This window comes from Martes martes, assembly GCF_963455335.1.
Source record: "Martes martes genome assembly, chromosome: X".
In the NCBI taxonomy this organism is placed as follows: domain Eukaryota; kingdom Metazoa; phylum Chordata; class Mammalia; order Carnivora; family Mustelidae; genus Martes; species Martes martes.
Window position 1 is genome coordinate 1,947,949 of NC_137897.1, and position 144,179 is coordinate 2,092,127.

General features: G+C 46.8%; 1 protein-coding gene across 1 annotated transcript; it reads right to left on the reverse strand.

The window, feature by feature from the left end:
- Nucleotides 1–12,869: 12,869 nt before the first annotated feature.
- Nucleotides 12,870–88,066, reverse strand: PRKX (protein kinase cAMP-dependent X-linked catalytic subunit; the record flags this gene model as incomplete). The annotated part of the gene is made up of 9 exons (XM_080794985.1): nt 12,870–17,459; nt 20,079–20,227; nt 22,037–22,114; nt 24,361–24,418; nt 27,814–27,909; nt 34,765–34,884; nt 47,390–47,653; nt 61,179–61,347; nt 87,892–88,066. 8 exons carry the CDS (start codon nt 88,064–88,066, stop codon nt 20,102–20,104), a joined length of 1,086 nt encoding a protein of 361 aa, XP_080651111.1. The 3' UTR covers nt 12,870–17,459; nt 20,079–20,101.
- Between the last annotated feature and the right edge of the window lie 56,113 nt (nt 88,067–144,179).

The window sequence follows — 144,179 nt, forward strand, 5'->3', positions numbered from 1 at the left end:
GGGATCCCTGTGGCCAGCATGCTATGCTTGTTGAGACACAAAAGACACAAAAGTCCGATGAATTTCTTCTCTCTCCCATGTTAAGACCTCTGCCAAATCTGGGATAAAAGCCAACCTAAAAAATTTTTGCACTGTTAGCAAAAGGATGATTAGGACATCCCGGGTGGATTAACTTACAGTGTCATGCTTCGGGGTGTTTTATAGGATTTGTTAAGATTTGTTTTCTTTAAGTCGATCTTATTTAGACGTTTTTTCTGAGTAAAAGCATATGGAGATCACAGGGCGATTGCCCATTTGTCCCAGATAATTTGCAGCAATACCCTTTGTGGAGGGCTGCTGCCGGTTTGGCTCCCAAGAATACGGGATGCCCGTGAGTACCAGTATATCCCAAACATTACATGGGACATACTTATCCTTTCCATGAATATACTAACCAGTCAAATCAGAATTTGGTGAGAATAATAAATGATTTCTAAGTATAAGTAAAAGTTTGGGGAACATGAGTTATTTTTACAGTATAACTGTGTTCCATGTAAATTTGGGATATACTTAAAAATTATTTATTATTTTCAAGTAAAAGTAAATACATTTTTTAAATGAGTAACTTTTTAAAAATTATTATTTATTATGTTATGTTAGTCACCATTAAAATACTTCATTAGTTTTTGACATAGCATTCCAAAATTCATTGTTTATGTATAACACCCAGTAGTCCATGCGATATGTGCCCTCCTTAATACCCACCACCGGGCTCACCCAGCCTCCCACCCTCTACTCCAAAACCCTCAGTTTGTTTCTCAGAGTCCACAGTCTCTCACGGTTCATCTCCCCCTCCGATTTCCCCCAATTCACTTTCCCTTCCTTCTCCTAATATCCTTTGAAAGTAGAAGTATGTCCCATGCAAATGTGGGGCAGACTTCTACTTTAAAATTATTCATGATTTACCCAAAATCCAACTTTAAGTTGGGACATACTTCTACTTAAAAAATCATTTATGATTTATCCAAAATTCAAATGTAACTGAGCCTCCTATATTTTATCTTGCAAACCTATCTTTATGAGTAGAAACTACAGCTTTTCTTTTTTTTGTTAAGTAGCAGATGATACTGTACTAACAACACGTTGGTGTTGGGAGAAACATTTAAATATTGTCCTTCTGATGCTCCTTGTGGAGGTCAGACATTATGTTGTCTTAACTGTATGCCACTGCCCATCAGGCGCAATTTGGTCCAGAGGTATCTGCATTGGATGCCCATGCCCGTCGCCAAATGTGTGACCATCTCATTGTGCACTAAGACGGTCAACCATCTCCAGGATAAAGCTGATAAAGAGAAAAGGAACAACAAAAAACTCTTTAAGGCAGCAAATGGCTGTCCCATGTATTTGTACTTAGGTCAAGCCCTACACTCCTGATAACCTCGTTTCCTAAGATCTCCCTGCCTTGTAGTTCTCTGGCAACTTTTGCCCAAGCTTGTCTGAGCTGGTCCCAGACAAGAGAAGGCTCAGAACACCATTGTGTTCCATCACCAGAAGATACCCTCATGGAACTCACAGAGCGGAGCTTAACAACGAACATGGTCCCATCGCCACCAATTCAAATTGGGAAACTGGCCTTTGATTCTTTGCGACGAGACAGAGAGGGGTTCGCCTGGTTCCCAGCACCATCACGGAGGCATTTATGGAGGAGTGATTCTGTAAGAGTCGCATACAGACATTGTTATGAAAAAATTTAATCAGGGAACCGAACTGTTGTGTCTCCTCTATTATTCAGGAATCTGCTGTTTCTCAAAAAGTTCTGGAAAGTTTGGGCTCTTCATGAGCGTCGAAAGCTCATGGGTTTTGCAGAGCAGAGGCCACTTACTAGGGAGGGTGTAAACAGGCAAGGAGGTCTGTTGGACTCTGGACATTGTGGGGGCTCTGGATGCTGGGAGAAATTCTGGATTCTAGCTAGTTTGGTAGACCCGAGCTCGAGAGGAACACAATCTGGAAAACATGCCCAACAATGCCCCTGAGTGGTTCCTGCAGAAGACGGGAGAGAGAGGGATTTGGAGACCACCTTGTCCCCATAACCCCGGTCAGCACTGCTGCCCATTCACAGAGGAGACACATAGAAGGAACAAAAGTGGCCAGAGGTCAGCTTGACACCAGCCAGGAGAAAATAAAACATCTATCCGTTGGTTCCCAATGTCCTTTTTGGATCCAAACAGAAATTGAATTACTTCCCATGTATTTCTGTGGTGGGTCAAGGAAATGTAATAAGATACTTCTAATAGGCTCTCAACAGAAATGGTGAAAATTGCTTTTGGCGTGAGAAGGGTCTGTTTCTGGAACCATAACCGATGAGAAATCACAGATCCTTGAATAATGTAGGAGACACAAGGCTTATGTGTCTTTCTAGTCTTCACGTAACTGCGTGTGTCTGTGTGTGTGTGTGTGACTTGCTAAGCATATCATCATTAATGGAAGACATATGGACCTCAAAAGCATTGGAAAGCCACCTTTAAGCTTAAGACATTACACATAATTATAGGATATACCATCGATGTTGAAATTATTTATTTCCATCATGCTGTCCTAGTAGCTGGGGCGGGGGAACTCCTTCCTCCCACTGTTCCCTTGGCGACAGCTAACACTTCCACAATCAACCACTGGGACCACTTCCGAGTGGTTCCCTGTGTGGACGACACACACACAGGGTGTGCTACCTACACTCCCGGCTCTGGTCTCTGCGCTTGATCTTTGATCTGTCCTGTTTCCCACCCATCTGTGATCACTGCATGCAGCTCAGCATTATTCATCCAAAGTTGTGCGACTGGTTTCCTTGCTGGGAAGCGGTTCAATGGGACTTGACTCACAAGTAAAATGAAAAACGTGGACCCACTTCCCTAAGGCTAGATGCACTGGCCCCGTGGGACACGGATATCCATTTGTGCATGTCGGGAAATATTGACTCCAAGTCGAATATGTTTTTTTTTTTTTACACTTGATCATGGCTGCTGCCCTTTGTTGGAAGACGTATAGAACAGAATGCTCTAAATCTCGAACGCGTGTCGAGTTTTCCCTCTAGGCTCTGTGGCATGGCCCCGATACTACAAAAGTAAGAACACATCTTTTAAGCACATGTGTGGAGCCTTGCCGTGGAACTAAAATAAAATCTATTTTAATTTTAAAAGGCTCCACGTCCGACATAGGGCTTGAACTCACTACCCTGAGATCAAGAGTCCCGTGTTCTACCGAATGAGCCAGCCAGGATGCCCAGACGTGAAATATATTTTACAAATAAAAGGTGCCTTCTACTCTTGGCACCTTTCTGGAGTAAGTTAACACATGAGTCTGTGAGATGGCACAGACACCACCCTGTGGCCCCAAAATAGACTCTGAAATGATGTGGCTTGAGGCGTTTATGAAATAATGAGCAGACTTCAGATGGGATAAGCCCTATTAGAAACAGAAACCACGAAAACATAAACAAACAATGGTAACTATTCTCCGTTTAATGAGCCAAAATGGAAAAGTGCAGGTCTCCCCAAAACCGGTCATTACCTGGTTGGTAGAAAAATAATGTTGCATAACGCCCACGTGGAATACAGAATTTTGTGGACAGAATGTTTGTGTACCTGTAATTTTCCAATTATTCTGACATAAGGGGACTCCTGTACCTGTTTCTAAGATGTGGAATTTGTCGTTCCCCGACGGTCTCCTTTCGCGTGTGTGATTCTAATGCCTCCCACATGCCTGCACCACCTTGTGGGGAGGCCACCATGGCTGGCAGGAGTGGGGAATTCAATGTAAGTCTTCAGTTGTGGAAGGTGTGACCTGCACACGTGAACGGTTATGACGTTTATAGACATTTATAGACGGAGCTGACATGATGATGGCAATCGATATACAGGGCGTGAGAGGCCGTTCCAGAAAAGCCCCAGACACAGGGGTCTGCCCAGGTGGCCGTGCACACCAGCGGATGGTAGGAATATTGAACTTCAAAGCCCAAACAACGGAGCAGTAACTGAGAATCCGTTAAAAGGTTTCCTTGACGACCGGCCTCAATTTCCCTCCATGGCCACCTGGTTCGTGTGTTCCAGACCCTTCTTATGGGTGCTGGTTCGCACAGATGGACACATAGCTCCTACACAGGCACCCTCTTTGCCCCCAAAGCAGGCACGCTGTACCTGGAATTTGGGGAGTCACTTTTTTTTACAAAATTTTTTTAAAAAAATTAAAATGCAACATTCTAAAAAACCCAAAATTTACTAATTTTATTACAAAAATAAAAAAAAGGGAGGGGGAGTCACTTTTTTACATGTCGATATGTTGTAGACATCGTCCCCTGACCCCAAATGAGGTCTTTAGTTTCTTTTTCTTTTTTTTCTTTTCTTTTCTTCTTCTTTCTTTCTTTCTTTCTTTTTCTTTCTCTCTCTCTCTCTCTCTCTTTTTTTAATTATGATTATCGGTTCCTCTGTCTGTTGGACGCACTGTGGCTCATTTTCAAATACTGCCCTAATTCGATGGTTATTTCGACGCCGCTGTATTCTTGTCTCGGTGACTTTCTTAGTATGTTTCATAGAGAAGAGTAAACGAAACCAAAGGTCTGAGAATCCCATCACAGAGAAACTTCTGCTGTCCTCTCGTTTTGTTTCAGTGAGGGATGGATGCCCACGGTAAGAAAACTCAGGCGTGTGGACATGATCTCTATCGAGCTTGCCTTGCAAATACAAATCAGGAAGAAGAAATAACCCATAGGAGGGGCAGATACCATAAATGAACATTTCACTCGCTTGAAAGCAATATGCAACAAACCTGAGGGCTGCTGGAGGGGAGGTGGGTGAGGGGATGCGGTCACTGGGGGATGGACGTGAAGGAAGGCATGTGATGTAATGGGCACTGGGTGTCCTATAAGACTGATGAATCCCAGACCTGTACTTCTGAAAGCAATACTTTATGTGTTAAGTAACTGAACTAAAATTTAAGAAATTAATTTAAAAACATGCAGAAAGTAACATATAAGTGACGGTGAAGTTGGGTCAATTAAAAAGGCCACAGTTTTTTATAAAAAGCCACAAATTAAGCTGAGATAGATTTTGCCTACAAAATTGGCCAAAAAAAAAAAAAATTTCTTTTTATGGTGTACTATGCTATCAACACTCTGGGGAAAACTTTAAGAAGAAAGTCCATTAAGGGGATCAAAAGGAATATTTTCTGGAGGTTCATCAGCCCGTTTTGGCTAGAATTGGATGGGTATCTATAAGAGGGCGTTTGGAGGAGGAGGGGTTGGCATTTCTCTCTTTTGCATTCGTGTGTGAAGGTTTAAAGTTGAAATCCTGGAGGCAGGGGGACGGAGGAAGGGTGGGGAAGCCCCGTGGGGGTGCTCCAGAGGTAGGGGAGACAGGGTGCATGTTGGCCCCACATTCCTCCATCTTCCTCTTGCAGGAGGGACTGTCTATGCCATGGGGAAAGCACACAGTCCCTAAATGAAGCCCTGTGAGCTACCAGATGCACTAGGACCAAGTGAGGAAGAGCAGAGCCCTTGTCCATACTTCCACGTCCCTCCAACGGGACACTAATCCCATGCAGGACCCGTGCTCCTTCCTCTACGTTTACTTCCAATGCTGACATGTGGAAGTGCTCCAAAATGGGGCCGTGCCAATTTGCACGATCGTGTGAGCCCAAACGGTTGGTACCCTGCAATCCGTCATGGCGGGACTCAGTCTTTACACCATGGAAATGGGCGAAAGCTGCACATCTGGGCATTATTTTCCCAGGAGAGGAACTAGCTGACCAGCACACCACTGCGGGAGACCTAAACCCATCTGCAACCGAGTTTCAAGGAAGGCACACGGCTCTATGGTGTCTGCAAGCCACAAACTGGGTTTCTCGGTGTGAACGGGATATGCTGATGCTGGTGATGGGCGTGACAGGCGCGAAGAAGAATGTGCAGCGGAAATCTGGAATGCCTCTAGGAAAAATTCCGAGCTACCAAGACGTCCTGAAAGTAAGCTAGTAGACCCGTAGCGTAAACATAAATTGAGGAGACACATGCCTTCTGCTGCCAGCTTCTACTTAGACACAAAGCAGACGGGTAAACCTGAAAAGGGGAACATTTGCAATGCAGAAATTCAGCCCACTGCAACCTCCCTGTTCTTTACAACAACTGCCAAGAAGGACAATAATGTTTTTCAAAAGATCTGCTCATTTACTTTCTTTCTTTTTTTTTTTTTTAAGATTTTATTTATTTATTTCAGAAAGAGCAAGAGATCACACAGGGAAAGGGACAAGCAGGCTCCTCGCTGATCAGGGAGCCCAATGCAGGACTCGATCCCAGGACCTGGGGATCAAGACCTGAGCCCAAATCAGAGGCTTCACTGACTACGCCACCCAGGCTCCCCTCTGCTAATTTACTTTCAAGTCCTACAGAAATACGCTGGGTCCACACTGGCGAAGGAACGCCTCATTGCTACACACAGACTGTACTCCAACATAAAGTGGCCGGCAATAAAAAATGAAATTAATAAAAGTTTTATTTGGCATTCATAACCTAAAATAACAAGCAAGACCCTCGCGAGGGGATCCGTGGCCAAGTTCAGAAGTGGAAGGAATGGTGAAGAGTGATTTATAATGATTTCTTTATAACGCTGGCTCCACCATGGGACTCCACTTGGGAGTACATATTTCAAGAAAAGAGAAGCTAACCATCGGCTGGCAGACAGACTCACAGAAGCAAACACGGACTCAGACTCTGGAACAGGGGGACGCTGGAATGGGCAAAACATGGAGTCTTCTACCAAAACAGGGAAAAGATGCACTGAGGAAAAAGAAGGGAAAAAGACAAAGAAGAGGCAGAGCAAAGGTCCTGTGGCAGAAGTTGCCGTGGGATGTTCTAAATGAGCAGAGGCCAGGGCATCTGCAACTGCAGTGACCAGAGGGGGTCTCATATGCTGGAGGCCAGACTAAGGACAGCTTTCAACGTGTGACGATTCCGGCTCCCACTCTGGCGCCAAGATCAACCTTGTTGTCCACGTTGAAACAAAGCTTGTTTCTCGCTTCGCTTGGCTTTGTGAGCAACCCTCAAATGCTCCCCAACATCAAAATATTCTTTCAGGCCATGGTTTTCCAAGAAACGCAGTCAAGAAATGGGCATAAGACCTGAAGAGATATTTCTCCAAAGAAGATAAGCAAATGGCTCACATGGGAATCTCTACAGGGTTAAGTAGGTCTTGTTTCGGTGCTATGTTTAAGACGCAGGTGCACCGTTAAAATTATCCTCTTACTCCATAATAGTATACTATGTTAATTAATTATAAATTAATTAATACTAATTAAATATGATGCTATCTACATATTATAATACTTAAAACAGTTTTTCAATCATTAACTTTATTCAATATTACCAGTTTGAGGAGTGAATCACGTGCCGATGGAAACAAAGAAAGAGAGAAAGAAAGGAAGGAAGGAAGGAAAGAAGAAAGAAAAAGAAAGAAGAAAGATTGATTTTTAAAAATGGGTTATCCACGTGTTTCTTGCCTCGCTGGAAACTAAATCTACTACTGTACTGGAACCCTACCATGAGGTTTACTGATCATTATTACTTAATTTTTTTTTATTTTTTTGAAGATTTATTTATTAGTTACTTTTATTTTATTTATTATTATTATTATTATTTATTTTAGAGAAAGGGGAGAGGCAGAGGGAGACGGAGCATCCCAGGCAGACTCCCCGCTGAGCACAGTGCCCAACGCAGGGCCCCATCTCACGATGCTGAGATCATGACCCGAGCTGAAATCAGGAGTTGGATGCCCAACCGACGGAGCCACCCAGACGTCCCTCAAAGAATGATTTCTCAAGGGCAGAAGCCGACTTTCAGTGAAGACCAACGCACAGAAATCAGGAATGGCCAAAGGAGATCAGAGAAGGTAAAAGCACGTATGGGGTTCAGAAACAAGGAGGTGGATCGTACTTCGGGGTCGTCCATCCTGACAAGGACAGGCTAGATTCTTTGGCTGCAGAACCCAAACCTCTGCTTTGAAATAGTAAAGACAAACACAGAGAAACCTGCCAGCACCCCTTTCTCCTTGGGAAAGAGAACACACCAGTGTCTCGGTAAGTCCAGTGCCTATGGGGTCCTCAAGGAGGATCAGGGAAGGTCAGTACCGAGGGGCTGGCGGCCCCATCACCAGCTGCCAAGAGCTGACAAAGATATTCCACCACCGTTAGGAAGGGAAATCCATCCAACTGGATTCCCAAAGCAGACTGTAAAATGCAATGCAATATCCGATGAGCACGGCAATTTTGTCCCAAAATTGTTAAAAAAAAAAAAAAAGTACAAATTTACAGAGATTGGAATAAGAGCTACAGAAAAGAAAGTATGACATAGTGACGGCCCATTAATACTGCCCTGTAAAATGCTCGTGTACTGCACAGAGGGCTGGTGTGTGCCATGTGGGAAAATGGGAATGAATTAAAAAAAAAAGGATTCTAGTTTTTAATTCACAGATGTCATGGGAAAGATGGCAACAGGTTTCTTTTCAACCCCAGCTGACTTTCAATCCTTCCTTAAATCAGCAATACTAGGGGCGCCTGGGTGGCTCAGTGGGTTAAGCCTCTGCCTTCGGCCCAGGTCATGATCTCAGGGTCCCGGGATCGAGTCCTGCATCGAGCTCTCTGCTCAGTGGGGAACCTGCTTCCCCCCCCCCCCGCCTGCCTCTCTGTCTACTTGTGATCTCTCTCTGTCAAATAAATAAATGAAAAATTTAAAAAAATCAGCAATACTGAGCTCCAATTTAACACAGAAAAGTAACAAGATTCGGGGCAGGCAACGAGGGTTTGCACAGAAAACTGCTTTTCTCACACTAAGCAAGATGCAAGAGAGCCATACATTCAATCTGATCAGTCCCCACTAGTACTAAAAATAACTTGAAATGAAATGCTGCTGCATTTAGACATGAATAAAGCCATATTTGAGAACACTGTTTGTACGTTATTCCTATCCTAAGTCAGAACCGTCTTCTCACCTTTTGTCCAGGTGGGTCTGTGGGGAAGGGGTTCTGGATAGTTCTGCCCAACATGTCACAGGGAGGGTTTGGAAATCACGGCTTACAGGATCTGGTGTTAATTCCCAATGATGTTTAAGATTATATTCTGTGGCTAATTTTTTTTTTTTTAAAGCAATAGCAAGGGTTGGCAAGGATGTGGAGGAAAAGGAACCCCCATGCACTGTTGGTGGGAATGCAGACTGGGGTAGCCTTTCCAGAATGAAGGTTCCTCAACAAGTTAAAAATAAAGTTACCATATAATCCGGTAATCCCACTACTGGAGATTCACCCAAAGAAAAGCAAAGCACTCATTCAAGAAGATCCGTGCATGCCTATGTTTACAGCACCATTATTTACAACAGCCAAGAAGCAAACCAAGTGTCCACTCATAGATGAACGGATGAAGAAAATGTGATGTCTAAATACAGAAGAATATTACTCAACCCTAAAAAGGGATGAGACGTTGCCCTTTCAGAGAACATGAATGGACCTAGAAATCTATTTCGCTTATGTTAACCAAAATAACTCAGAGAAGGACAAATACCATTTCACCCATTATGTGGAATCTTAAACAAGTGAACAGAGACAGAAACAAAAAGCAGAAAGAGACCCACAAGTGCCGATTACACCGTGGTGGTTACCAAAGAGAAAGGCAGGGAAGTGGATAAAATGGGAGAAGGGTATGGGAGACACAGGCGCCCAGTTATGGAGTGAGTCACGGGCATGAAAGGCAAAGCATAGGGAATTCAGTCAAAGGTATTGTAACAGCGTTGTATGGGGAAAGATGGCGGATACTCTGTGGTGAGGACAGCATTAACGTATAGAATCACTATAGGGTGCACTTGAATGTAGTGTAACACTCTGTCATCAACTAGACTCAATTTTTTACATTTTTTTTGAAGATTTCCATTTATTTATTGGAGAAAGTGAATCACCGAGAGAGATCACCGAGACAGAGGGAAAAGCAGAGACCCCACTGATCAGAGAACCCGATGCAGGGCTCCATCCCAGGACCCTGGGATTATGACCTGACCTGAAGGCAGACACTTAACCAACTGAGCCAACCTGGCGTCCATCAAATAAACGTAAAAAAAAAATTATATCCTGAAAGAGGCACAGATTTTCCAAATTTGACCCTCAGGGCCTGCTCCCCATAAGACAACGGATGGTGCAGAGTTGGGTTAAGAGAGACAAAGGAACCAGAGAAAGAAAACACATCTAACCATCTGTTGACAGTGAAATGGGTACCTCGGGGCACTCTAATGCATTTGTCATCATGCCAAATTCCCCCATCCTGGCCTTTCAGACATTTGGGTCATTATTCATCCTCAAAAATCAGCATGGTGCAGAATGACCAAACAACTCACATCTCTGCCGGGCAGGTGACCTTTGTGCATTTTCCACTTACTGGACTGACCTCACTTTTTCATCTTTCCCTTTTGTGGGGCTCCCCTGCCCTTTTTCCAAGGCACTGGTTTTAAGCAGCCTGCACACAAACTCTGATTCATTATGAAGATTTGTTTTTTGGCCAGTGGCTTTCCGAGACATTGCTCCCAAGGGCACTGTAAGAGCTGGTTTTGCACCGGGCTTGAAGCCAGATGCTTGTAACGAGACACTGAAGCCTGAGTCTTTTCTCCATGATGTCCTTGAGAACTAAGATTTGTTTCGGGTGGAAGTTAAGACCCAGGCGGGCAGCTCCCCGCTTTGGCCAACTGTTGGCTGGAGGAGAGACAGAGAAATGGGTTGCTGTTGTTCAACGAGCACGGCGTCTGGGTTCTGCAAGGTGACTGTGTTTCAGAGATGTGTCATCCCCCACCTTGCCTACAGTTAGCTACACCGTAGAGTGCACTGAACATTTTGCTGAACGTAGATTTCCTATTTCGTGTTCTTTACCACCACAACAAAAAAAGTTTATCTCCGCTTGTAACTTCACAGCTCATAAGACGGTTTCTTGCATGAAGTTTTGGAAGGCAACTTGCCTGTTAAAATAGACCTCAGATCGCCTGACTAAGCGGAGTTTAAGTAGATCATAGTTTTCTGCCCAAAGCAAACCATCAAATCCCAAATTCTCCCATGAATACAGTCACCGTAGGTCTTCAGCGTTTTGACTTTCATCTGGTGTCCGATGTTCTCATCAGAAGAACACAGAGAATCTGGTTCTTGGTTTAATGAGCATCTTGTTAGTTTTAGTGTGAAACGTCACATGTGATGGATGAACTGTGAGATCTCAAAATTTCTGGGGCTCCGTTCCGCTACCTTTAGGGTAGACAGACACCCTACGCGTGGCAGTATTTTTAAATATTACATGATAGTGAAATTGCTGGATCCCATGAAACCTCCATCTTTAGTACCTCGAGGAACGGCCACACCGTGTTTCGCAGTGGCTGCACCAGCATGCATGGCCACCAACAGCGCACGAGGGATCCAGTCTCTCGGACATCTTCGCCAATGCTTATATCTCATTTTCAATGACAGCCAGTCTAACGAGGGGAACGTGACATCTCACCGTGGTTTCAATTTGTCTTTCAAAGAGATCCCCACACTCCCATGTTCACGGCAGCACTATTCCCAACAGCTATGATATGGAAACAATGAAGGAGCGGTTAAAAAAAAAAAAAATGTTACATCCATGCAAATCTTTTCCTTAATGTTTTGGGGACAAGGTTATCCGATCCTTTTAACAAAAATGCAAAATGACCATGGCTTCCAGGGAAGTGAGACCTGCATGAAAATAATGTGTGGTTTAGAAAAGAAAAAAATAAATAAATAAGGAAAAAGAAAAAATCCTATGAGGGTATCCAAAAACGTCAAGAATATGTTCCCTGGATAATCTCTATCCATCCTTCAAGAACCTTCTGGCTTTCCTCCAAAATGTATACGCACGTGCACACGCACAGACACATCACTCCCTCTCCCAAACCAGAATGTCACCACGTAAGCACCTACTCTACGGGAATTCTGGAACAGTCCCTGCCCAGAAGGTTTGGAACCAGATCCTAAGTTGCCCTGCTTGTCCCCGGAAGATTCCTTCTTGCAAGGGATTTCCAGGAGGAGAAGCGGACAAGCTTGGTCGCCAAGTAAACAGGCTCCTGTGAGACCCTCAGTCTGCTGGGACATTCTGCTACCCAGCTCTAGCAGGTGCTGTCAGTGTTACCGATGATGTGGGTTGACCTAAGTGATAAAGGCAGCATGTTTTTAGCAAGCAGAAGATGACTTGGAAAGCTGGGGGTCGAGCTATGTGAGTAAAGAGAATGTGCAATCAAATAATTTATTGATTTATAACGATGAAAATGGGACATTTTTAACAAGCTGCAAAGGTGATGTACAAAGTCACCCTCAGGCACTGGATTAGAACCTGTTAAAGTGTGGCCTGGGCAACAAATCCGGCCCCTGAACTGTGCTTTTGTTTTAATAAAACTTTATTGGGACACAGTCCATTTGTTTACATACTGTCTGGGGAAGCTTTTGTGCTCCTGATAGACACAGTGTATCCTGCAATGTTGAAATATTTCCCATCTGGCCCTTTGCAGAAAGATACAATAATACTGTATCATATACTTGAAACTTGCTTAGAAGAAAGAATTTAAAAGTTATTTTCACAAGAAAAATAAGTTCACAACCATGTGTGGTGATGGATATTAACTACACTGGTGGTAGTAACCATTCTGCAATCTATAGAGAAAAAATCATTATGTTGTTCACCGGAAACTCATACCATATGTCAATTATACCTCAATAAAAAAATTAAAAATAAAATTAAGAGACAATGCTGACTCCTTGAACTCATTGAACGCAGACGAGCTTGTCCCATAACCAAAGAAGCAGACCACAACCAGGCATCTTAAAAGATACAAAGTTTTATTAAACAAACCTGGAATGAATAGTATTATTACATAAATTAGGCAGCAGTAAAATTTTCCTAGGGTATATATACAAATCACAGTGATTTTCATTGTGCAAGAATTGAAAGAATTAGCAACAGACTTTTTTTTTTTTTTCCATATGAGAAGCTGGGACGACCCCACAGGGATCCCAGTGCTGGCTCGCCGGGGCTCACCGCACCTGCAAAGGCACTCCATCTCGTGTCTGCGGCATCCCACGGCCAACCCGGGGCCCCCCGGCCAGGCTGCCCATAGCACGGCGCAAGGAAGAAGGAAGCTATGACCGTTCTGCAGAGCTGAAGACCCATCTCAGAGTACAAGATGCCCTGAGTGTCAAAAGGCTTGAAATCCTATCTGCTAACAAACACATAATGACGTTTAAATTAAGACAGGTGTCCACCAGGGAAAAGCCAAGGAAAGCACAACAGAATGCGTTACAACACAATAATTTATAGGAAAGCATGACAGAGCGTTTCCCTGTTACTAGGAAGGACCGTTAAGCCCACGGGGTCTGCAAAGCCAACTTGACAGGGAAACGTGATGCTTGGAGAAAACACGTCTCCCACATCCATCGCCACCAAGACATACACACACGCACACGCACACACCCCGACTACCCAAATACATGATTAACACAACAGTTCATGTGCTTATCTTCTTGTTTTTGGTAAGTGGACATCGTCCACCGAAGGTGAAGTGAAGAGAAGGCCTTCTCACCTCCATAAGACACAGGGACACACAGTACAGGTACACAGGACTTGCCCAGCGCAGATAAAACCCATAGTCTCGGTGGACGGGCCTCCAGAAAAAGAGCAACTGAGGCATCATCTTCTCAGTTTCCACCGTGGGAGCCCTCAGGGGCTTCTGTGAATGTATTCATTTTGGGATATAAAATCTATTGGTTAGGGGGAAAAATCCAACCAAGTATTTTTTCCTGCACTACAATAACCAAGTGGCTAGAATGAGAATTTTGACGCGGTCATGGGATTTGATGCGGCCTGCAGCCCTCCCCGGGGGTGGGCAGCTCTCGGTGCCTCGAGAGTGGGGGGCACTGGGGTCTTTTTAGTTGATGGCACAGAGCCATATTTTCACAGTTGAAGTGGTCCAAGATCTAGAGGCAGCTGAAGTCATACAAAGAAATGGCAAATGCATTGCACGTCACAGGACTGTCTCGTGGTACTAGTGTTTCTGTCGTTGGTACCAAGGGAGTTCTTAGGTAGAGAGCACAGAATGAAACAGTGCCCTGTACCAGACGGACAGGTGGGTACGCAGAGATGGGAAGAGGAGTGTGAAGCCATCACAAGGATGTGAGCTGGGCACCCGGATCTTCTTGCCGGGCTTTCTTTTGACCTATCGTCATGTCAACAGCAGAAATCACAAAGTGCCCATCGCCACAGCAGATATGTTTACGCCATGCAGGGTTCTCACATGTGTTCTGCAAGAACTGGAGGTTGGCCAACCCCAATGTAGGACATGCTGTATGGCCAGCGGTGACTCAATTTCCTTCTGAGCTTTACAGTTGTATGTTCAAGCAGGCTGGTGACAATCCCCTTAGAAAAAGAGCAACCACCCCGACACATTTCTTTGCAAAACACGCGCTTCCTGAGGAATTTTTTTTAATGGTATCTGTATTTAAGAAAATATTGCCAACTCATAAAATTGCATAGAACGAAAGGAGTCTGTCTTTTTTTTTTTTTTCTGATGCGAATTTTGCGAGTATTTCCATGACATTTCTTCTTGTGACTTCTGTACACAGATATCCAATCAGATACCTGAAACTTTCAGAGTGCCCCCGCCGAGTAGACTACTTTTCAATGATATATCATGAGTGTCCCATGTGTTTGGGACTCATTTTGATTAAATCAGTCTTTGCATTACGTCACCCTGCTTAATTTAACAGTCCAGCCACGGGCCGTTAACACATGGCGTGTGCCACCTTGAATATTGAAATGGCAAGACTGAGTTTAACACCATCTGGTATTCTTGGAATTCCTTTTAGTTTTTAATTTGTTTTGCATGGCTCACGGCCGATGACAATGTTTTTAAAGAACCATGTGATCCGTGCATTCCAACGTTGGCGTGTGTGCATGTGTGTGTGTGTGTGCATATCTGTCCAATATTAAGGCATCTCATTTCATGCTTTCTTGAGGCTATTTTCATATCCTATATTAAATCTGGGACAGTGAGAACTAAACCCGAAAATATGCATATGGGTCAATGTGTCTAACACAATGCTTTATCATGTTCAAGAAAGGTGTTTCATTTATTTTTATTTTTTTAAGCACAGGGCTCCAAAATAATAATAATTTATTTTTATAAGTCAGAGGACGTGAGATCTTTGCTTTCCCCTCGTGGGTTTATATCTCAGCGCACCATCCCTTTGCCGATTTAGGCTTGTAACAGTCAATGATGAGGCAGTTAATTGTTAATGTCAGACTTGAAACAGTCCGTGATGAGACACTTCATGCTGAAAGTGATGCCCATTCTGGCCCCCTACTTAATGCAAACAGCACGGGGATTGTTCAGTCCAGACTGAAAACACTGTTCTGTTGGAACATCCATACAGCTCGCCCTTTAAAAATAATTTTCCTTTGAGTTACTCGTTACAAACAGTTTATTTTACTAAACCTTGGATTCATCCTGACCTTACTCATTGGATTTATATTTGTAGAGCAGGTGATGCATGAGAAAGGGGGAAACATGGCATGGCTTTGATTTCAGGGTCTTTTAAAACTTGGGTGGGTGCACGTGTTCTCCATTCCACCTTCCAGCACACAGAGCCCCAGCCTTCTGACTTGTGAGTGGGATCTGGCCAAATCTTGTAGGCGACTAGGTGGCCTTTGACATTTTGCTGCTCAAAGAAATGTATGATTTTCCCACACGGCGGCTCTCCACGTCCACATACGTGGTCGCAGAGGAGAGGTACAAAGGGTTACATGGACAGAAAAGGTCTTTCCAGGCACAGCACTGGAGAATAATAATGTCTACGACAGCCAAGAATCCACAAGGTGACTCGAGAACACATGAGCTGGAGAAGCCTTGAGAGGGTGCCCAGGTTTGCCTCTTCCCCGCACCCATTTCAGCAACACATCTCCCTGGGCAGGTGCTGCTCCCACATCCAGTGCTAGAGGAGCTGGACTTTTCTGGGCCAACCATGGGAAGAAAGAAAGGGTAGAGACAGGGTCTTGGAGGTCTATGTGGGTGTCCCTCTGTGGTCACCAAAGGCTCTGGCACCTACTAGTGAAGTGCACAGACATCCCTGCAGAAGGTCATGGTTGAGCCCTATGACCAGACACAACACAGATGTGAGCAAGTCTGTTTGTTCAGCTGAGTCACGGCCAGCAGAGACACAAGGCAATGCATCACGGACAGCACAGACTCCCAGGACCTCTTTGCATGCCTCATTTTCTGGGAAGACCCACATCTAGCCACACGCCCACTGGAGCCCACTCTGCACCCACCCTGCATTAAGTCAATCTCAAAGGGAAAGCATGGGCAGGGTGCTCTCTTCATGGTATCTTCACAATCAGGTCCAGAGAGGAAAAGATAAAATCTCACCCACTGATAAGTCTGCATAAGCCCGCCCTGCCTACGAGACAAAAGCATGCTGGACGTACCCAAACAGGACATTTACGAGGACAGAAACAAGAGGGGTTCATTTCTACAACACCGAACACTGACACCCTATAGCTCATCTGCATCTCACTCCTCCCACAGTGGAAGTTAAAATAAAAACATGCTTGCATGAAGGTCACCTGTGCAACTGAGCCATCATGAAAAGTCACTTGTTAGCTCTGCATTTTACTGCAGATAGAGCTCAAATGGTATATTATTAGGTAGACACCTGCCATGCCCCCATCACCACCACAATGGACTACGGAATTTCTGGATGTGATGCAGGAAATTTCTGGACAGCATCCCATTCCTTGAACAACGTAATGGCCACTGGTATTCTCAGACTCAAACTCGAACGGACGCATCCTTGTCTTCCCTTCTGGTTTCAAGACCTAAAGTCACCAGACATGAAGCACGGAAGATACGGGACGTGGACCACCACAACAGGTTTCCTCACAAGCTACAAAATCGCAGGCTCTGCCAAGTATAAAGATTAACATCACAGTGCAATTCCTGTGCACCAGTCCCACGGTCTTTTTACACACACACACACACACACACACACACACACACGCAGCACACACTCACGCGCGCACAGCAACTGTGGTTATGACCAAACACGTTCAGTTCAAACTCATAAAGTTAAGTCTACGAGGAAAACCAAGACATCACAGTATGTTCATCACACGAAGAGATAAGATAAAAATCTACAACCAAACAATTTTCCGAAAGGTCCTACTGTGCAGTAGATTTCCAGTTGCTTAATGATGCTTAATTTCCAGTTGCTTAAATAATGCCAGGTCCATGACTTTGTACGGATATGCAGTCTCTTTATGTACATCCAGACTTCTAGAATACGGAAATGTCCTCATCCCGTGGACGTGACCCTTCTTCACAGCGACGTGCAGCTCTTTGTTCCCAGCAGGTTCAAATCATCCTAGTTGAGACACGAATTAAAAAAGAGGATTTTGTTAGTTTTCAGAAGAACCGGGTAAGTTTTATAATAATCGTACTAACAATTCAAAAATAACTCTATAATACATAAGAACAAACTTTCTTTTGTAATTCTTCTTGCAAAGACCCACAAGCATGAATTCTATGAATGCTTATTAATAAAATCAGTAAGCCGTGGGATGCCCCGGTGGCTCAGTCAGTTAAGCATGCAACTCTTGGTTTCAGCTCAGGTCCTGCTCTCAGGATCATGAGATTGAGCCCCGTGTTGGGATCTGCTCAGCGTAGAGGCTGCTTAAGATTCTCCTCCCTCTGCCCCTCCTGCTCATGCTCTCTATCTCTAAGTATATAAGTCTTTAAAAAAAAAAGTTAAGCAGTATTTTAACGGTGAGTCTCAACTAGGATATGATGACATCACACATAGAATTATCCCATATTCATCTATGCAAAGAGAGGAGAGTGATTCCACAAGCAAAACCAGGTCCTGTCTCAATGTGTTCACCGCAGAACTTTCCAGCTAGAGAGAAAACATCTCAAGTCAAATGCTGAAGTCAAATAAAAACCAAAATGGGAGGACTCTCCCTGCCAGGCGTCCTAACAGTCTCCTCCATGGGCTAAAGAGGTGGGAGACTTCACTTTCCAAAGGTGAGTGGGTTAGTCATACAGCTGTTAATAGGCTCTGGAGAGCTGGCATTAAGCTGCACTTGAGTGTCATCAGTGGGAGACCATTTTGCTTCACAAAGAAATAACCTTCCCTCACAGATGGTCACGCCTGTTTACTCGGCACTGAAAACGCCAGATCTCTGTCCCATCCTTTGTGCAAAATCGGGGAAACAGAGTCAAATGTTATGATGTCTAGATTGTGGAATTCTAGACTGTGGACTGTAGACAATTCTAGATTGTGGATTCAAGATTGTGGAATAAACACAAAGCCATGTGAACATGACATGATTTCTTGATTTCCCAAGGTTCATCGAGGTCATCAAACAGCGTCTCCGCCACTGGCCGAAGTCCATCAAGGATGACTCCGGGCACACAAAATAATACCATTTACATGCATATTCCCAAGGATATGCACCGCCTTGAGAAACTTATTCTTGTCTGCAGAATCTGCTAAAAACCTATCTGGGGCTGCTGGGGGTACAATTCCCAACCGTGAATAGAAAACTATCCCCCGAGTACACAACAGGCCCCATCAGACAGCAGATTTGTGTCTCCTTAAGTAAATTTAACAGTATCCCTGTTACAAAAAGGCTCCAGTCCTCTGGCTTATCAACTAAGTGTCATGCAATAGAAAACATACCACGTCTTCCATCAAGATGGAAGATGGATCCCACCTTCCATTTAAAGATGACTGGATGAAAACCATTCACAAAATACTATAGGCAAATCATTCAAAATTGAAGCAAGGGAACAGAAGAGAAAGTAAAGCCCAAATTTAGAAACACCTCCTACTTTGAAAACTCATTAACTGGCCTTCACGAGCTTTGCAGAAGCTGGAGAAGCTAAAGAGTCTTTCTTAAGAGACCCTCAGGAGAACGGTCATTACAGGTTGAAAAGATTAAACCCGTCAAGCAGACACATTCCCTTCTCATCCCCAGGGCCACCTGTCTTCTGTCTTACTGAATTTTTGTTTCCACGGTGTAACTTTTAGGCAGGTTTCCTCTCGGGATCTGCACGGCAAGACCAGCAGGGAGTAGAGGTCTCTGGTACACAACACATCCCTCCCTGCGAGGGTTCTAGAACGGTGTCAACTTGAACGTTGTATCGTTGTATTGACCAGTTATTTCTCCCATTCTGCATGAGTACGGTTGGGGGGATAAACAGAGCCCAAAAAAAGAACCAAGGAAGAGAAGCAAGATACAACCAATGAGAAGTCTCATTGCGGTCTCATTGGTTGTATCTTGCTTCTCTTCCTTCCTGCCATTTTCCTTGCCTGCATGTCATGAGAAGGAAAACCCAAGTGGTAGACATCACCAAGCTCCTCATAGAACTGGGAGTAACTGAAATATCTTCACTACCCATATTTAAAAATCCTTCAAAGTCATCGATTCCACAGACACAGAGTCACAGACCTGAAAGGGTCAAAGAAATGACTCAAAACTCCATTCTTTTAAAGGTCAAATGGAGCTTAGCCAATTCTATGGGAGGCATCCACTGCTGTCATCAGTTTTTAGTGAAAAGGGGTCTAAAAAAAACCCTTCCGAAAATATTTGGTTGCTATCTGGGAGGACGCTGGTCTGGAACTCAGGATTTCCAGAACACAAGGACTCAGGGATTTTTTTTTACCAAAGGGGCTGTGCCCGGAAATGTGCAGGTGCACACGGCTCTCACAGGGGTCTTAGCTGGACGTGGATTCTGCCCCAACAGATGTGTCTGGGGAGTGGGACATTGGAGGCAAAGCTGTCTCCGGGCCACACCGCATTTATTGAGTAACACACCGGGGGCGTTGACTAAGCTGATGCTAGAAGGACTCCATCTAGCTCTGCCCCACTGCTCGAGTCCCCGGGGACAAGGGAAGCCCCGCTCCGCCAATGCCAACATCCCCTTGATGGGGGGACGCGTCAACTTCACTGATGCACAATTACTATATCTAAAGATACACCTTCCAGATGAGGATTCCCGTCCTCAGAAATTCTTGAAGACTTCCAAATCTTTCGGCGACACTGGAGGGGCTGTGTTCCAGTCATTCTCGGGGTACGCTTCGAAGTTCGAGGTATCGCCTTCCCCGCACAGTTTCGGCACGATGGGGGGCTACATGGCCGGGGGGGAAACACAGAGGCACAGTCAGGAGGAAACAGTGCGCACCTGGATGGGACATGCATCCCTTTATGTCTACGACTTTACATAACAACGGAGATGAGTTGGGGAAACACAAAAAAACCAAAGTTGTCCTTGCTTTGTTTATGAACATGGAAAGCTTTGAAACAGAAATACTGTGAGTAAGGTGTCCACCAATGGTGCATTATGAGGAATGAAGGGAGAAAAGATGGTAGCCAGCCCTTGCTTCTTAAATTCTAGACTGGAGAACCACCCAGAATCCTTGCTCACACAGATCCCCAGGCCTGCCCCGGTCTGAGTGATACTGGAGTAGCTGGTCCATTGGCCAGAGTTTGGAAAATCCCAGAAAGATGTCAACAACAGCAGGCTCCACTGACAGTATCACCAATGCCAAGCCTCAATCCAGCATCAATAAAATGAGGTCACTAGCACTGAAAAGGAGGTCAGCCAAAGGTTCCTGTAGAGGGCCAGTCAGTAAAGATCTTTGGTTTCACACACAGAGGAATTTCTGTGCTGAATGCTCAGCTCTGCCCCGGTGGAGGGAGAGCAGCCACAGACAACATGTACATGAATGCAGGTGGCCCTGTGCTAATAAAACTTTATTTTTAAAAATAAGGGGCTTTGGGAGGAAATAGAGCAAGAGAGTAAAACTCAGCAATGCACACCTTCTAATATCGATTTGGTTTTTGAACGATGAAAATATGTTGTTTATTTAATTTTAACAAATTAGTCACTGAATACATAAAACACTTAAAAGCAGCTCATGGAGACACTGGTGGTCTGGGATGAACCCTACGTTCTGGGTTGGGGGCCAGGAATGAGCATTTTTAACGTCTTTCCATTGACTCTACAAGTCCAAGGTTGAGAATGTCATTATTGAAGACTCCTGTCAAAAATACATTTTAGGGGTGCCTGGGTGGCTCAGTCATTAAGCAACTGCCTTCGGATCCCGGGGTCCTGGGATCGAGCCCCGCATCGGGCTCCCTGCTCAGCAGGGAGCCTGCTTCTCCCTCTCCCACTCCCCCTGCTTGTAGTCCCTCTCTCACTGTGTCTCTGTCAATAGATAAATGAAATCCTTAAAACCTTTTTTAAAATTAAAAAAATAATAATAAAAATTAAAAAAATACATTGCAATTCTGGGTTGCCCAGCTGCTGGGTCAAGTGTCCAGCTGTTGGTTTTGGCTCAGGACACGATCTCAAGGCCATGAGATCAAGTCCCCCAGCAGCTCTACAAGTCAGGCTAAGATTTTTCCTCCCCCTCTGTCCCCCCTCACATGTGTATGCTCTCTTTCTTTCTCTAAAATAAATAAATCTTTAAAAAAAATGTGTGTGTGTGTGTGTGTGTGTGCTGTGTGTGTATGCATGTGTATATATTCAGTTCAAAGAAAGGTGATCTAGAAAATACTACTACCATCACTGTACAATATCCATAAATGTTGGACAAACGTGTGATCTATGTTACAACTTTTACCATTTCCAATTAGAAACTGGTGGGATGAGACCCATTCTAGTCATAGTTCAAGTGAGGGACAGAGCCAGGTCTCAAAAAACCCAACTGTAAAATGTGGGGTCTTAACCCGTTACGTCTAGGTGTCTCTGTAGCACTAAGATTTCCACTGAAAAGGGATCTTGGCTTATTAATGATTTGAGATGATCAGCTGTATTATACAAATTAATTATGTATCAGCAGCTATAAGTAAACAAGTCAGAATCAGACTCCGCCCCTTGCTGAAGACAGGCAACGATGCCGAGCCAACAGTCACCCTCGTACGTATGTTGTACCTTCAGTTTCCTTTGTGGGACCGCCTCCCAATCCACAGTTCGAAACCACCGGTGTCGCTTCACGTCATCCGCTCCGTTCTTCAAAAGAAACGGGCACCGTCAGTAGACAGAATTTTGACAGGACAGGGAAGAACACATTCCAGAGAATCTCTACTTAGTAGAGAATTAAAAGCAAAATTAAATTTAAAAAGTGTGCTATGTTTTGAGTCATCGTCCCTGGACCGTGACCTAGGAGGGAAAACATATATATAAAGGTGTTGTGTTCTGTTCACTTTCATTCAGAGTAGAAACAAATACTGTCATAACCAGTCTGGATCACACACAGAAGTAGGACTATGGCTCACGCTCCTGAGAGAAAACAAAACAGACACAAGGACATTTCTGAGTCTGCTGCCTGTTTTTATCCTGATGGTTTTCTTCAGGATAAATTTAGCATCTTCATCATACAGACCTAGAAACCATGGTTCACTAAATGGTGTAATTGGCTCAGTTTTGCGATGCTAGTAAGTCACATGACTAGGACTCAAACCCGTCATGTCCACTTCAGAGATCTTAACAGCTACCCACTAGGACTTTCCAATTACACTCACCATGTTTGTGTAATAGTAATGGCTTCTTATGGTCTGTCTGCTTCATTCTCAAGGCTAACACCAATGGCCAACATGCAGATGTCAATGGCATCATGGTCTTTGAAAATCCTAACCCTAACTCTAACCCTAACCCCAACCTCATCCCCTACCCTATCCCTAACCCTAATCCCTCCCAGGTGTTCAGCCTTCAACCTTACCCACCTTATCCCTTTTTATGGTCCTTGGAGCAACTTTTTTAATCTATTAAATGTTGGGAATTGTTAAGACAGAAACACATGAATTCTGTGACATAGGAAGAAGCCAGTGGATGTGAACATAACATAAAGTTTGTGAAATGTCACTTGGTACCTGTGCAGAATAACTTATTTGGAAATAGGGTCTTGGCAGATATGACTAAGTGAAGGATCTGAGAAGAGCTCATTCTGAATCAGGGTGGCCCTAAATCCAATGGCAGGTGTCCTTGTAAGAGACAGAAGAGGAGAGACACAGAGACAGAGGAGAAGCCACATGAAGACAAAGACAGAGATGGGAGGGACGTGGCCACAAGCCCAGGGACACCTGGAGCCCCAGAAGTGGGAAGAGGAGGAAGGACCCTCTCCTGGAGCTTTGGGACAGAGCATCACCCTGCCCCACCTGGATCTCAGTGTCCCTGCCCCATCTGGACCTCAGATTCTGTTCCGTTGTTACAGCAGCCACTGGACACAAATGCACCCACATCAACAGACGGTCTTGAGAGCTTGGTGGGAATCAAGCCTCATGCCTAGGTCTACTGTGTCTCCCAAGACTACAGCAAACAAGACCAAGGCATGGGCCCATGATTAAGTTCCTCCATGGATATCCAGAACCCGAAATAGCTAAGATGTTCCCAGATTCTCTTAGATTCAGTGGTGCCACAACAGAACCAAAACGTGCATATAAGATCCTACCATTTACACAATAATCTCTTAAATATATACCCCTCCACATGAAAAGTTTGTGAAAATCACACAGGATGTACACTTTCTCAAATGATTAATTCCCACACAGATGCACACCCCCACGGTTATGGCACTATTCACAATAGCCAAAAGGCGGAAAACAACCCAAATGTCCATCAGTGGAGGGATGAGTACACAGTGGGGTCCATCCATGAATGGAGTGTGACTTGTCCTTAGAAAGGAACAAAGCACTGACACCTGCCAGCATCCAGACAGACCCTGAACACATGGGAGGATCCAGACACAGAACATCCCTTATGCTGTGATTCATTTACAGGAAAGCCCAGAACAGGGAAATCTACGGAGACAGAAAGGGCAGGAGGGATGAAAGGGTTGGATAACAACAGCATAGGGTATGGGGTTTCTTTCTGAGATGGAGGAAACGTTCTTTGACATTGACTGTGGGGATGGTTCCCCAACTCTGCAAACACAGTAAAAGCTGCTGGACTGTACGATCTGAATGGGGAGGCATGTACGGTATGTGAGTTATAGGTCCATCACGTTATTTGAAAAGTCGAAATAACTAAGCAAAATACCGACATCTTGGAGATGATGGGTGAGTCATTTACTCATCTGGAGAGAAGAAGGGATGCGGTATAGACCCAGGTGGATTTCGCACGCCCAGACACCCAGATCTGAACTTTGGCCAACAATTAAACACAATCACTGTGCCTTTGTCTCTATAAATAGAAATGTATGCATGGTGCCAAGTGATGCGAGTGTCTCGTGCGTAAGACGTATGAAAACAAACACTGACCTTCATGTTTCCAAGGCGTCGGGTTCTGTCAACGACCAGCAATTTCCTAATGAGGTCTCTGCATGTGGGAAGGAGAAAAGAAGAAGATGCATCCTGATACGGACCCAAGCAAATACGGCGTGTCAACGGCAATAAAATCTGCCCACCACATTATGCAACGGAGGGAGGATCCATTTTCATTTTGCCTCCACATTTTCCCACAACTGTTTCTTCACCGATAGGGGTTTCTAAGTAATTTATGCAAAGCGGGGCTGGCTACACAGAGGGACACAGCAAAGGGGAAAAGATCCATTACATCATTGTGCAGAAAACGAGCCTTCCGATAGAAGATGCGAGAAAATTATGTGTCTGCCCCAAGTATAGTGACATTTCACTTAAAATGTACCCGTGAGTCTGTCCTTGCCCAAGAGAAGACATCTGCCGTTACAAAAATGAATGGCCACGCTTTGCCCTAAGGAGCTACTTATTTATGGGATTCTGGTTGTACGCTGCTTGCTCTCCCATAACATACAAACTTCTGTGAGTCCCTTAAACTCTGCTTCTCCACCCACTTCTTCCTCCCAAACAGAAGGCTGTGTCCGAATACAGGGCCATTATGATCCGATAGTTAACATCAAGACATTCAGAAGACAGCCTAGTTCTGGAAATGAAAGGTAAGGAAATAAAATTTGTGCTTATGTGTGTCTCTGCACATAACACACAGAATACATTCTGGACAGTATATCAAGAGACTTCAAATATAAATGGAAATCCCCGAGACAAATCAAAAGACCTATGGTCCAGCTTCAAAAAACCCATGACGCAACTTTACAAAACTAAAAGGAACCTTATGCCCTGGGGTGAGGAGCACACCCCCAGACTCACACCATGGGCTCTGGAATCCCAAGGCCCGTGGCAATATATGGGAAGGTCCAGGGTCCCAAGATCCCCGAATGCCTTATGTCTAGACTGTGAATCACCAAACACCACACTCTCAAACAATCCCAACTAATGTGTTTTTTCCCCTTCTCTTTCTCTACCATTTACTGTTAGTGCATCTACTTAGAGCGGTCTACACTGGGGTTCTAAATAAATGAAGTTTTATTTAAAATATAAAATTGCACCCTTACAGAACAGCACAGTCCCGAAAGCAAAGGGTAAGGATGTAAAGGGGCTGTTCAATATGGCAAAGCCGTGTAGGAACTCTGGAGGTGTCTGCAATCCTGGGACAGGCTCTGCGGCCACTGGCAATCCCTTGATTCTATCCCGCCTGGCTTCTCTTCGACCACTCTGAGACAGGAAGAAACACTGGGAAGGTGCCTGGTCTACCACGCTGGCAACATGCCCAAAAGCTCTAATGTCCTTTCAGCTGTCTAAGATCCTACAAGGAATCTCAGTGCCAATCCAAAGACACGGGTGCCCAGGCAGGAAGGTGACACGGTCAAATGCCGAGGTTGTGTGAACCAACAACAACAGAAGACCTTGAGAACTTGAGAGTCAAAATCCGACTGTCATGGCACCCAACGGCAGTGGTTTGGATACGCAAGGCTCATCAGGGTCCTGCTTCTCAGCCAACTTGGGAAGATCTAGGCAATAATGGGAAGAAGTGAAGTTCTTCTCAACCACCATCCGCAATCAGCAACTGCCCCTAAGGATCCTAGGTTCCTGCTCTGGCTGAGTCCCCATGCTGGGGACACGGGGGTCCCTGGCAAGAGAGAAGAGCCTGCTCAACGAGGAGCATCCTAGACCAAAGGACAGCAGGGCAGACCCTGATGGGTCTCTCTCAGAATAGACTACAAGGAAAAGAGGCATAGGGAGCAAGACACCAAACGTAGATTAAACTTAATGTTTGTCATAGTCCCTTCTTTTCCATGGAACAGTGTAAACGTAGTATGTTCATGACCGACCTGAGCCCTTCCTACCAATAATGAAGAAATGACTTACGATTTTATGCATCGTCCCTTCTCTGGGGAAACCAAGAACCAACCAACTCTTGGAAGAGTTTAGGTCATTCCTTCCAAGAGGAAGTGAATACATTCCCTAAGGTTCTGCCCAGCCAAAGACCATCAGGGGGTCTCCAAAAGGGGCTGACTTGGAGAATGCAAGAAATAGTCCACGCTCTTTTGACGGGGAGTAGGTGCACCAAGAGCAACAGCTAAGCCACAGCTGTATACCTTAGGCTGGATTCTGCCAGTGTGCATCCACACAAGACAACAGATGCCCATACCCCCTAGATTTACCCTGAATGTCAATGGTCTAAGGTCACCACCAACTGACCGATCTGCCACTGGGCATGAGTAGATTTCAATCAAAGCAAACCACTGGGAAATGTTGGCATATCCACGTGACACAATGTCACTCAAGTCTAATGGGATTTGGACCCTGGGGGAGAAGCTCTATGTAGTATTTTCCATTTCTTTCTAGAGAAAAGAAAGTTCTGACTGCTCAATCTCCCTTCACGCCTCACTGTCTTACCATTCACAGGACAGAGTGCCCGCCTTCTGGATGACTATTTTTAACGGAACCTAGTTTTCTTGCTTGTCTTCTAAAACTTGCTTGGTGTGTCAAACAAAAACCCCACCTCTGGCTCAACCAGCCCAGGGAAACACTGTCTTCTACTTGGAAGGAGAGCGTCTGTGGGGGAGTGAGATGACCTTCACCAGTGAGAAAAACACGTGGCAGCTGTCCCAGTGTCATGAAATCAGTTTTCTCTGTACTCCCTGCCCATGGGCTACTTTAAAAAAAAAATAGCAAAAAGACAGAAAAGTTAAGTTCTTGACTAAACGTAGTTAACCACCTTGTGATCAGCTGGGCTTGGCTCATCTGGGAAATGCAGGGAAAGAACTAGAAATCACGATACAAAAATGTCTACTAGGTGACCAGATGGACGAAGGTAACTGGAATGCCAAAAGTGTTCTGAGAGTTTTAAAAACTTCCATTTTCTCCCCTCCGTCACCACGAATTTAATGACCCGCACACCCAAAGTCACTAACACTGAAGCTGTAGAGAAGTCCTCATCGCAGATGTTCATCAGCCTTAATATCAGCATGAAAAAGGAATTTAAGAATGAAACTCATTCAAGCAGGAGGAAAAAGAGACAGCCTGCTAAAGCCATCAACAGTCCCGACAACCGCAAAACCAGCTAGAGGAGGTGTAGGGTTGGGAGGAACCCTTTTCGTCCAATACCCCAACGGTTCTGTTACTCGGTGTGATTCACAAATGCCTTTATTGGCTAACTGTAAATGTCATTTCTCTCAAGGCGCATAAAATCTGGCCAAGAGTCATGAAAAGGTTAAGTATCATTACGGTAGAATGACGACCACCTTTTCCCGTCTGGTGGAAAAGCTGACTGACCGTCCAGAAGACACTAGTATGTTGTCCTGCTCGGCGGAGGCCTGCTCTGTGATTTCTTGTCTGTGATTTTAAAAATAAACACCCCCCCCACCCCGACGAGGAGGGAAACGGTTTACTTACTTGACACTGAAATCCAAATGTCTGGGGAAATCTATTTTGCCTGCAAGGATTTTCTGATAAATGCCAAATGGGTTGTCATCGAAAAACGGAGGGAACCTGTAAGAAAAATAAACAGCTATTTTTAGTGGACAGCAAGCACAGAAAAATATCCCGGCTTCGTAGCGAGTAGTGTTTCTAGAAGCTCGACGCAAGCAAGACATGCTCAAGGTCATCCCCCCATCAGACCAGGAATGAAGTTCCTTGCACTCTTCAAACATAGGGTACTATGTGGCACACAGGAGGTGCTCAATAAATGTGAGCAGGGCAAATGGAGGAGGATGTGTAACACTGTGTCTTATTTTTCTTTCTGGTCCAGGTAGACCATACGTCTGTAAGCAGCCAGTATCTGAACCTCCATACTAGATGAGTTCACGTAGGTCAGACGGAGGGAGCTGGGCGAGAGCAGGGCTGGCTCCTAACTTGCACTTTGGCCCACAAAGATCTAGCGCATCACAGCCTGCAGCCTGTTTTTATAAATAAAGTTTTATTGGCAACGGGGGCCTGCTCACGCATTTAAGTATTACCGTCTATGGCATAGTTATCAGAAGGAAAGACTCTCGTCTTAGCACAGAAACCAACAGACATGTCTCCTCTAATACCTTGAAAGAGGGGGGAAAAAAATCTGAAATAAGTTACACAAGAACATACTGAAAAGTGCAAAGAGCTAGAAAAATCAAAGAAAATACAGAAGTTAATAAACATGGGCCAGATACCCACCCACATGCCCAAGGCACAAGCTGTACTTCTGGTATCTGCTCAGAATGCTGAAGGAAAGACCCAGAACTCAGAAGGACACTGCTAATCGGATCCTTTAGAAGGAGAACTTCAAATTCCCTGAAATAACCACTGGCCATAGCTTATAAAATGGCGTTTTCATGGGGTGGCTCAGTCAGTTATGTGTCTGACTCTTGATTTCAGCTCAGGTCATGATCTCGTGAGATTCGCTCTCTGCCTCTCTCTCTGCCTCCCCCCCACTCCGCTCGTGGTCATTCTCCAAATAAATAAATAAAATCTTAAAAAAAAAAAAATAAGAGGGAGTTTTCCAATGATATCCTGATGGACGAGGTCAACTTCCAATAGGAAAAAGAAAAAAAATTTCCTGTTGATTTCAAATCAATTTCTGACATTTTTAAGAAAGTAAATAAACAAACAAACAAAACCAACCCAGAATATAGTGAGTGCAATGGTGGTCCCCAAAAAGTACATCCATGTTCTTACCCTGACCATCTGAGAGCGTGACCTTATTTGGAGAAAGACACTTTGCGAATGTGATTGAGTGACATATACTGAGATGAGCTCATTCTGGATCAGGGTGGCCCTAAATGCAATGACAGGTGTCCCCGGAAGAGACAGAAGAGGAAAGACAAACATAGGAGAAGCGACATGAGGACGGAGGCAGACAAGGGAGGAACACGGGCACAAGTTCAGGGACGCCTAGAGCCCCAGAAGCTGGAAGAGGAGGAAGGACCCTCCCCTGGAACCTCAGGAGGGAGCACAGCCCTGCCCCGCCTGGATCTCAGAGTTCTGGTCCCAGAGCTGGAGGAGGATGGATTCCTGTGGTTTTAAGACACCTCGTCTCTGGTCATTTGTTACAGCTGCCCCAGGACACTCCTACGGATACTTCCTGGATCTCTTGGCTTCTGAGTTTTTTGCAACACTCATATCTTTGTTCTCTTTACGCAGGCATCACTCCTGGATGAAAAAAGACTAGGTGCCTGTTTGGAAATGGGATTCTGAGAGCCATTTTGGTTTACAGTGGACCCTAAATCCAATGACACGGTCTTTATAAGCAACAGAAGAAGAGATTCAGAGAGGAGAAGCCACATGAGGACAGAGGCAGAGACAAGGAGGGACGTGGCCACCAGCCCAGGGATGCCTGGAGCCCCAGGAGCTAGAAGAGGCAGGAAGCACCCTCCTTGCAGCCTGGGGAGGGAGCATGCCTCTGCCCCGCCTGGATCTCAGCGGCCCTGCCCCGCCTGGATCTCAGACTTCTGGTCTCCAGAGGTGGGAGAGGCGGGATTTCCAGCGTAAGCCACCACGTTTTTAGCCATTCGTCCTACCCGATATATAGAAGAGACAGATTAACTCTGCATTTACGTTACAGAGAAGTGAAAAACTAGAAAACTGTAGACTATAAAGTACCAAGAAAAGGACATTAAGGGGAAAACTGAGGGAGGAGAGGGAGGTGGATAAGGACAATGGAAGACACTCGGTCAACGTGAACGTGTAGCCGTGGGTAATAAAGGCGTGAAACAGCTTTTTTTCTTTGTGACATTTTAGCGACTCATCAGGACATTCTGGAGTGAGCAGAGGCCCCGTGCTGGGAAGACCAGAGCAGAATCTCTGAGCCGCTGGTTATTTGGGTTTCGTTACTACGACGACTCTGGCCACTGTCGGCTTCTAGCGTTACAAGCTTCCCCGTCCGGAGACGCTGCCCGGGCCAGCCTCGGAGGAAAGGTCTATACGCACCCGCCGACGCCGCCTTCCGGTGCATCGCTCCCGAGTCGGCCGTTTCTGGTCGGCCAGATGCTCTGTCTGTCAACGGCTAGGGGGGTCGGACTGCTTTCTTGGGTGGCAGCCCCGTCTCCGGATTTCATCAGGGGGCAGGCGCACGCTGAGAAAAGGCCCGTTAAACACCAGGAGAAAACGTGTCCTACATACCTAACAGCCTTTATTGGACGATCCTTAAACAAAGTGTTCTCAGGAAGCAGGCATTACGGGGCTGAATCATGGGGAAGGTATGTTAGCAGTGGTTTAACGAGCGGGAAAAAATGGTAATAAATGAGCAGTAGCAGATCTTGCCCGAAGAAAGAAGCAGAGAGAACAGGGATCTGAGAACGAGCCATGCCCCAGGCATGTGGAAAGAGCCCTAAGAAATCTTCAAATCTGTCTTTTATCCAACAGAATCCTTCCAGTTCTCCAACAAGCACCGAGTGCTCGTTATGTAAGTGAGCTAAAGAGATCGACGGAGCCAGGGGCGTGCGTAAGGATGATCTGCTCGTGGGCACGAAGGAAGGTCGAGAGTTTCCTCTCCCAGCGTCACGCCAACTTGGTGGTTGTTTCCATCCTCACTCCATGACGACTTGGACATATCCGCTCTACCCACCCACACCTTCCAGGAGAATGGATTGTCCAGAAAGAGGCGCCCTAACAGTGGTCAAGGCGGGCAATTTGGACACAGACTCAAGAGAAAAGAAGGAAGAGTTTCTGGACAGAACACAGGATGGGGACGTGCCACTGGTTCACCATTTTTGACATCTCCTCGAAGACCCCCTGCCGTAGTACATGCGCAGAAAATGTAAAGCCTTTGTCCTTCACTGAAAGGGACAGGGACAAAGAGCCGGGCGGTGCAAGGATGGATGGTGGAATGTAGAGTAGGAAAGAGTCCCAGGGACACCTTGTCTCAAGTATGGCGGCCATGACTCTCAATGTGGGGTCCCACGGAACGTGTGGGGGGTCCCATGGAACCCTGGGGTTCCACAAGTCTCGTTCATGAGCTTCGGGAGGGCTTTCCCCTCCCCTCAAAATGCAGCTCTGAACGTGCATGCATTTTCTTCATATGCCTCCAGCAACCATGGCCTTGCTGGGGGGTGTGTGTGTGTGTGTGTGTGTGTGTGTACGGGATACCTCCACCTGGAGAGGAAGCGGCTGGAGGGGACAGTGAGGAGAATTTAGAAGTGGTCCAGGGGAAGACTGAGTCTGACGGAACTGCAGAGGAAACCACGGAATGCCCAGGAAGGACCGGCGAAGCCTGTGGTGTGTGCACGGACTTGCGTCCCTCAAGAAATCCCTCCGGAAAGCCTTGACCCTTTCCAGAGAGGAATGGGTAAATGGAAATACATTCAGCGTTTTGGCTGGGACGGGGTTTTAACGATTTATCATCAATTATTCTAGTCAGAGCCTCATAATGTATTAGATCTTACTTCACTACTTTCTGTTCTACTCCTAATATTATAGCGTATTATATTACAAATACACTATGAGACTATTAGGAACATTCTACTTTCTAATATCCTAATACAGCATGTTCTAATATTTGAATGAACTATATCATAATATTCTAATCGCTCTAATAAGTATTTTTACATAATAATCCTAATATATTCACTCTAATGCATCCCAATACTATATTCTAATTTTATTCGATTTTAATTCTATTTTAATTCCAATACTTTCCTTACAAGCCATCAATATTGTTTCCCAAGCTTGTGTTTACTGATAATAGCTCACAGTAGTATATTCTACATGTAGAAGATATCGTACTCCAATGTACAGTAGGAATATGGGGAAATTAGAGCTCGTGAATTTCATCTATTCAGCCCCGGCCGCCTGGGGTTCATTTATCGTTAAACAATGCTGACCTCTAGTGGTCAGTAATATGAAGTAAGGGAAATGGGTTGCAGGGCGTCTGAGGGGAATCTGACCGAAGACCGGCACATCCACATTCCCAACTCGTTATCATCTGGATGGATGGGCCCCGTGTGTGATTCACGTTAACCTTCTGCTCAGCTTGGGACTTCACAGGCTGGGGTGTCTGTCAAGAAATTCGGTTCTGTGTGATTTGTTGGACACACCTGGGTGAAGAGTAACACACGATGGATGGATGGGTGCGTGGGTGGGTGGATGGACAGACAGGTAAAGAGGATAGATAGATGGACGATAGATGGATGGGTGGGTGGGTGGATGGCTAGACAGATGGATGGAGAGATGGGGAGACAGATATGGGGATGGATGGATGGACAGATACATATGGATGGATGGATGGATAGACGGATGATACGAAGGATAGATAAACAAATGACAGACAGACAGACACACAGACAGATATGATGGATGGACAGATGGATGAATGGATAGATAGGGAGGATGGGTGGATGAATGGATGGATGGACAGGGAGGTTGGGTGGATGGATGGATAGACGGGCAGAGATGATGGATGGATCGGTGGATCGATGTCGACAGGGAGGATGGATGGATGGATAGATAGAGATGATGGATGGATGGATGGATGGATAGACAGGCAGAGATGATGGATAGATGGATGGATCGATGGATAGGCGGGAAGGATGGATGGATGGATGGACGGACGGACAGGCAGAGATGATGGATGGAAGGATGGATGGATGGATCGATGGATAGACAGGGAGGACGGATGGGTCGATGGATCGATGGACAGACAGGGAGGATGGATGGATAGACAGACAGAGATGATGGATGGATGAATGGATGGATGGATGAATGGATGGATGGATGGATGGATGGATAGACAGACAGAGATGATGGTTAGATGGATGGATTGATGGATAGACAGGAAGGATGGATGGATGGATGGATGGACAGACAGGCAGAGATGATGGATGGATGGTTGGATGGATGGATGGACAGACAGGGAGGATGGATGGATGAATGGATGGATAGATGGACTGAATGGATGGACAGATGGATAGACAGGGAGGATGGATGGATGGATAGACAGAGATGATAGATGGATGGATGACAGCCGATGGGCAGATAGATGGATGATGGCTAGCCAGGCAGAAAGAATATACAGGTGATGGATGGATAGACAGATTGGTAGATGGACAAACGGATAGACGGATGGATGATAGATATGATACGGACAGGTGACAAGAGATGACAGACACATAGATAATAACTGATGATAGATATATGAGTAGATAGTTGATAAATAGGTAATAGAGAAATACAGGTTTTCACAAGACTCCACTCTGGCCACACCCTCTGTGCAGAAATACACCTCCTTTCATCATTCTTTCCAAGTGAAAGGGAAGGTTTCTAGGCAAAAAGCTCTCGTCTTGCCCTGCAGGGAATCAGACGTGGAAGTCAGTCGGGCTTTGGATTCAACTGGGAGTAAACTCCGAGCACCTGCCAAGCACCCCAGCAGGAAACTGGCTTGAAGAAGGAGGACAAAGGACAGGGCAGGGAGGGCGGAAGGCGGCAGAGGGGCCACACGTCCGAGGGCTCCTGACCACTGTCTTGGCACCTTGCAGACCACCTGGCTATGAGCTGCATCATCAGAGAAGAGCCCTTCCTCTGTGGGACCAGGAGGAATCCCCACATCTAGGATCTCTAAGGGGGGGGATGTTTGCTTTACGTTTCTGGGAGAGGAATATCACATGTTCTCATGCCTCAGCCAGGCTGGACTCCTTAGTCATGGTGATACGGTGATACCCGTTCAACACCTCTGCTGTCTGGATGCGGGAAAAGCAGAACCTTGCTAGCCTCAAGCCAAGAAAGTACGGGCGCACGCTCTCCTTCCTGGCACGTGACTCATTCATAAAGTCCTAAACCATACGCGATTTATGTATCTTTATCCAATACGTACGGTCATTACCTGAGCTCTACGCCTTGCTCCAAAAGAACCCATGCAGAAGACCTAATATTATGGTCCTGGGAGGCAGGGGCATTTAGACAGGAGGAAGGTCCCAAATGGGGACTTTCCATGTGAGATGGGATTTGTCTGTCTACCCATCCGTCTATCCATCCATCACCTGTCTATTCTGTCTGCCCGTCTAGCCATCCATACATCTATCTGTCCATCCGCTACCCGTCATCCATCCATCCATCATCTCTATCCATCCATCCATCCATCCATCCTCCCGGTCTATCCATCCATGTATCCATCCATCCATCCATCATCTCTATCTATCCATCCATCCATCCATCCTCCCTGTCTATCCATCCATGTATCCATCCATCCATCCATCATCTCTATGAGCTGGGGCTCCCCATGTGCTTTTGCTCTTGTGAAAGCACGCGTAACCGTGTGTCCCCACTGCTGTGCTGGTACAGGGAAGCCAGCACGGGAGGACACCATACCACCAATAGCACTAGACATCCAGCAGCAGGAGAGGGAAGCACTGGAGAGGACGCACCGACCCTCCTACTCACCCCGAGTGCATCTCAAAGATCAGGATGCCGAGCGCCCACCAGTCCACGGCTCTCCCGTGGCCTTTGCTCTGGATGACTTCGGGGGCCAAATACTCGGGTGTTCCGCAAAGGGTCCACGTCCTGGGAACAGAGAAGGGCATAATGGAGAGTTAGGAGTGCTGGGGGAATGCACGTATCTCGGAAGGACTGAATGTGACAATGACATCGGTGATTACCATGATGCCCTATGCCCACCCCGTGGACACACCGTGCTGGACAGAAACACCGCTGTTGTCTTAGAGGACTTGTTCCCTTACAAACACTCATTAACCCAAACAGAACCGAAGGAACGTCCTTGGTATCCCTGCTTCATGCTGTGGCTGTCACTTACCATGGTTACTCAAACACAAAAATGCCACAGTACCTGCTTTCCCATGAAATGATATGGGAAAAAACTCAAGAATTCACTAAGTAAGCCGTCATGAACCTACATGTCTGCTCCATCAACGAGTTAGTACTAGCCTCCAGAGGAAAGGCAAACCCACCACTAACGGCCCTTTGACCTTCTCCCAAAAACCTATGATGTATTTTCAATGTTTCTGTGGGTTCAAGGTCATTTTCACCTCACCAGTGGCTTCTAGAAATCCTAAGGTTAAGGGACACTGGGATATTTAAGGTTTAAACAGGGTAGGGGGCTTTTTGAAAGGACGGTCTCTGCAGAAGGGCGGATACTTGCCAAAAATTTAGCTTCTAGCCTCACTTCGGGGACAGTGGGCTAGAAAAAAAGGGATGCTGACCCCTCCCGCCCCCACCAAAACTGGACCCAGCCCAGACAGTGGAGCTTCTCATGATCAGGTGTGTTGGGTTTTACTCTGGTCACCCCTCCCCTGTGCTGTCTCAGATCTCTCTTTTTCCCAAAAGGTAAAAATGGAGTTCCTTTCCTCTTGTCCTTATAAGACAATTCTCCTCACACTTAAAAAGAGGCACTATGTTTCATTAAAACATAGATGTGTCACAGGGGTGTCACCTTTCCGCTGAGATCTCTAAATTTTACACTCTATGGAAAACGCAAGACCGACTGTCTTCATTTTCTCCCAGTTCACAAACCTCAGCCTGAAGGTGAACCAGAACTCACCAGTAAAAAGATTTTTTTTTAAAAAAGGTAAAACTGCCAGTTTTACCAAGAAGACAGAACTTATGTGTGTTCCCACCACCGCAAAAAAGTGGTAACCAGGTGAGATGATCGGATGTCATCACAAACTTGAGTGTGGTAATCCCTTTACAATCTGTATTAAATCACACTATGCACCTTTTAAAAAACCATATGGTACAATGTCACTATGTACAATTTGTCGATCGTACCTCGTTAAAGACGGAGGGGGAAGAAAAGAAACAAGGGCCAGGACACACACAGAGGGAAGACCACTGGGGACACAGGGATGGCACCTACACTCTAGGAACCACATGAGGCGACTTGAAGCCTGGACAGAGGCTCAGAACAGACCCCTTTCTTGGGAGCCACTGTGGGACCACGGCTCTGCGGACACCTTCATTCCAGAACTCCCAAGTTCAAGAACCGCGGGAGAGGACCGTTGTCCGAAGCCCGTCAGTCGGGGAGCTGGAGCCGCAGCCCCGGGGAAGGAACGCGCTCCCCGCCACGCTGTCCACGCGCACTTCACCTTCCTCCCACGGCACCTGCCGGCTCGTCCCCGCACGCTCTGTCTGGCACACTGTGTTGTCTGATGGAACGCAAGGTGATGGCGGGGAAAGGCACACATCTAAAAATACAACTTCGGAGCTCAAGAGGGCCGTACTGATTTCCACGTCTGTTCCTAAACAGCCGACCAGCCCTCGCCCACTAAGACTCTGACGGATGAGAGCCCGTCTCTAAGGCGGGCAGTGGCGGCTCGGGAAGAGGAAGGTGTGGGGCGTCCACGTGTGTGGAGTTCAGGTCCTCCTTGTGCCTTTGCTCCTTGGTCAGCAGGAAGGAAAGAGTCCAAAATGGAGACCACGTCACGCCCATCGGGATGTGACCCAGAAGGGCCGGCAAGGATGTTGAGGACAGGGATCCCTTGCGCGCGGCTGGTGGGGATGCAAGCCGGGGCAGCCACGGTGCAGAACAGTACGGCGGTATGATCGTATGATCGTGAGATCCTTGACGCCTTCCAGTATACACCCGAAGGCAACAAAGGCAAGAGCATTGAAGACATACTTGCACACCCGTGTTAAGACCAGCGTGACTCATCCCGGTGGCCAAAAGGCAGGTGCCAACTCAAGCGCCCATCAGTGGATGAATGGATCAAGACAATGGGGTCCATTCACACCATGGAATGTGATTCAGCCCGAAAAAGGCACGACACTGACCCCTGCTAACAACGTGGATGAACCTGGAGGACATGCTGCTGAGTGACCTCAGCCAGACTCAGAAAAACAAATATTGTACGATGTCACGTGGACAGGGTCCCCAGAGCAGGGAAACGCAGACAGACAGAAAGGAGATGGCGGTGCCAGGGGCTGGGGGAGGGGGTGGGGATCAAGTATTTCACGGGGACAGAGCTTCACCGGGGGAGGGTGCACAATTGTGCAGAGGGATGGCGGGGATGTTCCAGGACACTGCAAATGCATCTGATTGCACTGAACTGTGTCCTTCAAAATGGGGATGACGGTCAATTTTATCCTAAGTATACTTTGTAATGAGCTTTATTAAAAAGTGCAGAGGCAGAAGAGGCCTGGCAGAGCAGGGTGTCCTCCAAGGAGGGAAGATGCAAAGACAAGTGTCTGATGAACCAAGTCAAGGGAAGGGAAGCGGGACCTTGGCAGAGGCTGGACAAAGGCTGGGTTTGGAGAGGGCTTGGGAATCTGTCATCCTAGAGAGACGGCTGTGTTCAGTAGGCACTCTCCTGCCCCGGAGAATGTTGCGTGGGGTTCTTCACTTAGTGACTGAGACCTTCAGCTTGAGGCAGACCTGTGCCCTTTTTGCCAACGTATGGGGCAGGTCCTTCATGCTGGATCCCCAGGCTGGTGGCACGCCCAAGGCTGCCTGAAGCTAGCTGGAAATCGAGCTCTGAGCTCATGTTAAGAGCAGGTGAGGTGGCCGCAGGTCATTATATATGCATCAGGTACAGCGTCTCCCCTTGCATCTGGAAAGGTGCGTTTCTTTCTGGCTCCGTCCTAAGAGGCACAGGGGGGAGGCTGTGGAACCTTCCAGTTTCTGAGCTTCCCTACATAGCCCAAGACTTGTTTGGAGGAAGGCCCTCCTGCAAATGGCCCTGGTGCATCGTGGATGTACACAGAGGCATACACATCTAGAGAGCTTCGGACGGCGGTCAACATGGAAAGATGAGACAAACAGCCCCGGATGTTATTCAGAGGTCATGGGTCCAGGCTGTGAATTATCCATGTCCCCAGTTGTCTCTCCTTCTGCTCACACAGCTCTAGAGAGCAGGCAAGGTTACACCTGATGTTCTCAGTGCCCAGTGTTATCAGTTCCACGGTGGCAGGGGTGGGAGACTGAGTTAACGAAACAAAGACCGGATTCTCTGCAAGGTATGTGTGTCGTGTGTTCTTAACCTTCTATCGCCTGCCAGGGCATCCATACAGGGGCAAACCCTGTTCCCCCAAAAGTCCTAAACCCCAGAGCCTGTGAATGTGATCTTATTTGGAAATAGGGTCTTGCAGATGTAATCAAGTTAAGACGACATCATATTGGACCACGATGAACTAACTCAGTAACTGGTGTGCTTGTGAGAAGAGGGAGAGACAGAGAGATCTCTCTCTGAGATTCCTACCCCACAGTGAGCAGGCAGCCATCTAAAAACCAGCAAGAGTCCTCACCAGCAACCAAGCTGCCCAGCACCCTGAGCTTGGACTGCCAACCTCTAGAACTGACAAATTAATTTCCTATAAGGTAGTCAATCCTTACAGATTAGGACCCCACTCTCTTGACCTCATTTAACCTTAATTACCTCCTAAAAGCCCTATCTCCAAATACAGTGGCCTTGGGAGGGTTAAAGCTTTAATACATGAATTCTGGAGGGACATAATTCAGTCCATAGCAATGGTGGTGATAGTGATGGTGGTGATGATGGTGTATGTAGGTGGTGATGGGGATGAAGGTGATGGTGATGATGGTGATCGTGGTGATGGCTGATGGTCATGATAATGATGGTGAAGGAGGTGGTGATTTTAATGGCGGTGATGATAGTGATGATGATGTTGGTGGTGGTGATAACAATGGTGTAGGTGGTGACAATGGTGGTGATGGGGATGAAGGTGATGGTGATGATGGTGATGGTGGTGATGACTGATGGCCATGATAATGATGGTGAATGAGGTGGTGATTTTAATGGTGGAGATGATAGTGATGATGGTGGTGGTGGTGATGGTGATGGTGTAGGTGGTGATGGCAGTGGTGATGGAGATGATGGTGGTGGTGAAGGTGATACTAATCATGGGGATGATATAGTCAGAAGCACCTTATGTCTACTCAATGCTTAGTATGTGCCAGGAGCTGCCCTAAGGATTTCTTTCCAATTAGCAGATCTACCCATTCTTAGCAACAATCCTACAAAGTGAGAAAAATTCTCACTTCCCAGATGAGCAAAGCAAGGAAGGCATACAGAGGCGCGAGACGCCTGGGTGGCTCAGTGGTTAAGCAGCTGCTTTCGGCTCCAGTCATGATCCCTGCATCAGGCTCCGTCTGCTTCTCTCTCTGCCTGCCTCTCCCCCCACCTGTAGTCTCTCCATGTCGCTCTCTCTGACAAACAAATAATATTAAAAAAAAAAAAAAAAAGACATACAGAGGCAGTTACACGCCTGACCTGAGCAGTACAGTGATCCAACCGCAGCAAGTATCCCCACAGCTCCCCTCTTCATTCCTCATCCCTGCTCTGATGTGATGCTCCCACTAACAGAGGCCGATGGTAACAGAAAATCAGACCTGGAAGTCACAAGGTACCATCACTGGGCAGTTGCGGGAATGTGGGCAAGTCAACTTCCCCTCAGGGCTTCTGATTTCTCATCCGTACAATGAAGACGGGGAGTGGATAAACTAAAATATCGTATGTGTGTAAGTGTATGCACGCTCGTGTGAGAGAAACAGAGTCGGACCGATTCCAGGATCCTGAGCATTTCCCACCCCTGGTGTATCTACATAGCATCTGGGAGTAAACTGGTGGTTTCTGATGCACCAGTGCGAGGGGAGGCAGGAACACCATGAGGCAGCACGAGCAGACAGGCAGGGCTCAGACAGTATGGGGACATGGCCCTGGATCCATCTATCCTGCCTTCGGGCTCTACGCTTTGACAACACAAGGTAGCTCATATATGTGAACTCACACACTACATGGCCTTTTGCATCCAGCTTCTTTCACTTGCGGTAACTGCTTTCCGGGTTCACGGATGTTGTGGCTTTGTTACTTTTCATGCCTGAATAACCATCCGTGGGATGAATATACCTTCTGGTTGGTTTTAACCAGCTCACACGACAGACGGTCTAGTTTGGGGATGCAGTCCAAACTGTGTCTGGAAATGGCCAGATGCTGAATATATTGAACAGATGATATATTTTTACTGCACAGAGACTAAATCGATATTAAGAGGTATGCACTGGGACACCTGGGTGGCTCAGTAGGTTGGGCGTCTGCCTTTGGCTCAGGTCATGATCCCAGGGTCCTAAGATTGAGTCCCGCATTGGGCTCCCTGCTCAGCCGGGAGTGAGCTTCTCCCTCTCCCTCTGCTGCTCCCCCTGCTTGTGTGCTCTTTCTCTCTCTCCCTCTAACATATAAATAAATAAAATCTTTAATAAATAAATAAATATAAAAGGCATACACTGCCGTCCACAGCAGCCAAACTATGTCAAGAGCCCAGATGTCCATCAACAGATGAATAAAGATGTGGGGTGTGTGTGCATATACACACACCCCACATCTTCTTTATATATATATATATATATTTATATTTATATTTATATTTATATATATACACACACATACACACCTATACACAATGGAATATTACTCAGCCATCAGAAAGAATGAAATATCACCATTTGCAACAACATGGATGGAACTAGAGGGTATTATGCTGAGTGAAATAAGTCATTCAGAAAAAGACAATTATCATATGGTTTCACTCATAGGTGGAATTTAAGAAACAAAACAGATGAACACAGAGGAAGGAACAAAACATAAAATAAGGCGAAATCAGAGAGGAAGACAAACCATGAAGAGATTCTTAACTCTAGGGCACAAACTGAGAGGGTTGCTGGAGGGAAGGGGGTGGGGGGGATGGGCATGAAGGAGGGCATGTGATGTGATGAGCACTGGGTGTTAGATGTGACTGATGAATCGCTACACTCTACCTCTGAAACTAATAATACACTCTATGCTAACTAAATTAAATTTAAATAATTTTTTAAAATGGCATGCTCTGCCAAGTGACACTGTCTTGTTCTATTTACTCCCAAGCCCCTCATTTACAAATAAAGTGTTATTGGCACACAGCCACATTCATCTGTTTACATATTTTCTCTGGCCATCTGGTCTCTGTGGCGCTCACAGAACCCTGTTCCTTCAGCGCGAGGACTGCTGCAGACAAGACGTAAACAAACTGTGTGAGTGTGTTCTAATAAAACTTTATTTACAAAACACAAGTGGTGGGCCTGATCTCATGGCCTGTTGTTTGCTGAGCCCTGGTGTAGAAGAAAGAATTAGAGAGAGAGAAAGGGGTGGATTTCAAAGTCTGGCTCTCATCTAACACTCAATCTTTTATAGCTGTGGTTTTTATTTTCACGAAACAAAGTCCCTCACCAGCTCCACGACTTAACTTGGGCTTGGTTCTCTGGCTGGTTTCCTAACGAAGGGATTAAAACATCTGAACCCACATCTCGGGCTGGAACATTTCAACTACAGGGTCACATACCAAGGTCAGCTGTGTGCAATATTGCAAGGACTTGCTTCTGTGAATAAATGCCATGGGTAGGTGAGAGTTTCCAGGTAAGCAAAGAGGTACAAGAATAATTCATAAAAACTAAGTAAAAACCCATGGCCTTAAATACAATACTGAAGTTTGGACTCATCGTTTGCTTTTCTCTTGGGGGGGAAAAAAAAAGCAGTTTCTAATTCTGTCCCCCAGGAATTCTTAGAAGCAATGAAACCTCTACAGCAAAGGGCACCCCTCTAGGGGTCTTTAAATACTATTTCCCACCAACACTGTCCAGAATTCCTTAAAGAAGTGGCTGACTCCAGGGTAGAGGATAGACATGTACAGTGACCCAGGGCCTCCTCTAGTCAATGACAGCAAGGAAGTTCTCAAAGCCAATGGGATGCTGGCAAAAGGGTACAGGGGCTCCTATAAAGATGGGACTGTTGTTGCCTTTTTAATTGAGGCAAAATTCACAGAACATAAAATGTGCCATTTTATTAATTTTTTTAAAGTTTATTTTAAAAAAATCTCTACATCCAACGTGGGCTTGGACTCTTGATTCCTGAGATCAAGAGCTGGGACTGATTGGAAGAGAACTCTTCTGAGTCAGCCAGGCACCCCGAAATTTGCCATTTTAAAACAAGTCATTTTGGGGCATTTGGTGCATTCAGAATGTTGTGAACCACAACCTGTCTAGATCGAAAACCTTTTCATCGACCCAAAGGGAGAATCTGAGCCAATATGTGGTCACTCCCTATTAAGAGGAGGACAACTTAAACACAGGGCGGGGTGGGGGGTGGGGGTGGGTTTGCTTTGAATTAAAAACGCATGTAATCGTGTGTTTTCTGAGTGGTAACAGTATTTTTTTTAAAAAATGCAATGGCCCCATCTGAGGTCACTAAGGGCCAAGGTCATTATTCTGGAAACCCTTAAATGAGCTGAAAGAATGCAGACAGTCTGCCTGCTCTCATGAAGGGCGGTGTTTGAAGGTCACCCAACGGGTGATGAGGGGAAGGGGCTCTTTAAAGACGACTTCCACCTGAGAAATGCAGAAGGACTACCCGAGAAACAGCATCAGCATTTTGTCATTTCTTTCAGAATGGGGGCACAAGCAGTGCCCCTGGTGGGCCCTAAACCCACAGGTCACATGGTGATGGTGACAGAGTGGACAGTGGGAAGGGAAGGCAGGCAGGGAACAACCCTTGGACCCACATACACAAGGACAAGCACCTACTATATGGTTCTTGCTATCAGGCAAAAGGAACAACAAAAAACCCATCACCGTCCATTTCTCAAAAGCCAAAAAGAAAGGAAGGAACCAAAGGGAGGATCCAATGAGCCTGAATTTCATCTAGTTCAAAGACCTACCACTAGCTCACAAGAAACACTGGGGACAGAGGAACACGGCAAAGGACACCATAAAGAAGCAACCCACCCAGTCTAGATCACGGGGCTTCCTATGGGGCTCAACCCCGGTTATTTCACAAATAAATGGCACTGGTCTAGAGGGAAAGCTGAAATGGGTAGTTTATGGGTTTAATGGAGCTTAGAGACAAAACAGCCAAATGCAACGTAGACACCTTGTTTAAATCTTTGTTTACAGGGAAGAAAGAGACTTTTTTGAGACCTGGGGGACATCTTGAGTATTGACTGGATGTTAGATGATCTTAAGGAATTTTTTCTTATATTCTGTAAGATGTGATCATGGCATTGATATTATTATTACTTCTTTAAATCATTATCCATTAGAGACAGCATGGTGGGCACTTGCTTTAAAATAATACAAAGGATGGAAATTTGGAAGAGGTAAAGAGTCAGATAAGGTGCCAGAGCTTTGATGCATTCTGAATCTGGGTGATGAGCACACAGGGTTTCAGGTAAACTATTCTCTGCTTTTGTGGATGTTTGAGAACATTAAGTAACAGTCATCAAAGATTGGGTACAATGTTGTTTATCCCGGCAAGAGGCCAGGCATGAGAATCCAAAGGACAGCATTCAATGTCTCACCTAAATTTTAAAAACTACAACAGAATAACTTCATTAAATGTATTGGGGCTTTTGTTTTAATCTTTTTAGAAAATGAAAAATAACCCCAGTGTGTCCCTTATTCTGTCATGCAGGCTACGTGCACAATAGCAAGTATGTGTGCCAAATACTTCTGTACAAGAAAAGGAGCTGTCACTGTAATTAAACAAGAGTTCCATAAGATTACGTTGGAAGAGGAAAAATCCATCTGTTATTGACAACCAAGGGAAAGCATGAGACTTGCAGTTACCGTGAGCAAATGAGAGTAGGATAGGCAGAGGAAAGAATATTGAATTGTAATGTGTTTAACCACATTGTGTGCCCTGCTGTCAAAAAAAAAAAAAAAAAAAAAAAAAAAAAAAAAATATATATATATATATATATATATATATATATAGAAACATGCTTTTCTCAATTACGCGTTCAAAGATATTACTGGCGATGAAGCTCTGTTTGATTCCATGTGTTTTGTCGTGATCCCTGGGGACGTTTTCTTTCCATGTTTACGGAAATGTCATGTCAGTTGTTGGAATCCCGAACTGGACGGGAGGCCGGGTGTATGCACCCACGGGCATCACGTCACCTGCACTGGCCCAGAACGGAGAGACCTCATCAAGCAAACCAAGAAAAATACACAAAAAGAAAGAGGGAAATGTTTTTGCAACCGACAAAACGGTGAAAAAATGAAGTTCTTTGTAAAAGCAATATGTCAAAAAATAAAATGAAAAATTTTTAAAAAGCAAGATATCAACATGCTAACGGGGCCTCTCTTCCAAAGTTTAACATCTTTTTTTTTTTTTTTAAGATTTTACATATTTATTTGAGAGACATAGAGAGAGTACAAGCCAGGGGAGAGGCAGAAGGAGAAGCAGACTCCTCACTGAACAGGGAGCCCAATGCAGAACTCGATTACAGGACCCTGGGTTTATGACCTGAGCTGAAGGCAGACGCTTCACCGACTGAGCCACCCAGATGTCCCAAAGTTCAACGTCTTAAGTTCATTAATTGTTTGACGCTTTGTACAAAGCCACCATCATGCACTGAATCTTAGATCCACATACCAGATTCACTGCAAAGGAACATGGCTCCCCAAACTTATCCTCATGTGAATTTGTGAAATAGTTTACATCTGGTGAGTCTGAACCAGACTTCCAAACTAAAAGGACTTAAAAAAAAAAAAAAAAAAAAGTATCATATACCATGTGCTGCCAATAGGGGGCAGCCTCGACGTTATAAACCAATTATTCTGCGTTAATAAGGTCTTCCTTCATAAGGTCATGGAAAACCGCTTCATTTTTATGTGCTTTATTCTTAGGGTAATAGATGACATCCTATAGGGCAAAATCAGACTGAATTTAACTACCTCACAAAGCATCCCTAGGACGGCCGCTTTCTTAAAAACCATCAGAGACATGAGTCACTTTGTGTAAAACTGCTCACCCACACAATCAAGTTTCTCATTAATGCAGACATTTCCATAATACGAGAAATGCAATTATCACCTTGGCCAAGCGCATGTCATCAAAAAAAATTTTTTTTAAGTTTTTATTTTTAAGTAATCTCCATACCCAGTGTGGGGCTCAAACTCTGTTCCTGAGACCAAGCCCTAAGCTGAGATCAAGAGTTGGATGCTTGGGGCGTCTGGGTGGCCTAGTGGGTTAAGAGTCTGGCTTCAGCTCAGGTCATGATCTCAGGGTCCTGGGATGGAGACCCCATCAGGCTCCCAGGTCAGTGGTGAACATGCTTCTCCCTCTCCCTCTGCCCCTGCTTGTGTTCCCTGTTGTCTCTCTGTCAGATAAATAAAATCTTTAAAAAAAAAAGAGTTGGTTGCTTAACCCATGAGTCACCCAGGAATCCCTAAAACTTTTGTTTTTATTAAGTATCTCTACACCCAGTGTGGGGCTCGAACTCACAACCCCAAGATGAAGAGTCGCATGCTCCGTGGACTAAGCCAGCCTGGTGCCCCAAACAGGTGTATTTTCTAGATCGTCCTGTCCAGCATGAGAGCCACCAGCCACATGTACTTCTGGAGCACTTACAATGTACTAAGGAATTAAGATTTTAACCTGCCCTTAATTTAAAATTAAATTTAAAAGCCAATACTCGATGCAGTTACGGACAAAGCTTCCGGTATTTTCGGAGAGCCTGGGCATGTGAATCTTGTTTTTCCGGCTGTAAATGTTACGGGCATTCAACAAAGATGAAGTATTTCTGATGAAATTACTGGACCCTAAAAGGGATGCACCATACAGATAAAATGCGTCAACAATTTCAAACACTTGGCAGCAGAAATTCATGTAAATCCTCTCAATTTTTGTACTGACTATATGCGGAAATACTTGTACTGGACATATGCTGAATGAGGTAGGCTATGTTATTAAATGTCTACTTTCTTTTCTCAAGACTTTATTTTGAGGTCAGCTGTATGCCCAATGTGGGATTCAAACTCACAACCCCGTGATGAAGACTTGCACACTCTACCGACTGAGCCCCCCAAGATGACCTTGTGCATAATTTCTTCTTGTTAAAGATGGTGAGCAGATCATGTCCATCTCGGACCCCTCCCAAAAGGCAACGAGGAATGACAGGAAGAAGTTTTTTGTTTGTTTGTTTGTTTAAGATTTTATTTATTTGACAGAGAGAGAGAGATCCCAAGTGGGCAGAGAGGCAGGCAGAGAGAATGGGGGAAGCAGGCTCCCCGTTGAGCAGAGAGCCCGATGAGGGGCTCGATCCCAGGACCCTGAGATCATGACCTGAGCCGAAGGCAGAGGCTTAACCCACTGAGCTACCCAGGCGCCCCAAATAGTCTCACTGTCTTAAAAGGGTGCTGGGATCAAGCCCCGCTTTGGGCTCCCTACTCAGCGAAGAGTCTGCTTCCCTCACTCTCTCCCCTTCCCCCCTTCTCCTGCTCTCTGTCTTGCTCTGTGCATAAATAAAATCTTTAAAAAAAAAAAAAAGAAATATGAGACATGAGGATTCAGAAGGGGCAAGCAGACAGCAGGACAACATTTTGGAAGCTGTCCCAGGAGCTGGACTCCAAAAACCGGAACAAGCCAACCCGAGTGCTGGAAGGGGTCTTCTGCTGAGAGTAGAAATGAGCTGGGCGGGGAGGGGGGAGAGCTCCTTGATGCACAGTGTACGCAGGTATATAATCCTGATAAAAAGAGGAAGTCATCTGAGCGAGAGCACCGTGCACGTGCCAACGGCGACGATCAAAAGGCAAGACAAGACCGGTGACGGCGAGGACGCCGAGAAAAAGGGACCGCTCACCACTGTTGGTGGGAATGGAAACTGGTGCAGCCAAAAATGCAGACCACGGCTTGGAGGGTCCCCAAGACGCTGAAAAGGAAAGGACCCTACGAGCAGCAACGGCACAGCTGGGTACTGACGTGAAGAAAATGAGAACAGTACGGTAAAGACATCCTGGCACCCCTGTGCTCACCGCAGCGTTCCCGACAGCAGCCAGGCCACGGCAGAAACCCACGTGTCCGCTGACAGGTGAACGGAGGAAGGAAACGTGGCCTACACGGACCAAGGGCTATTATTCGTCCTTGGAAAAGGACATCCCGCCCATTGCAACCATGTGGAAGGATCTCGAGGCCATTATGCTGAGGACGGTAAGCCCGGCGCCCAACACAAGTGCACGTCCCCGTGCAACCCCAACACAAGTGGGAACGGAGGGAGAATGGCGGCTTACTTGTCGACCAGCTTCTTGGCGAAGCCAAAGTCGGTGAGCTTGATGTGGCCCTCGCGGTCCAGCAGGATGTTCTCGGGCTTCAGGTCCCTGTAGACGATCTCCCGGGAGTGCAGGTACTCAATGGCGCAGACGATCTCCGCGGAGTAGAAGAGCCCCGTGCTGCTGGAGAAGCGGCCCCGGTTGCGCAGGTAGCTGAAGAGCTCGCCGCCGGGCACGAACTCCATGAGCATGTAGAGGAAGCGGTCGTCGTGGCACGTCCAGAACCTGCAGGGGGACAGCAGCAGCGCGGGAGTGAGCCCCACGGGCGTTAATGATGTCCTCCACGGGGACCGGGGTGTCCACGCAGAGCTCCGGACGCTACAACACGCAGGCGAGCGAACGTTAAGATCTGCTAGAGATGGAGGTTAACAGACGGCAGCAAAAAAACCAAGAGGGCTCCTGCGGGACTCGGTTGGTGAAGGGTCTGCCTTGGGCTCAGGTCATGATCTCAGGGTCCTGGGATGGAGCCTGCTTCTCCCTCGGCCCCTCCTCTCGGCTTAGGTTTGCACTGTCTCTCAAATTAAGAAAATCTTAAAAAAAATCTCAGCCCACAGGCTGAATGGTTCACCCCAAGATGATGTGTGGAAGCCGTAATCTCTAGGACTTCAGAATGGGAACATGTGAGGGGATAAGGTCTTTGAAAAGGGAACTGAGAGAAAATGAGGTCAGCAGGATGGGCTCTGATCCCACAGGACTGGGGTCTTTATAAGAAAAGGAGATGAGGACAGACATGCACATACAGATGACCTGTGAAGACACAAGGGGAACACAGGGTCTACACACCAAGAAGGAAGCTATCAGGAGGAACCAACCCTCTGCCCCGCGTGAATCCCAGACTCCCAGCCTCCAGGACTACGGGAGATAAATGTATGTTGTTCAAGTCCTTCAGTCTACGGGATTTGTTCGGGCCGCCCAAGCAAATTCGTGCACATCTTCGGGAATCACCCCGGGTTCGGCAACCCAGCCCTGTAATCGAGACTGGGAATATCCAGTAAATGAACAGACCGTCGCCCAAACACGGGCCTGGATAAGGTAGTGATTAGTAATGCCCCGGAGAGTCAGAAGGGGCGCTTCCTCCTAGCAAAGGCACTCGGAGCTCTGTTACTGTCAGGAGAGGTGGTGGTGGGGAATGGAGGGGGGCGTGACAGAGACGCCAGGTCCTGTCTGCTTTCGAGAAGTCTCGGCCAAAGGAAACAGTAAAAAACACATGGCAGGGAAATCAGCGGTGATGGAGGAAGAATATTATCTCGTATAGGAGACACGGGGAGAAGAGAAAGGAGGTCTGCAACTACGCCCTGCATTGTGGAGAGGACACAGAAGTCCCCCAGTAAAAGCCGCCCCATGGGATGGAGGACGCACAGGACGCTAACCACGGCCACGCTAGCGTGTCTATAGTGTAAGGCTCCCCGATGGCATCTTCTGGGATCAGGACACTAGGGTGCTTCCCTGCAGAGCTGACTCCCCATGAGCTGTGTCTATCTGGGCTTCACCAAAAATATAATTATGCCCAGAGAACCAGTCATCCCTGCTGAAGGATGCTCATGGCACCTGCTCTACCAGAGGATCTCACCTGGCGGGATGGGCCATTCCAATAAAATAAAGTAAAATGGGGTGGGGGGGTACAGCTTGCCACGACATGATGATTAACTCGAAGGGAAACCATAAAGGGGTAAGCCTATGCAGTGATCAGGACGCGTGTGAGTTAAGGCAAATTAATAAAAACATGACGAGTGAGAGGGAAAATATCTCCCTCACAGAAAAGAAAAACTGTGCTAGGCTCAAGGAAAGCAGTTAAAAAAAGGATGTTTCGTTTGCTAATCATGGTGTTTCCGTGTATCAGCAAAACACAGGTCAGAGGTACAAAAGGTTGTCATGAAACGCATGTGGAAACCGTTCGGGGTTGCCGTTTGGGATGACACGTGCCCACCAACGGGCTTTGCACAAATGTCATCGTCTCTCCAAGCTACTAACTGGCCGGAGGTCCCTGTTTTCGGTTACCGAAGGCATCTGTGTCCTGCTTCCCCTTCTTGCTTCTGGCAGCTCCAAACGTTCAAGATTTGCGGTCTGGAGGCGGTCTGGAGGCACGAACGGATGCAGGAAGCAGGAACGCTGCTTTGGGGGTTTGGGCTGCTACTGTCGCTTCCTGGAGAAATCTTTTTACAGTTACACAGCCTCTGTGACCAGCCACAGGCTTCCTACCATGTGAAGCCCAGAGGGGTGTTTCCTTTCTGCCCCAAGCTCAGCTTCTTAATTAGTATGGCAGGAACATTTCCTTCCCGCCACGCTTCCATATAAATGCCCAGTATTTCAAATGCATATGGCGGCCACACTCTGCTCTCCTGGGGGAGCTTGGAATCCAACAACGACTTCCCCACTCTGGTGGGGAATTATGTTCTAGGGTCCAAATAACACAGGAGTGGTGAACTTATAGAATGAACCTTTCTGGAGGCTGGGGAACGTTCCAGATTGCTCCTGACCAGGAGGAGTGCCAAACTGAGCTAGAACTGACCAGAAAAGGCCTGGTGTTCCAGAATTTGGAGGCAGCATGGAGCCCTGGAAATGACCCCCACTGGTCAAAACTAAGTCATAGCACTACCATCTCCCGCAGTTTTGTTGAATTTCACTGGAAAGGTAGGAAAATATGCAGAATCCTGTCTACCACTCAAATACATTAGGTACATGCATGCGCGTGCTCACACACGCACACACACGCACACTCACCAATTAGTATGCACCCATTTTCTGGATATATTCTACAGCTACTCCTACTGATCCACAGCCCACATACTAATCTACTCGGATCCTTTCTCAACGCTTGAGAACAAAGCATCAGCCCTGTTGGAATGCAACCTAATTTCACCCCCGGAAGGCATGGGAGATAATTCACCATGGGGGAGATGGCAACGGGGCCAAGGGAGTGGGAATTAATCCACCAAGTGGAATGCGTCAACCGCAGGGACAGGATGGGTGGAGACCAGGAGATTCAGACAGAAAGGAGTGGGGCTGACGCTGTCACAGTCCATCACCTGGGCTCCAGGAGAATTATATCTCATCCACCGGTAGGTTTATATATATAAAAATTGGGACCTGGTGTCTATCGTTCTGCTCCCAATTCCAAGATGCGTTGTTGTTCTTTTTCCTACACCACCGAGCAATTCTGTGACACCAGCTAAGTGTCCTATAATTCGACTCCATTCTAGCGCTGTCTACACCTGGAGACAGCAGGAGATCCCATAGGGAAGGGTGCACCCTTCGACACTCCCCCAGCACACACAATTCCGATGCCAATCACAGTCCATGTCCTGTGTCTGGTTCCAAACTCTCCTCCTTGGGTCCCAATAATCTGGCAGAGGGGTTCCCAGAGCTCAGGGAAACGTGTTACTCACTGGGTCATGGGTTTACTATACAGAGATAAAATTCAGGAAAAGCCAGATGGCGGAGACGCAGAGCACCAGGTGTGGGGAAGGTTGAGAACTGGCCATCTGTGTCTTCTCCAAGTGATCCACTCCCCCCAAATCTCCCCAAGCTCCCCATCCTGAAAGCTCCCAAACACTGTTCTGTGTTTTCAGGGAAGCTTCAGGATGAAGGAAAGGCTGATTAAATGACCGCCCATTGGGGATTAACTCAGCCTCTAGCCCCTCGGCCCCTGCCCAGAGGGACCGAGAATTCCAACCCTCCAATTACAGGACTGGTTCCCAGGCAACCAGCCCCTGCCCTAGGCTGTTTTCCAAAGTCACCTCCTTCACATAACAAAAGCCACCTTTGTCACTCTTATCACGGAGGAAATTCCAAGGGTTTTAAGAGCTCAGTGCCGGGGACAAAGACCAAACGTCTATAATCAGAATATCACAGTGACAAAAGTCACAGACAAATGACTGAGTGGGGAGAACTGACCTATAGACATTTGTAGCCCATGTGTTGCACAAATCTCTCAATAAAATCCAACAAAGTGCCAACAACAACCCAAAAAAGGGCACTCTATCTTGCGTGGACAGCCAATCCTACCTACACACATCACAGTCCAGTGCCATCCATCACCAGAATCCTTGAGAAGTAAGTAACAGCTTTCAAATAAAGGTACTCTGTGAAGACTCAAAAACTGAGACTATGAAAAAAAAAAAAAATCGTGGGGGCCCAGGCTCCCCTCCCTGTCTTTTCTCAAGTCAAATAAATATCGTTAAGGGGGAAAAAAAAATTCCACGGGCACATCTTTCCCTCAAATTTGCATGAATTAGACTTCTCTTATATGGAGAGAATGGGTAACATTGGGCATTATGAGTAAGAACTGAAACATTTTAGGAGATGCTGACGTTACTATTCCAAAAACATTTATAAGCATTAGGTCGTCACTTGGGGCTTGTGGGAAGGGAGGAGGAGTCCGGGTGGCCATACATGAATTCAAATCTGGGTTTAGAAACTGACAAACAGGACTAAGGGCATCAGCCAAAGCGTTGGTTAATTCATCCCCATTCCTTGCAGGGCTTGGCCCCTTGTATGGAGTCTATAAACAACAAAACTCAAGGGCAAAAAGACATAAGCGGGTTTGTCACCCGTGGTATGAGAGAAAGAGGCATTTTTGGATCTAAAGTTGAGTATGTATTAGGAGTCTTGCTTGAGCACTGCGGATCAACGACTCCTGAAACGCAACTCTATCTGCTTCCACATCACCTTGCCCTTTGCTTCATTTACTGGGTAATAGGATTTTATTGATCCAAAAGAGAGAGAGAGATCACAAGCGGTCGGCAGCAGGTAGAGGGAGAAGCAGATGCCCCACTGTGCAGGGAACCCAACATGGGACTCAAACCCAGGACCCTGGGATCATGACCTAAGCCGAAGGCAGACGCTTCACAGACTGAGCCACCCAGGTGCCCTTACTGGGTAAATTCTGACCAAGGACCCCCTGTGCACCAGGCAACAATCTGGATACAGAGCAGTGGGAAGGGCAGCTCTAGTGTTGAGGGTCTTGAGTCTTACAGGCTAACTGCGGAGCTGAGCGTGAACAGGAAACACAGGATGGCAGGAGGGAGTCCAGACGGGTGGAAGGGGGAACCTACAGGCAGGATGAACCTTTGGCAAAGGAGGCTATTTAATGGACATCCAAAAAGGCTGGAAACTGAGGCACCAGGCCAACACTGGGACAACTCTGTGTCAAAGAGCTTGAATTCTATCCTATGCACACAGGGAACCTCCCCCTTCCATGGGATTTGACTGCACAGAATTGACCAGGTCAGTGCTCACGCCAAAAGGAAACCCTAGTCTGGGATCTGGAGTGGACCTCAGGAGAAAGAGAGGGATGTGGGTGAGCTGTAGTAGCTTCTGCAAAGATGCCACTGAACTGGACGGATCTGGTGATGTGATTTACAACAGGAAAGGGCAGGATCCCAGGCTGGAGTGTCCCCAGAGTCAAAGAAAAGAGGATCCAAAATGGTGCCCAGGGGGCTGGAAGGGCCATTGGGGGAAATCAAAAGGAAGAACTGATTGGGGATAGGAGGTCAGGAGCAAAGTCAAGAATGCATGTTTGTACAGAGGGACTCTCAATTGTCTGGGAGGCATCTGAGCAGGACAGGCCAGGAATAAGGAGGACTCAAACATCCAGCTCAGGGGGAAACTGGGATGGAAGAAACAGCATGGCTTGACTGGAATCATTAAGTCCAAAATTCGGAGCAAAGGGGTCATGTGGGGATTTCTGGAGCACGCGCACACCCACATACACAACTGCCCCGATGGAAACGTCCCAAATGTGTCCTCCCAAAACCCCCACAAGGGATCCCCACAAAGGTAAGACAGAAATAGAGGGAAGGGTGTGTATAATATACTGCGCTACTGCCCAAACCCAGTGTGCATGCGTGTGTGTGCGTGCGCATGCACTTGAAGGACACAAGAGTCCCTATCAGACTGCCCATGGGATGACCTGGTGATAAGGGAGGGTGGGAAGCAGACAGGAAAGCCCTGCAGGAGGCAACCTGAAGAAAAGAAAAACCAAAAAGAGAAAATCTTAAATCTCTCTACCAAGAGGAAGGCGATATAATTAGAAACTGAAAATGCACTCAAGCGGTTAAAGCAGGGACTGGAACAGACACTTGTACACTGCAGGTTCCTAGCAGCCTTATTTATGAGCCAGAATGTGGAAGCAATCCAAGTGTTCCTGGATGGATGGATGAGTGGGTGGGTGGAAGGAAGGAAGGAAGGAAGGATGGATGGATGGTTGATGGGTGGATGGGTGGATGGACGGGTGGATAGAGGGATGGATGGATGGGCAAATGGAGGGATGGGTGGATGAATGGATGCATGGAGGGATGGATGGATGGGTGGATAGTTGATGGGTGGATGGGTGGATGGATGGGTGGATAGAGGGATGGATGGATGGGTGGATAGGTGGATGACTGGATGGGTGTATGGATGGGTGGGTGGGTGTATGGATGGGTGGGTGGTTGGAGGGATGGGTGGATAAACAGCATGTGGTCCAGGAATAGAATGGAATATGACTCAGCCTTGAAAAGGATGTTTTTTGCACCTGCTACGACATGGATGGACCTTGAGGACACAGTGCCGAGTGACATGAGCCAGACACGGAAGGACACATCCTTGCTGATTCCATGTATATGGCGTCCCTACTGGAGTCCCGTCCATAGAGACAGAGAGATGGTGGGGCCAAGGGCGGAGACAGGGCCAGGGTGTTTCTGCTTCACGGGGACAGAGCTTTAGTTTGGAAAGATGGAAAGTTCTGAAGACGACAGTGGGGATACCACAGCAAGATTGTGCTCAATGCCACTGAGCTGTGCACTTAAAGATAGGTCAAATGGCCATGTTTAGGTGCATTTTACTGCAATGAGAAATTAAAATTTTTAAGTGTATTCAAGAGTAGATGTGAACCTATGAAGAGCAAAAAAACGGGCTGTAGTTCACAGTGACAAGGAACACACAGGACGTTCTGACTCTGGGGCCCCTGCCTGTTCCTGACCTCAGCTCAGAACGGCACCTTCCGCTGTTAACACGGACCACTGTGTTCTATGTGCAAAGTCTGTGGCAGGGCTCCTACCTGAAGGTGTTAACCGACCCAAAAGTCAAGCCTCGTTCATTTAAAAGGTCTATCGTAATGGCTTGTGACGCTGCAGAGGACTTCTGCCCTTAAACGAGAGAAGGAGACACCTCCCCTGGACGTCACCCTATCTGTTCTTGCTCACCTCTTTGTGCAACCTGAGGCTCTGGAAACTTTCTTCTACTTTCTGGCCTGTCTCCATGGCAACCAGATCTGCCCCAAGGTGCCCTTGTTGGCTCCAGCCCCCATTCCAGGGTGTCCTCTGGTTCCCGACCCCAAGGGTCCCCTGTCTACCACCAGTGGTTCTGATGGCTCCTAGCTGGTGGCTGTGCACAGCTCTCTCCGAAGATAGCTACCTCTTGCCCCTCTGTAAACAGGCTCCACTTCACCTCTCAGCCATCCTGCTGGGCATACGCCATCCCCAGTCTATTACTGGGCCAGCTGGGGACAGTGTGTCCTCCTCCTCATGCTTCCAGGAATCCCCGCCCCTGGCGAGTGCAAAGGGAGACCAGCAAACGCACCCGGGCTGACACATTTCCACCTGCACCCCCTGGGCATGCAGACTGCCCTGTTTCCCATCCGCTTCTCCCCACTGCTCACTGGCACAGATGCTCCCATTCCAGCCACTCCCAGCACCTCCAAAACTCAAAGACACATTGTCAGCATTTTTAAGCTTCAAATGGACAAAAGTGCAGAGAGAGTCAGAACATGGTCATCTTTCCCCTGTGACTACAAGGGCAACGAAGGAACAGCTTTGCCAACTACCTGACTGCAGACTAAGGGACATGGAGGGTAGACCCAAGCTGGTGGACACGGAGAGATCGTTGCTTTAGGCAACATCAGCCCTAGCCTGGCTCTGCTTGCATGCAATGAGGCGCACCAGGTTAGGGACTGTGATGGGGTCCACAGGCTGGTCACCACGGATGCGGTGATGGAACTCTTGGCTCAGCGGCTGGGTCTAGAAAGGGAGAGTGGGACCCCATGCACGCCCACTTACTGTGTGCATCTCTGTCTCCATCATTGGCTTTTTCAGCTGGCACAGCTCTGTCCCCCCAAGGGATCGCTGGAATTACTCAGAGCTATGTGGGTGGTCATAAATGGGAAAGGACAGAGGTCCTTGCATCTAAGGGTGGAGACCAGAGATGCTGCTCAGCGTCCTACAGTGCCTAGGATGCCCCACGTCAAAGAGACATCCAAGAGCTGGAACCCATGGTAAGAAGAGGTAAAGGTGGCCGGAGCCATGCAGGCATGTGAATCGTTCTTCCCATCCTGACGGAGAGCCCACCACCACAACAAGCAGACTTCCAGAATAGCCCTGGTAAAGTGTGATCACCATCCACGACTGTCACTACCTGCACAGGAAGCCTGACTGACTCCACCCCATGGCAGGCCGCACGGCACACCCAGAGCACACCAAGAGGTCCCATGCCAAATGTCGCTGCTCGGCGGCCAGCGATAGTGGTCCCACATCTCAGAAAGAGGGGCCACCGCCACCAGCCACCAAGACCCAAGGTAAAGTCACTGGGCTCTGCTTTGAAAGCCTATCACCTGGTCACACCGTGGGCAGGGCGGTGGCGGACACCTTAGCAAAAGGTTTAAGGTGCTCATTTCCCTGAGTGGTCACCACATGGGAACAGCTGCTTGCAAGCAAAGCCAGGTCCATCTCCAGAGTTTGCAAGAACACAGGCAAACGCTGAAGGGGAACAAGCTGCTGGTCAAGAAACACGATCCTACGTCCTTCAGAACGATGGGAACAATCAGTCACAAGCATCCAGGAGACACGTGGTTATTTCCTCATCTTGGAAAAACAAACAAAAACCAACCTGGCATGGTTAGGAGAAAGGAGGAATAAGAGAGGGCTGAGATGGGGGAAGGACTGGAAGCAGACACACAGCAGGACTCGGGAGGAGGTCAGGCAGAGGTGTGGGGGTTGCAAGTTAGTTCCTGGGGCAGGTGGACCTGCCCTGGACCTCCTGCAGCCCCTCCAAGTCAATGGGGAAAGACCAACCCATGGTGCAGAGGGTTTGCTAAAGATTGTGACATCAACATAGTTGACCACGATACATCCAAGACAAGGCAGTGACAAGAATAAGCCCTTGTCACCCAGAGGTACACAAAAGGGGGCCTGAAAGACACCACCCAGGGAGGGAAGACGGAGGAATCGCCCTCTGGGAGGAGAGAGGAGGATAAAAACTCCCCAGTCCTGCGAAAGTGTAAGTAAAGGTTTCGGAATCCACATGGACTTCCAGGAGAACATGGTCCCTGGAGGCCAGAGATGGGCAGAGTGTGCAACAGGGTTTCTCGCCAATGTGTTGTTCAAGATCTGGACTCTGTGGCTGTAGGTAATGTGTCCTATTTCCTTATCCAGTCTGGGTGAGCAGCCCCTGACCCGTCCGCTACAGTGGGCACTTGAAATGCCCGATGAGGGAATGGCTCTGCTCTCCTGCTCAAGCTTTCTTGCTTTTGCCCCTTGTGATGGCCAGTTTAGTGGATCCATTCCGAGAGGCCCTGGTGCCCAGACGTGTGATCTAACGGGAATCTTGATGTTGCTGTGTAGACATTTTTTTTCCCGATGTGATTAACATGTACTGTCAACTGACATTTCGAGAAGCACATGACTCTCCATAAGATGGGTGGGCCTCATCTAATCAGCTGACAGCTTTAAAAGGAAAAAAGTGTGGGTGCCTGGACAGCTCAGTTGCTTGAGTGTCTGCCTTCGGCTCAGGTCATGATCCCAGGGTGCTAGGATCAAGCCCCACGTCAGACTCCCTCTTCAGTGGGGAGTCTGCTTAATCATGTCCCTCTTTCTCCCTCCCCAACTTATGCTCTGTTCCTCCCTCTGTCAATAAATAAATAAATAAATAAGAACCAAAAAATGTGAGAAGAGGGAATTTTGCCTCTGGATCTGACAGCGATATAAAAATTGTGCCTGAGTCAGCAGCTTCCCAGGTGGCTCTGCAGAGTTCAGATTCAAAACGGAAACATCAGGTCTTACCTGCGTTTCAAATCATCTGGCCAATCCCACGGATTTCAGACCCAGCAACCCCTACAATGACGGGAGTCTCCTCTTTGTGCTCCTTGTCTGGAGTGTGGTGTGTACTGTACCCAGGGTGTTCCCTCCCCATCCCTGCACTCGGCATCCTTGAGTTGGAACACCTGCCATGTGCTGACACTTTTCTGTGCAGACAGTGAGATCCGAACTCTGTGGCTTTGGGTTCTAGCAGGAGACAGGCAAGCAGGACACATGCTCACAGGAGAGACGGAGGAGGAGGGTCTGGGGAAGGTTCCTCTCTACATGTCGGTGTGCAGGACTTCCCTGGCATGCTACTCGCCTGAGTTGGAGGAGTGCGGGCAGGCTGTTAACTCCCCTACATTACCCACGGCAGCTCACCACAGAGAATGATCCGGTTCCCCGATGTCAATGGTGCCAAGTCAGAAAACCCTCTTCTGGGGTCAAACGACTCTAGGACACCAGCAATTTCTATGCTCCCAAAGGGCAAGGAGCAGATGCGGGAGGCCAGTGTTTGGGCAGACCCCAAGCCTCTGTCCCACAGAAATCTGGATTTTGCACCCCAGAAAATAAGTTACTCAGCTCTTCTGAAATTATCACCATGGGCTGAGCTGGCCTTTGGAACGACTTTATCCCCAAACAGAACGTGTTCTCAAATGTGCATTTAACGAATCCCCTGACATCTCTTCAAAAATAGTAGAGGAGCGGTTCCCATACTGAGTTCGGACAACGCCACCAGCGGACTTGCCAGGTCACTCAAAGCCCCAATAACCAGCTTGATACCCGGAATCAACAGCACTCCACGCGGCCTCAAGAAATGCAAGCAAACCCTGCTCCATATTTGCAGACAGTCTGGGAACCAGGATGCTGGGTGAAGTGACCTCCATTCACAAGACAAACTGAGCAGCTGGGGGACTAGATACATTCTTCATGGATGGTCTTTTCCCCACTAGTACGTGTCCCTCATCACGTGGACCTGGACACTCTGTGGCTCCCATCCAGAAACGTGGATCCCATCCACGGCACGCTCTCCGTGCTACATTCAGAGAATTTCCAGAGCCTGATTTCACTAGCTCAACTTATACCCAGTGTGTAGACAGACCTGGTCCCTCCAGGGAGAATGCACAGAAAAAAGCCAGCTCTAGAAGAATATCGTAATATGGTCCACGTGCTCTGAGAGGTCTACTCTTGGCAAGTCACGAAGTAGGTGTTACAGAGGAATTATATGCCCTCCCCACAAATTCACATGTTGAAGCCCTAACTCCAGGACCTCAGAATGGGACTGTACTTGGATATGGGGTCTTTAAAGAGGGGATTAAGGTATAATGAAGTCAGTAGGGTACACCATGATCCCAGAGGACTCTCCCTATGCCACTTCCCCTGCTTGTGCTATCTCTCTCTCAAAGAAATAAATAAAAGCTTAAAAAGAAGAAGAATAGGAGGAGGAGATGACAAAGACACACACACAGAGGGACAACCACGTGGGGACACAGGGAGAACACAGGGTATACACGCCCAGGAGAGAGCCGTCAGGGGGAACCAGCCTCAGTCCCGCCCGGATCTCAGACTCCCAGCCTCCAGGACTATGGGAAATAAATGTGTGTTGTTTAAGCCCCCAAGTCCACGGTATTGAGTTATGGCAGCCCAAGTGGACAAACTCATTTTCCATAATTTTTAGGTAACGGTCACCTGGAAATGTGTATCACTTCATATCACTTTATATCTTCAAAGGATCTGTTGTTGATAATAATTTCTCCAGAATCTGAGCATTTCAGGACAGCAGACACGACAACGTGCCTCGTTTTGTGCACTATCTCAGTACTGTGGGGGAGAAACCAAAAACTGATCGGGATTGGTAGACAGATTTTTAAATGAGGACCTACCACATTTGGCCAAAACCTGTGAGGATAACCCCTCTGAGAAGGTTATCAAATTATTCCTCAAATTCCATGTGGATTTAATGTGAAGACATTCCTACACCTCAGCCACACCCTTCACTGAACTTGACATATAAGAAGACAACATTTGACTGTGACCTGCACCCTGACCTGTTTTCGAATCACAAAACCCATCCAGAGTCCATCATGTGTCAACACATGGTCGTTGTGTCTTCTCCACCACAAAGGGGTTGGCTTGAGACTCCCTGCCTCGGGAAGGAAGCCCGAGACATGTGATGGCAATCTGGCAATACCAAAACGGAGTCCAGATCTCCTGCAGAAGATACTTATTTAAAACCCTAGCGAGCTAATGATCCTCCCTAGAACCACAACTTTAGTTCCTCCAAGAGACCTAAGTAGACGCTTTCCTTAATTCCAGAGGTAGATCTAACGTGCTTGTTTTTTCTAATGGCCGTTCCACCGTGGACTGAATGGGAGAATTCACACGTGGTGAGTGAGCAATGCTGAGACCCCGAATTACTGGTTATTTTTGTTTCCAGGACTTGAAACCCTGAGACGCACCTGACCCCTCTTTATCGGCACAAGATCACCCACAGCTCCATAAAAGGAAAGTAAAACAAACAAACAAACAAATTCAGCCTATTTGTTTCTCCTCCTCATTAAACATGCAACAGAGTCAACACTCTGGGCAACACACCGCTTTGGGCTTGGAAGATGGGGGGCTGGGGGAGCTGTGCATTTACAGGTGTCCTTCCCGGAGTCTGCGTGCATAGGAGACGTTCCAGAGCTGTGACCAAGGGCTGTCTCTGTGTGAGGACAGGTGTATCAGAGAAGAAGGACAGGAGTTGGTCCAGTGAGAGGGATGCTTGGTGGGGAGACACACAGAAAGGAGGCATTGCACGGGAGGGGTGGACCACCAGAGACAGAGAACGACCACAAGGATGGCACCTGCCCCCTTCTACTGCAGGTGGCTTTCCAAGATGGGACCACGGGTAGCAGGGTGGAGGGAAAGAGACAGTAAGCAGAAGGTAAACCCAGAGGTCAGTCCACGATGAGCCCTAGGTGGCTGGGGTCAGATTCCAGGGTCACCATTCCCTGTGGATCTGTAGGTACCAACGAAGGTCATCAGACAGGTCTCTGGGGAGGACCACCATGGCTGGAAGATGAAGAATGCCTTGGAAGGAAGGAAGGAAGGATGCTAGGGCAATACCAGGTGAGAGGCCAGTATCAAACATCAGGGCAGAGACGGGGGCCCCAGGTCAGGCAGGGGCTATGGGGTAGGAATGAGAAGGAACAAGAAGAAGATGGTGGAAGGGAGACATGGACCCCAGTTGGAAGGCACCCACACCGTGGATGGGGAAAGAGAGTCCTATCTGGGCCTCCCATCTCTGGCACCTGGGTGCCAAATGGTCTTATCCTGTATTAGGAAACAGCGTGGGAGGACAGGGATTTATTTGTTTAGTGCGGGGCACCCTCAACTGGACACATCTGTGGTGCGTCTAAATGGAGATGTAGTTGTCCTCGAGAAACCCAAGGAGTGGCCCGCATGAATGAGGCTGAGCTGATGACGGTGACCCAGAACGGGACAAGGGGAATGGAGTGTCTGGTGGGATGACCCACACTCCTACTGCTCACCCAGGACGGGAGCAAGGCCCAGGGAGAGGCGCTGGTCCCAAAAGGATCTTTCTCCCTGGACCTGGCCAGCCAGAGGGCCAGCTGTGACCTCACTCCACACACCCACCCCCCCGGCCCGGCATCTCAGAGAGGGTGAGGACCCAGAGAAGGCAGTGGGGAGGGACTCACAGCTTGACCAGGAAGGGGTGGCTGACTTCCTTCAGCACCGACTTCTCGTTGTGTACATGTTGCTCCTGCTTTAGGCGGATGACGTCGGGGATGCTCATGACCTTCAGAGCAAAGAAATGCTTGGCCGTCTTGTCCTTGACCAGCTGCACCCGTCCAAACGTCCCGGTGCCTGGAGGGGGAGACAGCACACCAGGCTGCATCAGGACCTTAAGAGAATCTATCAGCTTCTGCAGCTCCCAACCCTGGTATATGGCGGGTAAGAGCATTTCCAAGAAGCTTTTGGTAAAGACGTGTTGTGGCGTTTCTCTTTGGGATTTCTAGATAAAGGCAAAGGTATTAGGCACGTGACGCTCAGGAAGAAGGCTCTGGAACACACGCTAATGCCTGCTCAAAGCGCTTGGTCTTTATTTTAGAATTTGCTCAGAACTGGAAAATGGGATAGATACCAGTATGATATGGAAACAAATGGTACTCAGGTAGGATATAAAGGGAGAGAGGGCTGAGATTGGGCTGAAATTTTAAAATACAACTATGCAAGGAAATCAACCATCTTTTGTACCCTGGTGGGACATTTCCACCCCAAATGCACCTTCTTTCTCCACCGTCAGGTTGTCCTGTTCCTCTGAGCCTCAGTGTGGGGCATGGTGTCCACCCGTCATACCGGCGGGGAACCACTTAATGCAAACATGAGATCAAAGATCCAAAGAATTCTTTCTGTGACTAGAGCAAAGGTAAATTAGCGGGGCAAAAAAATGGAAATCGGTATGTGTGAGCATCGGGATCCCTGGTGCCCAGTGAGCTTATCCATGTCGGCTGGGTTTTCCATCACCGTGTGTCACGGGAAGGGGTCTTCCCGGGGAAGAAAGCATGGGAAACCGTGAACAGGAGGGGTCTCTGGTTAGAAAAATGGCAATTAACCTCACTAAGAGGGAGAAAGGAACCAGGAAGATATAGGGGAAGACAAAGGATGCTCTCCTCCCTCCCAACACAACCACACAGCAGCGGACATCCTTTCTTCTTGCACAGGGTTTGGACCTCTGTACGGTAACATGAGAAAGAGCACGGAGTCACACTCAAGCAAAAACATTTTGTTGTAGCGTTTTCTATAAATGAGAATGGCCGGGCTGTGAAATAAATCTACTCCCCTCCTTGGTGGTGGGGAGGGGCGGGGCCCACGATGAGTAACCTTGGCTTTTACGCAGAGTTTCCGATCATGAATATTTTACCTTAGGAGGAGCAGAGAGGGAGCGGTGAAAACCCAGGAAAGCAAGTGTTGTGTAAGCAGCAGCAAATGATGAGGTGTGTGCTCATCGGAAGGTCACTGGGAAGCAAACACAGAACTGAAACAGGGTAAGGCAGTCGCGTGGGGTGAGATGCTACGGAATCGAATCCCAAATGGGAGGTGGGGTGGGGCAGGCTATGAGAGGGAGGCTGTAAAGACGGTGAACCGGCAAAGCTTAGGGGTCCTTAGGCAGACACTGAGGTTTCCATTGGGTTAGGTGCACACAATGGGGACACCAGCACCTGCTGAAAGGCTTCCCCTTTATGTGATCTGTGAACTGGGGCAAACACATGAATCCTTGGGCTTCTACGGTCCCTCTCTCCGACAGGACAGAGCATAGTGCAACCTGTAAGTTCTGCCATGTTGTCACATTCTTGTGGTAGAAAGAAGGCAGATGCCTTCCCCCTCCTTTCTCTCTCCCGTACCGTTCCTCCTGATCACCTTTGTCCACCACCCCTGGGGAAGGAGGCCCTTCACCACTGGGTTGCATTTACTAGATCATATTTTGCATTTTCAGCCCTAGTGTCTGACCTGCATCTAGACGTTTCCGGTGCCTTCGTGAAAGACAACACCAACCATGACTCAGATTTTTCCACGGCAATGTGGAAATAACGATGCTGTAGGCAACGTCTTTCAAGCTCTGTCTGAGCAGAGTCAGCTGAAAGCACACAGAACTCCAAATGGGTTACTAATATACTCAGGCAGCCAGAGCTACCCTGGGGGATGCGGGAGTCCCTGAATGCCATAGTCAGGTGACCAGACCACACAGGACAAGAGTCTCGTTCAAGGTGGATGAAACTAGCACTCTACAATTTTCAGCTCGGCCAGCTTAAATGCACAGAACACAAGACAACATTAATGGTGTTGGTTGTAAGGCATGAAGATGGTGGAAAGAAAATGGGCAGAGATTTCCCCACTTGGTGTTGGGAGCCGCACCAATATACCCCCAGGTCTCAATAACTCCCTTCAGAAAGTAGAAAAGTCCATTTTTTTAGCTTTGTTGCAGGTAAGGATGGCCACAGGATCTGCCTCTGCCCAGTAAGATACACAACGGAATAGCAATCAGCCATTAAAAAAGAAAGAAAGAAAGAAAGGAAGAAAGAAAGGAAGGAAGGAAGGTAGGTTCCTGCCATTTGCAATAACATGGATGGACCTTGAGGATATTATGCTGAATGGAATAAGTCAAAGGCAAAGAGAGAATGATCTCACTTATATGTGGATTCTAAAAAGGAAAAAAAAAAAAACCTCATAGAAAAGAGTTCAGATTTGGGGTTATTGGAGGTGGGGTACTGGAGTAGAGAGATTGGATGAAGATGGTCAAAAGGTACAAAGTTCCAGTTGTAAGATAACTAAGTCCTGGGACGTTACCATACAACCTGATGACCATAGTTACCACTGCTATATGGTATATGTCAAAGCTGCTAAGAGAGTAGCCTACAAGTCCTCACAACTAAAAAAATAACTTTTTTTAACTACATGAGGAGATGGATGTCAACTACATTGAGGTAATCATTTCAAAATACGTATTTGTCTAGTTATTATGCTGTACACCTTATACTCACACGATGCTGCTGATAATATCTCAACAAAATCAGAAAGAAAAAGTCTTTACGCCCAACAGACTTTAATAAAATAACACATGCAAAGCCCACCACACGGCATCTCAGTCGAGGTAATAAATGAATTTTCCATCAGCGTAAAATGAAGTCAGCTTTGTAAATGTTCTATGTGATGGTGGTTACGCAACTCTATGCATTTGTCAACAAGTCATCAACAAGGACACTTAAAATGCATGAATTTTGTTATGCGTATATTGTACCAAGAACATTAACTGTCCCCCCCACCAGAAAAAATTAGGGTGAGATAGTTTGTTTGTTTTTTGTTTTTTAAATAATCTCCATTAAACACAACTGGCATTTGTTTCTACTCCTTACTCTGGGGTAGTAGATGCAGACGTCTATCAACCATTGACTGAATGACAGAACATACCCCATGGGGAAAGGATCCCAGACCAGACTATGGGACTAGGACAGGGAGAAAGAGAGAAGAGCTGATATTTCCACTCCCACATTATTGTTATTCCGAAGTCAGACACACGCAAAACCTATATCTGAAGAAGTTTCCGCAAACATGCAGCTGATGTCATCTGAAAAGAGATGCTATGGGGTTGCCCACCTTCTGAGGCAGATTCTCTGCACCACGTCTGTAATATTGAGGAATGGAAGTCCACCTGGGATATCAAGTCACCAAGACTACCTGTGGCACTAGGAGGACCAACTAGAACTATGAAGAACCAAAAAGAACTAGAAATGCCCAGGGTGTGAGAAGCACTCTTAGAGAATCATGGGGAAAACGTTATTGTAAGTTTAGCCATGATAAAAATGCTCCAGTTAACACAGCAACTTCCAAAGTACCAGAGACCGCCATTTTTTGGGGGGGGGGGGGGCGGTCCATGTTGGGATTGGACTGTAACTTGCGGCAGTAGGCTCATGTTTTCCATACCTGTGTGATTAATCCCTGGGCACATGTTAGTTGGATAAATGTGCGGATGAATGAATTCATGGGTACGCCAATGGATGAATCCATTTAATGGAAGGAGCAGCAGAATATCTCTTGCCTAAACCAACAGAGGTCCTTTCGCAAATGTGGGCAAAGTCAGAGGAACCCACATAGACTGAGAAGCAGGAGAGAGGAGGAGGTTAGGTCCTACCCAGGGTGGCATCTCAGTCCTATGTTCCTGTATGGCATAAACACCTTTGGTCCTAAATACCTCAAATTTCACAGAAAATGCACCGCAGAGCATTTAAAGCATCTCCATATATTTGTAAAAAGAAAACAGTATCTCCACTGTAATCCAAGTAAGGTCCAGAGGGGTGTTAACGGGATCAAGAGAAGCCAGTCCCTAGTTTCATGGACGCTCTTTGATTACGGAAGATATTATCTCTGGGGATGAGAGCACATGGGGACTCTCCCGTCTATTATTTTACAACATCTTGCGAGTCTTATATTATGAATAGTCACATATTTCCCTTAAACAGTTTTAAGAAAAATCATCTCGATCATTATACCCTAGGTGAGTATCCTATGTTATCATCTTCAAAAAGCCCTATTCCATGACACCAGGGTGGCTCAGTCCATTAAGCATCCAACTTTTGGTTTCAGCTCCCATCTCGATCTCAGGGTGGTGAGGTCTCATCCCACATCGGGCTCTGGGCTTAGCAAGCAGTCTGCTTAGGATTCTCTCTGTCTCCCTCTGCCCTTCTCCCCACTCATGCACACTATCTAAAAATAAATAAATTGAATCTTTAAAAAAAAGGAAAGAAAGAAAGAAACCCTATCACCTAAGGCCACAGATGCAGGATATTTTGCAAAAGGAACCCGTAAAGTCTCTTGCTCCAAGAACATCTGTTCAGTCTGATCAGCTGGAAGTCCAGTGACTGTCAGAGGTGACTGGAACAGGTCACCTGCTGCCTTCTCTCTTATCTGAGTGTACCTTCCTTTGCTACCATAAAAACAAAGAAACAAACAAAAAAATTAGGAGGGACGGCATCCCGAGTCAGCTGCTATGAATCTTTCCCTCCTGGATAGTTCCTTTTAGGTTACTTTAATTTTTTTTTTTTAACTTTTATTTTACTTTTTTTTTTTTCCACCACACATTTAGTCTACTGCTAAATTTAGTTCAATGACTTCACTGTTTTTTGACAGCAGCGAAAAGAGGCATTTCCTGTAGTTTCCTATAAAAGACTCCTCGTTAATGTTCTTCCCGCTGTCCCTGTAAGTTTTTAAGCAACAGCCACTAATTGATGGGTCCATCCTAGCCGGTGGCCCTGAGCCTGACTGACTGCTGGTAACTGTGAACATGAAGAAAAGAGAACGAAATGAAATCCTGTCCCCACTGACACCACACACTCTCAGAGACAGAACCGTGCCTCTCGCTGGCCTCCCTTCAAGCAGTTTCCCCACAGATGGGTGCCCCATGAGGTCTTGCACTATAAACGTACAACTAACTACAAGCGGGACATGCTCTCAGTTCCCAAGGAGCTGATCATCAAACAGACACACAAGAACCACAACACAGCACAGGTCCAAAAGAGCGTTCAAACTCAGCACGGCAGCTTAAATACCTAATCCACGGCCTCGCTGTTTACACGCTGTGGAAAAGAACAAGCGAAGGATAAGGAACAGGTAGTAGTTGATCCCAACTAAAGAAGCCCTGGCAGCCAGCCCAGACAGGTCAGAGTGAACCACTACCAGCCGCAATTACATAAAAGTAGTCACATGTACACAAATAATTACAAAGGTCTTTCTATTTAAACAAAGACAAAGACAGAGGTGCCTGGGTGGTTGAGTCAGTTAAGCGTCTGACTCCTGATTTCGGCTCAGGTCGTGATCTCAGGGTCATGAGTTCAAGCCCTACACTGGGCTCCACGCTGGGCGTGGTGCCTGCTTAAAAAAAAAAAAAAAATGAAAAAGTAAACACAAAGACAGACATGGATACTGGGTTTGATTTGAATGTGTCTGTATTCAGGACTCCTACCTCCTCCCTAAAGGTACACCCAAAATTAAATGCCACTTTATTTATTTATTTAATCTGGCTATGACAATAGGGCTTTATTTTGTGCCACGGAATGGCCTCTGACTGGGTAACAGAGAAACCGTGTTCCCTGATCCCAGGGCAAGAAGAGTCACAAAAGGACTTAAAGATGGAGAGATGCACACTCATGTGATAGATGATGGGTGAATGGATGGATGGATGGACGGATGAATGGATGGATAGATTCATGGATCGATGGAAAATGGAGGGATAGATGGATGGATGGATGATGGATGATTAGATGGATGGATGGATGGATGATGGATGGTTAGATGGATGGATGGATGGATGATGGATGGTTAGATGGATGGATGATGGATGGTTAGATGGATGGATGGATGGATGGTGGTGGATGGATGGATGGACAGATGGATGGATGGACAGACAGATGAATACATGGGTGGGTGGGTGGATGGATGGACAGAGACATTGACTCATTGAAAAGATAAATGAGACAGATAATGGAGGGACAGAAGCATGGAGGAGAAGATAATAGGAGCTCATAGATCAGCACAGACAGACACATAGATCATACGCAGCTGATTGACAGACAGTTGATATAAGTAAGATAGATGAGCTCAATAATGGATGGATGGAGAGACAAAAATATTAGACAGCTAGTAGATAAATAGAGATATAGACAAATAAGCAGGTGGTTGATACATACATTGATAGATGACAGAGAACATAAATGAGGGAGGTAAGAGACGGGTGGACGGACAGATGGATAGAAAGACACCAGCTTATAAACAGATAGACAGATACGAATTTGCTTTTTAAGCATATTCCCCAAATAGAAAATAAAACTTCATCAAAACCCACTTGGTATTAACACTTAACTTCTTGCTTCACATAATAATAGGCCACACAAGGTTGGGACACTCAAGACTACTCTTGAGAGCTTCAGGCACAGAGAGAAAAAAAACAAGAAACCAGCACAAGACCGAGCCCGTGTCTGCCCCCCATCCTGGGAGAGCCTACGCCCAGCACGCCATGCGTGAGTAGAATAGTAACATGCGGACGACAGCACTTAAAAACACCAGCTGCGACTGCTAGTTAGGGAAGTGAGAGTCGCTCCTGACCCCAGGAAGGACAGCACAGCCATGCCTGAGTTAAAGACCCATGTAGCTCACCATCACCCCCACCCTGCATCGTTTCCTAACGTGCAGTGTCTCCTCAGTCAGGACGCTCCGTGCGCTATCCAACGGGCATCCCAGATGCTAAGGAAACAGGGCAGGCACGTTCCAGGGGAGGAAAGGAGGGTGCAGGAGACCCTGTGCTCCTGAAATGGGGGGGTGGCCAACAGGCCAGTGGTGGATGGGAGATCTACAGGACAGCTTCCTAGCACGGTTGCAGACATGGGAAGGAAATGTTGGGGTGCACGCTCTCCCTATGCATACCGCAGAGAAACACGCTTCAAAGGGGGTGTCCCCGGAAGTGAAAAGAGCACCCCCCCGCCCTCCCCATTGCTTGGCCAGCCACTGTGCCCTGCCCTGCATTTGCAGAGAACACATTCCTTCCTCCTCCTTCAGCTTGGTGTGGTACATTAAGGTATGGAGGGTGATAGAGGGGGTCTACAGTGAGTAGTACTGACCACAGCCCTTCCCAGGTGGCACCCCCCAAGAAACTACGGAAGGGTCTGGACCGTGCTTCAGATCCAAGATTGTCTGAGGATCATACATCCTCCTCCCCCCGTGGTCCCAGATGAACCAGCAGTACATGACTTGGTGGAAAATGACACAGCTTTCATTCAGCAGCTGCTCACAGCAAGACTGGTACCCAGCAGGAAGGCTCTCAGACTCTGGTGAGTGACCTAGACCCTTAAGGAACGCGGGGATTAGCTGTGCCGACCCCCTACGCAGCCAAACAATCCTCATGCAACTTCTGACTGCCCCAAAACGTAACTACTGATAGCCCACTGTTGACCAGAAGCCTATCTCAGGACAACTGACTCCCACACAGTGTGTATATTCTATGCATTATTTACTGTATTTTTACAAAAGTCAGCTACAGAAAAGAAAATGTGATTAATAAAATGCTAGGGGAAATACATTTACAGAACCGTACTGCATTTATTGTTAAAAAAATTTTAAAGTAAAATAAAATAAAAATCATGAGTAAGTGACCCCTCCCAGTTCAAATCCACGGTGTTAAGAGTTCACTACTATAGGGGTGCCTGGGTGGCTCAGTGGGTTAAAGCCTCTGCCTTTGGCTCGGGTCATGATCTCAGGGTCCCGGGATCGAGCCCCACATCGGGCTCTCTGCCCAGCAGAGAGCCTGCTTCCTTTCCTCTCTCTCTGTCTGCCTCTCTGCCTACTTGTAATCTCTGTCTGTCAAATAAATAGATAAAATCTTAAAAAAAAAAAAAAAGAGTTCACTACTATAACGCAATGCATGAATTTATCATGGTAAAACTCTCCTGTTTTCTTTTTGTTTTGCTTTTTTTTTTTTTTTTGGCATTTTCCCCTCCTGGTAATCTCAGAAAAGGTTATAAGCTACAATATATGAAATAATACCTAACACATGCAATCCTCCTTCAAAAACCCACTTTTTAAAATTCTTGCTGAGGGCGCCGGGGTGGCTCAGTGGGTTAAGCGACTGCCTTCACCTCAGGTCATGCTCCCAGGGTCCTGGGATCGAGCCCCACATCGGGTTCCCTGATGAGTGGGGAGCCTGCTTCTCCCTCTCCCTCTGCTGCTCTGCCTGCTTATGCTCTCTTTCTCGCTCACTCTCTCGGTCAAACAAATAAATCTCTAAAAAAAATAAATAAAATAAAATTCTTTTTGCACACAAGTGTAACCAGACTTCTCGGTCAAATAAATACATCTTTAAAAAAAATAAATAAAATAAAATTCTTGTTGCACACAAGTATAACCAGACTTCTGTTTTATGGGGAGAAGGCTAATTCTGTGACTTAACTCAAAACACAGAACTGGACACTTTGAAAGGGTGAATCATATGGCCTGTGAATTGTACCTCAATATACAAAAGTTACAGAAAAGAAGTGTGTTTTGGATAATGTCATGAAGATTCTTTTTTTTTGAACTTGGAATATTTACTTCAAAGATCAGGTGAAAAAACTGGACTAATTCGACTCAGCCCTGGGTGGGAGGGGCAGGGGGTTGTGTGAGTTTGCTCATCTAGACGGCTTTGTTTTTTTTTTTTTTTAAAACAAGTAACTCCCTCAAAATTTTGCTGAGTCAAGTGACATTTGATTTCACACTGTCCTATTTCGAAAGATAAAAATAGAACAGACATTTTGGAAGCACAATTCTACTATTGACAAGTTATTTACTAAATTACCCTCTCCCCTATCAGAGATACAGAATGGATAATCAGGAAGGAAAAGAGAAACACAGGAAGTTTCCACCCACCCCCAACATGGGCAAATGTTCCACAAGGGAAATGCCTGGAATTCCTGGCTCGGCTGTGGTGTTCCTATAAGCACGGTATCTACAGCTCTGAGCTCTGAATGTCACTCGGGTGAATCTTCACCAAGAGGAACAAATGTGGGTCTTCACACATTCCTAATTTAAAAGCTGGCCAGGTTACAGATGCAGCCCTACGCTGCATCCAGGATGGGATGGAATGTCACAGTCACCCCTGAAACACCCCCAAATGTACTACGGCCCTTTAGATCAGGGTTTCTCAACGTCAGCACTGTGGATATTTGGGACTGCATGACTCTCCGGGGCGGGGCGTCAGCGTCTCTGGTCTCCACCCACCACAGGCCTAGAGCAACCCTACACCCAGTTGTGACAAACAAACCTGTCCCCTGACCTTGTCAGGTGTCCACAGAGGAGCAGAAACACCACTGGTTGAAAACCACTGCCAAGTGATTGCTGGAGGATAGATGACAGATAGAGGACTGACAGACGATAGAGGATAGACAGATGATGAATGTATAGATGGATGGACAGATGGGTGTGATAAACAGATGGATAAAAGGATCAATGATGGATGGAAGGACGGATGGATGGATGGACAGATGGATGAACGGATGGACAGATGGATGATGGGCAGATGGATAAATGGATCAATGATGGATAAATGGATAGATGGATGGATGGACAGACGGACGGAGGAGGGGATGGATGGATGGACAGACAAATCAGACAGAATCTCTCTCACTAAGGCAGCTTCCTCCATCCGATGCCCACATCTCAGCCCCCCAAACTACAGTGGAGACACTGCAAAGTGTCCAGTAGGGGCAGAATTGCCCCCGTTAAGACCCACTGCTCAGTGGAACTTTCTGTGGGGCAGGAAACTTCTCCATCCTGCTGTCTGCTGCAGTAGGCACGCACTGACAGGGGTTCCTGAGGATCTGAAATAGTGACTGGCTAATGAGACAATACTCTTACCATGTTCCATGGGGCTAACGGCTGCCATATTGGACACCTTTAAAGTTCTACCATTGGGCTCACGCTCAGTTCTTGTTATCAAGGGTTAACTACCAGGTTAGAAATATTTAGAAAACTCCATCCTTGACCACAAATGAGTTAGGCACTCCATGGGGTGAAAATACTCATCCCAAGGATATAACCTCACTTTCTGAAAAAAGATCCAGTCAACATAATGAGGTTCGGCATCTTCTCCCGCCGTTGGCATCTGACTGTGTGTCAGGTGCTCTATACGACTGCGAAGCAGCAAGCACAACTTACATCTGGTTCCCGCGTTCACCGGGGTTAGTTACAGGTTAGTTACAGGGGTTAGTTACAGGGCCAGAAAGGTGGACAGTAACCATCAATTCTAACAGCTCTAACAACACTGATGAGCTCATTTGGGTTTAATGAGCTTGCTCAGGTTTGATGACTTGGTAAGACAGGTGTGTAGAGGAAGAAACAAATGGACCTTACATTAATGTAAGGGTCAGAAAAGACATTTTTTTTTTAAGACTTTATTTATTTGAGAGAGAGTATGTGACTGAGAGAGTTCATGAGCACAGGGAAGGGTGGAGGGAACACAAACTCCCTGCTGAGCAGAGAGCTCAATGCAGGGCTCGATCCCAGGTCCCTGGAATCATGACGCGAGCTGAAGACAGAGGGTTATCCAACTGAGCTCCCCGGGCGCCCAAGACTTTTCCTTTTGAGGAAGTTTCGAATGGAAACTGGAGAGTGGAGCAGACTGAAGGCTATGTTGGAGGGTGATTGGGAAGAAGAAAAGGGAATGAGGTGGGAGCCACGCAGAGCACTGGAATTTCAGAGGAGCACCAGGGAGCACAGCAAAAGAAGGGAGGGAGAGTGAAACCCCTTGAGTGAGCTCTTCATGCCAAGGGCAGCAGGAAATCACCCGATGACAGGATGACAGGAAGTGCCTGTGGGGGTGGCTTTGGGTTCAGTGTGCTTTTGTTTTGTTTTAAAGATGGCCCTGTCGTGACAGAAGCTAGTGGGAGGAAGACCAGGGCAGTGTGGGGGCTGGGGTACCAATCAGGACAGAGGCTAGAGCCAAGGGTAAAGAGTGGGAGTGACGGGGAGATGCACAGCCAAGAAGATGGTGGTGGGGGGAGAGGGGTGGGCAGCAGAGGGAGAGCGGACAAGACTCCAGGGGACTGTGTCAGCATCTGAGAAGTTGTGGTCATCTGACCGGAAACTCTGGCAGGTGTGCAGGGATCTGCTGAGTGGTTTAGTTTGGGGGAAGAAGGTCCCACAGTTCCATGAGGCACCATCTTGTGGACACGTTGAGGATGAAGGGTGTCGTGGGCTGAACTGTGTCCCCCCAGAGAGGCAGGTCCATGTCCCGACCCGTAGTACTGTGAATGTGGTATTATTTGGAAACAGGGTCTTTGCAGATGTAATGAAGTCAAAGATTTCAAGAAGAGGTCATCCTGCTTTAGGATGGCCCTAAATCCAAAGACAGGGGTCCTTGTAAGACACAGAAGAGCAGAGACACAGACACAGGGGAGAAGCCACATGAAGATGGAGGCAGATATGGAAGGACGCGGCCACCAGCCCAGGGTCATCTGGAGTCCCAGAGCTGGAAGAGGCAGGAAGGACCCTCCTTGGAGATCTGGGAAGGAACATGGCCCTACCCCGCCTGGATCTCAGTGGCCCTGCCCCGCCTGGATCTCTGGTCCTGGCCCACCTGGATCTCAGACCCTGGTCTCCAGAGCTGGGAGAGCATAAATTTATGCAGGGATTTGTCAGAACAGCCCCAGGAATGTACAACCCTGGGCTTCCTGGTTTTCGGGAAGACGTGGACCCCCAACAGACACTGCTTCAGAGACATGCCACCCATGCTCACTCGAGAGCAAGGTGTAGGTCAGAGCTGTGCCTCTGGCCTACACCTCCACGGTGAGTGGACATGAAGCAAGCACGACCAAGACCACCCTTTGATCTGGGGGGATTTTCTTTTTTAATTATTTAAGCTTTCCGCAATCTCATTCACAACGGTTTCTCTTTCGCTGTTACATCCTATTTTCGCTGATGGGAACGGTACCTTCCCCAACTTCCCTGAAAGCAGGACTCTAAAAAGGTCTCCTGTGTTCCTCTTTTTGTTTTCATCAGGCTTCTCTTAGGTGCCCTGAATTATCTGAGTTTCCTCGGATCACATGTCTTTACTTATCTCGATGCCTCACACAGGGTAACCTCCTGATAAACACCGGGTTTGCGGTCTCTTCCCACTGAAGAAGACGACGATGGACACCGGGAAGAGTGACTCAGAAAGTTTCCATGTGTGAGGGAGGCTGGGGGCGCTGAGAGCAAAAGCATTAGGAGAACTTGGTCCTGGAGCGCCCCAGAAGCTGTGTTCTTCCTCCACACTTGTGTTTACCCGAAATCCTACTCAGCCCTGAACATCTGCTATCAGATCCCAGCTCCTTCTTGGCACCTTGATTACAACCCTGAACACACTGACCTTTTCTCAGTTATCTGTATTAGTAAGCTTCATGGAAATGTAAACTACATCCTATCTTTTAATGTCCCCCAAATAAACTCTGCAGTTCCTTGCACAGAGGACACGCTAATTACCACTTGCAGAACAGCCTAAATGATGCCTTGGCAAAGACAACCGAAACCTACATTGCGATGGGGACACCCAGAGTTCCGAAGAAGCAATGCAATTGGTAGCATTCGATTTTGAACCAAGCGACCCGTTCACTTGGATGGAGGAAGATGAAAATTGAGAATTCAAGCCACGTTCTTGGGGCACCCGTGAGGCATTTCATTCCCTGAAGGCTCTCTGGACACAGGACTCCCCATCAGTCAGTCCCTGCTGGTGGTCCGTCAAGAACCTCTTAGACCGGGGTGTTGGTTTAAAACAAGAGTTTTCAAGCTCCCTGATCTCAAGATTCTTTGGCAAAGACCTTCAGAAACAAATCGGGGACCATAACCCATGTCTGTTTGCTTGTGGGCGTCGCTTTCTGGAGATAGTAACCATATCAGCAAGCAAAGCAGAAATGTCTAAAACGAAAGAGCAAGCAAGGACACTCCACTGATGGTCAGAGGTGATACCGTCCCAAGGTCGGGGAGCCTCCGGAAACAGCCACACGCCCAGGCAAGAGAGAGAGAAAGAGAAGGATGAAAAATATCTTCATGGTACCATGAAAGGACCCTTGACTCATGGAGTCCCCAGAAGGCTCTCCAGACCCCACCTGGAGAACCACTTTGGTCTTGGTGATGACCTCATAGTAGCGCGCCATCATGCAACCAACGAGATCACTCAAGAGGCGTTCAATGGAGTGGTTTGCTCAGGGCCCCATCCTGCAAACTCAGCGAAGACATGCCAGATACGAAATCCGGGCGTCCTGAAAGTCTTGACCAAAGAACATGTTCTTGGGGAAATCACAGCCAGATATAGAAACTCTTCCATTCACTGCTGCTAAGGGTTCCCACTTCAAACCACAGCCTCCAAGATCAAAGGAGCCCCTGGACAACATGATGAAAATGTGCTTGCCCCCAACCATCTCCCTCCATCCTTCCCTCCCCATCCCCAGGGATATCCCGTTCCCATAGCTCAATCCTGCTTCCCCAATGACTACGGGGCTCCCACATCATCCCTCAGGAGGCTTCAGGAGGAAGGAGCCTGAGGATCCAAGACAGAAATTGGAAACTAACCCCCGTGTCCCTACATTAGGGTAACAATCCATCCTCCTTCACCTTCTCAAGATGCAGGCAAGCCAGGTAGACGGCAAGCACGCTGAGATCCCATCATGAACCAAGAAACCAAGGGAAGGGTCCGCCTGCTACATCCTGGGCCTGACTCTCGCCCGGCGGGAGCCACAGACCAAGATTTTGACCTAAGGCACATTCCCACGTGAGCCCCATCATGGCGGGGTGTGTGACACCATTTCTGGAACATTCCAGAGGAACAATGGAAGCCTAAAGCGGGACACGATCCCAGGACCCTGGGATCATGACCTGAGCCGAAGGCAGTCGCTTTGTCGATGGAGCCCCCCCAGGCGCCCCCAGATGTTCTTTTAGAAGGACCACAAGCCCCCGGAACTCGGAGCAGCTGTCCTGAAATGCGGCGCGTTCTGGGGACACGCTTCTCTGTCCCTTGGCTGACAACCTGTGTTTTTCCGACCTTGTAGGAACAAAAGTCAGGGGAAAAGCGAGCAGATCTGGAAGCAGAAGAAAGACCAAACACGAAAGAAGAAATCGGTGAAACGAAGAACAGGAAATTGACAGAAGAAGAAAAAAAAAATCAAAGAAAGGAAACTCTGGTCCTTGGAAAAGATCCATTCGATGGACACTCCGGTATCTGTCACCAAAATAAAACACAGAATTGTGCAAAAATGGAGCAAAAAAAAAACTCTTCTTAAGTCAAATCACCCAACAACTATGCTCCAGTGAGCAGGACATAGGGAGTCATTCCTGATTTTATTTTCCTACCCCCGTTGCTTTTTTCTGAAGGTGGAAGGACCATGGGATCCAGCCCCCGAGAAGAGGACAATCTGGGCCATTTGGCTGCTTCGTGCCCTTCCTGAATTGTGCAATCTCCGAATGATTTCCTCCTCGGGAGCTGTCCCCAAACGTCCGGCTGGCTCCCTCTCGTCACGGGGGACCGCCCAGTGACACGCCCCCAACGTGAGCACGCCGGGGCACACGCATGCACGCCCGCTCGCACAGCTGCCCGCTTCTGGCTGCCCTCCCAGCTCAGATCCCCGGGGGGGGGGGGGGGGGGGCCTGGGCATGACAAAGACCTTCTTTCTCTGGAGCCCCGGCTGTAACCCAGACACACCCAGCCCCACATCTGCCCCAGCCCTTTGTTCTGCGGAGTGGCTCCCAAGATAATGATCCAGCGGGATGAAATCATCCACCAAATTAATTGTCAACCACTTGAGAAGAACTCCCTGGAGGCTGCCCGGTGAACCTCCTCCATGAGCTGCTTCCTCGGAACCATCTGCAAACCAACCACCTCAACACAAGGACTCTCGTGCCTGCCCGGGACACCTGCTCTCATGACGCTGGGTGTGGCTGCCTGGAGGGACCGGGTGCATTTCAGCAGGGAGTCTGTGGGACAGTAGCCTTCTAACGCAGAGTCCCGGGGCACCCAGGACGTAGCCTGGGCAGGCTGCCTGCACCGAGCAGGGTGGGAAGGTGCAAACAGGTGTTGATGGGGTCCAGTGGACACCTGAGCTGAGCTGACGGGCTGGAAGGACTACCGAGACGGGTCCTACAGGAAAGTCCTACATGGGGACATGGGATGCTGGGGGCTGTAGCAGACTCCCACCCTGAAATATCGCCACTTGGCCTCCTTGGGGAGCACGGGGAACAAGAGCGAGCCATGGAAGGCACACCCACTTCCATCCTTGACACAGGACGCTCCGCTGGGGCGAGCCTTGGACCCTCAGGATCCATCCATGGATAGATCACCGGACAACTTCAAGTGCAACGGTGTCAACGTCATCTATATGTTTTGTGTGTCATTCAGATGTCGTCCAAAGGCCACTGGCCTCCTTCTATGTGCCTAACGGTGAAGCCTGAGCATACCATCCCGTCCACCCTGCCCAGCGCACCATCGGAGATCCCTACCCGCGAGAAGCAAGGGGAACGCTCCTGGAATTAGCTGCCTGCAAGCTCTCCTTGTGTTGGTTTTATTATCCTCGCACGAGCTCACTCAGAACAAAGAGCCGGCCAAGTTTACCAAACTTGGTGCCTGGTTCAGAGCCGCCCGCCTGACCGTGCATCTGGGGCCGGGCACCAGCTTCTGGAAGGTAAGGCTGTCTCATCCCAACTTTGCCCCATCCCATCGCCAGGGCTCCTTGTCACGTGAGAACGGGTTGTGCGTGCACAGCGAAGGGGACGGGTCCCGGGGCGGGGGGGCAATGAGTCCTTGTCAGGGTCCAGCCAGGTACAGGAGGGGACAGGTATAAACTGGTGAGTTAACCTAATGAATCCACTGTCTTCCCACCTCTCTCTGTCTCTGTCTCTTTCTCTCTCTCTCCCTCACACACAGACACACACACACACAACTTAGAGCCACATGCATAGCTAATCAGAGCCAGCATCTCTCCTCCTAATGGAAGCTTTTTACTGTTAATGTGGTTTGTCCATTGGCGGAAGTCAGCACAGATGGACAGGGCACAGCTGCCACCCCACCCCACCCAACCCCACTCTCTGAAGCCCACCCAACTCCACCCCACCCCACCCCACTCTCTGAAGCCCACCCAACCCCACCCCACCCCACCCCACTGTCTGAAGCCCACTCTTAGAAGCCATTTCTAAGGTGAGGCACACACAGCACATGACAGGAGGTAAACAGAATAACACCCCCTCCCCCAAAAAAGACGTCAACATCCTAATCCCCAGATCCTGTGCATACGTTGAACTCAAGGGAGAACCCAGTTTCCAGGTGTTAGACGCTTAGGAGTTGACTTGAAATAGGGAGACAAACCTTGGTGATGCGGGTGAGTCCTTCTAAGTGTTACGAGAGAGGGAGGGGAGAAAGACCAGAGACAGAGACACAGCATCCTGAGAAGGATCTGACCCAACTCAGATGGTCCAAGCAGGCAGATGAAGGCATCAGAAGCCAAAGAAAGACGACGGCATCTAGAAGGTATAAGAAGCAGGGAAACGGACTCTCCCCCAGAGTTTCTGGAAGGGAACGGAGCCCTGCTCACCCTTGATGTGAACCCACTAACACCCACCACCCTAACCTGCAGAGCTGTGGGATTGAAAAAATGCGTGCTGTTTCAAGCCACTAGGCAGGGGGTCATTTGTTAGAGCAGCTGCAGAAGAGCGATATGGGGAGAAGGTCCATGAGAGAGATCACAGAAGGAGAACAAGGGAAGGGGACCTCGTAGTGGGGCTGCCTCGGGGACCTTGCCCTGTGCCCTGATTCCCTAACCCCAGCGCTATCACACAGAGGTGCAGGGGTGGGGTAGAGGGTGACGGCTCTCAGCAGCCTCAAGACTGGCCTGGCCAGAGACCGCAGATGTACTGAACGGAAGAAGCTCCAAATCCAGGCAAATGTCACCACCACCCATCCCCGAAATAATGACCCTCCACTATGCTTGGCAATGGATGGTCATCACGATGACGAGGATGACAATGATAATTGCGATGCCTGCTTTGGTGAGCCGTGCTTACCTCCTGGCTAGGGCACAGAGGACAGGAGACGCAGGTGCTCCAGGCTGAAGCTCCCCACTCCTCCTCAAAGGATGGAATAAAACACAACATGCACCTGCCCAGATACGTGGACAAGGACCACGTCCACCACGGAGGGTCTGAGCCTCCTCAATGACTGTGTGGGGCACACGGCGGGATGGAGAGCCAGGTCCGCAGGCATCGTGAAACCATGCTCCATTTAGGGAACACCGAGATTGGAGCCAGAGAGGCCAAGAGGCAGGGTTTCTGTCCCAATCACCCAATCCAACAAGCTGAGCACCAACCCCATACACCGGGTTGGTTCTCTACTGCTCGGATCCCTGCTCCTCAGCAAGAATGGGGGGAGCAGCCCCCAGGAGCAAAAGAGTAAGAAAGGCACGTCATGAAACAGGGATGAGCTACGGACACAGAAAAAAGCTTCTAGGACACCAGTCTCTCCAGAAGTGACTTCTAAATGGCTGCGCGGTCTCAGTTTGGGACGACGGAGAAGTGTTGGAGGAAGGCCAATCTGGGACTTCCGGCCTCCAAGACTGGGAGAGAGAGAATAAATGTCTACTGTTGAAGCCGTCCCATCTCTGGTACTTTGTTTCTCTAAGCAAACTCACAAGAAGATAAACAAAATGTAGTCTTACCCACTCCATGTGTGATGGTCACACAAAAGTATGACTCATTTAATGCCACTAAAGTGTACACTCAAAATTGGTTAGAATGGTGAATTTCACAAGGTATCATTACCATTAAAAACTTTGTATAAAAAAAAAACCAGAATTAGAAAGCTAGTGAGGCCACCTGACCATCCACAGTGGTCACCCAAGGTGACTTCCCAACACACGGAGGGACCCGGTTGCATACACCCGGTCACACAGACGTCACAGCAGGTGGGCTGGAGGGTCACCATTCTCAGTGGAACATGAAGGAGATCCACACAGCGCCCCCAAGAAAGCCACCGGAACATGCGGCACCGGGCAGCAGGACCTACACACACCAACCTTGGGAATGAGCGACACCTCTCATCTGAAGGGGCTCTCCCTTTTCAAGGAAGAAAGAATGCCCACCGGCCATGCAGCGGTCTGGGAAAGGTGCTACTTGAATGAACAAAGAACCTTTTGAGTTGATGGGTTCTGGAGGACATCACTTAAAGGGATGGCCCAACACCTTTGTGGGACAGTTACAAGTGACCAGAGAGAAAGAAAGAGTGATGATGGGTGGGTGTTGATGCACGGGAGGATGGGAAAGACAGGTGTTACCGAGATGAGCAGAGAGAGGGTCTTCACTCTACTAGCAGAGTCTTCTAGCCTTCTGTCATGAATGGATCCTGCTCTCGAGGCTCTGAGCTGATGAGCCAAATCCACCCGGGGTGACACTACCCTATTCCATTATGGGACCCCCAAGGGGACACAGTATCTCTGATGCAAAGTTTCACAGGTGGAATGGACTGAACTTTGCCCCTCCCACACAGAAAATTTATGTTTATGTCCCAATCTCCATGACCTCCGAATGTGTCTATCTTTGGAGACAGGGTCTTTAAAGTGACTAAGGTAAAATGAGGTCACTGAGGTGTGTGGCCAGATCATATGAAGAGAAGATTAAGACGTAGACATGCCCAGAGGGAAGACCACGCGAGGACACAGGGAGAAGATGGGAGTCTACACACAAGGTAGAGAGGCGTCAGGAGGAACCAGCCCTGGCCACGCCTGGATCTTGACTTCTAGCCTCCAGGACTGGGAGAGAGAGAATAAACGTCTATTGCTGAAGCCGTCCCATCTCTGGTACTTTGTTTCTCTAAGCAAACTCACAAAAAAGAGAAACAAAATGTAGTCTTATCCGTTCCATGAAATATTAGTCACAAAAAAGAGTGAACTACTGACCCATACTAACTATACAGACAAAACTAAAAAACACCACTCGAAATGAAAGAAACCAGTTAAAAAAGGCTCCACACTGTATGATTCCATGCTTACGAAATGTCCAGAATGGGCAAATCCATAGAGGCAGAAAGTAGACTGGTGGGATCCAAAGACAAGGGGAACAGGGAGCGACAGCTTAATGGGTACAGGGTGTTCTTTTGGAGCTGATGGAAGTGTTTACGAAGTAGATGGAAGGGATGCTCACACATTGTACATGGGTAAATGCCCCTGAACTGTTCACTGTAAAACAATTTGGTGTTCTCTGAATTTCAAAGAAAAGTTTCACGAGTGTCAGAAGTGGTGATGATGACAGAAATAATGCTGAAGATGGGAGAAAAGTGGTAGGATGTGGGCGGGAGTTGAAGGGAAGGTGGTGATGAAGGTGGTGGTCATGGTGATGATGACAATGATGATGGATGGGGCTGGTGACAATGGTGATGGTGGTCATGACGGCCATGATGATGATGATGGTATTGGTGAGAAAGATGGTAGGAAGTGGTAGGATGTGGGCGGGTGCTGATCGGAAGGTGTGACGAAGATGGTGATGATGAGGGGTTTGATGGTGATGGTGACGGTGGTCATGATGATGGTGATGATGATGATGATGATGATGGCTGAGATAATCGATATGGTGGAGAAGGTAGAATGTCAGCAGGTGGAAGGGGGAGGCATTGATAAAGGTGATGGTGATGATATGGAGATCTCTCCCCAACACTGCTCCATCCAGACCCTCCTTATGTTGCTCAATGGCAGTGCCAGTTTTTTAATTATTTCACCCCAAAAAATTATTTCACCCAAAAACCATGGAGTTACCCATGACTGTTCTCTAAGTCACTGTTACAGACTGAATGTTGGTGTCCGACCGCGCCCACCCCCAACAAAAATTCATGCCTTGAAGGCCTAAATCCCAACGTGACTGTATTTGGAGATGAACCTCCAAGAAGTAACAAAGATGAAACGAGGTCAGCAGGGTGGGGCCCTCATCCTACAGACCATGTGTAAGTGTTCTTATAAGAGACACCACCCACACCCCTTCTCCTCGCACACGCAGCCAGGAAAACCCACGTGAGGACACACATATAGAGGTCCCACACAGAAGCTCTGCACCTTCACGTCTCTGTTCTGTCCCACACTGGCCACAGTTACCTTCTGAGAGCTTCGAGAACATGCCCAGTGGGCTCTGAGGTCACCCTGTAGCTCCAAAGCACACTGTAGAGAGCAGAAGCAATGCTCCAATCCGCATGCCACTGCTCTGTTCTCCCCCACACTTCAGACGGGGACTTCGAACAAACCACCAAATGCCGGTGTCACTGCCCACCTCTCTCAGGGTAACATAAACTCAACAAGCAGGGATCCCTGTCTGAGCTCCCTATGACCTACCCCAACCCGGGAGCAGGCTGGCATTCAGTGACTCCTCCACTAGGGTCCAGCATGAGCAGGGATTACTACCATCCTGAGGAGCCCGGGCCCAGGGACTTCCCAACATGGGGGACTCTCAGGCTTTCCGGGAAGGTCCCTGCCCAATGCGGATATGCCAACCGGCCTATGTGTGAGGGAATAAATAAGCAGCTGCTGGGCCACTGCCCTCTATGGCACACGGGCCGCCCCGAACACCACAATACAACCCAACAGCTCTGCAGTAGGGTGCTGTGACGTCACCGTGAGCCACATGCTCCCGAGAGAAGGGACAACCCCTGCCCTAGACACGGAGCCAGCAAACAGCCCCAGAGAGTCTCTGTCCCCACTCGGCTGCCTCACTGCAGCAGGGTAAGAGACATGGGTGCCATGGGAGAGGAGGAGGACACAGGGCAGGGGACTGCTGGGCCACCAACAGTTAGCAGACGGTGCAGAGAAGGGTGGCAAAAACCCCCAGAGGCAGCGGCCAGCTCCCCTCGTGGACATCCTTGTGAGATCATGGGAGATGACTAGCCCCATCTATCATCACGACAACATCAGCCTGGGTTATCCAGTACTTTCCTCCCCTTTCCTGCAAGAAACAGCACATAGAGAGTCCCCAAGAAAAAAAAGGAAAAGATGAGTGTCCAGAGGGTGGTGAAGGTCGTGACACTGTGGTCTTGAAAAAACCTTGGGGGAAATACAGAGAGAGCCCCACGATGTCCTTCCCAGAGACTGCAAGTGGTTTTCAGAGAAATTGTAACACGTTAATCTCTCAGAAAAGAACACTGTGGTCAGAAGTGTCCTCACTGGTGAACCCAGGCAGTATGTGCTGCCTCTGCCCATTTCTCCCAGTGACAAAGATACCCTACTGGGTTGTCCCCAGCTGAAGAGGAACTCACCCAGGAAAGGGATCTGAGACGATCAGCACGGAGCCATGTCCCCACCCATGTGGGTGATGCAAGCAGGGACAAGGAGGGTTGTCCTAGACAGTCATGGAGAGTGAGGTGTCCTCCCCTGGGAATCGCAGGATGAGATGAGGGAAGCGTGCTGCTGGGGCAGCCACCTGTACCCCAAAGGTAGGAGTTCAGGAGAAGGAAGTCAGGACAACACATAACGAGGAGTAAAAGGGAGTATTATGGACCGAATGTTTGTGCACCAACTCCAACCCCCATTTTCCCATGATGAATCACTAGCTCCCAATATAACACTATTTATATCTGCAAGTGGGTCTTTGGGGCATAATTAAGATCGGGTGAGAATGGGGTCCCTTATGATGACCTCATTTCCCTTACAGCAGACGCCCAGGAAGCTTGCTTCTCCTGCCTCCCTTCCCACCACGTGAGCACACAGCAAAGTGGTGGCCATCTACACACCAGGGAGAGCACTCACCAGAACCCATCCACGCTCTGGTATCCGGACCTCAGATTTCTGGCCTCTAGAGCTGCAAAAACTAAAGCTGGGTCGTTATAAGCCACCTGCTGGATGGTACTTTGTCACAGCAGCCCAAGGTCAGACATGATTCAAGATGGCGCCCCTTGGTGTCTGGCCATGTGGGAAAGCTGCGGATCTGACAAAGCAAGTGACAAGATGAAGTGGATGGTGTGTGTGGGCCTCACCTGGCTGCTCTCTGTGGAGAAAGGGGATGGCTGCCAGGGAGCAGTAGAGACAGACGGAGAGCAAGTTCCTGGCTCTGTTGTACCGACCTCTAGGGATGACCTTCCTCAAGCAGTGGGTTACAGATGCCCCGTCTTCTGAGATGGACACGTGGCTCTCTGAACGCTATCGCTCGGATTGGGTCGCCCATGGAAACCATCGCCCAGCTTGGAGCTAGATGGCGTGCCCCTCCAAGGATCTGGGGAAACCAGTGCACGGACCTAAGGCACCATGGTCTAAAGCAGCCTAGAAGTCAGCTCGACAATCGTCTCTGGCAGGTGTACTCAATTCCTAATTGTCTTGGGGCGGCCACCACGCGGTGGCTTAAAACAATGAGAATTCATCCCCTCCTAGCTCTGGAGACCAGAAATGTGAGATCCAGGAGGGGACAGGACCGCTGAGATCCAGGTGGGGCAGGACCACTGAGATCCAGGCGGGGCACAGCCACTGACAGGTGGGACAGGGTCATGCTCCTTCCTGAGGCTCCAGGAGGGGGTCCTTCCTCCCTCTTCCAGCTTCTGGAGCTCCAGGCATCCCTGGGCTTGTGGCCGTGTCCCTCCCATCCCTGCCTTCGTCCTCACCTGGCTCCTCCTCTGCGTCTGTGTCTCCTCCTCTGTTTCTTATAAGGTCCCCTGTCATTGCATTTAAGACCACGTAGCACAACAGACTTCATCACAATCCTTAACTAACTGCATCTGCAAAGAGCCCACTTCTAAATGAGGTTCCCCTTGCAGTTCTGAGAGGGGGGACATGGATTTGGGATGGGGGTGGGACCGATTCACCCCAGGACAGAAGAGGTTGCGTGCCTGTGTTTGCTCATCATGGACTCACTCCCGCTGCCCATTGCTTATTCCCAGTTAGTCCTCATCTGGTCTCTTGGGTGCATTTTTCTCTCACCACTTGAGCGGGCAAATCTGGGCTCTGCATCTCCCCATGTTCTCCTCCCACTGGAGCCTCACCCCCTCAGAGAAGACAAGGGGAAAAAAAGAGAGGTCACAGAATCAAGCACAGAAAACCAGAAAGTCCATGGAGACAGAGCGCAGATTCCCAGTCACTGGGGGCTGGGGGGGGGGGGGACTGAGGAGAGACAGCTCACAGGGACAGGGTCTCGTCTGGGGACGTGCCAAGAACGTCTTGGAAGTAGACAGACGCGTTGGCCATGCAACTTTCTCAACATACGAAACGCAGCCGGACGGCTCACTGGGAAAAGGGTTCACTTTCTGTGACGTGAATTTTATGCCCATTTTTAAACAACAAAGGGGAACAACATACAGGACTTCTGTCCTCGGGAATACTCTTTTCTAACAGTTCGTCTAATTTTGGAAAACCCTCATGAAGGAAGGTCTCCTGCGTCTTAAGGAAACACAACCCGCCCGGGGCTGTATGTACAGCAGTAAGAGGGGAGGAGGAGGACACACCAGACTGCCGAGCGCATCAGTCTTGTCCTCAATTCCAGGGGTGCCGGCTGACAAATAAAGACACAAGATAAAACTTGTGAAAACGGCAGTGACACACACACACACACGCACACACACACACAGCAGAGCCTGCACAAGCAAGGAGCACGGAACATGATCTGCGCCCTTGAGCACGACGGTACCAACGCTGACCTCCTCCTTCTGACACCGGGTCACCAACGACGTCCCGTGCAGGGAAGCTTCGCGAAGGGTGCACGGGACGGACGCCGGGCTCGGACTCCGGAAAGCCCCGGGAGTCTGTAATTATCTCCAAACCTATGATTCTGTTTTAACAGCTCGTTGTCTGTCACCCTGGGAATCAACCAAGCGTCGTCGTGCGGACCTCAAATGTGGAGAAACGGGCTTGCACGCCACTTCCCGTCCGGGCGGCCTCCTGGGTGCTCCCACCCCAGTTTCTCAAGCAAGGAAATCACTGTGGGGCCCAGACACGCCCCAAGGTCGCTTCCCTGCTTGCCAGATTCCACAGCATTACATGCTGAGATTTCTTCCCGGCTCTCCAGATTTCTGGGCAATCGGCTGGTCTAAAATGCCCAAGTCCCAGCGTCCTGCTCTCCTCCTACCTGCAGGGGCCATCCCTTTGCAGGTGGGTCTGGAGATGAGGACACGGGGGTGTGTAAGAGCCACGGCGGGCATGCCCAGCGAAATCGGACAGAACCCAGGGCGTCCTACCCGCACAGACAGACCCACAGACCCACACACCAGGTGTCGGCGCGTGTGACTCAGCATTTCTGCCCCTCGGGGAGCCTCCCGTCCGTGCCCAGCTCGCAGGCAGACGTGAGGAATGGAAACCACAGGGCGCACGCGTGGGTCAGGAAAAGAGCAAAACACACGGACGACATGTGTGTGGCGAGGAGGGAGCCCGGCGGCGTCCTTCCATCCTGACTCCTTCCGCCTAGAAGGTTCCAAGATGCCGCTGAAGGAAAGCAAAGAGAGGTCTGGGGCGTCGGTGTGTTGTGGGTTTGCTCTGCGTGTGGACTGGGTTCCCGTCCAGGAGGGGTACGTTCCTCAACCGGAAAAGTGCATACAAACGGCCCAGGACCATGCAGCACCCGCGGGTGCCTGAGGGGCACGGGCGGACAGCGAGGAGGCGAGGTTGTAACGGCACAGGCAGAGCTCACCCTGGCCTCTCTGTGGGACCCACTGCACGTCAGGAAGGGACCTCCAGCTGGCGGGCACTGTGGCTGGGACACAGGACGGGGACAGCTCGGGGAGGCTGGGGATTCCTTCAGGTTTGGTTTCTGTCTCCTGCATACACACCTGGGTCTGTGTGTGCCCGTCACACCCGGGAGCCCACAGAAGTGATCCTCACAGAACAAGCATCCTCTTCACAAAGAGGCAAGGACCCGTGGAAGAAATCACCCTCCCGTGCACGCCCCTCTCAGTCCCCAGAGGTGGCCACATTCTATTTTTAAGGACAAGATGACTGGCTGGCCGCTCCACGCACCAGAACAGGTCACGGTGACAGCCCACGAGCCTGCCCACACGCTGCAGGCTACCCTGCCCTCCAACCCTGGCATCTCCGACAAGCCCCATGCGTGTGCCCAGACGAGATGCGACTGTTGGTGCTCGGTGCCAAGGCCTGGAGAGTCGGTCCTCTACCAACTTTCCATTGTTGTCTCTTTTTCCACCGATGGCCGGTGTCACCGCCCGGGCTGGGTTTCTGTCCCACCCTGCAGCCCTGCAAAACACAGCCTGCTTTCCCATCAGTCCCAGCTTCCCCAGGGGGAGGAAAGGAGAGGGCGGCACACGGAGGGAGGGAGGGACGGACGGACGGACAGAAGGAGGTAAACAGGGAGAGACAGGGACACGCACACAGCAGCAGAGAAGGTGCCTGCCATCCCCTCCTTCCCGAATCAGCTTCCCTGGAGACCTGTCCCCAGTGTGGCCGGCCTGTCCGTCTCTGATTAAACTCTAAGGCCGTGACCTTGAGCCCTGGCTTCCTGCCGCCCTGGCCAGCTTCCTCCTTTCCACAAGAGAGGCAGGGGACCCAGGAAAAGCCCCTGAACACCCCAGCCCCTTGGTGACCTGTGACCTGCCCCCTTCCCCATGCATGTCTCCTACAAGAAACCCATCTCCGAACCCCCCTGAAGCAACAAAGAGTTGCTAAGAAGCCACAGCGGCCTGTGCCCACCCTTCGAACCCAGCTCCAGCCCGGAGTGGGGATTTTCTAGCCCAGTCAGGGCGGCCCCAGGATATACCAGCGCCTTTCCCGGCACAGGACAAAAGGAAATCAGTGTCCGTTCCAGAATGCCAACTTTCGGATCAACGAGATAAAAAGCACGCGCGGGGAGGGGGAAATGGGTAATCCGTCCTGAACGCCCACCCCACGCCCGCCCCCGTTCCGCCCCAGGACACCTGTCCCCGCCAAGTCCCCGGTAAGGTCCAAAGTCTCCGCCGGAGCATCCTGCCGCTGGGCACAGGGAGGCTGGCCGGAGTTCCGTAGGTGCCTCTGGGCGCCGCCTCTGTCCCTAGGGGCCCCTGGCTGGGAGGGCGGGCGAGGTCCCTCACAGGAGATGACCCCTGGCAACTTTTGTGACGTCGGGTGGCACAGATACCAGGGAGTTTGGGGGAGGAGGAAAGGACCTGTAAATCCGGAGACTCCTGGCGCGCGGGGCAGAGCGCGGACACTTGGGGAGGCTCGCGGGAGCTCGTGGGGGGCCACCCTCCGAGTCTGGGAGCGCCCGAGGGTCCAGGGGCGCCCCGCCAGCCCGCGCGGAGACCCTGAGCGGACGGGACCCGGCAGCGCCGGCTGGGGGAGGCGGCCCGGCGACGGCACACCGGCCCTTTGTCTGACGCCGGCGTCCCGGGCGGCGCCGAGCGACCCTGCGGGCCGGGTCCCCGCGCGCGCTACTCACCCACGGTGGCCAGCGTGTCGAAGTCCTGCAGGCGGTAGGCTGGCGGCTCGGGCGAGGGAGCCTCGGGGCTGGGGCAGAGCGCGGGCGCCCCGTCGGGGGTCTCCCCGCGGCTCTCCTGGGGCTCGGGGTCCGTCGCGGCCGCCTTGGCCGCCTTGGCCAGCCCGGGCGCCTCCATGGGGGCGCGCTCCAGTCCGCGGCGCGGGGCCGGGCGGGGGAGCGCGGAGGTCCGGGCTTCCCGGGACGCAGCCTCGGAGGGCGGCGCGGCGGCGGCGGCATCAGCGGCGCCCACCCATGCGCGTCCCCCGCCTCCCCGTCCGCGGCCCGGCGCGACAGGCGGAGCGGCGGGGACAATGGCGGGGCGCGGGGCGGCGCTCACTGCAGCAGCAGCAGCAGCAGCTGGTGGGAGTAGCCCGCGGCCTCGGGGGGCGGGCCCGGGGGCCCGGGCGGCGGCGGCGGGGGCGGGGGCGGCGGCGCGGCCGAGGCGGGGGGCGCGGCGGCCCGGGCTGGCGGGGGCGAGGCGGGGTCCCGGCCGCGGGCGCCCGGCTCCCTGTTCATTCCTGGGGGCCCGCGCCGGCCGCCACCCGCGCGGGCGCTGCGTGCGCGCTGGTCGGGGGCCGGGCGGAAGCGGCCTGGGCGGGGCCGCGCGCTCTCCAACCCGCCCCGGAGCCCGCCCGGGCTCGGCCCGCCCACGGGAGTGCCGCTCGGGCCCCCGCGCTCCGCCCCCGCCGCGCCCCAGTCCGGGATCCGAGAGGTGGCCGCGCCCGCTGCGCCGCGGGCGGCGTCCCCGGGGGCTGAGGTCCCCAGCCGAGCTCCCCCGGGGGACACGCGGACCGGCCGCCGCGCTCGCCGCGCCCCTGCCCGGAAGGGTGGGAGGCGGGGCGCGCTGGGGGGACCGCGAGGGCGTGGCTCCAACAAAAGTAAAGTTAAAAAAATCAAACTGAACCGGAGCGCAAGGCGCCTGGGGCGCTCCAGCGGGCGGCCGCTCGGTGCCCGCGCGTCCCCGAGGGCGGCTGCCGGGTCTAGCGAATAAAAACCCGGCCCGTGTCAACTTCCCGGTTTCTCAGGGGGACCATGGTGATGCAAAATGCGAGCTGGCGGGCGGGGGGCTGGCGCGTGAGGGCGCCGGGCTCCCCATCGCCCCCGCTGCAGTTTCTGGGCACATTCCTAAGAACCCATGATTATATCCAAAGGACCCTTTTTTAAACAAAAACAAGGAGACCCAGGTTTAAGAGCTAGGACGAGCCCTACCCCTTCGTCCTCCTCACTCCGCCCCAAAAAACACGGCGCGCAGGCAGCTTGGTGGGTCGCTGTGTTAAACACACCTGGCACCACTTTGGAGAAGAAACGCAGGGGGCCCCGGATCCGTTTGTCTTGGAGACGGACGCAGAGGTGTCCCTACCCCCCCACCCCGCCCCGCAGTGTTAAGTATGTCCCAGGCCTCATTTGGATGTACTGAGGGCAGTAAACGACGCGTGCGTCTGTGAAACAGCAATGTGACTGGTCGTCCTGTCCTTTATCTGGCCACCCTGTCCCCGGGCATCCGGTTAAAACGCGGCCCCGAAAGGGCTGTTCCCAGCTGCGGCCCCGCGGACGCGCACTTTGAGCTGCCAAAAGAGACCATACCGCTCCCCACCTGGTCTGGAGGCATCTCAGCCATTCCGCCCTTGGAGGGGATTGTCATGGGGTCGGGGATGGGGCGTTCTTAGGGACACCAGGCCCTGTCTGCCAGGCTCGGCCAACTGGGAGGGGGCCGCAGGACATCAGATGTGGTCTCTGGGTGTGCCTAGCCGGTCCCTGGCTGTCAGCTTGGGCCCAACCCTCATGTGCACATTGTGGGTGGCATTTTCCCCGGGCATGAGGCCTGCTGTCTTTGCTTGTTGCCAAATCTTGAGCTGGAATGTGAAAAATGCATGCCCTGAGCAGGCTCCGCGCACCGGGTTGGAACCAGGAGGCCCTCTGACCAGCAGGGCCTGCTGAGCGATTCAGGAGACCCAGGACGGGCCTCTGGGGCATGTCCCCATGTCCCTTGCTACTGCGATGCTCCTGGGTGACTAGGGTTGGTGGTCAAGGCGAGGTCGATTAGGGACATGCTTTTCCCTCTAGCTGCACCCAGGCAGAAAAGGATTCCAGATGAAGTTTCGGAATTAAACTCTGGGTTGCCGAGTTGGTGTGACTCCTTCCCCTCCTGCCCCTGAGACTGGCCAGGGACCCACGTCTTCCTATAAATATCCTGGGCAGGTTTTGCAACACGTTGCTGTACAATGAGCACGAGAGAAAGAAAGCTACGGTCGGTTAAGGCAGCTGGCATATGTATGTATTCCTCATTTGGGATAAATATTTATGTGTTTGTATATATGCGTGTGTGTGTATTGTACGTATAAATACATATGTACATACAACATGTAAATACATCCATATGTAAATACAAACACATGCATATATAAAAATATATATTATACATAGATACATATATATACTGGATTAAAGAGTATGCTGTTCCCTTCACAGGCTTTTGGATGTATTCAAATTATATTATATGTCATATACATTATATTCTACTGTATTCTAGAATATCTACTCTAATATATTTTATTATCTATATTCTAAAAGACATGTGCACCTGCCTTCACAGACTTTGCAACATAGAGATACATAAAATGATACATATGATATATTGTGGCATTCAATAATATAGTCTAATGTATTCTATTATATATTTTATTTTGTTTTATTATAAATTTTATCTTCATATCCTAAAAGACGTGTTCAGCTGCGTTCAGACGTTACCACTCATATATATAATGTTAGACATATATGATATAGTATATTCTAACATTCTTGAATGTATATTCTAATATATTTCATTTTAAATTCTAAAGCATGTATCCTAAAAGACATATTCAGCTGTGTTTACAGACATTACAATATATGTTTATACTTATAAACTTATATTATATGTATTATATTAATATTATATATATTATATAATTATAAATATATTATAAACTTATATTATGAAAAAGTATACACACATATATTTTTTAAAGATTTTATTTATTTGTGAGAGAGCACAAGCAGGGGGAGGAGAGGAGGGAGGGGGGAAGCAGGCTCCCCGCTGAGCAGGGAGCCAGACGCAGGACTCGATCCCAAGACCCTGGGATCATGACCTGAGCCGAAGTCAGGTTGCTTCACCGACCCATGCATCCCTGTGTATTTTGAGTTCGGTATATCCCTGTGTATTGCCACTCAGTCGCATAAACCCATACTTTGGAAATATACGTGATGCTTTCAGTAATTGTTAAAAGTGCAGCAGTACATTGAATTTGGACTCAACCAGGGATAGGAGTTGTTGTTTTTTGTTGTTGTTGTTGTTTGTTTGTTTGTTTGTTTTATCCCTGGAGGCCAAAAGATCTGTCTCTTAGGAGTTGGTCTTTGGAGGCAGGCAGAAAATTTCAGCAGGATTAGGGTTTTAGACTCCGCTCCTTAGCTCTGCCCCTAAGGCAGACAAGGGCGTCTACCAGGTGCTCCCTGTGTGGTAGGAATAGAACAGAGTGGCTTTCCGTGGTCGGTGTATTTGCTCCCCGTTTCTCAGACCTGCTGTTGCGAGGACAGTTAATGGGGCTTGGGTGTTCTGGTCGATCGCCGATGAACGTTTTGTCCGCGAGGAGTGATCCCAAGTTGGGGCAGCACTCACTGTTCTCGCTGTGCAGGCTTTTGGTTCTCCTTTCGTCCTGCAGGTCAGCCCTGCGGGGGGTCTGCGTGGGTTGAATGTGTTGGGAACTCCTGGTAACCTACTTTGTGTGTTACGGTCTGTGACAATGCTGCGCCCTTGGGCCTCCGCAGATGCAACCAGGCCCATCGTGAGTCATCAGAGGTGATGAAACTTCTTTTATAATTATATGCGTAGCCACACAGATCCAAGCCTTGCTCTAGTGTGAGCCCTGCCTAGTCACCCCAGTGCACACCAGCCTGTGTGGGCACCCAGGTGCCATATTTTCATGCAAATGGAACTCATTTTTCCAAAATGCTTCAACCTCACTTATTTTACCGATGCCCTCATCCACCCCCTCCCAAAAAAAGACCCCAATAAAGAACCCAACCCATGTATCCAAACCAGGTGAAGCTGACCTCAAAATGCCCTGTGCACGGAGGCAAAGGACGTCTTCACCATGAGGACACCACACACAGTTCCCTAGGTGGCCAGGTCATGAATTCCAGATGGGCTCAGAGCAATTAAGTCATCGCAGGGTGGAAACTTGAGTCCTCAAATAATTGCAGATTTCAGTAACACTAGTGAGTCATGAATGGATAAAATCAAGCAGAACCCTGAGGTGCTTTGTCTCTCCAGATTAAAGTTTGAAAATCGGAACACGTCCCAAAGGCTGAAGGACGTGCTTTTTCCTGCATGGAGCCCTGACTTCCAAGAAATCAAGAGTCTGACAAAGTAAGAGGACAAAAATCGTCTCCAATCCAGTTGTGTGTTTCTCCAGCCATCGTAAAGGATACACTAGTATCAAACTGTTACCTTGTTTGGGATTAAATGCTACTTAGATGCTCTCTTTGTTTGGTCTCTAAAAATACCGGGAAGGCGTCATGAGAAGAGAAAAGTAAAATAAATTCCAGGAATATTACGTGTCGAAGGGAGGTAAAATCCAAACAACGAAATCGGAGGAAAATCCCGGGGCCAGCTTTCCAGTCCCCGCGTGGTTGTGGAAGGACGTTCTAAACTTGTCAGAAATAGAACCACAGGGGTAAATAGATGAATGGAACCGAAACTCAAAAATGCGAGAAAGTTATGGAAATATAAACAAAGTTAAAATGCATTGATGGGAAGCATTCATGATACATAAAACCAAAGTGATATCTGGTCAAAGGGCATTAATGCCTTTCCGAGGAAATTCATACTGAGGGTCATTGACATAGGGAGAAAAAAAAAATGTTGCTAATAAGTAACAATCAAAGAAACGTATCAAAGAACAAAAGTGGTCACTATTTGTTTGTTGTTGTTTTTTTAAATCCAGCTAAGTTTAGAAAGATGAGCTGCTTTGCAGGGAGGAGAGAATTCTTATACACTTTTGGTGGTTATGTCCGTTAGGGGAAGTATTACCGTATCAGAAGCCATCACGCATTTTGTTCTCGACCTTTTATGTCCTTTTATGGTTTTCACGATTAGATTTTGGAGAATAGCCACGACTTTTTGATCAAGGTTAGCCCTGGTTAGGGGCTGAAGAGTGTCCTCCAAAATTTGCAGGTCGAAGCCTCCCCAGGACCTTGGAATGGGACTGTATTTGGAGATGCGCTGTTTAAAGAGGAGATTAAGGTAAGACAAGGGCAGCAGAATGGGCCCTCCACCCGTAGAACTGGGGCCCTTAGAAGAAGAAGGGATGAGGATACAAACACGCCCAGAGGGACGACCGCATGTGGACACAGGGAGAACACGGGGTCTCCACGGCAAGGAGAGAGGCCTCAGGAGGAAGGAGCATCAGTCCCGCCTGGATCCCAGACTTCCAGCCTCCAGGACGGTGAGAGAATGAATGTGTGTCGTCGGAATACTATTGTGGTGACCCTCTCAAGGTGGGAACGTGTCAAAAAGGTTGTGCGTGGATTTTGAGAATCTTCCCCGTGTTTTTTTTTTTTCAGGGTTTCCACATTTTCCTGTAGTGAGGAAGCCAACTTCAGAACACAAGAAATGATATTGTCGGAGATACAAATGGAGAGGTCTGGAAACCGGTTTCCGGGACGTGACAGATTGGATAGAGAGTGATGTCAGGTCTTGCTAGGAAGTCACAGTAGTGCATGTCATGCTCGTTTCCAGGATGGAGGAACAGAGAACATCTACGGGATCTTATCTGCAAGCCAGATAGTTTTATTTAGTCATTAGGACTTATCGGGGCAAGATTCATGAGGAGGAAACTGGACGCATCATAAAGGACAAGACCGGAGGTGTGAGCAAAGGCAGACTCATGCCCTGACCTTGGAGGAAAGAACTTGGCTGATGAGATTCCTCAGGAATGGGTCAGCACCAGCCCACCAAAGCTGATGTACCAACCTGACCCTGGGGGGTGAACGGTTGGTGTGAAACAACCAGCATCACAGCTGAGATTCCAAAATTCTGAGAAAAGGGAAGTTGTCACTGCATGGGAACTCGGGTTTCCCGCAACAGAGCCCAGATGTCAGAAATGGTTTGGTTTTGCAGCAGAAAAGACTGCTTTTTCCCTCTCACTCCGTGGCTCCTCCTGTGCACGGGTTCTCTCTCTCTGAAATAAATAAAATCTTTTTAAAAATAAAAATTAAACAATATATTAATGTATACTCTACATAACTTAAAAAAATATACACCATTTGGGGACAGGGAGCGTTTTCTAAGAAACCATAAAGGAAAGGCCTATTTGTGTCTGCATTGTGTAGGAAAAATATATACATGTTTTTATACAGACATATGTTTGTCTATATACAAAATATATATGTTACAATGTAATATATATGTATACATTGTGTACAAGTGTATATAAACATATATACAAATATGCAAACCTAATATGTATTAAGCCACCTGTACACAAGCTTGTCTGTATATATATATACTTATCTGTGCATTTATGATCATTTAATGCATGCATAATTTACAAGTACATAAGTTAATTTTAATTTTTTATTTTTTTAAAGATTTTATGTATTTATTTATTTGACAGAGAGAGTACAAGCAGGGGAGCGGCAGGCAGAGGCAGAGGGAGAAGCAGACTCCCTGCCGAGCAGGGAGCCCGACTCGGGACTTGATCCCAGGACCTGGGATCATGACCTGAGCTGAAGGCAGATGCTTTGCTGACTGAGCCACACAGGTGCCCCCATAAGCTAATTTTAAAGGCAAATGTTAGCGTGCAAAGTATCTCTGTAGGCTTTGTGCCCTGGGTGTTGGCTGTCGTGTCAGGGCTGGTGTTCCTATTATGCTCCGTGGGAGGGCTGTCGTCAAGGCTTGACTCTGTGCCCTCAACCAGTCCTCGGGGTAGGGCGATGGGGCGGTAGGGTGTGCCAACCCCTGAGAAAAGTGTCTCGCACTGGAGCCAGGCAGCTTCCCTCAAAGCTGGGTGTCTGGTCCCTCCACGTGATGGGAGCCATACACAGCACCCCACGTAGGCTGGCTTTCCAGGCAACGGACACCGCAGCACCCTGAAAGGGAGAGTCTGAGTGCATGCAAATGCTATAGAGAATTATCAGGAGGGGACCGTCCCCATCGTCACATGCACCTGCTTGATGTGGCTGCGTTTGGGGAACGGTGCCCCGACCTGTGAAGGCGTTTGGGGGAAGACGGCTCATTGCAGCAGAGTTTCAAACAGCAAAGGCTGTCAGCACTGCGTATCCACCAAGCGGGGGTATGGTGGAGACTCTACCAAGTGCTAGGCACTCGAGACGTGAGCATTTGGATGAAACCGGGGTCAGTAGACCGAGATCCCCATCTCCTGGGGCTCAGATCCTACTGGGGAGCAAAGGACGATGAGGCCTGGCAGTCGGCGAGAGGATGGGACCTGCTGGCTGGAGAGAGAGAAATAGCCAAGTGGGAGGGACGGCGGGAGGGGCGCGTTGGGATCGCAGTAATTATCTGTTTTCATGCAATGCATGTAATTACGTGGGTATAAGTACGCATTAACCCTTCGTGCCATATCATATACATGCGCGTGCACAGATGTACATGATTTGCATATACAAATGGCCGTGTCTGGGCATATCTACTAGGTCAGGGGGGTGGGATTTGAACAAGAACCTGAATGAGGGACAGAGCTGGTAAGCCTGTGTCAGGGGAGGGGACAGGGGACAGCGTGTCCTCAGCGGAGAAAGCCCAGCCGCAGGGGGTGTGAGCCCTAGCCGCCCTTAGGATGACTTTGCCTCTTCCTCCAGGCAGGTCGCCAGATTGAGCAAATAAACATGCAGCATGAGGGACGCCCGGCAGGCTCTGGCAGTGCGGTGGACCCTGAGACTCCCGATCGCGGGGTTGAGGTCCAACCCCACCCTGGGTGTGGAGATTACGGAGTACTTAAAAATAAAATCTTTACCAAAAAAAAAAACGCAGGATGCTCAGTGAAATTCGAATCTCAGATAAACAATGTCTGTGTGCATTTATATATCAAATATATATACCATAAATATAGTATATATATAGAAATTAACATAATATATATCACTATAAAATATGTCCCCATGTAATATTTGGGACATACTTAGGGAAACGCCAAGGTGAATTGGAATTTCAGATAAACAATGTATATATAAATATTTTAATATATACTTTAATGTATTATATTGCATATATAATATATAATATAGTAATATAATGTGAATAATTTAATATATACGTATTAGTATAAAATATGTATGTCTATATTAGTATCTATCTATACTAATATATAGTGTTTATATATACTAATATATATACTAATATAGTGTGTCTATATTAGTAAACATATGTATGTGTATATATAAGTATAAATTAGTATGGATTAGTATAAATGTGTTTATATGTGTGTATATTTGTATAAAAATGTATATATGGTATATATTTGTACAAAATATGCATGTGTGTATATGTTAGTGTAAAATATGTATATACATTAGTATAAAATATGTCCCCATGTAATATTTGGAACATACCTAGGCTAAACACCAAGATGAATTTGAATTTCAGATAAATAATGTATATATAAATATATATATAAAACATATAAATATACCTGGAGTGTATATGTATATATACTTAATATGTACATATTAGTATAAAATGTATATGAAATGTTGGAAAACCCCACAGAGCATGGGCTCCAGCAGAGAACCCCTGATGCCTGTCTTGGGGCGGGCGGGGGCTCAGACCCCCAGACACGGACACCTTTCCTATTTCCTTGAGGGATTCTGCGGAGGCCCAAGAGCCCCGCGGGGAGGCTTCTGGGGTTCTGCAGAGGCAAATAGCGGTGGCACCATGAATGAATGAGGGGTCGGGCAGAGGGACGACTCTGCACGATGCCCTCTTGGTGGGTCCATGAGTTGTGGCAAACCCAGAAGTTGTGCACCTGCAGAGTGGCCCACCATTTAGTCTACAAAATAAAAAGTAAACTGGCGCATGCCCTTCCAAGAGACTGTGTCATTGCCATAAAGATATTACAAAGGAAGGCGATCTGTGCACGTGTATTTGTGGGAAAGATCTCAGAGTAATGTTGATAAGGACCACCTTGCTTCGTAGGATGTCGTCATGTGATAGGAAATCATATGCTGTTCTGAGGGCTTGGGAACGCTCTTCGCAGACCATTCAGAAGGGATCCCAGAGACACATGGCTTTGAGATGAAGAGGGTGAATCAATTCGGACTGACGGGAAGGATGACATTACATGGCTTGTGTTCAGTGTGACTTTCTGGACAGGAGATGTTCCTTGATATCAGGTGTTAAATTATGTTAATCGAAAAAATACAATAGGATACAGTAAAATAAAGCTACAATAAAACAAAAGTAAATAAAACAAACCAAAAGAAAATAAAACAAAATAAAGTAAAACAAGACAAAATAAAACTAAATGAGATAAAATAAAACAAAATAGAGCAAAACAAAACAAAATAAAACAAAAAGTAAAATAAAATAAAGCATAGGAAACAGAACAAAACAAAATAAAATAAAAACAAAGAAACAAAACAAAAAGTAAGATAAAGCAAAGGAAATAAAACAAAACACAAGAAAACAATAAAATAAAAACAAAAAATTAAAAATAAAATAAAACAAAATAAAGTAAAATAAAATAAAACAAGAGAAGGAAACAAAAGAAAACAAAATACAACAGTAAAATACAATAAAACAAAACAAAACAAAATAAAGTAGAATATGTTAATTGTGTTGGCTTCCAGGACAATGAAGGTCATCTGTTGGTACGTGGAAACCCTTCTGTGGCCATCTCCAAGACATGCTAAAGGTCATATGGTTGATGAGGACTCAGGCTGGTCACAAAGCAGGAACACAGCATCTTCGGTGGAAAAGCGGCTCAGAGGGGCTCCCACCCTGGCAACTGGGGCAGTCACCTGGTTAGCAGTGAGCTGGACAGTTAGGGAGCCGGGACCAGGGTCCCCAACAAGGAAATATGGATTCAGGACAGCTGAGGTCAAACAGCGTGGACATTCTGCTTTGGAGCCTCTGCAGAAGTGACTTCTGCACACCATGATTGCTTAAGAAAGTTCTGCAAAAGAGTTCATGAAAACCCCCGAAACTTAGAAACTGCAAGGTCAGCCCACCCGGGTCTGCCTCCGTCTCTGGGAGCTTTGCACCTTTGCTCAATAAAGGTTGCTTGGCTGTCCACCACTCTGGTCTACCTCTTCCCCCTTCAAAGCGTCGCAAGCAAGAACCCTGGCGCTCAGGGGACACAAATCCTTTAACAACCTGTTTACCCAGAGAGGTGCTCTCCGGGTCATGGTGCCCAACAGAGCCAATGGCACATCCCGGCACGAATTTCTCCTACAGTTCAGTCCATATTTACAAAGTTGATGGAGGCCAAACTCACGAAGGGAAAACGAAATCCAGAAACAAAGTCTCTGAGAAAACTGTGTATCCCCACGTTGGACAGAGGGAAAGATCTCCCCAGTCCAATATGGTGCCCAACAGAGCCAACGGCACATCCTGGCACGAATTTCTCCTACAGTTCAGTCCATATTTACAAAGTTGATGGAGGCCAAACTCACGAAGGGAAAACGAAATCCAGAAACAAAGTCTCTGAGAAAACTGTGTATCCCCACGTTGGACAGAGGGAAAGATCTCCCCAGTCCAATTTATTGTGGCTTCATGGGTATAATTAGACCAACCCACGTGGGGCTAAAAATGATGGGCTATGAATCTCTCATGCCACTAATTACTGTTTATTTATTTTTGAATTTGTAAGAACAGTTCTCACCGTCCGATGCCTTGAGATATGTAAGGGAGAGGAAAAAGAAATTTGTGCCGGTGATATATTCCTAAGGAACGTACTTGGCTGGTTTTAGAGATTGTGCCCAGCTTTGCCCTTGGGCAAGAGTGCAAAGGACGAAACACTGGGTTTCTGCCAGATGGGATCTGGGGCTGAGTGATCCAGGGACACAAAGATCTCCTGGCTTCCTATGATGTGTGGACGTTTGTTGCTTTATGCTGGAGTTGCAATGGCTCGGTTGACGCGGGCAAGTCAGAGCCCGCTTGAGCTGTCCATTGGGGGCTGAGTTCCCCCAAGACATTGGTCTGGGAAGAGGGAAAAAAACAGACATGATTTTGTTTTGAGAGCACGCAGGAAGAGTTCAGTTGTCCAAGATGAAGGAGGTCATCCAATAGCTCAATGACACCCAGAGTAGGGAAATCTCCATGCCCAGCAGGGAGACCCTTCCAGCAGCATGCACGCAGTTGCATGAGGTGACTTGTGTGGGTCACTGTTCTTACAAGAGTCCAGACTAAGCCCCCCGTGGGAGGCTGAGACCCTGAGCACGTCTTGGAAGATGTGCCCGTGTCTGAAATATTGTTCTACTCAGAAGGGTACAGAGAGAAAGTCCTTGGGAAGAAGATACAGAAGTGATTTGCTTTGTTTTCTGTTGAGGTATAGTTGTGCCCCATACTGAGGCCATCGGTATGACACCCAAGAAGTCCAGTTCAGAATAGCTTTAGGCGATATGGTCGTAGTCCTGGGTAGATGCAGACACGACTGAAAAACAGAGAGAACCCACGTAGCTTGAGGAAGAAGACTATCTGTAGCTCACACCTGGAATCAGACTCAAATATGGAACCTGGAGAGTGCTTCCTGCGCCGATCGGCTGGGTTTACCCGGGGCCACCAGCACTCCCAACAAGATGCTGCATGAACAGAATAAACAGCAGCTCTTGGTACAAGATGAGTGTTGGGTATCATTTGTTTGGCGTTCTGCTGAGTGTGTTGGAAGAAAGATGATGTAAGCGTTGCAGATAAGCTTGGGTAAATACAAAGAGAAAAGACCTTCGTGGGTTAGCCTGTGCTGTGGTGTGAAATTCCTGAGGAATACAGACCTCAAAACACATTTAGGAATGAATTTAGGGTGCTGTGCGGAGATATGTGGAACCAGAATTCAGTATACACCACGTGGTAGGGCTTTAGCTGTTAAAAGCGCGGGTCTCTGTGGATTGGTCCAGAAAACGTGAAAAGAGACCCAGGTTTCCCAAGGATGGACAAGAGAGTTCGGTGCAGTGATCTGCAGAGTTTCGGGAAAACTCGTCTGTCAATGGATCCACCCTTCCATGGGGGGACAGGGGACGTTTTCATGCAGAGCACGCAGCCATCTCGACAGGGGAGGAGTGGCTCTAAGTAGCAGGATTGGAAAATGCATCTGGGAGGTCTTCAATTCCAAAGATGTCACCGTGAAGGAATCTGAAGGTATCTGGACAAATCTGAATTCCCGGGACGGGGATTCACCAATCCTCAGCCCAAGTGTTGAGATTCTGCCGTATTTTGCTGCAAGGCCATTGGACATAAGTAAGGTCTGGATCTTGTGTCTCATGGACCATGTACTTGGTTGAAGGGTGACACACCCATAGCCCACGCCCAGCGCCCCCAAAAGATGTGCCCACCTGGGAGGTGGTCATAGGACGTTACCTGGAAAAGGGGTCTTTGTAGATGTCAATAAGGATGTTGGAAGGAGATCATGGTGGATGAACCAGGTGGGCCCTAAAGGCAGTGATGCATGTCCTTATAGGGGAAAAAAAATGGGACATGCACACAAAAGAAGGGAGTGTGAAGGAGGAGACAGAGATTGGTGCATCTGCAAACCCAGGGTCACCCAGCATGGCCAGCAGCCCCCAGAAATCTGGGTAGGCATGGGAAGATTTGCCCTCAGAGCCTGCGGAAGGAACCAGCCCTGTCCACACCTTGACTTTGGACTTCTGGCCTCCAGAACTAGGAGAGAGAACCAGTTCCTGGTGTTTAAGCCCCTGGCCCGTGGCGCTCTGTTTCAGCAGCCCTAGCAAACGAAGACGTGGCGTCAGGCAAGTCCATCTGAACTCCCAGGGGAAGGCACGGAGATCCCTTCTTCATGAGGAACAGCAGGGTAAGTGTGTGTCCTGGAACATGACAGGTCCTCTCTGGGAAATAGGGTCAGCTGTTCTGTCTTTCACACGCCCTTTTCCAGCGGACAGTGGAAAGACTGGTCTGGCTTCCTTTGAAGTACTCTGACTCTGCCCCCAAATGCATTGAATCGGTGAATATGCGTAAAGTTTGCACAAGGGAAGCAAGAAGAACTTTCGCTTCACCCACTTTCCCGAACGTCAGCTCCCAGACTTCTGAAAGCCACCGACGCCCGGACTTCTGCCAACCAGTAGCCAACCCCACCCCTAACACTTCCTGCTTAGGACTGCAGACAAAGCCAGATGCATGTTCGACCCGACCGTGATGTGTAAACAAGGCGTGGTTTGAGGTTTAGGGGTTTGGGAGGGGTTTCATTGTGTTGAGACTTTACGAACACAGTTTTAAAGAAAACGCATTCATTTATTGAAAATTTCATTAAAAGTTGTCTAGGGACTTTCCGTGTTATTTCTCACGTTGGGTAGGTAGTCGATTAGCTTATGATCAATGCATGTTTAATGCATCTTGTTGAGTAGTTCCTCCCTAATCTTTACCCCAGGGTCCCTCATCCTTGACACTACTGACATTTGCTGTAGGGGCTGCCCTGTGCATTGTAGGGTTTGAGCAGCATCTTCCGTGTCCACTCAGCAGATGCTAATACCATCTCCCTACCCACCCTGTTGTGACAACTAAAAATGTCTCAACCTTACCAAATGGCCTCTGGACTGAAAGGATATAATTTCTGGTTGAGGACCAGAAAGCACAATTTGTAAATTATATTCAACACAGATCATGCACATAATTTATATGTGTGGGTGAGTATATGTGTGTTTGGATAGATAGATAAATGACAGATCGATAGATGATAGAGAGAGAGAGAGATGGTAGATAGATATGATAGAAATAAATGCCTAGAGAGGGTGATAGAGATAAATGTATGGAGGGAGGGATGGATGGGTGAATGGATGGATAGATGATACATGATTGATAGGTAGATGACAGACAGATAAATAGATAGGATAGATAATGGGTAGATAGAAAATTCTGATCTTATTACATAGCAGGCATACCCTCATAGATAGGCTCAAATTTATTTTTTTGAATTTGGCCACAATTTTTTTTTTTGAAAGAAAACACCGCTCAGGTTGATTGCTTTCCATTTAATCTTAAAAGAAATAATAATCTTATGAAGTTAACAAGTAGCCAGTTATCTATCCTATAACAGAATTCCCAATTAAGCAATTTACAGTTAAATTGTGTAGTTGGTAACTCAGACCAGCTCCATGAAGAAAACTCCATTCTGGGAGGGTGAGATTATATTCGCATAGAAAATAGGATAACAAGACGTCCAATGCAGACATCACAGTGATGACAGAAAAAAAAAATCACGTCACATTTGCGACATGTTCTTAAGCATAAGGAGCTGTCTTTTTTATTTTAAGCTATTTTCGTTTACCTATCCATGTAAGTAGCATGATTACAACATTGCATCTATGGGAATTTCTTGCATTTCCCTGGTGTTTTTAGAGAAGTTGGAGAAATTTTGGGGGCCGATTCCTCTATGATCTGTGTATGATTTATTCCTGTATGATCTCAAACTCATGTCCACAATTCCTTAAAAGTTCGCTAGAGTCGTGCAGAAACTAAAAACACATGTTTAAAAGGAATCCCCAAATGCGGCTTTTCTCCAGGAAAAGCAGGTAGAAAACCTCAAAAGTCCTCTTTCCAACCTAACAATTTGCTGCAAGTATATGTTGCCTCCATGGTGAAATTAGTTTGTGTAAATGAACACCTTAACATTAAGTGGAAGGAAGATAATAATAGTCTTTAGACTGTTTCGATGTTGAGGCTGAGATTGTGTGCTTAGCGTTTAAAAACGTGTGACCTGATCATCCTGCTGCACTCGTGGAGACATCTATGTTCTTCAGCGTGTGTGTGTGTGTGTGTGTGTGTTTAAAAACTGAGGACCCCTGTCTTAGCACAATGTATTATTTATATTCAACACAGATCATAAGTACAATTTATATGTGTGGGTGTGTGTATATGTATATGTGTATATGTGTATATGTATTTGGATAGATGATAGGTAGATAAATAGATACACAGATAGATGTAAGCATAGATAGATGTAGGGGTGGATGGATGATGGATCAGTACATAGGTAGGTAGATGATAGATAGATATGATGGATGGATGGATATATATGATGGATGAATAGATAGACATGATGGATGGATGGATGGATGGATGGATGGATGGATGGATGAATGGATGGTTGGAAGGATGGATGGGTGGTTGGGTGAATGGATGGATGGGTGATTGGTGGATGGGTGGGTGGGTGGATGGATGGATGGATGGATGGAGAGGTTAGTGGATGGATGGGTTAGTGGATGGATGGGTTAGTGGATGGATGGATGGATGGGTGGTTGGATGGAAGGATGGATGGTTGGAAGGATGGATGGGTGGTTGGGTGGATGGATGGATGGGTGGTTGGTGGATGGGTGGGTGGATGGATGGATGGATGGATGGGTGCATGGAGAGGTTAATGGATGGATGGGTTAGTGGATAGATAGGTTAGTGGATAGATGGATGGATGGATGATGGATCAATAGATAGGTAGGTAGATAATAGATATGATGGATGACTAGATAGACTGGATGGATGGATGGATGGACGGATGTGTGGATGGGTGGGTGGGTGGATGGATGGATGGATGGATGGAGAGATTAGTAGATGAATGGGTTAGTGGATAGATGGGTTACTGGACGGACAGAGGGATGGGTGGATGGGTAGCAGAGAGACATAATGGATAGATGGATGGATGGTTGGATGGGTACGAGTGGACGGACTTCATTGAGAGGGAAATTCAAGTTTATCTCATGGAATTCTGAGCTTGTCTGTAGATGCAGACTCCAGTTGGATCATGTATGCAGGGCCCATGTCCTGGGTGTTTAGATAATTTGTGTCTGCAGCCTTGACCAGTACTTACAGGATTACTGATCTCAACGTGACACAAGTGGAAATACTTACTCATTCTCATTGATCTGCCTTTATTGACTGTGGAGGTCCTTCCAACACATGGACATGAAACAAATTGAAAAAGCAGCCCCAAAGTCTCGAACCAAAGCGACATTGCTGCCTACATTGATTTAATATTTTGCTTAGACATATTTTTTTTAAAAAGGAAGAAGCCCAAAGCTTCCAAGTTCGGAGCTGAATAGTGGTTATTATGTTGATCCTTGTAATAAAGCACTTTTTGATTGTGAAACAGTGTGTGATTGAAGTCTGTGCTATTTAAGTGGACTTTTATTAAGACGTGGGTAAGTGAGGTGCATGGTGTGGTCATTGTGGTATTGACCTCTAAAATTAACACTCCTTCCTTGACTGAAGATTGAATGGAGACATGCTGTAATTTTAACCCCAAGGGGAGGTTTTATCCTCTCCATTTTTCTGAAAATATTGGGACTTCGGTATTCATTCTACCATTTCTTCAATATTCTTAAGACGCTGTCTCTTTTATTTTGTTAACTTGAAGAAACGTTGGTAGCCCCATGGAGACTGTGTTATAGGTAATGTGTGCAGGTGACACAGAGAGAGGGTCCCAGCCCAGCCCTCCAGTTCAGTATCGTTAAACAGAGTCAATATTAATGACTCTCCCATAAAGGAAAATGATTGAATCTTTAAAAACTAGATTACCAGCAATAAAAATAATTTTTTAAAAAAACTGGATTACCAGACCAAGAGTGTCCTTCCCATTCTGAGCTTGCTAAGAATGATATCCATAAAGTAATTTTGAGTTTTAGGAAAATATTCTCCACATATTGAAATGATATCTTTTTCTTGAAAGTGTATTTGCTCTACTGTCTGGAACTAATATTTTATTTCTGGGAATTTTCAAAATGCATTTAAATTATTTAATAGGCGAAAGACTATTTAGGGAAAAATTCTGTGATTTCACCAAGCGGCATGACTATCTATTTTTACACAGAGAAATACATTTGTGCGCTCTGCCCAGACGCACTTACCCATATTACAGAAACATATTTGCAAACCCAAATGCATTTCCTAAAATACAGTTTGGATGTTTGAGTGGAATCAAATGTTTCCAACAAATCAAGTGACGGGGAAGAAAAAAGTCTAAATTGTGCATGCTTAAGCATTAAGCGTTTTAAGTATTTTTGTACGCTCCGTTTGGAAGGCATCTTATGAGTGCCGTGTGGTCTTTTGTTCTCCGGCAAGGGGTAGAAAAAATTGCACGAATGTTTTATCTCTGGATGAGAAGGTCTGAGGCACAGCACTTAGCCAGAAGTGAGCACAAGTAAATTGCAGATGGCTCATTTCCCCAGAAATGACGCTAATTTTACTGCATGTAAAATGACTGCTAGCCTCAGCTCTAGGAACAGCGGGGGTTGGAAGACTGTGCTGTGGGGCATCCTGTGCATGGCACAGGGCTGAGCAGCGTCTCTGGTTTCCACCTGCCGGGCTCCAGAAACACTCCCTCCCCCATAACTCTGACCACCCAAATATCTCCAGACCTGGCCGCTGTCCCTGGGAACAACATTTTGGTACTATTCATGTTCCCCCTCCTCTGTACAAAAACCTTCTATCTTGGGCCTCGCTCTACTTGCTGGATGGGATGCTACCCCATTGGTGAATAGCTTCCTGATGCCAGTGTTTACTTCGTTGAATTTGTGTTTTGTAACACCTCACGTGGGGCAGCAAACGGGGGCAAAGGAGACAAGCCAACCCGACGGCCACACCGATAACCCACACTGTGTCACCCGTTTGTGTTTCTTTGGCCGTGACCAGGGACGTGTTTGAACCCAGTATCATAGTGCAGGAGTATGGTCTGCACCTGCTCAAATAATTCTGGTGCCATTTGCAATGTCTGTGGGGTGGGGGTTTCCGCAGATAACCGGTTCTCAGACAGCAGCTGGGTGTCTATAAGGCATCTCGTTTCCAGCAGTGTCTGCTTGGAGACGGAATCCGGTCCCACACGGTCAGGGCTCAGTCCCACAAGGCCACTCATCTACCTCAGATGCCAAGCTCCAGTCCACGTCGGCCCCCGAACCCGCTCTAGACTGGAGGTTCCCCCGACCCCTTCCTTGGGTTCCATTAATTTTCAGAGTGACGCAGGGAACCTCGTTGACTCAGGGGATTACCCATTGGTTTATTACAAACGAACAAATGTTATTAGGATAAAATATCAATTGGAGGAAGGGACTCATATTGAGTGAGGTCTGGCACGAAGGAGTGTCTGTCCTCTTGGAGCTTGGGGTCGGGTACAGAGGAAGGTAGAAGTGTCCTGTTTTACCAGCCTGGAAGCTCTCCAAACCCCATCCTTTTGGGATTTTATGGAGGTTTCATGTTGTAGTGTTTAAGTTGTTTAAGTTGATTCACCCTCCAGCCCCTTTGCCCTCCACGGGACATAAATTTCTGTCCCTTTAATCTTACCGTTGGTTATGGTGGCAACCAGCCCCCATCCTTCCGGGCATTCCAAAAGTCACCTTATTCACGTAACCAAAGACAGTTTCCTATCTTACCACTTAGTGATTCCAAGGATTTTAGCAACTCTTTGCCAGAAAGGAGTAGAGGAAGGGAACAAAGCGTCAAATATGTATATTTCTCACAAATCGCAATAGCACACCTGCTTTTATGGGAGCTCCAGCAGGATCCCACCCATGGCGACCATTACACTCTTGTGATTCTACAAAACGAAGGGATTCAAGAATTGGGAGCCATCATCAAGCCTCAGCTTGTCACCTGGTAGCACTCAGTAGCAATTCATCAGAGGCAAATAAAAATCAATGAAGACAAAAGTCCAGGACTGAGTGGAGGAGGCATGAATTCTGGGGGAAACGGTTATGTTCTAACATGAAAGGCACCTTTCTGCCCTATGCTGGTTGGTCCCATGCTATCGTTAAGCTCTCTTAAAGCTTTCTTAAAAAAACAGCTTTGTCAAGATAGAGGTGACATACCATACAATGCACCTGTTCCAAGGGAACCAGGGAATGGTTTTTTAGTCCTTGCACAGATGTGAGCAACCATGACCACAGCCTGATCCAGAATGCCTCAAAAAGAAACCCCATGCCCTAGAGCCCCAAGCCCCACAAACCCTAAGAAACTGTTAGTCTGCATTCTATTTGTACAGATTTTCCTATCCCAGGCTTTCTTATGAATACACGCCTACCAGATGTGGTATCTTGTGATTTGCTGTTTTTCACCGGGCATCGTGGGTTCAAGGTTCATCCACATTTGTAGCAGGTGTCAGAACTTTATTCCTTCTTAGGGCTGAGTCATATTCCCCTGTGTGCATGGACCACAGGTTGCTTATCTATCCATCTGTTGACAAACGCTCGGGTGGTTTTCACCCTTTGGCTCTTGTGAATCACGCTGCTGTGAACATGTGTGGATGAGTTTCTGCATGAACCTGTGTTTCCATTTCTGTTGGGTTTATTTCTACCTGGGAGTAGAATCGTTGGAACACATGCATAGATTGGATAGATTGATAGATTAGGAATCTTTTCTATGACGTTCTGGGAGTGTTTCTGTGACCTTTTGTCCCTTGTAGAACTGGAAGAGGAAGATGTCAAGAAGGGATGTGGATAAAATATATCTCGGTGGGTGGCAACTGAGGATTGCCAGGTTCCGGCCCAGGCTGTCTTCTGTAAGGGACTAATTCCTCTTGTCTGGGGGAGATGGTGTTCTTGGAGGAGCATTTAATGAAACATCTGGTTCCTTTCATTTTGTGCCGGGCAGTGTGTCAAGGGAGGAAGAAGAAAAAACCAGGTGTCTAGTTTGTGGAGACTGAGAAAGGGAAAGTCAGGAAAGCATGGGGCTGGCCGTCCAGGAAGGACAGTAGGGGGTATGGAAGATAAGGCAGGCAGAGCCCATCCAGTGCCAGAGGCCAGCCTGCACCAGCCATGAGGATGAAGTAGAAAAATCCAAGTGAAATAAAAAAGGTCAGGGTACTACCATCCAGAAGAGAGCTTGACTGCAAGTCAGGTAGGAGTGTATTCTTACCTGCTGTCTTGTGGCTGTTGGCATAACCCTTTTAGGGAGAAGATGTGGAGACAAATTCTGGTTCCAGGTGTGGGTTCTAGATGTGGTTCCAGGTGCGGGTTCTAGATGTGGTTCTAGGTGTGGGTTCTAGATGTAACTCCAGGTTGGGGGATTCTAGGTGTGGTTCCAGGTGTCCGTCATAGTTGTGGGTTGCAGCTGTGGGTCACAGGTATAAGTTACATGTGTGGGTCACAGGTGTGAGTTAAATGGGTGGTTCCAGCTGTGGGTTGCAGGTGTGGTTCCAAGTGTGGGTTCCAGGTGCGAGTTACACCTGCAGTTCTGGGTGTGGGTTGTAGGCGTGGTTCCAGGTGTAGGTGCCGTGCCATTACGCAAAGGGATTTGCCAACAGTTCACCAAAAGGCAACTCGGAAATCAAGAAGCTGTCCATTGGGGCAAACTTTCAATATGCCTGTGTTTCCATTTCTGCCTCTGTATATGCATTATAGCAATTCTGCCTTTCTTCACGATTATGGCCCAGAACAGATGTGTCTGAATAAAAAAGGCTGCTCTTTGGGACTGACGGGAGCCGACGTGGGCTTCATCCTGCTCCTCCCGCTTTCCATCAAATTCAAAAAGAGTCCCACTCTCAGAATGCATGGCCTCAAGGATCCACAAAGACAGAGAAGGGAGGCAGGGTATATTGGGGTAAAGCCAACAATTGAGGAACAAACCCTTGTTGATCTGGCCTGAGTGCTTTGAAGGAATTCGGGGCTTTGTGGGGTCCACAGCCCTGGAATCAGAGTCTGTGATTCATTCTCACGTTCCTGGCAGCGAGTGGGGAGGGGATGCTTACATGCACAGTCAACCTCAGAGCCCGTGAAAGCTCCAGGTCCCGTCTTTCCAACTTCAAAACAGCATTCAGTGAGCAGAAACAGGTTATAATGTCGCATCCCGCCTAGGAGGAATTCCTAAGCCCGTGCAGTCTTTAATCCACGAGGTTTTATTGGATTTATCTGGAAACAATTTCTGTTTCTTGTCTTGCTACAAAGGAGTCACTAATTAAACCCATCGGCCGAAGCAAGGCACATTTGTGACCACACCTCCACGCAGTGACCCCGGGTGTCTCCAGTTCTGGGTCATGCACCCAATTAATGGGGTTTCTGCTTGAAGTCGGGGCCACCTGGGTGGGGCACACACGGCCGTGAGTCTCTTGGGACTTGCCAATGTTCCTGCTGCAGGCAAACACCTGGCAGACTCTTAACCACACCCCAGGCGAGTCAAATTCCAAAGAAGTGGAGTGAGCCCCAGGCTGCTGTGTTTAACGAGCTCCCTGGGCGACTCTAACACACACACACACACACACACACACACACACACACACACAGAGAAGTATTAGAAACCCGCCAAATGAGGCCATCTCCTGTGCTGTTTTGGGTTTCAGTTTTGGGATTCTTTACCATGGAAAGAGCTCCTGGAATAGGGTTTGTCCATGGGTCCCTGACATCCTGTTTATTTGAATGTTGAGGGTTTCTTTATCAATGGTATGTTATAGGCTGAATTGCGTCCTCCTGCCCCCAAATTCTGTATGTTGATGTCCCAGCCTGCAGTAACTCAGAGGATGACCTTATTTGGAAATAGGGTGGTAACAGATGGAGTAAATTAAGATGAAGTCATTGGGGGCACCCTCTGATGCCATGGGACTGGTGTCCTTAACAAAAGGGGGGCATTGCATAAAGGGACGGACACAGGGAGAAGCCCGTGTGGAGATGGAGGACGTTGGTGGGGGGAATGCACCTGCAAAAGATGGTCTGGGAACCAGAAGAAGGTGGGGAAAACCTTGGAACAGGGTCTGTCCTAAAACCTCCAGAAAGAACCAACCCTACCCACATCTTGACTTTGGATTTGTACCAGGAAGCAGGAAATTTCTGGGTTTCACCCACCCAGTGTGTGGGATTGTGTCATGGCAGCCCAACAGATGAATACAGCTTATTTGTGCAGAAACAGGTGCTTTGATTGGTTTTTAGAAGTAGGGGTATGGACTTCCCCACCTGAAACCACTTGGGTGAGTCAAAGGTAGAGGAGGTGAGGGCCCCTTTCACGTGTGGGACACTATGGATACAACATTGTTGGGAGGCACAGACAAGCACCTGGGAAGATCACCAGAAGGAAGACGGTCAGTTGGACATAGACCCTGTGCCAGGTGTGGAGACCAGACGGGGCAGGGCTGCTGAGATCCAGGTGGGAAGGTCCATGTTCTCTCCTGAGGCTCTGGGGATGGGGGTTCCTTCCTGCCTCTTCCAGCTTATGGGGCTCCAGGCTTCCCTGAGCTTGTGACCACGTCCCTCCCATCTCTGCCTCTGTCTTCTGGTGGCTTCTCCTCTGCATCTGTATCTTCTCTCCTGTCTCTTACAAGGACCCTTGTCATTGGATTTAGGGCCAACCTGATCCAGAATGAGCTCCTCCCAGATCCTTCCCTTGTTCACATCTGCCACGACGCTGTTTCCAAATAAGGTGGATTTAGGGCCACCTTGATCTAAGATGGTCTCATCTCAGATCCTTCTTTTAGTCACATCTGCCAACGATCCTGCTTCCAAATAAGGTTCTACTCCCGGGTTCCGGGTGGACACACATTTTGGGGGCCACCCATTCAACCTGCCACATGGCGCCATCCCAGAACTCTGCAGAGCAGACCCACTGTCTTCGATGTTTCTGCGGACAAGGACGCACAGACGCTTTCCTGCAACGTGCATTTCCATTAAAGAGGAAACGCCACGGATACTTTCTTGAGACAGACCCCGATCAAATCGTACTTCTTGACAATTTGTCTATTTGCAAGAAACGAAACATCTGAGACGTTCACGCAGAGGTCTCCCCTGTGCAGATTTTTCTCTTCCTGCTCCACATTTCTATTGGGATACGCTCTTCGGAGCGGCATGTCCCTGCTGGGGACCTTCCTTTATTTTGAAAGGACCGCGTTTGGGGTGAGCGAATACAGATCGGGGGGGTGGGTTTATTTAGCATCTACGTTTTTCCAGAGAATGGGCTGTGTTCTGTGTCACCCTGCCAAGCAATTACACGGTTTTAATACAGATTTCCGCGGTTGCTATAATTATGCTAACTGTGTAATCCAGCGCATAATAAAAGTGCCATTACACGTCCGATGAGTATATAATCAGAATTTTTTCCAGATAAAGGGAGCACATTCTTCGCAAGGAAAGGAATTCGTCGTGTTTCCCTGCACTAACAAAGGAATTACAGTGTTGTTAGGTCGGTTTGGGGGGTGGGGAGGAGAGGCTTTTGTGTGGTTCGGGTTTTGTGTTTTGGCTTGGCTGTCCTTTATTATGATGTGTTCACGGAGGGCCAACGGTGGACGGGAAGCTGGGCTCGAGGGGCGGGAACGTAGCAGGTGCGGTGCTACTTCTCAGCTAAAATAAACCTGACTGTTGGCTTGGGGCTGTATGGGATCCAACTGGACTCCTGTTTTGTGTTTATTTATTTCTCTGAGGGGGAGCGGCAGAGGGAGAAGTGGATGCATGATGAGCAACAACTCCATGCTTCCGAGAGACACAGGGTCGGAGATGCTCTCCCTTTCTCCTGCGGTGTCAGCCCGGGAACATCCCAGGGAGACTGAGTCTCGCTTCCCTTCCACAGTCTCTGCTGAGTTCCCTTCCTCCTGCCCCCTGCCCTCCGCCCCATGGGTCTCCCTTTGAACGGAGCACAGAGCCCAGACCCTGTCCTCCACCCAGAGGAAGCGGATAGCCATGGAGCCTCTCCGAGGAGCCCCGTATGCCACGTTTGGAAGGACAGGAATGAGGGCTAATTCCGTTCTGTGGTATTTCCCACTTGGGTCCTGCTGGTGTTATTTGGGGTCACTTAGCCCTGGGGTGACAGATCCTTGGAGCGCTGATTTCCATCCGCTTGCTTCTCTGTTCCGGAATGACAGACGCCCCGCAGGAAGGGACTTGGGGCATCTTGTTCCGACTTCCAGAGCCCACGCCTGGATCTTTTCCTGGAAGCATAACAAAGTGCGCCTTCTCCCCAAATGCACCGCGGAGAAGGTAGAACAGAGTGGCCTTCACATGGGGCAAATGTTTCTCTTTCACGCCCAACGTGCCCTTGTGTTGGCAGAGATAACCGCAGTCCCTCAAGAAAACATGTGCAAGTTCCACTTTCTGCTTGGTATGCACATCAGAGGTCTGGGAGCCGTGTGCGTGCACCTGGGGTCCCATGACAGGTTCCTCTGCAAAGCCGTACGATGTTTATGACAGAGAAGGAAAAACGGCACAGATAAATGAGCTCGGGGGCTGACTTTAGAAGTCAGAAGACGACCGGCAGGACACACACACAGGAATGGGAAGCCGCAGCGTTTATTGATGTGGGACACAAAGGCAGAAGAAAAATTACTACATTTCCTACCGCCCACGGGCAAGTCCTTGAAACCTGCGGAGTGACCTCCCTCGAGGGACTCAGCTGCCTTGATGTGAATGCTTTCCTAAGGGCAAAAGGCAATCTGAGCCCAACCCCCGGGACCCTCTATGTCTACTTTAGGATACAAACATTCCTTTGGAAACTCCCTTTAGTTCTAAGCCCCCCAAGATAGGTGCTGACAATCATCACCAAGCATAGGGCCCACCGATACACATTGGAAGGGTCTCATGACTCGGGTTTCATTAGACGGTAGTAAATGACCTTTTCCGGGGCGCCTGGGTGGCTCAGCGGGTTAAAGCCTCTGCCTTCGGCTCAGGTCATGATCCCAGGGTCTTGGGATCGAGCCCCATGTCGGGCTCTCTGCTCAGCGGGGAGCCTGCTTCCTCCTCTCTCTCTCTCTGCCTGCTTCTCTGCCTACTTGTGATTTCTGACTGTCAAATAAATAAATAAAATCTTAAAAAAAAAAATCTGATTGACTTTATAAAAAAAAAAAAATGACCTTTTCCCCAAAACAGCAGCCTCTCAGGGTCCTGGAAACCTTGCTTCCCAAATTCCTTAGACACTTATGGCCTCCCTGACCCCCTCCCAACTTGAAACTATATAATGGGCCCCTCCTCATGACCCCGGTGCAGCTCTTTCTAACCGTGGGTCCTGTCCCCCGTGCTTTAGTAAAACCACCTTTTTGCACCAAAGACGTCTCACAAATTCTTTCTTGGCCCTCAGCTTGGAACCTTCACATTATTTCCTACGTGAGTTATTACATTAGGAAATAGAATGAAACACAAGGAATCAATGTGGCCAAAATTAAAACAATTTCAAACAATTGAGCGACGTTAATTTTATCTTAAATTAAAATTTAGTTTTAGAAAATTGGCTTTCTTTTACATTCTACTTTTAACCAATCAGGTTTTCTTTTTTTTTTTTTTTACGGAAAATTTTAATTTGTAGTATTACTTAAAATATACTGAATAAAATAAAAAGAATGGAATCAACAAACTTTTGGTGATATTGGAAAAAAAGGGGGGAGGGGCGGCTGGGAGGCTTTGTTGGTTAAGTGTCTGTCAGTGGGTTAAAGCCTCTGCCTTTCACTCAGGTCATGATCCCGGGGTCCTGGGATCGAGCCCTACTTTGGGGCCCCCTTTTCTAAGGGGGGTCTACTTGTCCTTCTGCCTCTGCCCCTCCCCCTGCTTATGCTCTCATTCTCGCTTTTTCTCCCTCACTCTCGAATGAATAAATAAAATCTTACAAAAAAAAAAAAAAAGAAAAGAAAAAACCAGGAGATAGAATGTGCCCATGGATCATACCAAGAATAAGGACACATAGTTTCAGATATAGGCTTGTTTAGCAGGCAAATGGGGAAAATGAGGGCATACTATGGATGACTGTCCCAATTCAGGGTCGTGAGTTCGAGCTCCACATTGGGTATAGAGATAACTTAAAAAATAAAACATAAAAAAATCTTTAAAAATAAAATAAATTTATATGCAAATAGGGAATACTGATGAAATAAGTTTGAGGAAGAAAAATCAGGTGGAGACTATCTCTGCCAATATCAAGCTTCCTTCTAAGTAGCCATAGTCTGGTAGCATGGACGCTGGGATTGAGGACCGTCAAGGGGGGGGCATTTGGTGTGTGACCGTCCTTCGGAAAGTAATGTTTAATATCGTGGTCAGAAAATGGGTTATCTGGAGGGAGTAAACCCCAGCTTTAATACTCTACACTATCCAAGTTAAGCAGTAAGGTATGAAAGGCTAAACTTGAACCCTTTTAAAGATGTTATTTATTTATTCGTCAGAGAGCGCACAAGCAGGGGTAGCAGCAGGCAGAGCAGGCAGAGGGAGAAGCAGGCTTCCCGCCGAGCAAGGACCTCGATGTGGGACTCAATTCCAGGACCCTGGGATCATGACCTGAGCCAAAGGCAGCCGTTCAACTGACTGAGCCACCCAGGCGTCCCAACTTAAACCCTTTTAGAAAAAAAACATGAGCGCGTGCATTTATGACCGCATGTGAAGGCAGGATTTCTTCACCCAAGAGACAACCCAAGCAAAAACCATTGAGCCAAGACCCATGTGGTCAACTCCATGAAAACCAAGAAGTTTTTTGCATCAAGATGCCAATAAAAGAGTGAGAACACATAGCAAAGATGGGGAGAACGCATTCGCTATAAAAAATCAACAGAAGCTTAGTGTTCATTGTACATAAGGACCTCCTCCAGGTCAACGTGGAAAGACCCCATGGTTGTAGAAAAATGGGTAAGAGCCTCCAGTGGCATTTCAAAGAAGAGAAAATCTGAATCAGAATTAAACAGAGGGAAGTGGTTTGCTGAGTCCTAGTCAGGGGATACAAAATTAAAACCACATTTGCCATCCAAGAGTGAAAGCTGGGCACACACGTGAAGGTGGGGGGATTCTCATACTCCGTCTGTAGATGTGGGAATTGGTACAACTACTTGGGGGGAACCGTGTGGCATTACTTAGAAAAGAGGAGCCATTCTGCTGAAAACTTCCCATAAAAAAGTCTTACAAGGGGACCTTACACAAAAATGCTCATGGCATCCATGTCTGTAGTAGCAAAAAATGGAAAACCATCCAAATGGTCACGGAGAGGAAAAAGAATGCGTAAGTAAAGCACGGGATATCCAGACTTCGGAGTCGTAGACCATAAAGACAAGCCGTGAAGTTAAGAACAAATTAAGACAAAAAGTGAAATTAAAGGAATACGGCTAAGTCCTTCAACAATGTAATGCTCACAGATGATGTTGGAGAGATAATCATGTCGCAAGAGAAAATGCAACGTAACGACATATATTTGAAGATAAAAAGCATGCACATAATATAATTTGCAGATTCAAGATGACGGCCCTGTGACAAAACTGTCCATAAGACAAATTAATGATTAATGTGAATTTTAGGTCTATCATCCTTGAGGGGTTGGGACGGACACAAGAACCTTACAATGTATGTAGGATGTGTGTTTTCTTTCTGTGGTGTTGGATGTGTGCATTCCTTTTACAATTCTTTGAGTCTCTGAAATACCGTCTACTCAGTGGTGCATGAAAAGAAAATAATTCTATCAACTGATTCATTTCTACCACGTGGCCACGCATTTGATAGAGATTATGACATCATGGCCACGCAGCACGAGGTCAAGCAGAACTCCAGAACTGGACTGGACCAGGTGGGAGAAATATGCATGCAGAAAGACACTTCAAAAAAATTATGATTCGTGACAGAAGAGGTTGAGAGGCAGCTTTTTTCCCTCTTTCTGTCATTGTCTAAGGAACATATCCCACATGGGACTGGACAAGTGTGTTGAGTTTGGTCTTTCTCTAGGCAAGATGTCAACTCGACTTCATGTCATGCAAAGCTCTTCTAAAAATATCTCAACTCTGTGACTGTGAAAACAATTCACTGTTCGTTGGATAAGTGTGCATTTCTGTTAGTTTCACGTGTTAATAAGGTAAACTAAAATTCAGCTAATTCCCCAAACAGGGCGTATTGGGTGGTCTTGGTGGAGCACAAGTCTTGGACATTAAAGCAAGTTGATGTGCTTCCAAGAGCATATGATTTTAAAGAGGTCGTTGGAAGATTGCATTACTTCTTATTATTTCTTTACGTGTGCTTAGCATGTAAACTTGATTTTTATTCAGTAAAAATAATAAAAAGAGAATTCATTTCTACTTCGCTTCTCCTCCCCAATCTGGTTCCCACTCTCAGTATCAACAGGAAAAAAAAAAAAAAAAGCACATTTGTGTTCAACCCTCTTGAGTCCTAACTCAGAAGTGATCACTACCTTACTTCCGTTTTTTGGAAGACAGTTAGTACCACATCCTGTTGACTTTGCCTTTATCAGATCTTTCTGATTTTTGAATTTTGAATTTGAATTTCTGCCTTCAATCTTCCAGGCAGGATGGCATCGGGTTCCCACCCCTGTGCTCGCTCATCACCATGACGGTCCCTTGGGTTTCTCCTTGGACCTTAACGTGCCCTGACTGTAGCATGCACCATCGTTTTTCTTAGATATTGGGAATATGTTCATGCAACAAAAGCGTCTGTTTCCATCAGTGAAAACGTGCCTACAGGGCATCCTGTTCTGATCCTTGTAGATGGACGCATATGCTCCCCCGTATTCACCATCTGCCCTTGAAAATGAAAGTGTTGACCTGTGATGTAGACACACCTGGCTTTTGTGCTCACGGGGTTCACCACCTGCACTGAGGATGGGGAAGGGTGGGTATACCATTCCATTCCTGTATAGTGAGTATTACGGCCAGGACAGAACAGAGTAACAGTACTCCCCTCAGAGAGTACAGTGACACTACCATTTCAGACACTACCAGGAGCTCTAACAAATAATGGTAATCCCTTCCCTTACAATACACCTGTTCTGGTTTTGTTCTGTTTTGTTTTCTCTTTCTGTATCTATCACTCTTTTTCTCCCCAAATGGTTTGTAGGCACTTCAGAGAGGAAGTTAAACACACATACCCACCAATTTTTTTTTTTTATTATGTTATGTTAGTCACCATACAGTACATCATTAGTTTTTGATGCAATGTTCCATGATACACTGTTTACGTATAACACCCAGTGCTCCATGAAATCTGTGCCCTCCTTAATACCCATCACTGGGCCAACCCATCCCCCCCACTCCCCTCCGCTCCTCTCCAAAACCCTCAGTTTGTTTATTGGAGTCCACAGTCTCTCATGGTTCATCTCCCCCTGTAATTCTCCCCCATCCCTTTATTTTTCCCTTCCTTCTCCTAATGTCCTCCATACGATTCCTTATGCTCCACAAATAAGTGAAACCATCTGATAATTGACTCTCTCTGCTTGACTTATTTCACTCAGCATAATTTCCTCCAGTCCCGTCCATGTTAATGCAAAGGTTGGGTATTCATCCTTTTTGATGGCTGAGTAATACTCCATGGTGTATATGGACCACATCTTCCTTATCCATTCGTCCGTTGAAGGGCATCTTGGTTCTTTCCACAGTTTGGCGACCGTGGCCATTGCTGCTATAAACATTGGGGTACAGATGGCCCTTCTTTTCACTACATCTGTATCTTTGGGGTTAATACCCAGCCGTGCAATTGCAGGGTCATAGGGAAGCTCTATTTTTAATTTTTGAGGAACCTCCACACTGTTCTCCAAAGTGGCTGCACCAACTTGCATTCCCACCAACAGTGTAAGAGGGTTCCCCTTTCTCCACATCCTCTCCAACACACGTTGTTTCCTGTCTTGCTAATTTTGGCCATTCTAACTGGTGTCAGGTGGTATCTCAGTGTGGTTTTGATTTGAATCTCTCTAATGGCTAGTGATGATGAACACCTTCTCCTGTGTCTGTTAGCCATTTGTATATCTGCTTTGGAGAAGTGTCTGCTCATGTTTTTTGCACATTTTTTTGACTTGATTATTTGTCTTTTGGATGCTGAGTTTGAGAAGTTCTTTTTATAGATCTTGGATACCAGCCCTTTGTCTGTAATGTCATTTCCAAATATCTTCTCCCACTGTGTCACAGCACTTTTTTTTTTTTTTTAAGTAGGCCTCCATGCCCAGTGTGGAGCCCAACCCTGGGCCTGGACTCATAACCCTGAGATCAAGACGTGAGCTAAGTCCAAGAGTCAGATGCTTAACGGATTGAGCCACCCAGGCACCCCAATAAGAATTTCAATTCAATTACAACTATTAAGGGCTTATGGTGTGTAAGGGTTGGTGTTGGACTTAAAGACACAAACAGGTACAAACGGTACGCCACATGGAGCGGCTTACACAACCCCTTGATTCTCTCACAGTTGTGGAGCGTGGGAGTGTGAGATCCAGGTGTGGGCTGGCCTAGTTCCTGGGGAGAACTCTTCTCCTGGTGTGTAGGTAGTGTCTTCCCCCTGTGTTCTTGTGTGGCCAATTCTCTGCACAAGCTCAAGGGGACAGGGAGAAAGTTGTGCCTTCCTCTTGTTATAAGGCTACAGTCCTGTGCGATCAGGGTGCCCTCCTTATGTCCACACTTAACCTTCATTACTCCCTAAAGGCTTGATCTCCAAACAGAGACACACAGGGGGTTGAGGCTTCACCATATGTCTTTGGAGGGACACAGCTTTGTCCAGAGCGGTCTTACTTGGAATTCTGTGCTGATTCTGTGAGATATGATGATTCTTAAAGAGTGTCCTCATAAAAGATCAGAACGAGCACCATACACATGGCAGAAAGGACCACAGACCCAGAAGAAGGTATCCATAAGGTGGCCCATGCTACCCCAGCCTCAGTCTACCACTGGGTGCATCTGGAGTCCTCCGTGAATGGGTTCACCCTGTTTGGTTTGGCTCTGAGTCCAGTACTATTAGTCACGACCACAAATCAGCTGAGAGGGTCAACCCCATTCCTCTTACTGCCCTTGGAGGGGTGAACTCCCATTATTTTTAGGGATTTGTATTACTGATGTTAAAGATGGTGACTGTGTTTCTAGTCAATGGCCATATAAGAAGCAAAACCCTTTTGAGGACCAAGGGACAAGTTCCTGCCCACATCTTAAGGTCCACATGGGTTTTCGACCCAAACACTCAGTGGGGTTCCAACCAGCCATGGCTGAGCCAGCAGAACTCCAGCCAGTATGACCTGGCAGTGTTGGCTCTTTGGAGGAATGCCAACCATCCAACGAGGCAACGAGGCAAGTCTACAATGCGTGTGTCTCCATTTTCCAGCGTGGGCTCCAGAAATCACATGAAGATATAGACGCGTCTCCAGCGTCGAACAGAGCCTGTGCCCAGGACCCGTTTGTGTATCCACGAGCTGTCTTTGGAAGGGGGCATCCGTGTTGGCATTCATGCCCGCAGACAGGGGCTGTCCTCAGATTTAATCTACGAAGGCACACACCCAAAAGAGCGGAACTGAGGAGATGAAGACACCGACGCGGTGGTGGGCAGGGACTTTTCTCCCAGAAAGACGGCACCTCCTTGCCTCTGCGCAGCTGGAAACGGATGCATGCCTCTCAGGAAGGTTCTTCAAACGCCGCATGGAACCCTTTACGTTTGTTACCCTTTGGAAAGATGGACATTCCTCTGCAAAAAAGCAACTCATCTTTCTTTTTTTTCCCCTGAAACTTATTTTTCAGTTGTCAGGCTGACTAGATTTATCTTGTTTTCTGTTTTCTGTCTCTGTGTTCTTTCTTTCCTTTTTTTTTTTTTTTTCCTTTTCTGGATGCGTTGCTTATTTGTCATGATTTATCATCCCAGACATTGTATCAATCCTTATTTTCACCATGTCTTGTAAATTCCAAGAGTTCTCTCTTTACTCCATTTAAAAAAAAATACTTCATAGTATATTTTGTAGTGAATGGATGTTTTTAGTTCTCTGAGAATTCCATGTTTTATTGGAAGCTTCTTCTGTTGCTGACTTGTGTCTCTGTGACTTCCACATTTTCCTCTCTCTGGAACTTTTCTCTAGGGTCAGTTACTTCCTTGCGGAAGATCTAATAACAGAAATGTTTTCTGGAAGCCCAGTAGGAGCAGGGGACGGAGCATTTCAACATGTCGTATGCAATCTTTCTTTCTTTTTCTTTTATTAGGGGAAATTCATAACAGAAAATTAACTATTATGAAGTGAACAATTCAGTGGGGATTTAGTATAATCACAGCATTGGGCAACTACCACCTTTATGTAGCTCCAGAAAAATTTTATCCCTCCACAAATGCGGGTTTTTAAGCTCATTTAAGTAATTGTTCCCTGCAGAAAAATTTTTCCCTCCACAAATCTGGGGTTTTAAGCTCATTTAAGTAATTGTTCCCTGTTCCCCAGATCCTGCCAACTGACTCATTACTTTCTTGCTGTATGAATTTTCTAGATCTTTCTTTTTATTTTTTTTTAAGATTTATTTATTTAGTTTACAGAGAGAGAGAGAGAGAGAGCGCGCGCACAAGCGGGGGCAGGGGCAGAGGGAGAAGAGCAGACTCCCCGTTGAGTGTGCAGTTGACTTGCAGCTCAGTTTCAGAAACTGGAAAGCATGACTGGAGCCAAAATCAAGAGTCCGTTAACCAACTGAGCCACCCAGATGCCCATCTGGGTCTTTCACATAAATGGCGTCATGCACTCTGCTCTCACACGTCTGGATTCTCCTACGGAGGATCACGTTTTCAAGGTCCCTCCATGGGGTACAGGTGTCAGAGTATTCCTTTCCATGGCTGAGTCCTATGGCATCCATGGATGGACCACATTGCATTTATCTAATTTTCCATTGATGGACACTTGGGTTGTTTCCATCTCGAGCTTCTTGTGTATAATATTGCCTTGAATATGGGCATATATGTATGTGATTGAGTTCCCGCTTCCAATTCTTTGAGGGCATCAACCCAGGAATGGTGGGCTTTCATTCCTTATAATTTTCTCCAGCAGAATATCTTGCCTTGGTCCTCAACCCTTCCTGGCATCCATGAATCCATGTCCTTGCCGTTTGTCCTTGACTCGAAAGAAACCCGTTCTATGGAGTTTGCCAAAGTTGGAAAGATGTGTTCACCTGGCTGCAAGGAGCATGGTGGGATTTTTCAACAAATCTCCTGCTTTCTGCCCGGGGTCTGTCTGCGATTTGTGTGATTTTCCAGAGCTGTAGATCTTGTCTTTCCTTGGCTCCCCTGCCTGTCACTAGATGTTCCTTCTTCTCATTTCCTTCCAGCCACGAACGTTGTTACTTCCAGCTCATCGGCCATAGGCTTTCCAAAAGTCACATATTATCCATTTTCTCCTTACACATTCTTTCCATTCTTGGTTTCCTCTTTAATGTCAGTATACGTAGGTCTTGGAAGATGGAGGCAGACGGACGAAGGGAGAGAGACAGAATAAATGACTGTCTTAAACCATCCATATTCAACAGGAAGTCCCCATTTTTCTGTTTATAAAGCTGCATTTCCCATAACTTCCCATCGTTGAAGTGGACAAGGGCACCGGCAAGGTTCCACACACCCCAGCATCACCAAGATCAGTGTTTCACAACATTGACAATTAGAACGTGCTTCTTAGGGGCTTGGGCCTCATCCATCAGTGTCAGACTTTGTTAGCATCCAGAGGCCCAAATACTGCTCCTGGCCTCAGACACACCACGGAGAAAATAAGAGAAAGTAAAGCCAAGTTGTCTGTACATGTGAGAGAAGAGGGGATAAGTGACATTGCAGGGGAACGTCTTGAAACTATTGCCAAGGAGAACACCCAAGGGTCTGCATCATGGGGAGAAGGGGAAGGGCATCTCAGAGCACAAAGCATGCAGAGAAGGAGCGTTCGATAAAAGACAGAGAGATAAAGACTCATGCAAAGCGTCAAGAATTGAAAAGGGGATTATGCTTGGTCATAGAGACACGGAAATCCCAAGTCAACCTTGCACGTTGTCAGCATTTTGGGGGGAAATGGGCAGGGCTGCACCGTCAGCCCAATGATGGCACATGAGGGGCTCAGTATGAGTCAGAGACTGGCGGTCTCTCAGATGCAGAATGTACTAGAACATGCATAGCAATACAGGAGTGAGGAAGCAGGGTGGCCACCGGGGGAGAGAGGTCGGTAGGTTCTTGGAATTCTCAGGATGACAAAGCTAATACTGATGCCCAGTGAATGGTGGATTTCATAATGCATACGGCTGTGTCATGTAATACATTACATAACATAATATAAAATAATATATTACATTACATAGTAACACATTCCCATTTTTCCAGCCGGGGAAGTGAGCAACAGAGAGACCGTCACGTGTCTGATGTCTCACAATGGGCAGCCAAGACCGAGACCCATGCGGTTGGAGGATGGAAGTTCCCAAAAGGACCGCTGTGGGGACCCACAGGAATCCTGATGTGCTTGTGTCTTCAGAAGGGATTTTCAGTGTTATAGTCAGTTGGGATGATGGTAAGAGAGGCAAGCAACAACAAAAAAAGACGCAATTACATCGGTGAAGCCTGCAACTGTTGATCTCAGGGTCGTGTGTCTGAGCCCCAGGCTGGGCACGGAGCCTACTTTAAAGACTAAATAAATAAAAGCAAAAGTACTAAGAGCAAAAAGAAAAAAAAAACAACTATAGAGTATTAGTTTAGTAAAGGTTGTAATCAGTTCTATCAGGAAGATGGCTACAAGGTGTGTGTGTACGTGTGTGTGCTGCATGCACAGGCTAGATAAAATAGCATTTGGGTAAGAAACCAAAAACCATCATCTACCACACAGGAAGCGAATCGACACCAGCTATATTTCACAAAACAAGAGATCTCTGAGTAAATGTGTTATTTCAGCACATAAGATAAAGATGAGAAAAAAAATTAAAGGAGAGCGTTAACATGGAAGAGAAGACATCTGTTGGGTCGTCTTTAACTTTTTGTACATGTGTCCCTTTGGTAAGAATAAAACTTAAGTGTAAGAGTAAATGGAGGCAATTTGTAGGTGAACAAGAAAGTTTTCCAAGTGCCTGTGTGAGTGGACATCGTAGGCGAATGTGAACACAGGGGTTTGTAGGTCAGATGCCCGGCTCCCTCTGATTGCTCCACAAGGGGACCTTAGACGGCAAGAATTTGATGATAATGGAGATTCTAAGGACACATCCAGGAATGCTGATGTCTCTCTGACAAAGTTTCCAGGAGGAGAGAGCAGGGCCATGCCCTGTGAAGAGTGTACTTAGCTCTTAACATTGACTTCTCAGTGTGTGGTGACCTTTTCGCTCTCCTACCTCCTTCCTTCCTTCTTTCCTTCCTTCCTTCCTTCCTTCAACAGAAAATTCAAATATATAGTAGAGAACTCTCAGTTTTACCAAGAATGGATCCCATGGCGGGGGTGGGAATTATCTTGACTCTATACAGATAAATAGTAACTCACTTATTCCCCCCCCATCTTGTTGCCAAACACAATGAGTTGTTCCTCACATGCTCCTGCGTGATGAGCATGGTTTTCATGTGGACTCATGCCTAGCCTGCTTTTTGTGCCCCATGATTTTAAGTGTTTCACTTCGTCTCAAAGACAGACACGCTGAGATCGTGAAGAGAAGCCCTGTGATTTTATTCCCCACCTTTGAGCTAAAATGCACTGGAGGCATTTGCGTGGGAGTTTCATAGAGACACTAAGAAAACATGGTGAGAAGCATATACTGTCCATGTCTTATACATCCCAGGGAGTGTGAAGGAATGAAATGCTTCAAGGTAATAAGCACAAAAATGGGACAGTCTTGGAAACATAGTCATGGGTCTCTGCTTGGATATGCTGAATGTGGCGAGATGTATGGATGCGTCATCTAGGCTTAGAAATTTACCTTTTTTGGGCTGCCTGGGTGGCTCAGTTGGTAAAGCATCTGCCTTCAGCTCAGGTCATGATCCCAGGGTCCTGGGATCAAATCTTGCGTTGGGTTCCCTGCTCAGTGGGGAGTCTGCTTCTCCTTCTTTCTCTGCTCCTGCTTGTGTGTCTCCCCCACCATGCAAATAAATAAGATCTTTAAAAAAAAGAAAAGAAAGAAACTTATCTTCCTTGGGGTGAGTTATGGGCTATGGGTTCCATGTCAATGGAATGAATGTAAAAGCTGTTTCCCTGTTCAAAGAATCATGGTCCAGTGTGCAGTCCCCAAGTGGCGTCCATCCTGGAAGACCGGGTTGTAATAAATGATGATGATGGCGATGATAATGACGATGATAATGGCAGGTGGTGCTTATGGAATGCTTCCTGAGTACACCCCAGGCACCAGCCCACTGAGCTCATAGACCTGCCAAGAGGCAGCCACATGTTTTTGAGCACAGGAGAACAACTTGGAACATAAGAATCCAGCCTCCTTCAATATTACCTCTGAGTCTTTTTCCCCAAAGACATGACCTGTGCCCATTTGGGAGAGAAACACTCTTTTTTAGATTGTAGGCAAACCCATTTGGGCATGTGCCCTTGAGACAAATCTGCATGGAACCTTACCTGGTTAAATGCTGCTAAGGGGGGAAGAGAGTGTGATGGGAACTCTGGAACAAGCCTGTGCAACATTCACCCCAAATTCCCTAGGGCCCGTCATTTATGGTACAGATGAATCTCCTTCAATTTGTAGGCCTTTCTTTGCTCATTTCCTGCAGTTTGGTCTGCTTTTTGTTACTTAGAAGTGAGACTCAATGAAAAGAGATTAAACCAAATGTGTTCAGTTTTGTAATAGTTCTGGCAAATGCTAAGGAATAGAAGTACAAATACAGGAATGGAGTGAGACTTTTAGATTTCCCGTAAAATTTATTTCTATCAGTTGTCATTGCTTTATGCACACACACATACACACACAAATATAACTTTCCACTTATCCATCCATCCATCCGTCATCCAGTTGTACAGTCATCCATCCACCCACTCATCTATCCATTCATCCATCCATCCATCCATCCACTTATCTATCCATCAACCCCTGCACCTACCCATGTGTCCATCCATCCATCCATCCATCCACCCATCCACTTATCCATTCCTCCATTCAACCATTCATCCATCCATCCATCCATACACCGACCCAGTCATTCATTTTTCCATTTATCCATCCACCCACCCACCCACTCATTTTATCCATTTATAAATCCATCCATCTATCCATCCATCCATCCATGTACCCATTCATCTATCCATCCAACCATCCATCCATCCATCCATGTACCCATTCATCTATCCATCCATCCATCCATCCATCCATTTATCTACCCGTCAACCATGCACCTACCCATGTGTCTATCCATCCATCCATCCATCCATCCATCTTTTATTTCATGTGTGTTTATACATTTTGAGGCCAAAATTGACTTTAATATTCCTTTCCTTCTGCTTATCAGGGACAGTGGACATGGTTCACAATGCATCAAAGCAACCACCTTTCCTCTCACGTAAGGCATCTCGTTTTAAATATCCCTCGGCTCCTTGGACAAGTGCTCCTTCACCACTGATTCTGAAAATCCTCCTAGCTCTTTCCAACTTCTGCCCCCCAAGGAACATACCCAGCCTCTCATGCCCAGGAAAGAGCATCAAGATTTCTGTAAAGATGTTCTCTTCTGGGCGCCTGGGTGGCTCAGTGGGTTAAAGCCTCTGCCTTCGGCTCAGGTCATGATCCCAGGGTCCTGGGATCGAGCCCCACATCGGGCTCTCTGCTCCGTAGGGAGCCTGCTTCCTCCTCTCTCTCTGCCTGCCTCTCTGCCTACTTGTGATCTCTGTCTGTCAAATAAGTAAATAAAATCTTAAAAAAAAAAAAAAAGGATGTTCTCTTCTTCAAGCCAGGTGTGGTTATAAACAGCAACATTGCTTTTTTTTATTCATTGTTTAGGTTTTCTTCAGACTGTCAAGGTTAGGAGAACTGGCCTTGGTATCCAACTAACGTGGGGTTAGACTCTGGTCATGGCCACATAAGACACTCGACTGTTGTGAAACCAGTATGAGATCCTTTATGTAAAAAACTTATCACGACACTTGGCATTTACTGGGCCACCAGTAACAAGCACTATCAAAAATGATAATAATTAACAATAGATTTTCTTATGTTTGGCACACTGAAAAAAAAATAACAAATTTTATATTTGTATCCTGCTTAATAATAATGAAGTTTTGTTTGCTACATTGTATAATAATAATAATAATAATAACAACAAATTCTATATCTGGTCCACTGTATAGTAATAATCATACATTTTATGTGTGGCACATAGAAAATAATCAGTAGTAACCTGCCAATTTAATTTGTATATAAATGTTAACACTAAACCCATGAGGTGTGTTTATAATATATTTCATACTTTTTTTTGTAGTTGTGTATGTAACCTGATATAAACCAACCCTGTTTTGTTGGGTGTTGCAGAATTTGGCATTGTTTCTGGTCAGTTGTGGGAAAAACATTGAAAAAAAAAATCACCCCTCGATTTGCAGATGACCATGACGAGTAGTGGGAATGTCAGGTCGTACCAAATGTGATCCTGCAAAGTTCATGTTACACAGATCAACAGTGAGCTGCTTGGCACCTTCCTAGTTTAAAAAAAAAAATGTTTTTAAAGAAATTTTTAACAAACATGAATTAGCAAAATTTACTATGGGTTTCGCAACCCTGGATATGATTTGTTGTTTTTTCAATTTCTGACCTTCAGTGTCACTGAAACCCACATTTGGCTTATGTGTGGAAGTAAAAGAGACTGGGTTAAGGGTTATCTGATCATTTTGAATAAATATCCTTTGCATGTGTGTGTGTGCGTGTTTAAGTATTTCATCATTCTTGCTAGAAAAATATAATTAAAACTGCATATATATATTTTAAGTATAGGAAATATATATATATATAAATAAAAAAATATATGTGTAAATATATATATAATGAAAATATATTTTAAGTATAGGAAACACCATTTAAGAAATTAAAGGGTGTTGTGTACTGAGCACTTTCTTTTTTAAGTTCATTGAGTATTTACTGTAAAAAAATGTTAAGTGGATAGCATTTAGCAATATCAGCATTTGGAGAAAATTAATGTATTTGCTAAGAGAGACCCGTTTTAGGATATCAGTTCCTTTGGACGTTGGCCTCCAACTTCAGAGCATTCCGTATGTTTTTGTCTTTATTGAGGCATGATTGACACATAACACTGTGTTAGTTCTGTGTTCATGACCTGACGATTTGATATTTGTATATATTAAGAAATGATCACCGCAGCAAACCTAGAGGGCATGCAATGGTTATGATTTTATCTTTCTTGTGTTAATCCAGTATGTTCCTGTCATCATTAAAGGCTTGCGAGGGCAGAAAAAGGGACCTTTCTTACCAAATTTGCGGAGCCAGAGGATTACTTTATTCTTATTTTTAAGCTTTATCTGACTTTTTAAGTAATAGGTATTATTTTGGGGGCGGTGATTGCGGTTTCTAGAAACACTGAGCAGAAAGCATGGAGAGTTTACTTATAACGTTTAACCTGTTTTTTCCTACACATGCCCAGTTTTCTCTGTTTCTACAATCTCGCATTGGTGTGGTCCATTCATTACAATTGACAAGCTCAGAACGGCACCCTAGTAAGAACGAAAATCCCTTGCTTACTTAGGGTTCCCTCTTTGTCTTGTGTATCCCATGGGTTCCAAAAAATGAGTCTTTCCACCATCCATCCACCATTGCTGTATCCTACAGAATAGTTTTGATGTCCTAAAACTCTCCTACACTCCATTTAAAAAAAAAAAAAATCCATCATTTCGTCTCCAGGAGCCGTGGGAACCACAGATCTTCTACTCTCCAGTTCTGCCTTTGGTTTAAAAGCATTTTCTAACATCTATATGAAAAGGCCCTTGAAGCTGAAGTGTGTTACCGGACTGTCGAAGGGAGTGGTCTGGTTCCATCATGGTAATTGGTGGTGTCCCTACACCCAGGTGGGGAGAGCACAGAATAGACAGGCATCTCACTGCCTGTGTTGGGACAGGACAATGCCTGCTCACCGGGGCAGGCTGTGGGCTCTCTGCCCACTGTTGATATTGGTGCCAACGCGGCAGATGGAAATCCTGGCCTTTGCACCAGCCCTGCTGGGCGGGGGTCTGTTGTTGGGGCTGTCACGTCCCCGTGGCATATTGAAATGACACATGACTCACCAGCGCAGTCAGGACCCATATGCCGAGGCCAAGTGTGGGGGGGCTTGTGTCTCTTACGGTTGCTTGTGAAGTGGACAAGACAGGGCTCTAAAATGCTGTGTGTGTGTTTTAATTGGGGTGGCGTTTAGCATACTTACTTCAAGAGGAGCTACTTGGGTATGGAAAAATTAATTAATAATTAATAACGGTCCTTGTGAGCCTACAGAACGCGTGCCTCAGAGTAAGACTGGGAGTCATCACAAAAACGTGACCGCCGTGCCTCCACATTTCAGACCTCATGGACTCCTCACTTCCTCTTTGTGTCTGTCAGGCCAAGTTGAAGTTTCTCATTTTCGGTTAACATCCCACCCATGCCGACAGCCTATTTCACTGTGAAGGGCTTTTCTACGTCTGTATTTTTATCTCAGTGAGGATTTTTGGAGGCGTGAGCATCGGACGTGCATGCCGGCCTGACGCCTCTCTGCACCTGCTTTATGAACCCAGAGCACAGGTGGATTTTTGAATGATAATTGGGGGCTTTCCGTGAGATTTGATTCGAATCCCGAGAGGAAAGAAAACCCAGCGAGAAGACTGAGGACGGCTTGACATTAATGAGTAGCGTCATGTTTTCTCAACGGCAAGCATATTGCTGTGTGGCTATTTCAGAAAGGGAATACCGATGTGGAATTGGTTTTCACAAAGAGAGAAGTCATCTGGGAAGAGCATCGTGCCATGCCCCGAGGACAAAAGGGCAAGGCTCTGGTTCCCTCATGCATGGTGTCCCCCGTCACCGTGTTTGCATACATGTATACAGATGTGTAGACAAAATGCAAGCATCTGATCTTCCCGGGGGGCCAGCGGCGAGGCAGTGTGTGCGTGCTCATGCCCACATGCATGTCTGGGTGTGCGTGTGTGTGCAGATCTGTGCTGGTGCACGGCAGGCATGTTCTCATGTACTTGTGTGTCTGTGTGCAGGTGTGGTGCGTGTGACCATGTAAGTGTGAATGGATGTGTGTGTGTGTACTGTGTTGTCTGCACTCATATGTGGCGTGTGCACATGTGTGGGCATATGCACGTGTGTGATGTGCACACACATGTGCCGTGCTTGTGTATGCACGTGCGACGTGGGTTACTGTGTACATGTGCATGTGTGGATGCACATATGTGGTGTGCATGTGTGTGCATGCATGTGTGCCCACACATGTTATGTACAGGGTGTGGTGTGCATGTGTGTGTGTGTGTGCAGTATGGTGTGTATGTGCATCTTCACACATGTTCATGTGCACACATATGCTCACGGACACACCTGGAGGGAAAAAATAGCAAAGCAGAGATAGCAAATGAATTTGGATCAAAATCCTGACTAGTTTAGGGTCCTCTGGATGGCACCATAGCCTCCTCTGCCTCAGTTTCCTTGTCTCTGCACTATTATCTGTCTATCATCATCTACCCATCCATCCATCCACCCATCTATCTATCTTATCTATGTACCATTATCCATCCATCTATTATATCATCTATCTATCATCTACCCATCCAACCATCCATCCACCCATCTATCCATCCTATCTACCATCCATCCATCCATCCATCCATCCATCCATCCATCCATCTATCATATCTATCTATCTATCTATCTATCTATCTATTATCATCATCATCTACCCATCCAACCATCCATCCACCCACCCATATATCTATCATCTATCTATCATCATCATCCATCCAATCTATCATCTATCTATCTACCACCCATCTCTCTATCATCCATCCATCCATCCACCCATCCATCCATCTATCATATCTATCTATCTATCTACCTGTCATCCATCTATTTTATCTCTGTATCAGTTTATGTACCTCATCTTACCTCATCTGTCACCTCTCTCTCTTTATGTATATATTATTTAAATATCTTCTTTTATAAACGTTCTTAATGTGTATATATAATATTTATAAACATATAAAAGGATGTATGCATATGCACATATTCTTTTTTTTTAAAGATCTTATTTATTTGATACAGAGAGAGAGCTTAAGCAGGGGAGTAGAAGGAGGACAGAGAGGGAGAGGCAGGTTCCCTGCTGAGCAGGGAGCATGATGCGGGGCTCGATCCCAGGACCCTGGGATCATGACCTGAGCTGAAGGCAGACGCTTAACCCACTGAGCTACCCAGGTGCCCCACACCAATTCTTTTATAAGATTGTATGTACTATGTATGTATGTATTATAAATGTATGTACATATCTGAATCAATGATAACATAATGTGTGTATACGTATGTCCACATATACATATGGACACTCATTCTTCTGTTTGTTTGCTTATTTTTAGGAAGCTCTCTACCCAGTGTGGAGCTTGAGCGACCCTGAGATCACGTGGGGTGTGCTCTACTGACTGAGGCAGCTGGGCACCCCTGCACACTCCTCCTTGTGTCTGTATATATGTATTTTACATATATGTAAGTCACACACATGTATCACATACACATGCAGATAGAAGGATGTGTGCAGAGGATTATATGATAGACACGCACATCCCACATGTATCTCAGTGGGAGTGTCTCTGTGTGTGCCCAGTCACTCCTTTGAATTCAAACAAAAAATTTCCAGTTTCTCATTTATGAACAAGATGATAAGTACACATAGACCAAGACAAACCAGTGTACAAAAGTCAATTTTTCATCCGAGCTTCGTTCCTGGTGTACTGGGTGGTTTCTGTTGTCTGGTGCATGCCTGGACACTCAGTACTGAGTCAAATAATTATTGCTTGCCTGAGGAAATTAATAAGCAGAGGGTGTTTATTTCTTTAAAGGGGATCGAGCCGTCAGGGTGGTGTAGACTCCTATCCCCTGGATCCTGTTATTGGTGGTTTTTGTGGACTCTGGTCTGCGGTTCCTTAGCTGTGAATGTGGGGTACTTTGGGGATGCAACAGGTCTGTCAGGGACACTCATGTATTTCGGGTGATCATCATAGAAAGGGGACCAGTCAAATGGCATTTGTGGCACCAACGACCTTGATGCCTTCCATCCAAGATTTTAGAAAGGAGGGAATGTAAGAGGAGCCCGAGACTCATGGCAGGGATCTACCCACTTGCTGTTGGATGAGGTTCACAGAAAGAGACATGCATGTGTCATCCTGTCCTGAGGGTGGGGACCCACTGGATGGGCTGGGAGCCTGGATTGGGCTGATGGACTTGTTTTCAGCACAAGCCAGGGAGACGTGTGTCCCAGATGGTCCCTTTCACGGGGCCAAATGGGTGTCCATTTGTGATGTCCATTTCCTCATCTTACCATAAACGGAAGCCTGGTCTGGAATCCAAAAGTTTTATATATATAGAAATTCTTCAGTATTCTTCTTACCCCCCCCCCAAAAAAAAGATGCAAATTTGGACCAAAACAACTGGATCATTTTTGGTGTCTGGGAACATCCATAGGGCTGGCTGTCATCTCTCCCCTTTTCGGTTTAGGTTGCATTTGTATGTTAAGTCACAGAGCGCAAGCAAGAGTGTGCATTCTCTTCGATGGGATTGACGTTAATTGCTCAATAGAAAACACTTAGAGCTGGAATTTCAGATCGCTGGTAATGAGCAGGGCGTTGTCCTGGCAGACTTCTGGAAAATTGTGGTCACTAATGTAGAAGCAGGAGGGAGCAGCAAAGCTCATCTGGGAGAGTCTCCAGAACCTTCCTCATTAAGAATTTAAGGACTTCAGGGTAAAGGTGTGGCTTAGAGGCAGAGATGCCTGCTCTGAGAATGAAACAGAAAATAAAGCCGAGTCTTTGGGGGAAGGGTGATTCACATGAGATTTCATGGCCACTTGGGTCTGCTCCGAGCTCCTGGTGGGCTCCTGGAAATGACTGCATTGCTCTATTTCAGATGTCACCCATCCGTGCAGTGAGGTCCCCATCTGGCCCGCGGCCTGATTTTGTAAATAAAGTTTTATTGATACACAGCTATATGCATTCATTTGCATATTAGTATGGTCTATGGCCATTTCCTGTAACAATGACAGATTTCAGTGGTTTCAAAGGAGATCCAGTGGCTTGCAAAGCCCAAAGTATTTAACTCTTTGGACTTTTCAGAAGACATTGGAGAAACCTTTCTCTATTGGTAAACTTGGCTGCCTTTTAGACAGAATCCTCATTTGCCTTCGGTTTTAGGGATTTAAAATCATCACTTGGGAAAACTTTGTTTCTAATATGTAAAGTTTAAGTGCGTGTTTTCTTTCTCCTGTTCATGTTTCCTTGGAATCTATAGTCACTGCTTTTAAAATGATAAAGAAAAACAAAACCACAATGAGATCATTTGAATGTTGGGGAGCCTGCATTTTTTGTGTTCTTTGGCTGATTTTAGGTTACTGCACCAAAATTGCTGTTTTTCTAAGAAAGGCTGGCTGAAATTTTCACCTAGAATTCCGTGTGTAATCTTCAAATATTGTGAAATGGATAATTCATTTTCGATTAACCAATAGGTTCCATATTCATCGAAAGATGAAGAGGTCAAGAAAAGGTCCCCAGAGATGGCTTCTCTGTCTTGCATTTTGCCCCTCTTCACCTCCTGCCCAGCGGTGTCTAACTTCCCCGTGTGGAGTCTGCCTTCCTTTTTTAATCTATCATCTTCGCTTTGCTCCTTCTCCTGTTTGCATTTTGACATGGGATTCCTACCACCCGCTCTGTGAAATTCAGCCTTCAGGTACATCCCACGGCATTTCTTGTCCTCTGCCTGGAGTCACTGTACCTGTCTTATTTCTAGTTACCTCTCCCTGACTCTTGGTTTCCCATAGCTCAATGGGCTCTGGAGATACCCCAAAACTCCTGGACTCTCACACAAGCACATGTTGACCAATCGGTCTTCCCTTTGGTTTAGTTGCCAATGGGTGGAAGAAAAATATCAAAGCCAGGAGATGAGAACCTGGGGGGAGAGGGTCCTTCCTATCCGTGCACTTTATTAAAGACCATCACTAATTCTTTTTTTGTTTGTTTGTTTGTTGTGGTTTTTTTTGTTGTTGTTGTTGTTTTAAGACCGTCACTAATTCTTGTGGGGATTTATGACATGCTGATGGTTTACAAAGTGATTGAGCAACCTAGTTAGCCAAAGAATCTGAGTTTGAAAATGAGCAATAACACAATGGTTTCCTTGATTTTTAACTGCATCTAGAATGAGTTGAATGTTGTCTCTGAACCTTTCTAGTTTTCTCCTTCCTGTTATTTTAGGGGCAGCCCAGAGTCAGCTGTTGTTGGGATGTTAGAAGACAATGGACACATCTTAGATAAGAAAGTTGGACTGAGTATCAGGAAAAGTGTAAGGCTGCATTTCAGAAACATGTCACAGAGCAGGTTTTTTATTTCTTTTATTCCTGCCTAGATTCAGACTGTGATTCTGGACCTAAAGGATAATTGTTTGGTCTGAATTTTAGGTTAACTTTAAATTCCAGCCATTTGGAAACATTCTTAAGCCATGTTGACAGTACTCAATTATAAATATATATATATTATATAAATATAAATATTATATATATTTATATATAAATATATATTTAAATATATATTTATATATTATATATATATTTATATATATATTTAAAGACTTTATTTATTTATTTGAGTGACTGAGGAATGAGAGAGCACAAGTTGAGGGAAGGAGAAGGGGAAGCAGACTCCACACTAATCAGGGAACCCTACGTGGGGCTTAAACCCAGGACCCTGGGATCACAACCAGAGCTGAAGGAAGACATTTAACCAACTAAGCGACCCAGGTGCCCCTTAATAATATATATTTTTTATGTAGCATGAAATTGGTCATATCACACCAACATGTGATACTTTGCTTGTGCTACATTCGTACCGTAGACGGAATTTTGTCCTCAAATGCTCTTTTTTTTTTTCTCTCGATACCTTCCACATACATTTTTATGTCTGCAAATAGATGCTTTCCTAATGCTATGGTCCAGTGGCAGGACTGATGGCAACTATAACATCAAATAAAGTCTTGGTCATGTTAGTGGTCATGGCATGAGGGAATGAAAATCTATTAAATTCATCGATGTGTTGGCTTATTGCTCAAATGTGTTAAGTAGGAATCTTCCTTCTTTGAGGACAATGGAGAATGAAAGTATTTTGTCCAGTTCCATATGTCTGCTACTACTCCCAGTAATGGCCTTCCTAAGTGTTCTTGAATCCATTCAAAAGTTTCACATCATTGCATCTCATCCATTGGCCTTAAAAACCAAAGTAACAGAAGGAACATAACATTGTTCTTTATTTCCTGCAGTGAGCAGCCCACAATCAATTATACTTATAATGATAGGTTTCATACAGCGTGTAAATCATGCACAGGGTGTCTAAGCCAATCAAACAATAAGTACTTTTAGTGAAGAGTTTCTTCCAAGTCATTATAAATCAAAACATTCTTCAGACATCGTCTCAAATCACCCAACATTTCAGTTGCTGTTCAGATAATCAAAAAGAAAGCACTGTCAACAGACTTACTCACTAATACAGCAGAAAATGAATGTGTTGGCAGCAGATCTGTCTCATATTACCGAGTAATAATCACGCAGCTTAGCCCGGGTCTGCAAACCTGAATCAGCCTGCAAGCTTGCTTCCAAAGAGGCATAGAGTAAGACTGGGTCTTGACTGGGAACATTTTCCATGTTCGAGTTTCGTGATTTGAGGATGGGCTTTATTTTTTTTTCTTATTTTTAAAGATTTTGTATATTTATTTCAGGGGAGGGGGGCACAGAGCAAGGGAAAGAGAGTCCCACGCTGATTCCATGCTGAGGGCTGAGCACTGAGTCCGACTGGGCTCTGGATCCCAAGAACTGAGATCACGAGCAGAGCCAAAACCAAGAGTCAGACGCTCAGCCAACTGGGCCATTCAGGCACTCCCTAGAATGAGTTTCAAAAGGAACCAGTTTCAAAGGTGTGGGCAGGACAAGGGGAAGCCCATGGCAAGAGTGCAGGGATCTGAGTCATAAAAGAGCAAGAAGGAGGAGAGCTACCACAGACTTGAGGCTTGGATGGGATGCATGGGAAGGGGCCCCTCGCAGGGAGGGATGCGGCCAATTTCCCTCTTCTATTTCACTCTCCCTCACTCCTGTCTTTTGCTGGTGTATCCAAGCCTTCTGACAGACTAGAAACCAGAACTCTCCAAGAAACTCTCCCGGAGCTCACAGAAAGGTAGAGAAAGGTGAACAGAGGCATGATGGATGAAAACACAAGCAGGAGATACACCTCAAAGATGGTTAGCCTTCTTTTCCCGTGGATGTTTGATTTTTGTTTGCTTGTTTGTTTGTTGACTCATTTTTGCTTGTGTGTGTTGCAGGAATCTTGTGGAGCTAGTGCTCAGAAGTCAAAACTTTATTTATTATTTTCAATTTAAAAAAATTATTTATTTACTCACTTTCTTGAGAGAGAGCATGAGTTGGGGAGAGGCAAAGAGAGAATGTTAATCGGGGTCCACGCTCAGCACAGTCTGATGCGGGGCTCAATCTTATGACTCTGAGATCATGACCTGAGCTGAAATCAAGAGTCAGATGCTTAACCAACTGAGCCACCCAGGTGCCCCAATTTTATTATTATTATTTTTTAAAGCAACCTCTACACTCAGCATGGGCTCAAACTCACAACCCCCAGTTGAAGAGCCACATGCTCTACCAACTGAGCCAGCCACGTGCCCCTCAGAAGTCAAAGATTTAGGTACTATTGTAGAAAGGGTTAATGATACCAGCAATGGTTTCAGTAACTTCAGTTAATAGGATGAATCCAGTTAACTACAATATCAAGTCATTTTACTATTCTTTTCTGAAATCCCACTGAGACTTACCAAATGTCACATTGCGTGTTTTAACAGTCACTCTGTATGGAATGCATTTAAAAAATTTCTTTCAACTCACCTTTTGCTGGATACAGACTGCTTTTTCATTTTGAGGACAACTTCTCATGCAAACGTATCCAATGAGAAGCTGTTTGAATTCAGCTCATTTTGTTACTAATTTGAGGAAATACCAATTTCTTTCCTCAAATCAATTTCCTTCTTCTTTGATAGAATCATATATGCTACCCTTTCAAAATGAACTTTCACGATGCTATTTTCTGAGGTAAATCACAGATCAATGCAAGACAACCAATTTTTTCAGTAACAATTAGATCTCTTAATGATGTAGTTTCACGTCGAGATTTCCTATCTCAAGAGTGATAGCAATGAAGAATGATCTCAAATAATTTTAAAGCCTTACAGAATACATGTTAGGAGCTGAGTTCAATGAGACAGCATTTTAGAGATTGAGACATCTTTCAATATTATGACATCCAGACTTGGAGAGTGCATCCTTTGTGAAAATGTTCCCCCATCTCCTAACAAAGGGCTCTGTGCTGTAGTGGTTTGGGAAGTAAGTCTGTTACACTTTCCTCTGGGAGAGCCCCAGCATCCTCAAGTATGCAAAGGAGTGAACATACTTTGGAATCATTAAGATTTTGTTTCCAACATATAACACTTTTTAAGTCTCTGGGTCTTTTTATTCTTCTGCAAAACAGAAATTATTCTTGTTGTATATATTTGTTTTCAGGCATTTTCTCTCTGTGTGTTTAATTTTATATATATTTAAATTATATATATATATATATATATACACACACACACAATTTTATGTATTAACTATATATATTACTAATCTTTTCCTCTGTAATGTCTGATGTCCTGGTATTCCCATAAAGCACATTGTTCATCTCAAGAAGTTTGACTTGAGGGACACCTGGGTAACTGAGTTGGTTGAACGTCTGCTTTCAGCTCAGGTCATGATCCCAGGGTTCTGGGATCGAGTCCCACAACTGGCTTCCTTCTTGGCAGGAAGCCTGCTTCTCCCTCCCCCATGCCCCCTTATTGTGTTCCCTTGCTCACTGTCTCTCTCTCTCTGTCAAAAAAATAAATAAAATCTTTAAAAAAATGACTAGACTCTTAAAAAAAAGTTTTAAAAAAGTTAAGATTTGAGTCTTATTTTTGCATTTTGCTTGTCTGTTTTTAACATACTCATGTTTTCCTCTACTTTATTGAACATGTGGAATGTTGGTATAAATCAGATAGGATGTCCCTGTGTACTTATCCTATCACCTGTGTTATTTTCAGGTTAGTTTCAATGTATCCATTTTCTCTTAACAATGGGCCATGCAGGGACACCTGCGTGGCTCAGTTGGTTAAGCGGCTGCCTTTGGGTCAGGTCATGATCCCAGCATCCTGGGATCGAGTCCCACACCGGGCTCCTTGCTCGGCGGGGAGCCTGCTTCTCCCTCTGCCTCTGCCTGCCACTCTGTCTGCCTGTGCTACCTCCCTCTCTCTCTCTCTCTCTGACAAATAAATAAAATAAAATAAATTAAAAAAAATTCCTTCTAAAAAAACAAAACAAAACAAAACAATGGGCCATGCATTTCTACTACTTTGCATGCCTGATCATTTTTGGTTCACGCCAGACATTGTTAATGTTCTGGGATGCTGCCAAGAAAATGTTTTTTGGAGTCTTGCTTTTTTTTTTTTTTTTTTTTTAGATTTTTTTTAAAATTTATTTAACAGAGAGAAAGATCACAAGTAGGCAGAGAGACAGTCAGAGAGAGAGAGGGGGAATCAGGCTCCCTGCTGAGCAGAGGGCCCTATGTGGGCCTCGATCCCAGGACCCTGAGATCATGACCTGAGCCAAAGGCAGAGGCCCAACCCACTGAGCCACCCAGGCGCCCCCCCCCCTTTTTTAAGGTTTTATTTCTTTACATAATCTCTACACCCAACATGAGGCTCAAATCTACAAACCCAAGATAAAGAGTCAAAAGTCACATGCTCTACTGTCGGAGCCAACAAGGTGTCCCTGGAGCCTTGCTTTTAAGTGTAGTTAGGCAGAATCAAAGCAGCCTTTAGTTGATTGTTTCTCTCCAGGGAATCCTGAGACAATACTAATTGGAGTACTTTCGTTAATGCCCCAGTACTACAAGGTTTCACCTCCTCTTACTTATGAGAATAATAACTATTCCTGGTCCTTCATGAGTACCAAAGAGTACCAAAGTAGAGTACCCTCTACTCCTCTCAAGGATTCTCTCCCATGACAACTGCGTTTCCTTCTCCCCAATGTGCTGAGTAGTTAGACTTGGAAGAGGGCCTTCTGCATGTCTTTGTGGTTCTTTTTCTGTGTTGCTGTTGTCTTTCCAGTGCTCTACCTGAGTTGACGTCCTCAAACCCTCAAATACCTTTGCTCAAACCAGACTACTGGCCAGGTATCCTCTGGTTTTCTTCTTTTGCTACATCCTGTGGAATCTCTCCAGGCAGTAAGCTGGGGGAAATCAGAGGGATCCCCTCATTTGCCTCCCCTCTCTCAGGGGTGTCTCTCATATATATGAAACCTTTGTTTCAGATATTGTTTCTGGTATTTGTCAAATTATTTTAAGATGGGAGGGTACATGCGGTTTTTATGATGCCATCTTGGGTGACCATAAGTTGTCTCAAGGCTTGAAGAAAATGACATTATAAAGGTTGTTGCATGCGGGCATTACATGGGAAATGCTACCTTTCTCATTCGTAACATGGGGATAAGATATGGCTGTTTCAGGGCTACTCTCATTGACGTAACTTATGTGAAGCTGGGACACTCGGAATGTGAGTGTTCACCTGGTGTCCTCTGTGTTTTCATTTTAGGAGTAGGAAAAAATAGAAAAACACATTTATGTTGAATTTAAACATGCAAATACCCATCATTTCACTAAACATGTAGTATTCATTTGTAGTACTCCTTTCATACTCAATGAAACAGAAAGATTGTAAGCAAGAATCTCGGTTCTTTGATTACCTGGGTTGAGGTGGGGCAAAAACCATCACCCAGCATGGTGTGGGATTTTAGTACATGTTTGGTAATTAGTGAATATAGAGCTTAGTGTAGACTCTTCCTAGGTCTACAAATGTTCAGCCATTCCTCATCTTCAGCTAATTTTTGCAGAAACAGAATTGCATGCTTCTTTCTTTTTCTCGTTAAATCATGTAAAACTTGACTCTAGTTCCAGGGGAAATGTTCTTAGAATTTTAAAATTTCAAGTGTCTTTCCCATGACATACATTTTGGTAGAAGTTTTCCAGGTAATAAAACAAAATATATGCATGTGTCACACAACGTGTATTAGAACGTTTGTTTCTGTGGGCTAAACTCTCCAAAGATACATATTTCTTAACGGTTTCTACTTGAGTGTGTTTTAAGCAAAATTGAAGGAATAATTTAGCTTTTTGAAAGCACCATTTGGTGGAAGGTCAGCTCTCTCCAATGTTCCTTGGAAATGGAGCCGAGATGAAAGTTTGGAAGAGGTCACAGTGGGATCATTTCTACAAAATGGTCCAGGAGTGAAGTGATGGGTCTTCCTTGCAATGTTGGGGAGATAATGTTCTCCAATGGAATGACCATCTTGGGGTAAGAACAAAATATGAAAGTGATGTGCCCCCTTAATTCCAATTCAAAGTCAAATGACATTTCTTTACCCATTGCATTGTTAAGGTATTAAATTTTTTTGTCCCTCTTTTAAAAATAAAATTGTGTATAATTAAGGTGTCCTGCATGTTTTGATAGATGTATACATATGGAAACGATGACTAATTAATGTACCCATCTCCCCACATCGTGATCATTTGTGTGTGTGGTGTGAGCACCTGACATCTGCTCTCTTAGCAAATTTCCAGTGTTCAGTACAGTGTTATTTATTATATACACCATGCTGTGGGGTAGATCTTTGGAACTTATGTATCCGATGGAACTCAAACTTTGTACCCTTGACCAATACTATCCATTTCCCACCACCCCTCAGCCCCGGAAAATCACCATTCTGCTCTCTGCTTCTACATGTTCAATGTTTTCAGATTTCCATTCTTTTATGCCTGGCTTACTGCCCTTAGCACATCATCCTCTGGGTTCATCCATGTTGTTGGAACTGGCAGGACTTCCTTCTTTTGTAAGACTGAAAATAGTCCCTCGTATATTAGACCATGATTTCTTTACCCAGTCATCTGTTGGTAGACACTTGGTTTCTGTAACGTGGCTGTTGGGAATCATGTTGCAAAGAGCATGGGAGTGTGGTTATGTCTTTGAGTTCCATATTTCATTTCTGTTGGGAATATGCCCACCATCATTCATTTAAAATGAAGGGGCTGTCAAAACATTGTAAGGTTGGGATGCCCATGCCAGGGAAGAGGCAGCCAGCCTGTAGGCACTATCAACTCACCTGTGGAGTAAAGGTGCTAAGGAGGCCAAACTAGTGACCATTTTTGATATGTCTCCAACCCCAAACCTCCTCACAGACAAGTGCAAGGTAAATTCATCATTTTCAAGAGGATATTTTATGTGGGACAGGAAGTTTGATCTGCCTCAGTGTTCTAAAAGAGGTCATTTATCTTTTTCCCCGAGAATTTATTCCCTACTAGCAGTCTGTTTCGCTTCATCGCACCAGACACACGGACGTCGGAGTCATTATCTTGAGAATGGCTTCTGCCCATTGTGGTTTGTTTGAACATGACTGTGATTCCAGAAACCAGACACCAAATAGGATATTAACCTACTTATGAGAAAAGAGCCCCTAAAGCGGTGGTTCTCGGACTTGAGTGTGTGTCAGGAACCCACAGAGGACTTGGGATAATAGAGTTTTTGATGCTGTGGGTCTGGGGATTCACATTGTTCTGAGGGTATGTATCTGGAACAAGTTCCTGGGGGGTGTTGATGCTATTGGCCGAAGAAACCCCTTTGAAAAGCACTGCTTTAGAAGCGCTCATGATTCTTTTTTTAACCACTGTGATAGTGTTATAAAATGACCTAATGAGTGTTTTTTTTTTTTTTTTCACAAAAAAATGAAAACATATTTTGCTGGGCAGTCTTTGCTTATACTGACTTTCTAGGTGTTCCACACAGTGTTGTGCACAACCTACTCAAAGATTTAGAATCCGAGTTGCTGGATCCACAGGCAGGAGCTCAGTTCTGTTCCCAAGTGAGAGAATGATAAATCCCAAGTGTCTGCAGGAGGGTCTCCCAGTGGTCTTCTACTGGCAATGTAACTGCATCCTTGGACGGATGAATGGCCAAGGTTCCGCCATGTTTTTCTGAAGGAATGGAAAGAAGTTTGAGAGAATGGAGTTGGTCTGGAACATGTGGCAGAGCCAGGCCACTGATTCCCTAGAAGTCAGTAGAGAAACAATGGAGAGGGGACCAGACAGGGAGAGGAATAGGTAGCCCTGTTCTGCCAAAAATATTCTAGTGTTGGCTTTAGCCAGAAGGGCTCACTTGGCCGTGTCAACTATGGTGACGTTACGGAAACAGTTCTCTCCTTTATGCAGAGGGTGTTTTGACTTGGGAATTAAAGTTTGCTCTTTTTTTTTTTAAATTTAAATATTTTTATTTATTTATTTGACAGAGAGAGATCACAAGTAGGCAGAGAGGCAGGCAGAGAGAGAGGGGGAAGCAGGCTCCCTGCTGAGCAGAGAGCCCAATGGGGGACTCGATCCCAGGACCCTGAGATCATGACCTGAGCCAAAGGCAGAGGCCCAACCCACTGAGCCACCCAGGTGCCCCAAAGTTTGCTCTTTATTGAAGGGTGTGTGATTCAATATTTCCCTTTGAACATTTGGCTGCATGAAAAGGTTTCTCTGCAACTCACACTGGTGTGTAGGCTTTGAGGGTGACAAAACATGGCCTGTGTTGGTTGCAAATGCCAAAGTCTTTCCACTGGCTCTTCTACAAAGGTCAACATCCACTAGACCTGTCCTCAAGCCTCCTCAGGTCAAGTCTATAGAATTAACTCAGATTTGGGGGAGGTCCCCATCCAGGTAGAGTGAATCATGAAGCAAGGAGAGTGGACGATCAGTAAGGACGGCTGGAGGGATGGTACAGAGGTCTAAGGAATGAGATGTTTTCTTGAGGAGGTGTTGATGCGGGTGCAAGGGAATGAGGTTAAGAGAAAGGTATGCAAGGGACACTATTCCTTATAAGGATATTTTCCATGCTTTGGGGAAGAAATATCTTCTGGAGTTGTAAGTTCAGTAATTGTAAGAGCTGACAATTGTATGGGGCGTGTATATTGGGACTGGATTACCGCTCAAGTGATGGGTATGACATTCTCCAGAGGGGGTTGGTTGGGAAAGTGTGGCTTCCTATCTGGGACCCTGACATTAAATGAACCTGAGGTGCTGGGGAATAGGATTCTGGGGAAGAGAACGTCCTCCCGGGAAGAGGTAAAGGGAGGCTCCCCATGGCTGACTCACCTATGCACTCTATCCAATGTGCCATGTTGGGAAGCTTGGCTAGTGTAAGTCCGGGCCAAGGAGGGAGCGGACAGAAGTGTGGATGCCCAGGAGAAGACCTCAGAATCAGGAAAGTTTGTACCTGGGGAGGAGACAGTCCCTGAGTTCCTCGGGGAATAAACCCTTCTGGCCTTGGGACCTGAAATGCATCTCTTTATCTCAAGTCCCATTGCCTGCCTTCTTCCTGTTCTTTTCTGCTATTACGTTGGCGTTTTATTTTGTTTCGAGAATGGCTTCCCATACTCCCTTCTAGCCACTAGGAATAATCTTGGATTAATGTTTTATAGAAGAAAAATCATTTCACTACCAGGAACAACACTCCTAAATCCAAAGATGTGTTCCTATTAAATATTTATTAGTTCAATGTTATCATGCTACAGATACAGGCCCACCCAAAGGGCATATATTTATAGATTAGGGTTTTTGGTCTTCACGTTATTTCGTATTTAGTGCTATCATTTGATTTAAATGTTTTATTTGCGAGTTCAAAAAATTCTATGTAATTGGTCGTGCCTATTGCTTCTGAATTATTGAAAATGTTATAAAAGTTGAGCGCGTCTCAAGTGACCAATTCTCTGAACTTGAGAAACATCTTTTTTCAATCTTCACGGGAAAGTACTTTATTTTTTCAAATAGTACAGTTTTCAAGTTTATTGCGTACTGCATTCGTTTCTTAGGACTGCCATAGCGAATTAACACAAATCTGGGTGGCTTAACACAACCACAACAAAAAGTATCCTCTCAGAGTCCTGGAGACCAGAAGTCTGAGATGAAGTTGTCACAGAGCCATGCTTCCTCAGAAGGCTCTAGGGGAGGGTCCTTCCCACCTCTTCCTGTTTCTGGTGTGGCTGCCAACTCATGGTGTTCTTTGACTTGTAGAAATATTACTCCAACGTCTTCCTTCATGTGCACATGGCCTTTGGTCTGTATGGATGTATCTTCTCTTTTTATAAGGGGGCCAGTCATGGGATCTAGAGGCTCATCTACTCCAGTATAACCTTACTGTGATTTGATTACTTCTGCAAAGACTCTTATTTCTTACTTTTTTTTTAGTGTTTTAAGTAGTCTCCACCCTAGGGCTTGAAGTCACAACCCTGCGATCAAGACTTGAGCTGAGACCAAGAGTCAGACCCTTAACTGACTGAGCCACCCATGCGCCCCTGCAAAGACTCTATTTCTAAATGGGGCCACATTCACAAATGCCAGAGATTAAGCTTTGAACATACATTTTGGGGGAGCCAAATGCAGCCCACAACAGGTACTATTTTCTATTTCTTTAGGTGAAATTATGTTGAGATCTCAGGATAGCAATAATTTGACATGAATGTATTTGGTGTACAGGGGCTCATCCTTATCTGTGGTTTTGGTTTCTGTGGATATGGTTACCCTTGGTCAGCTGTGGTCTGGAAGTGGATGAACTTCCTGAGGGTCATTACTGGCCTAACCCTACATCAGAATGCCACATCATTCACCTCCCTTCATCTCATCACGTGGGCGTCTTACCATGTCACGTCCTCACAAGGAAAAGGGTGAGTACAGGACAATAAGATATTTTGAGAGGCACAGAAAGAGGGAGGGAGAGAAGCCACATTCCTATAACTTTTATTACGAATGTTGTAATAATTGTTGTATTTTACTATTAGTTATTGTTGGTAATGGCTTACTGTGTCTGATTTATAAATTAGTCTTTCTTTAAAAAAGTATTTTATTTATTTATTTAGAAAGAGAGAGTTTGTGCAGGCAAGTAGGGGGAGAGGCAGAGAGAGAGAGAGAGAGAGAGAATTTCCAGCAGATGCCATGCTCAGGATGAAGTCTGATGTGGGGCTTGATCCCACAACCGTGAGATCACGGCCTGAGCCAAAATCAAGAGTGAGCTGCCTAACCAACTGAGTCACCCAGGCATCCCCATAAATTGGTCTTTATTCTAGGTATTTGTGTATCAAAACATAGGGTA